Source organism: Argopecten irradians, chromosome 10 (genome assembly GCF_041381155.1).
Source record: "Argopecten irradians isolate NY chromosome 10, Ai_NY, whole genome shotgun sequence".
NCBI classification, from domain to species: domain Eukaryota; kingdom Metazoa; phylum Mollusca; class Bivalvia; order Pectinida; family Pectinidae; genus Argopecten; species Argopecten irradians.
The window spans coordinates 42744647-42852470 of NC_091143.1; the positions used below are offsets into that span (position 1 = coordinate 42744647).

Sequence of the window (107824 nt, forward strand, 5' to 3'; positions counted from 1 at the left end):
CATGTCTACATTGGTGACGTCATAAAGGTCACATTTTGAGTGTCATTTATACCCCTATAGACTTCATTTTGGCTTGGTTAGTTTAAACAGTAATTGTGACAAGCAATGAGCCCTTTACCATAGGTGATTCCTGCTGTATGATTATAATTTAAAGATGATAAGCAAATCAATTACCTAACTTATACTCTTTATAAATGACAAAACCATCTCCTGTTTAAACTGAGATTTGGTATTGATTGATATCATTGACACTATACATTGGACATGAGATTTGGTATTGACTGATATCATTGACACTGTACATAGGACATGAGATTTGGTATTGACTGATATCATTGACACTGTACATAGGACATGAGATTTGGTATTGACTGATATCATTGACACTGTACATAGGACATGAGATTTGGTATTGACTGATATCATTGACACTGTACATTGGACATGAGATTTGGTATTGACTGATATCATTGACACTGTACATAGGACATGAGATTTGGTATTGACTGATATCATTGACACTGTACATAGGACATGAGATTTGGTATTGACTGATATCATTGACACTGTACATAGGACATGAGATTTGGTATTGACTGATATCATTGACACTGTACATAGGACATGAGATTTGGTATTGACTGATATCATTGACACTGTACATTGGACATGAGATTTGGTATTGACTGATATCATTGACACTTACATTGGACATGAGATTTGGTATTGACTGATATCATTGACACTGTACATAGGACATGAGATTTGGTATTGACTGATATCATTGACACTGTACATAGGACATGAGATTTGGTATTGACTGATATCATTGACACTGTACATAGGACATGAGATTTGGTATTGACTGATATCATTGACACTGTACATAGGACATGAGATTTGGTATTGACTGATATCATTGACACTATACATTGGACATGAGATTTGGTATTGACTGATATCATTGACACTGTACATAGGACATGAGATTTGGTATTGACTGATATCATTGACACTGTACATAGGACATGAGATTTGGTATTGACTGATATCATTGACACTATACATTGGACATGAGATTTGGTATTGACTGATATCATTGACACTGTACATAGGACATGAGATTTGGTATTGACTGATATCATTGACACTGTACATAGGACATGAGATTTGGTATTGACTGATATCATTGACACTGTACATAGGACATGAGATTTGGTATTGACTGATATCATTGACACTGTACATTGGACATGAGATTTGGTATTGACTGATATCATTGACACTGTACATAGGACATGAGATTTGGTATTGACTGATATCATTGACACTGTACATTGGACATGAGATTTGGTATTGACTGATATCATTGACACTGTACATAGGACATGAGATTTGGTATTGACTGATATCATTGACACTGTACATTGGACATGAGATTTGGTATTGACTGATATCATTGACACTGTACATAGGACATGAGATTTGGTATTGACTGATATCATTGACACTGTACATAGGACATGAGATTTGGTATTGACTGATATCATTGACACTGTACATAGGACATGAGATTTGGTATTGACTGATATCATTGACACTGTACATTGGACATGAGATTTGGTATTGACTGATATCATTGACACTGTACATTGGACATGAGATTTGGTATTGACTGATATCATTGACACTGTACATAGGACATGAGATTTGGTATTGACTGATATCATTGACACTGTACATTGGACATGAGATTTGGTATTGACTGATATCATTGACACTGTACATAGGACATGAGATTTGGTATTGACTGATATCATTGACACTGTACATTGGACATGAGATTTGGTATTGACTGATATCATTGACACTGTACATTGGACATGAGCACATTTAAAATAACAATACTGAGTATAAGTTAGAATTACACTAATGAATAAATATTAACTTTCACTACTTTTTACTCTGACACCAGAAAGGTCGGAATATTTAATAACATGTAATTCTAAGCTTATTTCTACAAACCTAGCCAACCAATGAATGTAGACCTAAGGCCTAAAAAAAATATGTATGAATCAGGTACCCCTACCTACCCTAGTTTTTACTCCCGACCTTAGCTATTTTATCACACTTTTTCAAAACAAAAATGTTGTGTGTGAATTTTTCAACTTAGATTTTTACGCATGCTTTAAGTATATCCAGATATTAAGTTCAATTACGAATACGGTAATGAGAAATATAAGACTTCTAGCCAGCCTAAAGCTTGACAGACAAATTACATGTATAATAAAATGACTTTGTAATGTAGTTATAAAGCTGCTCAACCCCTCCCCTACCCCTCCTAAAAAAAAAAAAAAATAAAAAAAAAAAAAATAAAAATCCCGACCAACCTACCCTATTTTTTTCCGTCATGTAACCTGAAACATGCATATAATTTTTTTTGGCCTATTGTGTTAACTGCAGTTCGTGGTATAATGTTCAATGACTGAAATATTTAACAATGAGCAGACTGTGAGTGATACCATTGGACTTCCTCCTGTTGTCGGTAGTCATACAGACAGCCTTCCTGTTTCAGTGTGTTGAGACTCCCCTTCAGATCCAATGCCACCAGTCTCGGAGTGTACGTCACCTCTCCCTGTACACAAATGATTAGTCTGGTTAATCAGTCTATCTATCTCATCATCAATATCTGTCAGGTCAAACCAAATCACCTAGCTTTCACAAGTTCATAAGCAAGCAACAGTTAAAACTATGTGGTATACAAGTTTCTTAAAATATCATATGAAATGAACACTTTAAGAGATACCGTAAAAACTGGTATAATTTGCGCACCAGTGTAATTTGCGCAGGTACTTTTTAGGGCTGAAAATGCTGAAAAAAATCTACTATCAGTATATTTTGCGCATCAAAAAATTTGGGGATAAAACGATGTCCAGGGAGTCCTAAAATCGATGTATGAAGGTTACAATTTCAATGCAAAATATTCCCCATAAATGCTTGACAACTTGCACAAAGAAGTCTTGTATTTAGAAGAAATAACATATTAAAACCGCATTGTGTTTGTTTTCTTTTATTTGGCCACCGTAACCTGAAACTGAAATATCTTGCAGTCCAAAACATCGGCGGTCTGGTCTGCCGTACTCCGTGCACATGTCAATGTTTTGAGATATTACACATGAATACTAATCAGGAATATTTGAAAAGATTAGAATCTATTTACTTAAAATTGTCACAATAAGTAATTAGTGTGTATGAGATCATTAACAATTACATAACTAGCTACAGTCAAAACTCATTATCTCAAAATTCAACGGACCAACGAAAATAATTTGACTCATCCTGAAACGTATTGTTATTAGGTTTGATCAGAACGTAGTTTTTTACAGTCCTTTTTTTTAATATGACAGCCGGGTACATGCCTATTACTGTGATCAGCATATTATCATGATTTTCAAACTTATAAGGTTTGTATTAAATCATTTTAGTTATATGTTTTCAGATGTTTTTGGATTTTTAAAAAAATAAATAAAAGAACTTGAATTATGATAATATGATCATCACGATAACAGGCATGCACCCTTACTTCCTGGAGGTGGTATACTGACTTCAGTGGTTCATACAGCAAACTTCTACGGAATATTGTAGCTGAACAAATAAAAACAAGCATCTTTCTTATTTCAGAATATAATGGTATTTCAAAACAATAACATAGCTAAATGAATGATAGTTTTCACCTAACGTAAGCAGACTACACACTCCGTTTCCGGTTCTCTGCACACATGTTCACTCATATAATTTACAGTAAATGAAACAAAAGTAGATTTCTCTACCAACAAAGAAATACATTGTATGACTTAGTTACTAGTACATATGCAACAATTAGTTAAACATTTAACTTGTGGGTTTGTTAAAATTATTTTGCACTTAAATTCGAGATAGCGACTATTTTTTTAGCTGAATATCCCTTCTAGGGACCAGGAATTGATTTGACTCAACCGGAGTTTCGAGTCATCCGATCTTAAATACATATACCACGGTACAAAGAAGGGGAAAAAAACGGGACTTCAAAATTACAACGACTCAACCACAATTTCGAGTGACGCAATTTTCAGATAACGAGTTTCAACTGTATATAAACAGAACAACATTTTGGTATCCATCATGGATTTTGGAAAGACAGTACGGTGTGTTTCCAAAAGGTCTGAAATAATAACACCTTCGTTACATTCGAACAAATTTTCAGCACAGAAGTTAAAGAATTTTTATGATAATTATGTTTTTCATGATGGCGACTAAGGCAGTCATATTGGATTGACCCAAAAAATAACAACACTTGGTCTGGAACATGTCATGATCATTTCAGGCAAGTTTCAGCTAAATCGCACTGGTAGGACTTAAGAAGTTCAAAATGTGTTTTCAAAAAGGCAGCTTTAGTTGCCATTTTGAATTTCAGATTGACCTGAAAAAAATATGAACGCTTGGTAAGGACCATGCCAGAATCACCTCAATCCTAACAGCAGAACTTGAGAAGAACTTAAAGGGTTTGTGCAGTCAAAAATGATCATTTCAGTTTATGCTGGAAATGGCTTTATTAGCACGTGTAGAAACCACTCCATTTAGCGCACGACCTAAATAACCTATAAGCCGTCGATATTGAGGTCAAATTTTCTGACCGCCCGATTATGCATATTTCTAGTCCTAAACTGGAAGTGACGTTATAATAGCCGTTGCTTATAACTGTACTATAACTGATGTGCTATCCTTTATACCGACGGTCACAGGAAAAGCTGATCAACAATTTGTATGAATACTTTTTGAGTATAGTTAATCGACATTCGTAGAATAACTTTGGCTCGAATGTAAATAACTATAAGTGTGAAATTTGATGTTTCAAATACTCTAATTTATGCTCCAATTGCAGGTATCTTCGTGTAATTATGAAAGAAAATTGTTAAGTATGACACTAAATACATGTATTTATTGTTATTAGATAAGGGAGATAACTCCTATAGCTATATTATCAGACGCGTTAGACAGGTTGACGCATTGAAAAGGTGAAATATATAGGAAATCTCCCGGGAGGACTTTGGATGTGACGCATTAGACAGGGTGACTTAATATACAGGGTGATGCATTGGCAGGTTTGACTGTATATACACGTAATGAATTTTTTCCACTGTTTCAACATTAAATTGGCCTACATTATGACCAGTAGAATATCGGTCATCGATCAATACGTTTTAATGAATGGTTAAAATTTCTTTCTCTTTTTTTTTCAAAATGTGTGATAAAAAGGTTATATGTCAATTTTGATATTGCACCCTGATATCAGTCCTCGGGCCTGCGGCCCTTGGGCTGATATGGAAGTCTCTGGCTGATAAAGGGTGCAATATCAAAATTGTCATATAATAACCTCTAAATATTTCACTCTGAAAATGTAATAAAAAGAAATATTTACCCTGAGATTCTTTCCTTCTCGAAAAAGGATATCATGATCTATATCCTTCTTAACTGGTGCCAGCTTCGGGTCGTAGATAAATGAGGATTCCTGGAACGTAAATTATACAGGGTCAAAAATTTGCACACCCACATACACACATGAACATATAAACATATGATACAAATACAGACAGAAAGACATACAATAGAGACAGGCACAGAGATATAGATAGACACAACACATACACCTTTTCACACACCATCACACACTTGCACACCCACATACACATATGAACATATAAACATATGATACAAATACAGACAGAAAGACCTACAATAGAGACAGGCACAGAGATATAGATAGACATAAAGATAAAAAAAAAAAAGATCGAGAAAAAGAGAGCGATGGGGGATGGATTAATTATTGTCATATACTATTAAAATATAAGTAAAAACGCAGATATTGTTTCAAATATTGTTTCAAAGCCTAGGAGACAAAATATTTTAGAACATATGAGAGAGATAAACAGAGAGGAGAAAGAAAATAAATCAAATATACATTAATTATAACAGAACAAGTTTTTCCCATTTTTGCCATTCCTTTTGAAATTTTACTACATAAACATTACCTTTGTTATAAGCCAATCATTTTTGAACATTATATGAACATCTTGAATAGCATTAATTAGAGAATTTAAATTTAAAGATTTGTGAAGACAACGCATTTTATATACAGTATATAGTGTTTCACTATAATGAATATTTCATTATCAATTCTACTATTTACATTTTGAAGGAGAAGTCCAAAAAGGAAAGATTCTTTATTGAAACTAAAAGGAATAAAAAGAGTGTCTAAAAGAGTTTCAAGACTCACAAGAAGTTTTTGCACCTCTTGACATTCCCAAAGCAAGTGTGTAATAGTTTCATATTCCGAGTTGCAAAGTGTACACATAGGCGACGGAACAATTCGAGCTTTAAATAAAAAAGAATTAGTTGCCAGAATATTATGATTAACTCTATATTGAAACCACTGAAATTTTGTGTTTTTTGTAATCATAAATGGAAGCTTAAAAACATTTTTCCATGATATATTACTCAAATCGAAAATTGAATTCCATTTCTTTTGTCCTGATGGTACAATATTGGTTTTTATCAGACTATTATAAAATACTTTGGAACCTTTAGATTTGCTAAACATTTGCTCATAATATATTGGAATAAATGGACAAGGTATTTCTGTTTTAGGAAAACCTGGATTGCGATTAAATTGTTTTACTGCTGATATAACACTGTGATACTGAAGGAAGTTAGTCTTTATGTGATATTTTTGAGTAAATTCTTCAAAAGTATAAAATCTACCAGAATCATAGTCTCTTATTAAATCCTTTATATTTATAACTCCATTTTTATACCAGTCTCTAATGAAAATTGAATTTTGTCATTATACCATAGTGGGGTCTTCAGATAAACATCCTGATCATTCAAATACCTTTCCCTAGCCAAATACATTTTTTTACAGGCTTTCAAAACATCTAACCAGAACTTGTTTTTACATTTATGTTCACATTTTTTATATAGTCTGAGCCAGTTTGAATCAGCAAATCTATGTTGACATAAGTTTTCATAATGGCTTGCCATTTTGATGAACATTGGAATAATCTTCTTATCCAACCTAATTTAAGAGAATCTATAAAAGTTTGGATATCAATCATTCTTAACCCACCATTAATATAATCCTGAACAACTACTTCTCTTCTTACTTTATCTACTTTACTATTCCATAGAAAATCATACAATATAGAATTCAATTTCCCAATAAATTTTCCATCTGGATTTGGTAATGATATAAACAGATGATTAAACTGTGAGACTAAAATAGATTTAATTACATTTATTTTGCCAATCGGTGTTAAAAATCTTCTTTTCCAGGATCTTATGAGTGATTTTAATTTTGTAAGTTTTTTATCAAAGTTTAACTGAGGAATCACATGCAAGTTAATATTGAATTCAATACCTAGCAAAGTGAAGGTTTCCCTACCCCATTGCAGATCAAGTTCTGGAAGAAAATTATCTGTACTATATTTCTTACTGCCTATCCAAATAACTTGTGTTTTTGAAATGATTATTTTAAGTCCTGATATATTAGCAAAAAAGTCAAGTTCAGTAACAGCTTCTCTAAGTGATTTTTCTGTGCCATCAAGTGCAAGTGAGGTGTCATCTGCATACTGTGAAAGAAGTATGGGACAATTATCCCCATCAATACCTTTAATTTTTTTTATTATTTCTTAGTTTGATAGCTAGAATCTCAGCAACAAGGATAAAAATGTAGGGAGCGATTGGGTCCCCTTGACGACAACCCCTTTTAATTTGAAAAAAATGAGACAGATTTCCACCCTGATTAATAGACGCACTGACCTGATTATGAAATGTTTTGACCCAATGCATTATACTATCACCAAAACCAAAAAACAATAATACTTTTTCAATAAATTTCCATGACACCGAATCAAAGGCCTTTTTAAAATCAATCATTAAGAACATACCTGGAATATCATTTTCCTCTGTATATTGCATTAAATCATAAACTAGTCTGGTATTTTCACCTATATATCTGCCCGAAAGAAATCCTGTCTGATCTTTATCAATTATTAGGGCTTTTCACCATGTGGTGAAAAGACCTATTGTTTTTGTTCTGTTTTTTATTATTATTATTATTATTCTTCTACACTTTTTTTTGTGTCCAAAAGATCTTTAAAATGGTAAGAGGTATGCCAATGGCCTTATTGTTATATTGTATGGCATGAGTTGAAGGGGTGACCGCAACATTTTTAAGTAGGTCAAAAAACCAAGATGGCCGCCATGACGTCATACCTAAAAAGTTTAAAACAGCCATAACTCAAAAACCGTTTAAGATACAGCAAATATTTTTGATGTTTTATGTAGATCGTATAAAAGACTAACTTTTATTCAATTACAGCAATTAGGTCAAAGGTCAAACAAAAAAGTTCGCTATGAGGTCAAAGTTCACGAATTTTTATTTTTTTGTTTTTGCGAAATTTCTTTTTATATATCGATGCAGAATGTCATTCTGATGAATGTTGTGTCTTTTATTTTTCGGTAGCACTTCCGGTTAATGCTGTATGCCATTTTGAACAATCCTTTGATCTTTGCTAAATTCCCGCCAAAATGTTTAACATTATATATTGTCGAACTGAATGACTAATATAGTCTGCAATTGCTATAGAAAAGACCCCTCTAATGTTCTCTAACGTTAGATATGATTTTCATCTTCATCAAAAAAACAAAATGGCCGCTATGACGTCATATCTTAAAATTCAAAAATGCTTATAACTCACTAACAGTTCTTTTCACAGATTTCATCCAATAATATTTTTTGTAGATAATCTTAAGCGTAAACTTTTTCTCTCTACATGTTATTACAAAAAATGGCAACTTCCGGTTTTCGGTAAGGGTCAAATGTTAAAGGTGCTGTTTTTAACAATAAACTTGAAAACTTTTCTCCTGAAGTTCTATAAGGTCTAGGATCTTCATATTTCATATATAAGATGTCCAGGGGATGGGCTATAAAGTCAGATACTAGGAATGACCTTGACCCATATTCAAGGTCACATGAGTCATATATGTTCAAATCTTTAAATGACTCAACAATAACCTAAATGATAAGAGTCTTCATACGTTAAAGGTCACAGGGGTCCAGAGTTTAAATATACATACCGGGGTATATATACTTAACAACACCGCAAGTCAGATGACGTTAAGGCGCATTCGATCTCGTTATCATTTGCTCGAACGAATTTGGAAATATTGGATTAAGATGAGAGTTCTCTTCGGCTGATCAAACTTCATGCAGATCTTCACTAAAACACTTTTATTCAGGGCTGAAAGTCAAGGTCATTTATTGGTTACAACTTCAAAACCCATGCATTATCTACTTCTTAACTTACCTGGCAATGACGGTATTGTAAACTAAATATAGTGAAAAGCCCGCCAAATTGTCTATGACAATTTCTAGTTTTATCTAAAACTGTCCTAATTCTGTTTTCTATAGTACCTGAAGCTATTTTATATACTACATTTAGAAGTGTAATAGGTCTCCAATTTTTTATAAAATGTCTGGGTTTATCTCCCTTTGGAATACATGAAATAATGCCTCGTCGTTGTGAGATAGATAAAATACCATTCTTATAACCTAAATTTATAGAACGAACAACAAAATTACCTAAGAATTTCCAGAAACATTTAAAGAACTCTACTGTGAAACCATCTATCCCTGGAGATTTATTATTTTTCATGTTTTTCAGTGTTTTACCAGCCGCTTCTAGGTAGGGCGTTTGAATTGTACCTGCTGCCCCTATTTGCATGATCGTAAAAGGCGACTAAATTTAGGATCTTATCTTTTCTTTCTTCCTAAATTACTTTAATTCTTCCTAACGTCTCCCTTGACATCACCTCACTTTTGGCCTTTGGTTGAGCGCTCGCCCCTGTGAGGAAGGCTCTGGGTTCTGTCCCCTGGCCGAGACACATCAAAATCTATAAAAGTGGTAGTTTCTGCTCCTGCTTAGCGCTCAGCATAACAGGAGTGGGACGACTGGTTCGCCCGTTGTCAGTATAATGTGACCGGGCGGGTTGTGTTGCATGGTGTCTTCGGCGGCATGCTCCAGTGATATAGCACTATAAAAAGGGCAAAAGTTCCACTATACAAGAAGACACAACATGAATATACTGCAGTCTCCCGAAACACGCACCTCGCACAACATACACGCAACACACCGCATACATGGGAGGCCGTCCTTACATGACCATAGCTGTTAATAGGACGTTAATTAATCAAACAAACAAACAAACTCTTCTAGCGTGATTTGACCTTCTAAATTTTCAGAATCATGTTCATTAATCTTATTTATATTGTAAGGATCTAAGAGCTCATTTAAATTTACATCTGCTATTTCATTATTAGAATCATACAATTTTTCATAAAATTTCTTAACTTCTTCCAAGACGTACATCAGCCTGTTTAGTAATTACGTTACCATTATCTAATTGTAATTTAGGTATAATTTTAGATGTAAAATTTCTATTTTCTAAATTTAAAAAGTAACTTGTGGGTTTTTCTCCCTCTTCTAACCACTTAGCACTCGACCTAACTATACTTCCTTTAATCTTTTGTTCTCTAATTGCCTGTAGTTCTCGTTTTTTGGATTCTAACTCAACCATGTCTATATCATTTGTTTCTTCAATATCCTGTATAGATTTTCGGAGATTTTCTTCCCTAATATTTTGTTGTTTTTTCCTGAAAGATGAATATGATATAGTTTTACCTCTAATTTGCATAAGCAGTGTTTCTAAAAATAATTGATCATCTATAATGAACTCAATCTCAGAATCAGAAATGTTATCTATATTATTTAAGTTATAGACAGGAAGAAAATATTGTAATTTCGTCTCCCTAATACATGTTTTTACTATATTCAGATACTCTTGTTCCTGTAATAGACTATTGTTAAATTTCAAAAATCCCCTGCCTGGAACAAATTCATTAAGTTTCAACGATATGGTTGGGAATGAATGATCAGTGCATGTTAAGTATCACTTCATTTTGATTTCTAGTTTCTGCAGAGATCCCACTGAGATATCACACACAATCATGTCATAAATTGTGTAAATTAGGACAGAGATCTCACTGGTATATCACGGGATATCACACACAATCATGTCATAAATTGTGTAAATAGGACAGAGGTCTCACTGAGATATCACACACAATCATGTCATAAATTGTGTAATTAGGACAGAGATCTCACTGAGATATCACACACAATCATGTCATAAATTGTGTAAATAGGACAGAGATCTCACTGAGATATCACACACAATCATGTCATAAATTGTGTAAATAGGACAGAGATCTCACTGAGATATCACACACAATCATGTCATAAATTGTGTAAAATAGGACAGAGATCTCACTGAGATATCACACACAATCATGTCATAAATTGTGTAAATAGGACAGAGATCTCACTGAGATATCACACACAATCATGTCATAAATTGTGTAAATAGGACAGAGATCTCACTGAGATATCACACACAATCATGTCATAAATTGTGTAAATAGGACAGAGATCTCACTGGGATATCACACACAATCATGTCATAAATTGTAAATAGGACAGAGATCTCACTGAGATATCACACACAATCATGTCATAAATTGTGTAAATAGGACAGAGATATCACACACAATCATGTCATAAATTGTGTAAATAGGACAGAGATCTCACTGGGATATCACACACAATCATATCATAAATGTTGTAAATTAGGACAGAGATCTCACTGAGATATCACACACAATCATGTCATAAATTGTGTAAATAGGACAGAGATCTCACTGAGATATCACACACAATCATGTCATAAATTGTGTAAATAGGACAGAGATCTCACTGAGATATCACACACAATCATGTCATAAATTGTGTAAAATAGGACAGAGATCTCACTGAGATATCACACACAATCATGTCATAAATTGTGTAAATAGGACAGAGGTCTCACTGAGAGATATCACACACAATCAAACCTGTCATATAAACATCACACACACACAATCACAACCTGTCTATAAAACACATCATCACACACAATCACACACAATCAAACCATCACAACAACATGTCAAACCTGTAAACACATCACATCAACTGTCACTATATATCACACACACTGTCTAAATCTGTAAAAACGTCACACACAATCAAACCTGTCTATAAAGTCATCACACATGTGTAAATGTAAAAGGATGTCTATAAATATCACACACAATCAAACCTGTCTATAAAATCACACAATCAACACCTGTCTACACAATCACACATCAAACCTGTATATACAATAAACTCACAGGATCATCACACAACACAAACCTGTCATATAAAACACAATCAATCTGTCACAAAATCACACACAATCAAACCTGTCTATAATGTCACACACAATCAAACCTGTCTATAAATCACACACATCATCAAACTGTCTATAGGACAAACGTCAACATCACAATAACAATCAATACCTGTCTATACAATCACACACAATCATGTCATAAACAATCACATAACAGATATCACACACACACAATCAAACCTGTCAAATATCACAAATGTCTACAAAATATCACACACAATCACAAAATCACACACATAAACCTGTCATCAATAATCACTGTCTCATGAGGATAACACACACACAATCAAACCTGTCTATAAACACACAATCAAACCTGTCTCACAAAATCAACACTGTCTATAAACCTGTCTATAAACACACACAATCAAACCTGTCTATATAAATCACACACATCACAATCAAACCTGTCTATAAAGGTCACACACAATCAAACCTACTACACAGGATCACACAATAAAACCTGTCTATAAACATCACACACATCAAACCTGTATCACACACAAATAAACACACACAATCAAACCTGTCTATAAATTGTCATCACAACAATCACAACTGTCTATAAATCACACACACAAAAACTGTCTATAAAACATCACACACAATCAAATGTACATGTATATAATCACACACAATCAATCACTGTCTATAAACATCACACACAATCACACACACACACATCATCTGTCATAAAATCACACACAATCAAACTGTCTATAAACATAACACACACACACATAAAACCTGTCTATAAACATCACATCAATATCACACACGTCACACATCAAACAAACTGTCTATAAACATCACACACACAAACATGTCAACATTGTCATAATCACACACAATACACTGTCTATAAATCACACACAATCAAACCTGTCTATAAAGGTCACACACATCAAACATTGTCTATAAATGTCACACACAATCAAACCTGTCTACAAAACATCACACACACAAACCTGTCTATAAACATTCACACACATCAAACCTGTCTATAAACATAAATCACACACAATCAAACCTGTCTACACAGGATCACACACAATCAAACCTGTCATAAAATGTCTATCAAAGTCTCTCTAAAATCACACACACACAATCAAACATGTGTCTATAAATAACACACACAAATGTACACTATCACACAGGATCACACACACAATCAAACCTGTCTATAAATTGTGTCACACACAATCAAACCTGTCTATAAACTCACACACAACTGTCATATACATTAAACATCACTGTCACAATCACACACAATCAAACCTGTCATAAACGTCACACACACATCAAACCTGTCTATAACACGTCACACACATCAAACATGTCATATCATTGTCACACACAATCAAACCTGTCTATAAATCACATCACACAAACCTGTCTATAAATTGTGTACACATAGGACAATCAAACCACTATAAACATCACACACATCAAACCTGTCATAAATTCACACACACAATCACTGTCTATAAACACACACACATCAAAACCTGTCATAAACATGTACACATCAAAACCTGTCTACACAAATCACACACAATCACACAATCAAAATGTGTCTATAACAGATGTCACACACAATCAAACCTGTCTATAAACTACACAGGATCACAAACCTGTCTATAAATCACACACATGTCATCAAATGTGTAATATACACACACACATCACAAATTATCACACACACAACATCAAACCTGTGTAAACACACACAATCACACATCACACACACAACAAACACTGTCTAAAACTCACACACAATCAAACAACACATAACATACAGTCACATCACACAATCAAACCTGTCATAAATGTCACACACAATCAAACCTGTCATAAAAACATCACACACAATCAACCGTCTAAACACACAATACACAATTGTCACACAGGATGTCATAAATCACACACATCAAACTGTCTATAAACATCACACAATCATAACCTGTCTATATCACACACAATCAACACTGTCTATAAACACACACATCATGTCTATATAAAACTGTACATGTCACACAACTCAAACCTGTCTAACAACGTCACACACAACCTGTCTATAAATGTCACACACAATAAACCTGTCTATACACATCACACAATCAAACCTGTCTATACAACACGTCACACACAATCACACAAACTGTCATGTCACACACAAAACTGATCACACACACAATCACATCACACACATCAAACCTGTCTACAAACACACACAATCACACTGTCTATAAACATCACACAATCAAACCTGTCTATACAGAGGTACACACACACAATCAAACCTGTCATAAAAATTGTCATAAACACTGTCTATACTACACAATCAAACCTGTCATAAATTGTCACACACACACAATCAAACTGTCTATAAACATCACACACAACACCTGTCACACATGTGTCACAATCACACCTGTCTATAAACATCACACAATCAAACCTGTCTATAAACGTCATCAATCAAACCTGTCATAAATGTCTAAACACACACATCACATGTAACATCAAACCTCTATAAACATCACACACAATCAAACTGTCAAATGTCACACACAATACACAAACCTGTCTATCAAATGTCACACAAAAAACTGTAAAAATACTATAAACATCACACACACAATCAAACCTGTCTATCATAACACGTCACACATATCACACAATCAAACCTGTCTAAATTGTGTACACACACAATCAAACTGTCACAATCACCACACAACCATCAAACCTGTCTATCTAACAGGGATCACACACAATCAAACCTGTCATACAAACATGTACATACAACAAACTGTCTAACAAATCACACAACAATCACTGTCTATAATCGTCACACATCAAACCTGTCTATAAATGTCACACACAATCAAACTGTCATAAACATCACACACAATCAAATTAACATTGTCACACAATCAAACCTGTAATATAAACGTCACACACAATCACAACCTGTCTATAAAATCACACACAATCAACCTGTCTATATCACACACAATCACAACATCACACAATTGTCAAAATTGTCTATAAATGTCACATGTACATCTACAAACCTGTCACACACACGTCACACACAATCAATAAACCTGTCTATAAATCACACACACACAACATGTCATGTAAACTCACACACACAAACCTGTCTATCACACACAATCAATCAAACCTGTCTATATACAAGTCACACACAATCAAACAATCTGTCTATAAATTGTCACACACAATCAACATGTAATCTCTACACAGGTCACACACACATCAAACCTGTCTATAAAATCACTAACATCACACAAACTGTCTATAAATTGTGTCACACACACAATACTGTCATAACACACACAACAAATACTGTCATAAACATGTCACACACAATCAAACCTGTCTATAAATCACACATGTCACACTGTCTATAACATCACACACAATCAAACTGTCTATAATTGTGTACATAATATCACACAGATCACAAACATGTCATAAACTGTCACTCAGAACATCAAACCTGTCTATAAACATCACACACAATCAAACCTGTCATAAACTGTCACAAATCACACGTCACACACAATCAAACCTGTCTATAAACGTCACACACAATCAAACCTGTCTATAAACATCACACACAATCAAACCTGTCTATAAACATCATCACACAATCAAACCTGTCTATGTAAACACACACAGGATCACACACAACCTGTCTATAAACATCACACACAATCAAACCTGTCTGTAAAACAACACACACTGTCTATATCACACACACAATCACAACCTGTGTCATAAACAGTGTACACACACAATCAAACCTGTCTATAAACATCACACATCAATCAAACCTGTCATCAAATGTACATAATATACACAGGATCTCAATCACAATCAAACATGTCTATAAACATCACACAAATACAAACATAAATATACACACAATCATGTCACACACATCACACCTGTCTATAAACATCACAACACTGTCATAAACAACACACAATCAAACCTGTCTATAAATCACACACACAATCAAACCTGTCTATAAATCACACACACAAATCTATATATAACACATGTCACACACAATCAAACCTCACTATAAACGTCACACACAATCAAACCTGTATATAACACATCACACACAATCAAACTGTCTATAAACATACACACACATCAAACCTGTACTACACAGGATCACACACACACAAACCTGTGTCATCAAATCATCACTGTCACACACATGTACATGTCAAACTGTCAACAGGATCACACACAAACAAACATGTCATAAATTGTCAACACAATCACAACAACATTGTCTCACTGTAATATCACACACACATCAAACTGTCAATAAATGTGTACACAATCAAACCTGTCTATAAACACACACAACAATCAAACCTGTCTATAAAGGTCACACACAATCAACAAACCTGTCTATAAATGTCACACACAAAACTGTCATAAAAATCACACACAATCAAACCTGTCTATAAACATCACACACAATCAAACCTGTCATGTCAACACAATAACTGATCTCACTATAAACAATCACATTAACATGTCAATCAAACCTGTCTATAAACGTCACACACAATCACCTGTCATAAACTCACACACAATCAAACCTGTCATGTAAATCACACACAATCAAACTGTCTATAAATTTGTCACACACAATCAAACATGTCTATCACACACATCAAACATTGTCATATATCACACACAATCAACACACACGTCATCACATCAAACCTGTCATAAATTGTGTCACACACAATCAAACCTGTCTATAACACAACACAATCAAACCTGTCAAAACGTCACACACAATCAAACTGTCTAAAATCACACACAATCAAACCTGTCTATATAACATGTCAACACAATCAAACCTGTCTACATCACACACACACAACAAATTGTCATCAGATGTGTGTAAAATAAACCTGTCACACACACACAACACTGTCATCAATACCTGTCTACTACATAGGATCACACACAATCAAACACTATCACACACACAATCATGTCTAAAAAATCACACACAATCAACACACTGTCTATATATCACACACATCAAACTGTCTATAAAATCACAACACTGTCTGTCTATAAACACACATCACACACAATCAAAACCTGTCTATAAACGTCACACACAATCAAACCTGTCTATAAATACGTCACACACACACACAACACACACAAACAAAACTGTCATACAAATCCTGTCTATAAAACAGGATCACACACAATCAAACAAACTGTCTATAAAATGTACATGTAATACACAATCAAATCTGTCATAAACGTCACACACAATCAACACCTGTCTATAAACGTCACACACACATCAAACCTGTCTATAAACACACACAAACTGTCTACAAATCACACACATCAAACCTGTCTATATGTCACACACAATCACTGTCACACAGGATCCACACACAATCACATTAACATTGTCATCAGATGTACATGTAATACTACACAGGATCACACACAATCACATTAACATTGTCATCAGATGTACATGTAATACTACACAGGATCACACACAATCACATTAACATTGTCATCAGATGTACATGTAATACTACACAGGATCACACACAATCACATTAACATTGCCATCAGATGTACATGTAATACTACACAGGATCCAACACAATCACATTAACATTGTCCAACTAGATGTACAATGTTATAACTGACACAGGATCACACACGAATCACACAATTAACACCTTGTCAACAGAAGTTCATGTAATACTACACAGGATCACACACAATCACATTAACATTGTCATCAGATGTACATGTAATACTACACAGGATCACACACAATGATCACATTAACATTGCCATCAGATGTACATGTAATACTACACAGGATCACACACTACAATCACATTAACATTGATCCAACACAATCCAACATTGTCCATCAGATGTACATGTAATCAGATGTACAAGTAATACTACACAGGATCACAACACAATCACATTAACATTTGTCATCAGATGTACATGTAATACTACACAGGATCCAACACCTAATCACATTAACATTGTCATACAGATGTACAATAATACTACACAGGATCCAACACAATCACATTAACATTGCCATCAGATGTACATGTAATACTACACAGGATCACACACAATCACATTAACATTGTCATCAGATGTACATGTAATACTACACAGGATCACACACAATCACATTAACATTGCCATCAGATGTACATGTAATACTACACAGGATCACACACAATCACATTAACATTGTCATCAGATGTACATGTAATACTACACAGGATCACACACAATCACATTAACATTGTCACACCATCAGATGTACATTCACACACACAATCAAACCTGTCTATAAAATCACACACAACAAACCTGTCTACTAACAGGATCACACACAATCACATCAAAACATTGTCATAAATGTACTGTAAACTACACACAATCAAACCTGTCTATAAATTGTCACACACACATCAAACCTGTCTATAACAATCATGTAAACCTGTATAAAATACACAATCTCACTGTCTATAAATCACACACACACATCAAAATTGTGTCTATAAACATGTACATACTCACACACAATCAAACCTGTCTATAAACGTCACACACAATCAAACCTGTCACATATCACACAACATTGTCATCACATTGTCACACAATCAAAAACTGTCATAAACATCACACACAATCAAACCTGTCTATAAATACACAGATCAAACAAACTGTATATAACACACAATCACACCTGTCACATAAAACATCACACACACAATCAACATGTCTATAAATCACACACAACAAACCTGTCATATCATCACACACAATCAATCACTGTCATAAATTGTGTCACACACAATCAAACCTGTCTATAAACGTCACACACAATCACATCAAACCTGTCTATAACACGTCACACACACAACATCACACACATGTCATATAAACGTGTCACATATGTACAAATACACTGTCATAAATCACACACAATCACATTAACATTGTCATCTATGTCTAATACTACACACATCACACACAATCAATACTACATGTAAAACGTCACACACAATCACCTGTCATCAAAATTGTGTCTAACATGTACTGTCAAACCTGTCTAACAGGATCACACACACACACAATCACAAACCTGTCATAAAATGTCACACACAATCAAACCTGTATAATACAACACAACCTGTACATAAACACACACACATCACTGTCTATAAACATTGTCATCACATGTACATGTAATACTACACTAAATCACACACACAATCATCAAACTGTCTATAAATCACACACAATCACCTGTCTACAATGTCACACACACACACATAAACCTGTCTATAAACAATCACACACAACAAACCTGTCTATAAATGTACATGTAATACTAACACAATCAAACTGTCTATAACACGTCACACACACAACACCTGTCTATACACACACACACAATCAAACCTGTCTATAAACATGTAATCACACACAATCACAAACCTGTCTATAAATTGTCACATGTACATGTAATCAAACCTGGATAAACACACACACATAACATTGTCTCACATCAACACAATGTCATACAATACTCACACACACATCACACACAATCAAACCATAACTGTCTATATAAACGTCACACACAATCAAACATGTCATAAATCACACATCAAACACACATCAAATCTGTCATAAATTGTCATCAGATGTACATGTCAATCTCACTGTCTATATCAACACAATCACATCAAACATTGTCTATCAAATGTACACACAATCAACACTGTCTACACACACATCACACACATCAAACCTGTCTATAAACGTCACACACACAAATCATGTCAATACTGTCTATAAAGGATCACACACAATCAACCTGTCTATAAACGTCACACACAACAAACCTGTCTATAAATCACACACAATCATACCTGTCTATACACGTCACACACACAATCAAAATTTGTCATAAACATGTCACACACATGTCAAACCTGTCTATAACACACACACACACAATCACATAAACATGTCACAATCAAACATGTCTAATACACACACAATCAAACCTGTCATATAAAACATTGTCACACACAATGTAAACTACTATCAACACAACACATCACACACAATCAAACCTGTCTATAAACGTCACATCACACACAATCAAACCTGTCTATAAATTGTGTCACATGTACAATCAAACTACATAAATCACACACACAATCCTGTCATCATAAACTGTCTATAACACAGGTCACACACAATCAAACCTGTCTATAATACTCACAGGATCACACACATATCACACACATCATGTCATAACATGTCAATATACACAGTCTCAACATCTATAAACATCACACATCACATCAAACCTTGTCACATCACAACACAAACCTGTGTAATACACACAGGATCACACACAATCACACACAATCACCTGTCATAAATTGTCACACAATCAACACAATCTATCACACACACTGTCTATAAAATGTACACACATCCACATCAACACACAATCAAACCTGTCTATATAAATCACACACAATCAACACCTGTCATAAACATTGTCACACACAATCAAACATGTAATACTAAACAGGATCATCACACACAATCAAACCTGTCTATAAAAATGTGTGTACCACACAATACAAACAATACTACACAGGATCACACACAATCAAACATATAAACATCACACACAATCAAACCTGTCATGTATGTAATGTAATCACAACAACACTGTCAAACATTGTCACACAATCAAAACTGTCACACACACACAATCAAACCACACACATGTCACATAAACACAATGTACATGTAACTGTCTATCATCACACACTCACACAACCTCACATTAACAAACACACACATCATGATAATGTAATATACACACAATCATCACACCTGTCTATAATCACACACACAATCAAACCTGTCTATAAACGTCACACACAACAAACCTGTCTATAAACATCACACAATCAAACCTGTCTATAAATTGTCATCAATGTACAAATACTGTCTACAGGAACATCACACACAATCAAACCTGTCTATAAACGTCACACACAATCAAACTGTCTACAAACATCACACACAATCAAACTGTCTATAAATTGTCACACACAATCAAACCTGTATACTACAAACACACAACACACATTCACATCACCTGTCTATAAACAACCTGTCTATAAATAGCACACAATCAAACCTGTCTATAAACACACACACAATCAAACCTGTCTATAAACGTCACACAATCTCACTGTCTATATCACACACAACAAACTGTCATAAATTGTCATGTACAATCAAACCTGTCTACAAACATCACACACAATCAAACCTGTGTAAAACGTCACACAATGTACAAACCTGTCTATAAACACGTCACACACAATCAAACCTGTCTATAAAACATCACACAATCAAACCTGTCTATACACAAATCACAACGTCACACACAAACCTGTCTATAAACTGTCACACAACAATCACACACAATCAACACAATCTATAAATTGTCACACACAATGTAAATGTAATATACACAGGATCATCACATCACACACAACATTAACTGTCATAAATTGTGTAAAAACAAACCTGTCACAAACATCACACACAATCAAACCTGTCTATAAACGTCACACACAATCAAACCTGTCTAACAACTGTCACACACAACAAACCTGTCTATAAAAACGTCACACACACACACCTGTCTATAAACATGTCACACACATCACAACTACACAGAGATATCACACACACACAATCACAAATCAAACCTGTCTATAAATGTCACACACAATCAAACACTGTCTATAAACGTCACAACAATCAAACCTGTCTATAAACGTCACACACAATCAAATACTACACTGATCACATCACACACAATCACAAAATTGTCATAAAGATGTACACAACACAATCAACACCTGTCTATAAACATCACACACACAAACCTGTCAAAAATTGTCACAATCAAACCTGTACTATAATACACACACATCAAACACTGTCACATAAATTGTCATCAATGTACATACTCACAAGATCACATCACATAAATAAACAGGTCACCCACAACCAATCAACTGTCTATATCACATCACAACATGTCATCAAACCTGTACATGTAATAAACGTCACACAACACAATCACACCTGTCTATATACACACAAACCTGTCTATAACACAACATGTCATAAAAAACAGTCACACAAACAAACACTGGATATCAACACAACACATGTCATACCTGTCTATAAAGGTCACACACACAATCAAACCTGTCTATATACAAATCATCACACACAATCAAACCATATAAACGTCACACACAATCAAACCTGTCTATAAACATCACACACACAATCAAACCTGTCTATAAACGTCACACACAACATCAAACCTGTCATGTAAACTCACACACAATCAAACTGTCTATAAACGTCACACAATCAAAACCTGTCTATAAACATCATCACAATCAAACCTGTCTATATAAACGTCACACACAATCAAACCTGTCTATAAATGTCACACACAATCAAACCTGTCTATAAACATCACACACACATCAAACCTGTCTATAAACGTCACACACAATCAAACCTGTCTATAACACATCACACACAATCAAACCTGTCTATAAACAGTACATGTCATACACACAATCAAACACTGTCATCTCATACACACAATCACTGAGTCTATAAACAGTCACACACAATCATTAAACCTGTCTATAAACGTCACACACACAATCACCTGTCTATAAACCTGTCTATAAAACATCACACACAATCAAACTGTCTATAAACACACACACACAATCAAACCTGTCTATGTAATCACACACAATCAAACTGTCTATAAATCACACAATCAAACAAACCTGTGTAATATAGGAATCAAATCAAACGTCACACACAATCAAACTGTGTAAACACAAATCAAACTGGATATCATCACACAATCAAACCTGTCTATAAACATCACACACAATCAAACCTGTCTATAAACATCACACACATCAAACCTGTCTATAAATCACACACAATCAAACCTGTCTATAAAATCACACACAATCAAACAAACCTGTCTATAAACGATCACACACAACACAAACATTGTCATCAATCTATAACATCAAACAATCAAACACTGTCTATAAACACACACATCAAACCTGTCTATAAAACGTCACACACAATCAAACCTGTCTATAAATTGTCACACACAATCAAACATGTCTATAACACTCACAATCACATAAATCACACAAACCTGTCTATAAACGTCACACACAATCAAACCTGTCTATAAACATCACACACAATCAAACCTGTCTAACATTGTCACACACACAATCAAACATGTAAAATCTCACTAATCACACACAATCAATCAAACCTGTATAAAATCACACACAATCACACACAACCTGTTATAAATTGTGTATCATATGTACACAATACTACACTGTCTATATCAGTCACACACAATCAAACCATCTATAAACGTCACACACACAACAAACCTGTCTATAAATCATGTCATTACACACATCATAACACCTGTAATATAAAGGATGTCACACACAATCAAACCTGTCTATAAACATCACACACAATCAACCTGTCTATCACACACATCACACACAATCAAACCTGTCTATAAACGTCATCACACACACAACCTGTCTATAAACATCACACACAATCAAACCTGTCTATATTGTGTGTCACACACACAATCAAACCTGTCTATAAACGTCACACACAATCACATATAACACACAATCAAACATGTCTCATAAACCTGTCTATAACGTCACACACAATCAAACCTGTCTATAAACGTCAAATACACACAATCAAACCTGTCTATAACACATCACACACAATCATGTAAAACATCACATCTCATAAACGTCACACACACAATCAAACTGTCTATAGGACAGAGGTCTCACACATATCAACACACAATCTATCTATAAATGTCACACACAACAAACCTGTCATAAATATCACACACAAATCAAAAATTGTCTCAAAACCTGTCTAAATACACAGATCTCAAACCTGTCTATCACACACAATCAAAACCTGTCATCAAAACATTGTGTAAAATACAAGGATCACACACAATCTCACTGATTGTCATATCACACACAACATGTCATAAATTGTCAAATAGGACACAATCACTCATGTCTATAATCACACACACACATCAATCCTGTCATAAATTGTATAAAAACAGATGTCACACTACACATATAACACACACATCACATAAATCAAACACAGTGTCTATAGACAGGATCACACAATCACTGAGAAATCACACACAATCATGTCATAAATTGTGTAAATAGGACAGAATCTCACTGAGATATCACACACAATCATGTCATAAATTGTAAACATCAATAGGACATGAGATCTCACTGTCTATATATCACACACAACATCATAAATTCTGATAAATCACAGAGAATCTCCTGATAGATATCACACACACAATCATGTCATAAATTGTGTAAATAGGACACACAGATCAAACCTTTTTTAGATATCAATTCATATCACACACAGTCATGTCATAAATGTCTACTGAAAAATCAACACAATGTAACCTGTCTATAAAATAGCCACACAATACCTGTTATATCATATTTATCCTGTGTCAAACCATGTTCATTAGCATTTACTAGATCTAGGTCACAAAGGACTTTTATCATCAAAGTAGAAATTGATGTCTAAGTTGGGTCACTGTCACCAATCCACCAGTGAAAACAATCTGTCAAAAATTGCTGTAATGTCCAATTTGTACTGTTACTATAAACTTCCCGCGAGCTCATGGCCAATAAACTACGTCAAACCTGTCTATAACACCTCAATCGAACAAATCGGAAACCTGTCTATACCACACAAATTTCTGTCTATAGGGGATCATCAATGGTGCAAACGAAAAAATTTACAGGATCGGGCAGGATCGGGCAGAAACGGCACACAATCAAACAGGATCGGGCAGAATCAAGCATCAAAATACGTTACACAATGATAAAATAATCAAAAAAACTCAGTTTCTATAAACGTCACACACTACAAACTGTCTAAATCCTTGGTATCAAATTATAGTATAGATATCAGTCTTAACCTATGTTTATACTAATTCACACACAATCGATTTGACCAAAAAAAAGTATACAAAATTCAAATTTTTTTAAACGTATGGTCGGACAAATCAAAACCTGTCGTAATAAAATCACACAACAATCAAACCTGTCTGATTTGATCACATTTAAACAATTCAAACTGCAAAATGTCTATGGGATTGGGCACAAGTTATACAACTTATATATAAACCCGTCCCAAACACACACAAAAAACATTCAAATTTACAGACAAGATGGTACAAATACACTTGGTTATCAAATATACACACAATCAAGTACCTGTCTATAAAACATAAGATAGAGAACCACAAGGGAGGGAAGAACGATTAAGAGAACAGTCTATAAAGGTGGGGACCACAATTGTAAACCTGTCTATAAATCACTTAACAATCAAACCATGTAATATACTATTATATTTTAAAATCTAAAAATACAAACCCCTCCGATAAAACGACAGAGAGTGTTTCTAAACCACTTTGTCTTAAACTTTCGACTTCTCACCCACACATATCAAATCCTGTCTTAATTGTCTTTCTCCTGGTCACTCAAAGGCTTTCTATAAATATTCGTTTCTATCTTTTGTTGTCAGTATCGGTCTACCAGGGTTTATACAATATGATTTAAGTGTAAATCAAAATCCAGTAAGATCAACATTGTAAGGCAGACACAGAATTGATATTAATAGAAGGACCCGAAGTTAAAATTTACGAGTATCAATTTGATCTAGAACATCACACAAATACCTGTTGCTGAGTGTGTACATGAAGATTAATTCGTTTTTTTTCTTGTGTACTTAAGTTCATATGATCACAAAAAGTAATAAATTGACAGAGAGTGCGAATAAAATAGTCTTAGCCCTGTTTTGAAATAGAATGTAGTTTTCTTGCTTGACAACACGAAGGAGAATCCCGTAACAAAGCGACATACCATCTAATTTGAGTACATTTTTCCTATAAGATTTCAGCTTCAGCGACCGTACAAACCGTCTCCACTAACTCACAACAATTTCACAACAAAGGAATGAATAAAAGTATCTATAAATTTTTTTGCTTTAACGTTTGATCACTATCTCTAGCTAATACTCGAATTCAGAGAAAAAAAATATTACCAAAATAGTTTATAAAGACTATATGAGATCACTTGATCATTTAAATGTGAAACTATATAGGTATATTTATCGCATTCGACAATCCACGACTAAATACTCACGGCGCAAAGGCAAATAACAATTGCAATTACACGCAATCTGGTTAAATAATAGTAGAGAGGAGACTCTTTCTTCCTCTCCTCCACCTCCCCCTACCCTCCCTCCCCCCATCTTCATCATCACATCCTTACAGTCCCATCTGTACAGTATCTTAGAGTAAGTTTGCTATTGTATACTATGTGAACCATCTGCGTGATTGCTGATGGTCTGTATCTAAGAGAATGAGCCCAGAGCCTATTACAAAAACTGTTCAACAATTATTTCTTCACTTTTGCAGTGTTACAGTCAAATCAGTTTTGCAAATGAAATACATTTAAACATCATTCTGAGTAATAGTAATATTAGTCTTATATACATGTTCTATATGTCATGAATTCTGCGTATCTTATTACTCAAAAATAGTCTGTTATGGTACTCTATCCACTTATTCTCTATTCCCACGATTAACGAGATTACATGTCTGAACGTACGGTAGTACAATCCGTCCACAATCACATTCATTAACTTTTCCCGCCAATCGAATATGATTAGTTTGATATGTAAAGATATTTTTTTTAATTGATGATATATATGTAAATATTTGTATTCCACATTAGAATCAGTTTTATACATGCACTTAACTAGTGTCACTCGTAAGCCTTATAAGGCGCCTCGATGTTTGCATGTTAGTTTTAATGCTTTTGTATAATTAATAAACTCATGTGACACTTAAATACAGATATAAAATACTAGATTGATTGATTGATCGATCGATTGATAGATTGACATGATTGGATTGATTCGATTGATTGATTGATTGATTGATTGATTGGATTTGATTGATTGACTTGATTGATTGATTGATTGATTGATTTGACAATTGATTGATTGATTGATTGAATGATTTGATTGATTGATAGATTGATTGATATGATTGATTTGAGTGATTGATTGATTGATCTTGATTGATTGCATTGAGATTGACTTGCTTGAGTTAATGACTTGATAGATCGATTTCGATCGATCGATTGGTTTGACTTGGATTGAATTGATTGATTGATTGATTGAATGAGTGATTGATTTGAATTGATATGATTGATTGAATGATTGAGTGCATGTGATTGATTGAATGTATGAATTCGGACTGATTGATTGATTGATTGATTGATTCTGATTGATTGATTGATTGATTGATTGCATCAGATTGATTGACTTGATTGATTGATTGAATTGATTGATTGATCTGTCATATTAACTATGAACTAATATGTTCCGTTAGAGAGATACACCCGGCTCTATCAGGTGAGTGAGAACTACCGGGTTTGTATTTTATGAAGACATACAGCTGGGAAATATCAAATTATCACAGAGTATGACACAAAATTAATCGCCGTAACGAAAATTACAAGTATATCCCTTAAATACTGTACTCAAACAAAGAAATAAGGAGATGAATTGATAAAATTCTTCCCTCCCTCAACCGCCACCCTCACCCTCCAAACGCGTACTCTCTGTTGAAAATTTTTAAATACTTCTGATTTTAAATTATAACTTCAAGTGCTTCTAGATTATTTATCCCATAAATAACCCAAACCCTAATCTAAATAATTTTATTTCTTTAAAATGTATTTTCACAACCATTCACTAATCCCCTCTGTCATATTGGCAAACACTACAAATTACAATATAACTATAGATACACATAGAGCATTGAAATAGACCTATTCACGATCAGGCCCGTGATATTTATCCAATTTCTGAACAGCGTACGTTGTAGAAAGCCATGCACGAAACACAAACTACAGTTGGTACTAGTCACTAAAGGATTACACCCCTTTTGGCACACGGCAGTGGCACTAATCGTTTTTCATGACTAATCAGAGTAGACAACGGACGTGCACAAGATTCAGACACAGGTAGACCCGGAGTTGGGCACATGACTTTTCGAATTCACAGTGTAGAACACGAGCGTGCACTAACCAACGTGTGAAAACACAGGTGTCCCAACAGGTGGACTTCACACGTGCCCAGTGCCTCACTTTCAGGACATCAGTCAGACAAAAGAACCTCATCAGACGCGTGATGATCAAGTTACAACGCAAGGACGTATCATGGAATATACTTATAAATCCCTTGGTCTTACAGTCTAGGGATCGAGGAAGAAGAATACGTTCTTCATTTCATTTTTTAACTTACTACGATGTACAATTCAAATACTACAGTATGTATCAACTATATATTAACGATATCTACTTACACTCTAGTATACATGACTAAAACACTTCATCACTGCTATAAAAATCTTCTTTAAGTAACATATCTATCGTTAATTCTTATCTTCAGTACGTTTCAATTTCATATCATAATATAGGGTCTATTTTTAATAGACTCTTTTCAAAAGGTCAATGTTTTAATGGGTTCGATTGCATTAAATATATTATCTATATATATACTATATAATATTTATATATATATATATACACTTCCATTTACATGGAACTAGTAAAATAAAAACAAGTCATTTTCACAAGATCAAAAACACAATCTTTGAATTGCAGACAAAAAACCAGTCCTTGGTGCTTTGGAGACACCTTTTCTCTTTAGTAATAAGCTTATTCAGTATATCACGAATCAGTATACTTGGTAATACATAGCATCTTTTAGATAATCTAAGTATTTGGGTGCCTATCAATCCGTTTGACACTAGCGATACCTTGTAAGTATCGTCCTTGCATTTACAATACATACATTTTCAATACAATACTTTACTTTGGTATGTTTCTCAAGCTTTCTAAAACGTATTGCACGTACAATCAGCTCAATTACATATCCTATTATTACAACCTGAACGTCTATCAATTAAGATTAATGCTGACAAATTTAAATTAAACATCGATCTTTCAAACGACCCTTATTGTTGGCTAGTCTACCAAAAAGTACTTCTTTATATTTTTAATTACCTGACACAACACAATATGTCTATGATCTCCCAACCCCGCAATATATAATCTTGACCGCGCTATATTGCGTCAGGGTCCCAAGATTTATAACTTGTCCAAACGTACAGGTAAAGCCACGAGTATAGTCCAGCATACACCAGCTACCAACAGTGGTGCACCATCGATTGATGGCCAGAGGGAGCAGCAATCGTTGCCTTCTTGTTGCTTTGCAACGCCGCGTACGGCTTTATGAGAAAAGGGGGGCAGTGATCATTGTCATGTGATAATCCTTCCATTACGCGAAAAACTCTAGTCAAATCATACTAATGTGTACTTCGCGAGAGGTCGACAACATGGTGGTAAAAACGATACCAAAGTTTCTTTAGAAGAAAACAAGTTGTGCATGCAGTTTGGAGAACATGTTCACTACACGTGTGTTTATCACTAATTTTAACGATAATTTTCATACCTATAACCTAGCGTGTTTGTTTAATCCAAACTGGATAATAATTTAAGCCCCAAACCCCATTTAATGGAATGTATGGATAGTGTGTGTGCACCTATACACAAACATATTGATAGCCACCTGTGAGTGACTGGTTAGCCGAGGTGTGAATTAATGGCTAGTTTAGCTTAACCGATCTATATACATCATCAATAATGCGTCTGTATCTACTTAAAAACAAAGATTTTATTCTTCAAATTGCATCAACACTCACTTGAGTAAAGTACTATTATGTCTTTATTTAGATGTTTTAACGAATCTTCATATTTCTAGTAAAATTGCGCATGAAAATCCTAAAGCATATCTAGCAATGCTCCTTACGTAGAGAACCGTCCCGGCTGTGGGCCGTGTGCAAAAAGTCAAGTGTGCAAAAAGTCAAAACACACGTGGGATTTATAAGATGTCGAAAATGACCTATATTTAAGATTTTCGATGAGTGGTTTGCAATTTTATTACTGCAGAACTAACAAGCTACAAGGTTAGTGACATTTTTAGCCGTACTGTTATATATAATTAGCCATCAGCTTGGATCTGGTACAATGTGATTTATCGCAAGCCAATGCAACGTTATTCGATTGCTCTTTAAAGTTTGTTAATTATCTTCAACACACTAATATTACTTATTGTCACAATTTTTAAGTAACTAGATTATAATCTTTTCAAATATTTCTGATAACTATTCATGGAGTGCACGGAGTACGTGTGGACGGTGGAACCGCCGATGATATTGGACATCTGCATGATATTTCACAGACAGTTTCAGGTTTACGGTGGCCAATAAAAGAAAACAAACACAATGCAATTTTAGTATTATTTCTTCTAAATAAAACACTTGATGTGTACAAGTTGTCAAGCATTGATTGGGAATGTTTGCATTGAAATTGCCACTTTTATACATCGATTTTGTGGCTCCATGGACATTGTTTTTCCCAAAAAATTTTGATGCACAAAATATTACCGTAGAGTTTTTTTTCAGCATTTTTCAGCCCAAAAAAGTACCTGCGCTAAGTACATTGGTGCGCAAGTTACACAAATTTTTACGGTACAGGTCTTTTGACATAAAGCTGTTCTGAAAATCATCAAAATTATTTCACAATGTTCTAAACATAATTTTATTACATCCTGATGTAAAACAATTTAAAAATTGGCCATGTTTGGGGATGATTTATGATCATGCCAAATATTTTTTTTTTCCAAATAATGATTAAGTATTATAAGTGGAAAATAAGTTGTCTAACAGTCTGCAAAATATGACTTAACTTTTCCAAGTGGAAATTAAGTTGGCAAAATTAGATTGCAAATAATGATTAAGTATTATAAGTGGAAAATAAGTATTAAACAGAACAAATAGTCGACATAGTGATGGATTGAAGTTGTTTCTTCAAGCCCTACTTTAAAACCACTTGCTTTTACAAAGGCAAATTGAGAGATACAAGTGGAAACTAAGTGGTAAGAACACTATTTACTTATTATCCCCTTACCTATAAGTGGAATTAAAGTGGCTGGTTTTGTAGTCCAAGGGGGTTTTAAGTGGATCATATGTTTCCCACTTATAATCCCCTTAGGATTCAGTGTAATATAAGGGGCAATAAAGGGGATTTTAAGTCCCGCTTACATTTCTAAGCGCCCCTTAGGTTTTTCCTGGGTAGACAAAACCTGCAGCACAACATAGACCAAATGTGTAAATGGACACAGACCTGGCTAATGAAACTTAATACATCCAAATGTAAATACCTGGAGATAGGCAGATCTCAAGGAAACCATGTTTATACTATTAGTCAAGATGGCATCGCAACACCAGTACAAAAAGTAGAGTCGGAAAAGGATTTAGGAGTGAACATTGACCAAAACCTGCAGTTCTCAATTCATGCCAACTCGTCAAGCTCAAAGGCCAACAAAATCATCGGTCTAATGTTTAGATCATTCTCATATATGAGTCCTCAAATGTTCCTGGCACTGTATAAATCACTTATTCGTCCAATTGTGGAATACGCAACACCAGTATCCTCACCACACCTGGTCAGAGACATGACCGTCATTGAAAATGTACAAAGACGAGCAACAAAAAGGATACCGTGTTTAAAGCATCTATCCTACCAAGATCGCTTAAAGAGTCTAAGTCTACCAACACTTCAATATCGTAGAGAGCGCGCAGATATCATCCAAACCTACAAAATTCTAAATCATTTGGACATACTGAACGTTGAGTCACTATTCGATGAAATTGGACGAACTTCAACAAGGGGGCACTCCAGAAAACTATATAAAAGGCAATTCAGACTGGGAAAATCAGGCCACTTCTTCAGCAACAGAGTTATCAACATCTGGAATTCTCTACCAGAGGAAGTGGTGTGTTCACCATCTCTTAACACCTTCAAGTCAAGACTCAATAAGTACTGGAAAAACCACCCAGCAAAATTTCAACCATCTTTCTGACAAAATTGTATAAATCGGGTGAATAAATTACTCACAGGAATGGACAGCAAACCCTGTGATATTCTAAATCCATGGAAACTTTTTAATCAGTGTTTTTATCAGTGTCTGGCACTTATATATGTGTCGGTATCTCATTACTATGAGATTAAGTAACATTATGTATATATATATCTCCTGTTCCCCTAACAACGGAAAAGGATTTCAACATTAATGAAATGACTGTATATACATTATTTTAAGCAACCGGAAGTCCATAGTACGCGTTAGGAGTACACAATGTCATTGTTTGAAGAAACTTTAATACATCTCCACAAGCTAGTCTTAGCTTACCAATGATGTCAACTGAGCGAATACTGAGCGAATTATATATTATTGACAGAACGTCAAACTCCTGTGGTCTAACACAAACTCGATATTGGCAAGATACTAGTCAATGTCAGTTTTTCATTCAGCTGATTATTATTGGATTATTATTGGGTGTGTCGGTTTGACACAAGCATAGATGTGATCATAATAGCAAGATTTTTTTAAACATGGATTGATTTCCTTAATAACTGACTATATTTCACCTTGCAGCTCGGATCTTTTCTGGTGTCTGTTTCTTTACCGTTTTCCTGTTTATAATCCTAGATAATCGGGGTCTCAAAAACGTTTGTCAGATGATGATCTGAGTCATTTTACGCTTGTAAAAGTTGTAAGCAAGCTGGCAACTCCGATCCTGCAATTAATTTCGTAAGTAATATGAATCGTACAAGGCATAAGAAGAGCGAAGCTCTACTTGTTTATTTTCTTTTCTATTTCAAGAAGAAAGTTGTCACATTTACTGTTTACTAGAAATGTACAAAAATGTAGTAACTTATCAGCTATGAAACTTTTAGCTGTTTATATGTAGGTGTGCAAGATAATCCCTATTGAGATTCCTCCTCTATACTCTTTTATATTCGGACGTTTGATAGATGTCTCTCGTCGGAATCCCTACTAGAGCCTTCTAAACTTTATTCTGGAAAATAAGTCAGATTGACCTACCTCTTGTAAGGGTCTATTACAGAAATAATCCAACTGTAGTGTTTCCCATACTGGACACATCGATAGTGGAGATATTTTTCTCTCAAAATACTCATGTATTATGAATTGACATGTATTGAAAACAAAGAACCATTTCATTTTGCAAATAATGTCTTGTTCGTTCGCTACTTTGAGCAGCCATTTTGAAAGTCCCTTGCATGACCATGCACTGTAGTTCGTTCCAGATAATGCCTAATAATATGAATTTAAGGCAAAGCATCAGAAGAGCGCAGCTACATATAAAAATGTAAATATAGTTAGGATTATAAACCTCAGATTTAGATTGAGATTAAAGAGGTAGTGTAATGTGGAAGCCATCCTCGATACTCCAGGGGTTCCGATCACTTACGATCTCAACACCCCTGGACTATCTCATAGTGAAATTGAAGGCAGCTCAGCTGAAAATATTTGACCAATCACAGACCAGCAAAGATTTCCTTTGAAGACTACAGAGAGAGCGACTCCCAACTTCAAAGCCACATAGTCAACCACAGTGTACCGTTATACGGCTCTTTTGATGTACATCAAAGGACTAAATTACCTGTTCTGTTCTGTTGCCTCCAGTTTTACGATGAGATAGTCCAGGGGTGTAGAGATCGTAAGTGATCGGAACCCCTGGAGTATCGAGGATGTGTGGAAGCAAACCTTTAATAAAATCATTGATTAACCATAAAAAAATACTATAACACAAAGCAAAAAATTTTCCGGTGCGTCATTTCACATATAAAAGGCATAAAAGTAATCTCCGTTCAAAAACCACAGGAGTTTGACGTCAAACTTTTAGTATATAGGGGTATTTTTTTATATATGTATACTATATATTATTGACAGAACGTCAAACTCCTGTGCATTTACCGGAAGTGACGTACTGTGAGCAACAGATTACGTCTGTGTTGTGACAACATGATGGCTTCGTGCTCGATGCGTATCTATTTGAAAACATTGCATTATAACTCATCGCCTCTTTATATTTGAATTTATCTTTTTACGTACGTATACAGTTTTTTGTATTCCTAAGCTGAAGTTTTTTTTCCTGTAAATGTGATAAAAATGGCAAGTTTTCGGCACAAAGGATGACGGTGCATTGTTGCAGCAGGCTGCAGTGGTATCAGGACATCTCGCACTTGGAGACCTCGGTACTTGGGTTTTTTTCACCTCAACATTTTCCCGATATCTCGGCACTTGTCGGTATATTTGTCGGTATAATGATATAAAGATACATCATTGGCCTAATCTTTAATGCCTCAACTATAAATCCTTGTTATATGAAATACTGCAGTAGATTCTACCCCTTTTATAATTTACAGAATACGAACATAAATTGTAAAAATTAAGATTGATTATAATTTCCGACACTTGTTTATACGAATACTTCTCTTTTCTTTTAAAACTCTAACCAATGACGAAGATCTAAATCTTATGTCATAAACACACGTGTTCCATGGTACAATAATAATTTACATTGTAGTTCAGACTTCCAAATGTGTCAATTTACGATATATTTATACATATAAATATTCATTAACAACCTTAATGCATGTTATCATTTTTCTTTCAAGTCGGTTAATTATAAGCTCTGCAGTTATCTTTCATATCATACAATAATTAGTTTACGGCAAATTAAATCCTTAAAAGTATCTGTCAGTGATTAATGGTAAAAGATACATGGAATGTAAATTATGCTGTCGACAGACTTTTGAAGCGTGTAGTAACTTACAAAATATCGACTTAATCCCGATCTTAAGTACTAGTTAAGGATGTATTCTTCTGAGGTTTCAGTCCCGTTGAAGTCTCGTTTCGACAAAGATCAAAGAAGTTATGAGATTTTCAAATATATTTTATCAATATCTGTAGTAAGTTGCCAGATGCAAATTTTGTCAAAAAATTACATTTCTATTTTCAGTAGATTTTTTATACAGGGATTTTAAGAAATGGCCCATTTGGCGGCCATTTTGAAATTGTGTCTTTTTCCTCTTTGAGTAGAGCCATAGTTTAACCATTTTTTACTGAAATTGTTTTTACTTAAATCATCACTGCACCAGCATTTTTAGCTGTATCGAGCTAATTTTTGCTGTTAATCTTTACTAGGTTCGTGGTTATTAAAATATTGAGCATTATTGCGTGAAGTGCTACGCTTTTGTCACTTTATTTTTGCATTTAATGGTAATTTGGACACTTTTATTTTTTACTCTTAAATGCTGAAAAATAACACATATTCAAATGGGGCAAAAAAGTAAGCACACTGACCCCCCATTTTTCTGCCTAATTTAGAAAGAACAACCCATTCCCTATTGAAATGCAAAATATTAACAAAAGTTTAATACCACAACTGTTTCTATAAAGGGTTTAATTTGGCATAAATGGCTGAAGATGGTGTATTTTGCAGCTCAAAATTAAGGGGTAGGGGTAGCATATGTTGTTATTCTGAGAAAAAATATGAGTCTTATTAATCAAAACTTGCATGTTTTTAAAGAAGACTACAGGAAAATAAATTCTTCAAACTTCCATACATATCAAACATCTCATTAGGAAATTATGGCTTTAAACTCTTGTGTATACGGTCAAAACGGCATAAATCCCAAAAAATCCAAGATTTTGTCAACTTGGTATCTTTGAGTGACAATAGCTCAAAAACAAGCACACCGACATATCCTTTTTCTTCCATTTTCTTGTATGGTATGAACTCCTATTTCCAAAAATCTATATGAGAAAAAAAGTTTAATACAAGAAAATTTTGACTTCTCAGAGGTGTACATCCTTAATCGGTAAGAGAATGAAATATGCTTCAATTTCTTGATTTCAGCATTTTTGAAGATGACCTCTGACAAGTGGTATTTTTTTCTCTATCAAAAACAAGAGAAGACGACTTTACACTTAGTATTACAAAAGTTACTTGCTTTACATCATTACCACCATTGAAAAGTTTGAGCTTCTAATTTTACTTCAAGATAAAGATATAAAAAAATAATTGCATCCCGAAAAAATCTGTGGCACTATGTCCTATATGCAATAAAGTACTGAATACGTATGCACCGAATCAAATTAATTTATCATTTGTGTTAATTAGATACATGTATATACTCTGTCGGCGGTGGAGCATCTTGAATAAATTGGCTGTAATTTATTTTTCTGATATTCACAACTGGAATATTTGCAATATATTGATCATCGTATCGCTATAAGTCTATAACAACTTGTCATTTGACACGAACACATGCATTTTTATGTAATAAATCTTGTACCGAAGTACATGTATATGCAATCTGATTAAAATCATATCTTCGATTACGCTCTGATACTCTACGCTCCAGTACGTACTGCAGCGTAGAGTATCAGAGCGTAATCGAAGATATGATTTTAATCAGATTGATGTATATGGTTTTTTTTGCGGGAGGTCGCCGTAGATCTAGAGGCCCCGCCCCCGCCATAGCATTGGCTACAAGCCTCAATGTTCACGTGTCAGTCAATTATAATTACCAACTGATTGACGAGGTGTGTTCCATTGGTTACTGAATCATTTATTTCTGCAACCAAACCGAAGCATATGATATGAAATGTGTCGCTATACAGAAATCTTCAAGTATATGTTGCAAAAAACTTTAATTTACGACCCGGGACTTGTATTTTGCATAACCAGAATAAAATTCCTATCACTGTAAAATCTACTAAATTTGATGTATACGCCGTAAACTCCCTATGAACGGAGTAAATAATGAACAGCGAACTTTAAGTTGATTGCTGTAAAATCTTGCGATATTGGAAATTAAAGCTCAGATATGTCAATGTCTGAGGCACGTTCATGTCTTCTCAGTAACAACTTACAAATGTACCTAGCTTCAGTTAACATTTTATGCAGAGAGATCGTGGTAAACTTTCTTGTACATATATGTTTGTGGTTAAAAAAACTGAAAAGTTACATGTATTGGGCCTTTGACATTGTCGAAATAAATTCTTTACGTTTGCAAATTGCAATTAATTGTAGAATCAGATTTCCTGGTATTGTATATTTTTTTTTAATATATTTCATGCCTTTTGACATATTTTTAGTTGATTGTCACAGTTTCGTTATTTAACCAAATTTAATTAAATTCCGTATGATCGTAGATAAAAATTTGCAGATTCCATAATAATGGTATAATTTTCCGTGGTCTATTTAATTTATATTTTAATGTTACATGCATTTTTATCGCCAGCGGAACATGATATTGACGTCAATTTTTTGTTAAGCACTAACACAGAATTTATGGAAAATTCGTTGAAAAACGAACGTGAAATTCGACTGAAAATTAGTCAAAATGCATTAAATATCATATATAAGAAAAGTATCAATAATATACTAAAACGAACATTCTTAAAAGTGTGCAATATAGCGATTCCCCCTAATAAAAAGCTATTCCTTCGTTCGCGGTACCGCCAGGTGGTCGCTCTCACTGCCTTGAATGTTGCTCATATGACGTCACAATGCTTCGAAGCCAAACCGGAAGTTGCGTTGATTGTTTTTCAAACAGGTGCAAATGGGCAAATTTCGATCTTAAATATCTCGAAGATTTCTGGATCGATTTTCATAATTATTTTTTTGTTTTTGTTGGATTAAAATTTTCTTTCTGAATAAAGGAAGGAACATTTCCATTACACTACCTCTTTAAACTGTTAACTTGTAGTCCGATCATTGATTTTTAGTAAATGCTATTCTTCAATACTTGTGTCTAGCAGTCGTCATATACAGGTTAGAAAGAAATATTCAACTAGATTATTTCATTTTTTTTTCGACCTTGTTTCTCTCCAATGCGGAAAACTTTGCACATGCGATGTGTCAAAAATGCGTGGGAATATGTGGCGTCATTTTTAGCACCAAGCCCACTAACGTCACGGCTGACGATGCCGTGCGATTGACAACACACAGACAGTATATTATTTTGACCAGTTCATTTATTGTGTCGTTCTTATCCTTGTGTATTTATTTAAAACTACTTAAAGTAATTTCATAGTGTATCCTGGTGATACGTTTTGCCTACAGAAAAAAATAAAATCTCGTCGTGCTGATAACGAGAATTAAAACATGGCTGCCTGCATGGAGGCGCGAGACTTTTCCCGCGGGACACGATTTCAAAGTCCAAGGGGTACTGGAATGTATTGGAATCTATATGCTCACACACGTGTTATGGTTAGTAGAGCTTCGCTCTACGCGGCCTTCGGCCGCGCAGAGACATGCGCTTTTATAATTTTAGGCAAAGCCTATCTGAGAGCGCAGCAGTTGATCCATTATTTCGTTTTTTGTTTTTTTTTTAATGTGTAACTAAATAGAAATATGCCAGGTAGATCTAAATAAAGGATTTCCAACGGCGAAAGAGTAATTTCCCCTGACCCATCAGTCTTATCGATATTGACATGTGTTTTGTTTTTATTGCTTATTGTGTGCGTTGACTAACTGTACTGCTAGAAACCATATATAGAATTATCAATCATTAATCATAGCTTTGCTGAATTACTGGCATTGAGTTTATGACAAGAAAAACAATATTGAACATAGGATACTTCTACTTTCACTTTCTGCAAAAATACGTGACTGTGGCTACAAATTATATCTCAACGTCATTCTCCGTTGCCAAACGGAAAATTCCGAAGCAACTGCTCATGTAAAACGGCTTTTAAGTGAAGATTCAGGACAAAATGTAATTGTTAGATTCAGGTAAGAATAAATTAGAAGGTTTATCTTTCACTGGTTTTCATTTTGAATTTTTGCAAGCGTTACTTGTTTGTAATTACGCGAGAGTGTGATTTTGTAATCGCGCGAGAGTGTGACTTTGGATACTGTCTTGTGCGATGCTGGATCTTGTGTTGACTTCCTGTTTCTGGTTTATCAGAAAGTTTTCCAACTCTACATACATGTATATGGATGAATTACATATATAGAATAACGCTACCGTGACACCTCTATCACAAGAGTTAATTCGCTTCGCGAACGGGCCTTCGGCCCATTCGCTGCGCTCTCTATTACACTGAATGGAATAAGGTTATAGAGGTAATGAATTTTATTGTAACAGACTATAGTGGTCATTTTTTACCTAGCTGTTACCTTACCTGTTGTCGAGGTCATATAATATGAATTTAAGGCAAAGCCTCAGAAGAGCGCAGCTTCATGTGAAAGATTATAACATCATAACTTTATATTGTCCATATTTTTCTACGAGATTAACAATAAAATATTCCACTGACATGCAAATACTATCGTTAGATAGAAAGAATTCAAAACAATCCAAATGGAATAGTTCAATATACTTCAATCTTGTTTTTATCAGATGAAGAGAAAACTTGGCAATATATGCCATGCTATCAAAAATACGTGCAAATCTGTGCCGTCATCTTTGGCGTCAGGTTTTGTGACGTCACTGCTGACAGTGCCGTGCGCTTGAGACCATACACAGTATATATTGGACCAGTACATTTATTGAGTTGTTCTTGTATATGTGTAAATTAAAACTATACTTACAGTAATTTTATAGCGTATACTGATAACACATTTAGTCTAGTACAGAAATTTCAAATCTCGTCGTGCTGATAACGAGAATTAAAACATGGCTGCCTACATAGGGGCGCAAGACTTTTCTCGCGGGACACAATTTCAAAGTCCAAGGGGTACTGTAGTGTATTGGAATCTATATGCTCACACACGTGTTATGGTTAGTAGAGCTATGCTCTACGCCTCCTTCGGCCGCGCAGAGAGCTGCACTCTTATTATCGGCTTTCACCGCTCTCACGACCCATCACAGTTATTGTTTCCGGTTCCTGTGTGTTAATTTGGATAGCAGTCAGGTTGGAATTTGATAGTTACAACCTTCCAGTGGTTGCTGAGTTTCCCTTTGAATTCATTTAAAGTTTTTGATGCTGTTACTTCTTCCGACAGCGAGTTCCATGAGTTTACTACACAATGGGAGAATGAGAACTTCCTACAGTTAAGTCTACAGTGACTTTTTTGGTGTTTTTCAGAGTGACCTGCGAAGGACTTTCAAAATGGCTGCTCAAAGTAGCGATCGTAAAAGATATCATGATATGACAGCTAGGTTGCAATTGTGAAGGTATTTATAGACTCGAAGTGGGAAAAGCCCAGACAAGTCTTCTAAAAATGAATTGTCAAAAACACCACAAACGTCTGTACATTCTGAACATAACTTTAGCCTAATATCAACATTACCACACCACCAACACAGTTGCCAAATGGTCTCAAACAATCAACAACCAATTAGAAAATGTGAAAAGCAAACATAAATATACAGCATAAGCCTTATTGTTTTTACTTGGACTGCTATAAAATTAGCCCTAAAAAAAAATTTAAAAAAAATTGTTGAAAACTCCTGGAATTTCGCATAGCCAAGTCAGTATGAACCATGGCCCGGGCCCTGATATCACCAGTTGGCCGTAGATTTGTGACGTCATCTGAGACAAACAGCTGTAACAAGAGCCGTGAAATTCAATAGGGCAGTGTTGTGGTATTGGCGATTATGAATATTTAAAACAGTCGCGCTATGTGTAGTTGTTATAGTGATAAGTGAAAATGTATCTGTATATAATATACAATCTATAACATATCCTAATATATTAAAAACGATCGTTTACTCATTCTAATCGTCATATTCTGGGCTATCAAATTGTTATGTTTGGTAAGTCAAAAGCCATTTGACATTGTGTACGTGTGTTTCAACTCTGGTTCGAGGGGGTTGCACTTGACTTTTGTCTGAAAATTAAAACTCTGAACATAAACTTTAAAGTTTATATCAACAAGCAGAAATAGAAGTTAACAAGAAAATGGACCGTCACCCAAACAACAATGAGACTATACATGCTACATATAGGCCTAATGCATATTTATAAAAGTAGACCCTGCCACCCTATCTAAAACCCTATCATACCACGACAAACGTGACCCTATTCCTTATGTATGTACTACACACCTCTATATTTCTTATTTGGAACCTAATCCCTCAGTACACAGCACAAAAAGGGTTAGGCTAATTTATTTTTAGCTCACCTGCCCGAAAGGCAAGTTAGCTTATGCTATTAAGGTGCAGCATCCGCCGTCCGTACGGCGTCAACTTTTCCATTTAAACAACTTCTTCTTCAAAACTTGGAGACTTAGAGTCCTGAAATTTGACTTATAGCATGCTGGGATGAAGGGATACCAATATTGTTCAAATGAATGACATTGACCTTCATTCAAGGTCACAGGGGTCAAATAGGTGAAAATCTTTAACAGACTTCTTCTAAATAACCAAGAGGCCTAGAGACCTGAAATTGGGCCTGTGACATGCTGGGATGAAGGGCTACCAAGTTTGTTCAAATGAATGACCTTGACTTTCATTCAAGGTCACAGGGGTCAAATAGGCTGAAATATCTTGTTAAGACTTCTGCTTCATAACCAAGAGGCCTAGAAACCTGAAATTTGGCATGTAACATGCTAGGATGAAGGACTGCAAGCTTGTTCAAATGAATGACCTTGACTATCATTCAAGGTCACAGGGGTCAAATAGGCTAAACTCTTTAAATGACTTCTTTTTAATAACCAAGAGGCATAGGAACCTGATATTGGGCCTGTGGCATGCTGGGATCAAGGGCTACCAAGTCAGGTCACAGGGGTCAAAAAAGGCTAAAATCTTTAAACAACTTCTTTTTAATAACCAAGAGGGCTAGAGACCTGATATTGGGCATGTTACCTGTTGGGATGAAGCGCTACAAAGTTTGTTCAAATGAATGACCTTAACCTTCATTCAAGGTCACAGGGGTCAAATAGGCTAAAATCTTTAAAAGACTTCTTAAAAACCGAAAGGCATATAGGAACGTGATATTGGGCCTGTGGCATGCTGGGATCAGGGGTAGGGCTACCAAGTTTGTTCAAAAGAATGACCTTGACCTTCATTCAAGGTCACAGGGGTCAAATAGACTAAAGTCTTTAAACAACTTCTTTTTAATAACCAAGAGGCAAAGGGGCCTCTAATGTGCTTAGGGATGATATAAATTCTTATTTACTCTATTTGTTAAGTATGAACCATACATGATTACCAGATTGCAGATGAGCGATTTGGGCCCATTCGGCCCTTGTTTAAAGTGCTGTAATGAGTTTTACGGATTTTTTGGACAAAATTTCGGCACTTTCCATGTACGAAAATAGAATAACATGTACAGTAGTAACAAAACACTCAAGACCAATAAAAAAGACAGGACAATTAAAAAACAAACACCAGATACAATGACATAATATGAATGACAAGATACACATGTAATAGTTCAACTAACACAGGGCCATGAAACAATATATTATAAAGCACAAATGATTTATAAGACCACTTCATTATCTAACCACAGTTTTTGAAATAACAAATATGTTGACCTTAAGTAAATTTGAAAAGTATATCTTCCATATAATATATTTCCTGCCTAAACAGTGAAAATCCAAAATGTCGGTTGTGTCTGCTGGAATTTGGAAGGGGAAACATTATTTCTTTTAAAATGGAAGTTTTGGCAAATTAGTGAAAGGATTATCTCATTTCTGAATTTCTTTAAGCAAAGATGAGTGACTTTCAGTAAGTTTTAATTTATCTGCATTTCTTTATCAACAAGAAATCTTTGCACTGTTCATATATATGCATACACAATGAAGATGGTTTGTTTATTGTCAATTTAATTATATTTTCCATATAAACTATCATGCTTTACCACTGTAAGTTTATTTGTGACAAATACTAATTTACTGAGAATGTATAATGACATCAATCGCTGCATATCACTGATAGCAGATTATCTTGGCTTTTAATATGTGGCAGTATGAAAACATAATGAACACAGTAAACTGTTGGTGATTCCAATTAAATTGAACTCTTCTTTGATGCTAAACTACACTATTTTTTTTTTCTTTTTCTTTTTCTAACATGTTTTTAAAAATTCCATTAAAGTTATGTAATAAATCAACAATGCGGTATGGGCTATACTTATAATTATGCTTAATTCTTGCTTATAATAATTGTTTTTGTTTACAGAAAATGCTGAGAAACGTGTTACTATCCACCAGCAGAAGGATTTATACTTGTCTGTTTGTTCCAACAAAGACAAGACACCTTATCTCTTGCCAAGGTAAAAAAAGAAATATTCCAATAGGGCCTAAAATATACTTGCACTCCTTTCTTTTTTATTTCTCTTTATTCCTAATTATCTCATCTTATTCTGACTGGAACAGAGTTTGTGTAATTTTCCATTCTGTTTCATTAGCCCACCATCATCAGATGCTGGGCTATATTCAAATCGCATTTTGTCCGTGGTCCGGCCTCCGTCCGTTCACAATTCTTTTTATCACTATTTCTCAAAAAGTCCTGAAAGGATCTGTCTCAAATTTCAGATGTGGGTTCCCCTAGAGACCTAGTTATGCATATTGCGTTTTGGGACCGATCGGTCAACAAGATGGCCGCCAGGCAGTCATCTTGGATTTTCATAGTTAAGGTTTGTTATCGCTATTTCTCACAAAGTGTTGGAGGGATCTGCCTAAAATTCCTTATGTAGGTTCCCCTAGGGCCCTATTGTGCATATTGCATTTTGGGACTGATCGGTCAACAATATGGCAGACAGGCAGCCATCTTGGATTTTGATAGATAAAATTTGTTATTGGTATTTCTTAGAAAGAACTGAAGGGATCTGTCTCAAATTTCATATGTAGGTTCCCGTAGGGCCTAGTTGTGCATATTGCGTTTTGGGACTGATTGGTCAACAAGATGGCCACCAGGCAGTCATCTTGGATTTTCATAGTTAAAGTTTGTTATAGTTATTTCTCAGAAAGAACTAAAGGGATCTATCTCAAATTTCATATGTAGGTTCCCATGGGGTTGATTTTGATATTTAAAGTTTGTTAGCGATATTTCTCAGAAAGTACAGAAAGGATCATTCTCAAACTTCATATGTAGGTTCCCCTAGGGCCCTAGTTGTGCATATTGCATTATGGGACCAATTGATCAACAAGATGGCCGCCAGGTAGCCAACTTGGATTTTGATAGTTAAAGTTTTTATCGCTATTTCTCACAAAGTATTGAAGGGGTCTTCCTCAAATTTCACATGTAGGTTCCCCTAGGGTCCTAGTTTAAACTTTAAATATAAAATTTTATATGTTGTATGTTTGAAAAAGTTTGAAAAGCAGAGAAAAGATCCATCTTTCCATTGTCAGACATAGATCATTCTTTGGTGGGCGCCAGGATCCCTCTGGGATGTTTTGTTATTTATGATCAATATTGCAAAAGATTGGGTCCGGGATCCACTCCCCAGGATCTCACTGGGATTTTTTCAATCCCTGTGGGATCCTGGTCATATCCCATCGGGATCCCGGTCTTTTTCCCCGACATTCCTGATCATATTTTCTCTTGGGATGTATTGTAACCAAATTTGGTCAGAAACATCCTTGGGGAAAAGAAACAAAGATTTTATATATTTTGGCTATATATCATGACCCCTTGGGGGCAGGCGGGGCAAGGTCCAAGAAGTGAAATATATATATAAGAGGCAATTTGGCCAGAAACATCCTTGAGAGAACAAGAACAGAATTTGTATAAATTTTGGCTCTGACCTTCCCAGGGCAGGAGCAGGGGCCAAACCAGGTGAGCCTCATTTCTAGGGAAATAATCAGAACCAATGAGAAAACCTGATGATGACCATATCTATATATATCTAGCTAGATTTCCCAGTTTGTTTGATGGTAAATACCAAAGGGATCTCTCTAATATTAAAACCAAGTTTCTTCTTGGTTACTACAGTACCTGAACCGTTTAACGTTCCCAGCCTAACGCAAACGCAACGCAAAAAATCCGTCCGTTTAGCTAACGCTAACGATTGCTAACGCTAACGCTAACGATTAACGATCAACGATTAACGCAATACCGGCTAACGATTAACGATTAACGCAAAACGCAAAACTGTCGGCAAGCATAAACAGGAAATACCGTTGTTATAATCACGGAAATGGCTTTACGGTAAATAAATTACGGATCTTGACGTTCTGAAATACAAACGAAAGTGTAAGAAAAACGGGAGTATGTTATACCATATAAACATTTGCCTATGAAAACTATATGGACACGATGAGGTCAAAGACGACAGTACTCAATATACGAAGTTTCCACTTTACAGGTATTAAGAGAGAATTGTATTATAAGTGTCATATTTATCCGATATTTTAAGAAATAACAAACAAATTGTTACAACAACACTTTATTATTACCGTCACAATGACATAACTTTAGTGAAGCGAGCAGGCGTATACTGGTACTTTAAATAGTATCATGGTATTCAAATGACAAATAAAAGATTTTCACACAAACGCATTTAAAATGCATTACATCAAATTTCCATCTATATGCTTGATTTCTATTATCAATATTTCATAACTCAACAATTGTAATAAGTAACATTTTATAGTGTTTCCCGCATCAATCACAAGTTTAAGTTTATTTTATTTTTCAGATTGTCGGAAGGGTCTTCCGCTTACCGTGGAAAACGTATTCTATAAATATTTTCATAACCAATTATACTACTAGGGTGTGCATTCATGATCATATATATACAGTATATGTGTACATAAAAGTTCATGGCTTACAATTGACTTGGCATCGATTTTAGGGTCGCACATGTACATTTACAAATGTACGTACTACATTGGCCACAGCCACTGTAATAAAGATTGAACATTTGAATTCGTGTTTCGTCATTTGCAGTTTTCTCATGCATATAATAAAGATATAAAGAATGAAAATACTTCCCTTCCAGTTATCTATATTCAAATTAAGTCAATTATGCATAATCATTGATGACAACAACGATAAGGATAGTGATGCAGATGCAAACAAGTATATACAGTGGAACCTCCCGAAACCGATCATGGTCGGTGCATATAATTTCGGCCGGTTAAGAGAGGGTTCGGTTTGGAGAAGTGAACCGAATACCGATCATTACGATCCGGATTTAATCGATCGGAAGTCGTTTTTTATATTAGTGCATCGCATGTATGCATAGTGATCGTTAAAACCGACCGATTGATTGTTAATGTGAATGTTATCACAAAAGAGAGAATCATACGTTCAAAAGGAATGGATTACGGCAAACTTGACTTTGTTACCGCTTATAAACGTAGTTTAGTTAGTTAGTTGCGTGAATGTTCTTGGGGATGTTCTCGTCTGCAACCTACATATGACCGATCGCTTCCGGTTACGTCAAGAATCAAATTATATGGTCTAATTACACGATGATCAGTCGATGCCGGTCATTATATGACATAGTCATTTTCTAAAACAATACATGGCTTCGGCTTCTTCATACAGATAATTTACGTTATCCGACAACTACATATGTAAATAAAAAAAACGTGTGATTTGAATACGAAACTTTCTCTTTATTACTAGCTCTGGTTGCTTTCCTACAGTAAACAAACCGCGTGCACATGGTAGACCTTCGTTAGATATCTAAACAATAGGCATGATCAAATAATTACACCACCATCTCGGGTATAATTACCGTGTACCTATAGCGTTCACATCTGTATACATGCCCAAGAACATGGCAAGCAACAACTATGGTACAGGTACGTGTGTATTTCACGGTCGGTTGATCAGACCTCAATGCAATCTATCGGTGTCGCTCAGGTAAGGCCGGTTTTCAGAAGTGTATTTTAGTTACATTTGACTATTCCGATCACAAAATCGGTCCGGTATTCGGAATTGGGAGGGATCGGTTTTGGGAAGTTTTATATACTATTAATAAAGAGGAATTCATTCCGTACATGACATCTATGTTCGGTTTCTAGAGGTGATCGGTTTTGAGAAGGTTCGGTTTTGGGAGGTTCCACTGTACATGTACACTGAAGATTACAGTAAAATTGCATTGCGACAATTTTCTACGTATATTTGACACCGGTGTAAGAAATAAAGTTATTTGATCACATTCCACATCAAGCAACTCTGCAATTAACAGTTACAAACAAATAATTATTCATACAATGTATAAGTGTAATAAGCTAATTCATTCCAACGTAATCTATAAGAAAGCATATTGTAAACATCAAAACTTTGAATTACGACAGTACGTGAAATGTACTGTCACTTTGTATGGGGCACAGGTAAGTTGGGTATAGAGTTAATCTCCCTCCCAAGAAGGTGTTAATTACAGGTGAACTCCGCCCGTGGCCAGCGACAGGGGGTCGACACAAAGTAACACCTGTCGTGACCTTTATACCTGTACAGGTAAAATACCCGTGTGCGTCACGCTGGGAATTGAAAAGATTCCCTGTACAAATAACAACAAACACATGTGAGAAGGTGATTGTCCAGTTTTTAGCTCACCTGGCCCGAAGGGCCGGTGAGCTTATGTCATGGCGCGGCGTCCGTCGTCCGTCGTCCGTCCGTCCGTCCGTTAAATTTCCTTTAAATCGCTACTAGTCAGAGTTCTGCATGGATTTTAACCAAATTTGGCCACAAGCATCCTTGGGGGAGGGGGAACAGAACTTGTATAAATTTTGGCTCTGACCCCCAAGGGGCAGGAGGGGCGGGGCCCAATAGGGGAAATAGAGATAAATCCTATAAATCGCTACTTGTCCTAGAGTTCTGCATGGATTGTAACCAAATTTGGCCACAAACATCCTTGGGGGAAGGGGAACAGAACTTGTATAAATTTTGCCTCTGACCCCCCGGGGGCAGGAGAAGCGGGGCCCAATAGGGGAAATAGAGGTAAATCCTTTAAATCGCTACTTGTCCTAGAGTTCTGCATGGATTGTAACCAAAATTAGCCACAAACATCCTTAGGGGAAGGGGAACAGAACTTGTATAAATTTTGGCTCTGATCCCCCAGGGGCAAGAGGGGCGGGGCCCAAAGGGGAAATAGAGATAAATCCTTTAAATCGCTACTAGTCATAGAGTTCTGAATGGATTGTAACCAAATTTAGCCACAAACATCCTTGGGGGAGGGGGAACAGAACTTGTATAAATTTTGGCTCTGATCCCCCAGGGGCAAGAGGGGCGGGGCCCAATAGGGGAAATAGAGATAAATCCTTTAAATCGCTACTTGTCATAGAGTTCTGAATGGATTGTAACAAATTTAGCCACAAACATCCTTAGGGGAAGGGGAACAGAACTTGTATAAATTTTGGCTCTGACCCCCCGGGGGCAGGAGGGGCGGGGCCCAATAGGGGAAATAGAGGTAAATATTATAAATCGCTACTTGTCCTAGAGTTCTGCATGGATTGTAACCAAATTTGGCCACAAACATCCTTGGGGGAAGGGGAACAGAACTTGTATAAATTTTGGCTCTGATCCCCCAGGGGCAGGAGGGGCGGGGCCCAATAGGGGAAATAGAGGTAAATCCTTTAAATCGCTACTTGTCATAGAGTTCTGCATGGATTGTAACCAAATTTGGCCACAAACATCCTTGGGGGAAGGGGAACAGAACTTGTATAAATTTTGGCTCTGGCCCCCCGGGGGCAGGAGGGGCGGGGCCCAATAGGGGAAATAGAGGTAAATCCTTTAAATCGCTACTAGTCATAGAGTTCTGCATGGATTGTAACCAAATTTGGCCACAAACATCCTTGGGGGAAGGGGAACAGAACTTGTATAAATTTTGGCTCTGACCCCCCGGGGGCAGGAGGGGCGGGGCCCAATAGGGGAAATAGAGGTAAATCCTTTAAATCGCTACTTGTCCTAGAGTTCTGCATGGATTGTAACCAAATTTGGCCACAAACATCCTTGGGGGAAGGGGAACAGAACTTGTATAAATTTTGGCTCTGATCCCCCAGGGGCAGGAGGGGCGGGCCCAATAGGGGAAATAGAGGTAAATCCTTTAAATCGCTACTTGTCATAGAGTTCTGCATGGATTGTAACCAAATTTGGCCACAAACATCCTTGGGGGAAGGGGAACAGAACTTGTATAAATTTTGGCTCTGATCCCCCAGGGGCAGGAGGGGCGGGGCCCAATAGGGGAAATAGAGGTAAATCCTTTAAATCGCTACTAGTCATAGAGTTCTACATGGATTGTAACCAAATTTGGCCACAAACATCCTTTGGGGAAGTGGAACAGAACTTGTATAAATTTTGGCTCTGACCCCCCGGGGGCAGGAGGGGCGGGGCCCAATAGGGGAAATAGAGGTAATATTATAAATTGCTACTTGTCCTAGAGTTCTGCATGGATTGTAACCAAATTTGACCAGAAACATCCTTGGGGGAAGGGGAACAGAACTTGTATAAATTTTGGCTCTGATCCCCCAGGGGCTGGAGGGGCGGGGCCAAATAGGGGAAATAGAGGTAAATCCTTTAAATCGCTACTAGTCATAGAGTTCTACATGGATTGTAACCAAATTTGGCCACAAACATCCTTGGGAAAAGGGGAACAGAAATTGTATAAATTTTGGCTCTGGCCCCTCGGGGGCAGGAGGGGTGGGGCCCAATAAGGGAAATAGAGGTAAATCCTTTAAATCGCTACTAGTCATAGAGTTCTGAATGGAATGTAACCAAATTTGGCCACAAACATCCTTGGGGGAAGGGGAACAGAACTTGTATAAATTTTGGCTCTGGTCCCCCGGGGGCAGGAGGGGCGGGGCCCAATAGGGGAAATAGAGGTAAATTCTTTAAATCGCTACTTGTCCTAGAGTTCTGCATGGATTGTAACCAAATTTGGCCACAAACATCCTTTGGGGAAGGGGAACAGAACTTGTATAAATTTTGGCTCTGATCCCCCAGGGGCAGGAGGGGCGGGGCCCAATAGGGGAAATAGAGGTAAATCCTTTAAATCACTACTAGTCATAGAGTTCTGCATGGATTGTAACCAAATTTGGCCACAAGCATCCTTTGGGGAAGTGGAACAGAACTTGTATAAATTTTGGCTCTGATCCCCCAGGGGCTGGAGGGGCGGGGCCAAATAGGGGAAATAGAGGTAAATCCTTTAAATCGCTACTAGTCATAGAGTTCTACATGGATTGTAACCAAATTTGGCCACAAACATCCTTGGGGAAGGGGAACAGAACTTGTATAAATTTTTGCTCTGATCCCTCAGGGGCAGGAGGGGCGGGGCCCAATAGGGGAAATAGAGGTAAATCCTTTAAATCGCTACTTGTCATAGAGTTCTGAATGGATTGTAACCAAATTTGGCCACAAACATCCTTGGGGGAAGGGGAACAGAACTTGTATAAATTTTGGCTCTGGCCCCCCGGGGGCAGGAGGGGCGGGGCCCAATAGGGGAAATAGAGGTAAATCCTTTAAATCGCTACTTGTCCTAGAGTTCTGCATGGATTGTAACCAAATTTGGCCACAAACATCCTTGGGGGAAGGGGAACAGAACTTGTATAAATTTTGGCTCTGATCCCCCGGGGGGCAGGAGGGGCGGGGCCCAATAGGGGAAATAGAGGTAAATTCTTTAAATCACTACTTGTCATAGAGTTCTGCATGGATTGTAACCAAATTTGGCCACAAACATCCTTGGGGGAAGGGGAACAGAACTTGTATAAATTTTGGCTCTGATCCCCCAGGGGCAGGAGGGGCGGGGCCCAATAGGGGAAATAGAGGTAAATCCTTTAAATCGCTACTAGTCATAGAGTTCTGCATGGATTGTAACCAAATTTGGCCACAAACATCCTTGGGGGAAGGGGAACAGAACTTGTATAAATTTTGGCTCTGATCCCCCAGGGGCAGGAGGGGCGGGGCCCAATAGGGGAAATAGAGGTAAATCCTTTAAATCGCTACTAGTCATAGAGTTCTACATGGATTGTAACCAAATTTGGCCACAAACATCCTTGGAACAAGGGGAACAGAAATTGTATAAATATTTGCTCTGGCCCCTCAGGGGCAGGAGGGGTGGGGCCCAATAAGGGAAATAGAGGTAAATTCTTTAAATCGCTACTTGTCCTAGAGTTCTGCATGGATTGTAACCAAATTTGGCCACAAACATCCTTTGGGGAAGGGGAACAGAACTTGTATAAATTTTGGCTCTGATCCCCCAGGGGCAGGAGGGGCGGGGCCCAATAGGGGAAATAGAGGTAAATCCTTTAAATCACTACTAGTCATAGAGTTCTGCATGGATTGTAACCAAATTTGGCCACAAACATCCTTGGGGGAAGGGGAACAGAACTTGTATAAAGTTTGGCTCTGGCCCCTACGGGGGCAGGATGGGTGGGGCCCAATAGGGGAATAGTCTTAAATCCTTTAAATCGCTTCTAGTCATAGAGTTCTGAATGGAATGTAACCAAATTTGGCCACAAGCATCCTTGGGGGAAGGGGAACAGAACTTGTATAAATTTTGGCTTTGGTCCCCCCGGGGGCAGGAGGGGCGGGGCCCAATAGGGGAAATAGAGGTAAATTTTTTAAATCGTTACTAGTCATAGAGTTCTGCATAGATTGTAACCAAATTTGGCCACAAATATCCTTTGTGAAAGGGGAACAGAACTTGTATAAATTTTGGCTCTGGCCCCCCGGGGGCAGGACAGTTAGGGCCAAATAGGGGATTTAGAGGTTAATATTAAAATTCCTTCAGAAAAGAAACAATGAACCTGTATTCAGAACATTACTTGGCATTATCAACCAGGTGAGCGATACAGGCCCTCTGGGCCTCTTGTTGTCTTTCATCAGTGATGATACAGGAGTATGATTTGAAAAGCTGTCATTTTGGCTTTTGACTCTTTCTGAGACAGTACTATTAATGTCTTTATCAAATTAAGTAAATACTATTTCCTTATATTAATCATTTTGAATTTGATTTATTGTAACAGTTCTCATGATGTCTGCATGATCATTTGCTCCGATGATGTTATCTTTGGAATATAAAGTGTATCTACTTGTTTGATTACAGTAGTGAGTACCCATCAGTTTCACACCACTTTGGACTGCAGAAGGAATGAAAAAAAACTGTCTGAGAGAGCTGGTGCAAAGAATGTAGATCGTCAGTTACAGAAAAATGACATGCTGAAAGATCTTCGATTTGGTGCTTTGCAAAAGGATGATTTTGAGTAAGAAATTTTATTTAAATCTTATTAGGTCTCATTGACAAGTCACCTATTCCATCAGTTTTTGTATTATTCTCTAAAACTACTGAAGCAAATTCAGTGAATTTTTGTGTAAACCTTAGATATAAAGCCAATTACATTTGTGAACTAAATGCCACCCCCAGGGGGCTGTATATACTATAAGGAGGGGCCAAAAGGGTAAAATTGACGAAAATTTTTAAAATCTTCTTAACTCACAGATATGTGGTAGAATCAAATACTCTTCATAGATAGTAGGGTCTTAAGGTCCTATAAGATAATTGTGAATTTTTATGGCCCTGGGATCTCCAATCCCTGGAGATGGGTTCAAACTTACAAAGTTTTTATATTTTTAAAATCATGTTTTATTTAAGCGTTATTTGTTCAATTTCCATAGAAAATCATTCAAACTATGAGCCTGAGATAGCATATCTTCATTTTAGCATCAAAGCCAAAAATATTCTTACTCTTGTACCAATCTGTTTGGTCCTCTAGTTCAACCTTACACATATAGACCTCAAAGTCAGTCAACAAATGTTTAGTGATTTTTATGTGTATGTCATTATTTTGTGTTGTGTGGAATATGAAGATGTGTTATTTATGTGTATGTCATTATTTTGTGTTGTGTGGAATATGAAGACGTGTTATGTGTATGTCATTATTTTGTGTTGTGTGGAATATGAAGACGTGTTATTTATGTGTATGTCATTATTTTGTGTTGTGTGGAATATGAAGACGTGTTATTTATGTGTATGTCATTATTTTGTGTTGTGTGGAATATGAAGACGTGTTATTTATGTGTATGTCATTATTTTGTGTTGTGTGGAATATGAAGATGTGTTATTTATGTGTATGTCATTATTTTGTGTTGTGTGGAATATGAAGATGTGTTATTTATGTGTATGTCATTATTTTGTGTTGTGTGGAATATGAAGACGTGTTATGTGTATGTCATTATTTTGTGTTGTGTGGAATATGAAGACGTGTTATTTATGTGTATGTCATTATTTTGTGTTGTGTGGAATATGAAGACGTGTTATTTATGTGTATGTCATTATTTTGTGTTGTGTGGAATAATGAAGATGTGTTATTTATGTGTATGTCATTATTTTGTGTTGTGTGGAATATGAAGTGTGTTATTTATGTGTATGTCATTATTTTGTGTTGTGTGGAATATGAAGACGTGTTATTTATGTGTATGTCATTATTTTGTGTTGTGTGGAATATGAAGACGTGTTATTTATGTGTATGTCATTATTTTGTGTTGTGTGGAATATGAAGACTGTTATTTATGTGTATGTCATTATTTTGTGTTGTGTGGAATATGAAGACGTGTTATTTATGTGTATGTCATTATTTTGTGTTGTGTGGAATATGAAGACGTGTTATGTTATGTCATTATTTGGTTGTGTGGAATATGAAGATTTATTTGTGTATGTCATTATTTTGTGTTGTGTGGAATATGAAGACGTGTTATTTATGTGTATGTCATTATTTTGTGTTGTGTGGAATATGAAGACGTGTTATTTATGTGTATGTCATTATTTTGTGTTGTGTGGAATATGAAGACGTGTTATTTATGTGTATGTCATTATTTTGTGTTGTGTGGAATATGAAGACGTGTTATTTATGTGTATGTCATTATTTTGTGTTGTGTGGAATATGAAGACGTGTTATTTATGTGTATGTCATTATTTTGTGTTGTGTGGAATATGAAGACGTGTTATTTATGTGTATGTCATTATTTTGTGTTGTGTGGAATATGAAGACTTGTTATTTATGTGTATGTCATTATTTTGTGTTGTGTGGAATATGAAGACGTGTTATTTATGTGTATGTCATTATTTTGTGTTGTGTGGAATATGAAGACGTGTTATTTATGTGTATGTCATTATTTTGTGTTGTGTGGAATATGAAGACGTGTTATTTATGTGTATGTCATTATTTTGTGTTGTGTGGAATATGAAGACGTGTTATTTATGTGTATGTCATTATTTTGTGTTGTGTGGAATATGAAGACGTGTTATTTATGTGTATGTCATTATTTTGTGTTGTGTGGAATATGAAGACGTGTTATGTGTATGTCATTATTTTGTGTTGTGTGGAATATGAAGATGTGTTATTTATGTGTATGTCATTATTTTGTGTTGTGTGGAATATGAAGACATGTTATGTGTATGTCATTATTTTGTGTTGTGTGGAATATGAAGACGTGTTATTTATGTGTATGTCATTATTTTGTGTTGTGTGGAATATGAAGACGTGTTATTTATGTGTATGTCATTATTTTGTGTTGTGTGGAATATGAAGACGTGTTATTTATGTGTATGTCATTATTTTGTGTTGTGTGGAATATGAAGACGTGTTATTTATGTGTATGTCATTATTTTGTGTTGTGTGGAATATGAAGACGTGTTATTTATGTGTATGTCATTATTTTGTGTTGTGTGGAATATGAAGACGTGTTATTTATGTGTATGTCATTATTTTGTGTTGTGTGGAATATGAAGACGTGTTATTTATGTGTATGTCATTATTTTGTGTTGTGTGGAATATGAAGACGTGTTATTTATGTGTATGTCATTATTTTGTGTTGTGTGGAATATGAAGACGTGTTATTTATGTGTATGTCATTATTTTGTGTTGTGTGGAATATGAAGACGTGTTATTTATGTGTATGTCATTATTTTGTGTTGTGTGGAATATGAAGACGTGTTATTTATGTGTATGTCATTATTTTGTGTTGTGTGGAATATGAAGACGTGTTATTTATGTGTATGTCATTATTTTTGTGTTGTGTGGAATATGAAGACGTGTTATTTATGTGTATGTCATTATTTTGTGTTGTGTGGAATATGAAGACGTGTTATTTACGTGTATGTCATTATTTTGTGTTGTGTGGAATATGAAGACGTGTTATTTATGTGTATGTCATTATTTTGTGTTGTGTGGAATATGAAGATGTGTTATTTACGTGTATGTCATTATTTTGTGTTGTGTGGAATATGAAGACGTGTTATTTATTTGTATGTCATTATTTTGTGTTGTGTGGAATATGAAGACGTGTTATTTATGTGTATAATATTATTTTGTGTTTTGTGTGGAATACAGGATTATTTATGTTACACTTGTATCTTTGACAGTTCAGCATTTCCAACAGAAGATACAGCTGACATGGTTATACAGGGTACAAAGTATAATGATCTACCTGTGATCTCTATCCAGGCCTCGGCACACAACGTCATCATAACACTGGCCACAGCTGATGGTGAGACTTCTCCAATAGTGTGTCACAAAAAACTTATCATAATCAAATAGATTGATTATAAATCTAGCAACTGGATGGTGAGACTTTTACACCATGTTTATTTGACACCTGTCCACATTTGGTTGAGTGTATAATAAAAAGGCTATAAGCTATGTCCCCTTTCCGAGGCACACCAAAGTCTAAAAAGTATGATTACCATATTTATTCCAATAAACACCCTGGGGGGGGGGGGTTGAAATTTTTAAAGAGGGACTGTCTTATAGAACACAAAGAACACAAAATTTCAGACTTAAAAGTGTGTCAGAAAAACCATATCAAATGCACCTATCCCTCCAACAATCATGAATGTTTCACACCCTCCAACAATCATGAATGTTTCACAAACAAAAAAATTAATTGGCATGGATGTTTAAAACACATTTACTTGATCATGAACTTTGTATCATTAAGCTTAGCTCCGATACCTTGCTGACATGTGTGTAGAAAATAACACGAGGTCGATCTCGATCCCATGATCAAGTCAATTTCTGTATTCATGTATTTCTTTTGTAGGCAAGACCATCAAGACAGCCTCAGGGGTATGTTGTTTTTATATTCAACTGCTGTTTGCCAAATTAAACTCGTCTGAATATTTCAAAATCTTAGGGCTTAGTTTTATACATTGAGTAAATTTATTAGGTATTTCTCTTCGGGTCAGATTGACCTATAGTCCTCAAGCTACGTCCAATGTCGTCCGCCGGGCGCCGTCTGCAATCTTTTCATTCAAACAACTTTTTGTAATAACCGAAAAGCCAACTGTACTCATATTAGTCATATTCTGGGATGAAGGTTTACCAAGTCTGTTCAAACGATTGACCTTGATCTTCTTTCGGGGTCACAGGGTCAAATTGGTTAAAATATGTTAACGACTTTGTGAATAACTAAAAGGCCTAGAGACCTGATATTTGGCCTGTGACATGCTGGCATGAATGTCTACCAATTTTGTTCAAGAGATTTACCTTGATCTTTATTCTAGGTCACATGTGTCAAATATGCTACAATTTTTAAAACAACTTCTTGTCAGTAAGTAAGAGGCTTTGGGACCTGATATTGGGGCTGTGACATATGCTGGCTACCTTCATCAAAATGAATGCCCTTGACTTTCATTCAAGGTCACAGGGATTAAATAGGCTAACATCTTTAAACGACTTACTGTGTACTTCAGTTCTACTATGTATTGACTAATTAACAGTCGAATGACCATTAAGGCCCATTGTTCTAGGGTCTTTCAGGGGCCGATATTCGGTCCCATTCCCAATGAGATTTAAGCTAGAATTTTCCCAATTTCATGGGTTTTTAGCTTACCTGGTCCGAATGGAATACCGTGGCTTCCGGCGTCCAGCGTCCGTCGTCCGTCTGTCCGTCAACAATCAACTTCAAAATGTTGGTAGTTGTGTCTTTTTGTTTATCGAGAACTGCGTTATATTGAAAGGAAAAAAGTACAAAATTTATCAACATAAACTTACAAAATATAATGATAATATAGATCTATATATGTGTAGCCGGGTCATGCAGATCTACATCAATTACCAAAGACTGGTGTTTTCCTTTCAAACATTTATTCAGCAGGAAAAAACCCTACAATAACAAATACAACATATAAGAACAAATACATGTACACTAAAACTATACGATGATAAACATGTAAACTTCACAAGATATCTTTTAACTTTTATACATTAGATACAAATTCTCCGTAACGGGTACAATTAACGTTACAACTTAGCTTAAATAAATATATATCATTCTGTCTATGATAAATTACAGCATTGATTAAGATAGCAAACATAAGTAATGTAATATGTACACTACTTCTATTTTACATATAAAGCTTAACAAATTACAAAGTGTACATACCCTATCAGTCCGACAGGGGTTATGAAGGGAACCGTATTGAAGAATCTTTCATATGTGGATATGAAGGATAGGGATATACAGTCGAATCTCCCCCTTTTTGGAACTCTTTTTTCTTTGAGCAGTTCAAAAGATGGGGTACCAAGTTCGGTAGTCAAAATTTTGTGCATTTATTTGTGAATTTTATGATATCAGCATTTTGGGTAAGTTTCGTAATATTACGCGTACCCTTAGTCAATATATAAGCCTAAAGAAAAGAAATTCATAGATTGCATTCACAGTAATGAAATAATACTATTTTGTTTATGTGTAGCATTATAAGTTTACATGATTATGAAGAGCTAGAACAAAGCTTTTATATACGGTAGTGCAATTCAAAAATTCAATAATATTTGGTGAAGGAATGGCTTGAATTGATAAAAATCTTCTCTTAATAAAGATGTTGTAACACATCTCAAGTTTTATTTGAGGAAAATTCTTTGTTTGAAATAGAACTGCATTCATATTTTTTTTGTTCATTGAAAACATTGTAAAAGAAAGATTAGGATCTCAGCGGTATCCCAACAGGATTGACTGGTAACTAATGGTGTGATTTGACTGGGATCCCAGTTGGATTTGACTAGGATCCCAGTGGGAAAACAAACCACTGGAATTCCTAGTAAAATTTTCCATGGGGAATGACCTTGATCAAAATTCTAGTGCTGCAACATTTAACCATGGGACGATATATCACGCTATAAACTACAAGGTTCGGTTCACAGTGTTTTTACCCGAAGGGTCAGGATGACCTATAGCCATCTGCATGTTTCGTCTTTCGTCGTGCGCTGTGCGCCGTCCAGTGTGCGTTAACTTTTACCATTTTGGAATTCCTCTCGGGTTCTACCAGTGTGATTTGGCTGAAACTTGCATGAAATGATCCTAACATGGTCCCGACAAAATGTTGTTATTTTTCGGGTCGATCGGAAATCCAAGATGGCAGCCACAGCCGCCACCTTGAAAACACATTTTGAACATCTTCTCAAGTTCTAATGGTGCGATTTGGCTGAAACTTACATGAAATGATCATGATATGGTACCAACAAAGTGTTGTTGTTTTTCGGGATGGCTGCCACAGCTGCAGGTGTCCTAGGCACCAGAAAATCGGGTCAAGAGGCTAAGGGATCATCGTCGTATGTCGGTATCGCTTGGTAGGCCTAGATGGTTTTACCGGTGCTATTTGGCTGAAACTTGCATAAAATGATTCTGACATGGTCCCGACAAAGTGAAATCAGGTTTCACATAGTTTCAATACGGTGAGACAAGGTATATCGCGACAGGTATCGTATCGTGGGGGAAGCGTACCGTTGCAGCACTACGAAATTCCTTTTTGGTGAAAACCCTGTTAAATTGTCCAGTGATATTTCTAGTTTAGAATTTTAAATCTATCAGATGCTGACATATTCTTTAGCAATATGATTTTAGATAATTGCAGTAATATGACTGGCATGTTACAACACTATTGATGATTTTGACTGTAAATAACCCTCTGTTGTTATTTCAATAATTATCTAGATTTAAGTTATAGTCCACCCCAAGAGAAAGGACTATCCCTTTTTGGCCCCCAAATCCGTAAAAAAAATTCAAGCCTGTAATTGTTGAATGTCAAATATCTAGTACATCTCTGATAGTTGTATGTATCATTGCAGTTGTAGCTGCCATGGTAACCATCCAAAATAGGCATAAATGAAGCGAATATTAAATTTTTTGTCATTTTCGTCTATTTTTGCTGAGTTTTTCATCTAGAAATCATAAAGAGCATCCTTGAACAACTTGATGATCAATTTTTCACTCTCTCTGAATTTATGCATATTTTAATGGTTACCATGGCAACAAGAGTGGTGATAATAGAAAACTTCCATCTCAGATGAAAGAGGGATGTACGAAATATTTCAGATACAATACAAATACAATTTCTTAACACGAGAATGAAAATTTTATGAATTTAGTGGCCAATAAGGGCCCAAACCATACCTAATCCTTTGATAATTTGAAGTCTGGAAAGTCTGGTCTAAAACAATGAGTGGTAAATAATTCTATTTTTCATCAGACTGGAGCTAGAAGCAAATGATAATGTAGACAATTTCTTTTTGCAGGGTTCTGTTGGCTTTAAGAATAAGAGAGAATCTACAGCTATTGCTGCCCAGGTTGCTTCAGTTGCAGTTGCTAAGGTAAATATATGTATACTGTAGCAGATTCTTTATTTGCTTAAGTTTTACAACCTATCACAACACATAAACATATTACATATAAAGTAATAAAATAAGACATATTAAGGACATTTATGCACACAATGTAGAATAATTGAACTAACTTAAACATACTAGGATTTCTGACATAATACAGTTTTATATAATTTGATCTTAAATCTTCCTACACATTACGTTTTATAACAAAATGGAATTCATCCTCAATATCATCATTGCAAAATGAACATGCTCTCTGATTTCTTGGATATTCCTGTATCTTCCCCTTTCTACATTCAGATCATGAGCAGATAACCAAAATTTAGATACGTTTCTCTGAACTTTAATGTCTAAAGCTTTACTTAAATAAGGTTGGCAAAAAGAAGATTTTTAGGTCACCTGACCTGAAGGATCAGGATGACTAATAATCACCATGCATTGTCTGTTGTCATCCGCCGTCTTTTAACTTTTCATTCAAACAACTTCTTCTCAAGAACTGAAAGATCCAGGGTACTAATATTTGGCCTGAAGAATGCTGGGAAGAAGGGCTACATAGTTTGATGTGAATAACTAAGAGGCCTAGAGACCTGATTTTGCGACTGTGACATGCTGGGATGAAGAACTACCAAGTGTGTTCAAATATTGGATCTTGATTTACATTCAAGGTCACAGAAGGCAAACAGGCTAAATTATTTAAATGGCTTCTTGTTAATAACTATATGTCGTAGAGACCTGATATGGGGACTGTGACATGCTAGGATGAAGGGCTACCAAGTGTGTTCAAATAATGGATCTTGACTTACATTCAAGGTCACAAGGGGTAAAAAGGCTAAATTATTTAAATGGCTTCTTGTGAATAACTAAGAGTCGTAGAGACCTGATATGGGGACTGTGATATGCTAGGATGAAGGGCTACCAAGTGTGTTCAAATAATGGATCTTGACTTACATTCAAGGTCACAGGGGGCAAAAAGGCTAAATTATTTAAATGGCTTCTTGTGAATAACTAATAGTCATAGAGACCTGATATGGGGACTGTGGCATGCTAGGATGAAGGGCTACCAAGTGTGTTCAAATAATGGATCTTGACTTACATTCAAGGTCACAGGGGGCAAAAAGGCTAAATTATTTAAATGGCTTCCTGTGAATAACTAATAGTCATAGAGACCTGATATGGGGACTGTGGCATGCTAGGATGAAGGGCTACCAAGTGTGTTCAAATAATGGACATTGACCTTCATTCAAGGTCACAGGGGGCAAAAAGGCTAAATTATTTAAATGGCTTCCTGTGAATAACTAATAGTCATAGAGACCTGATATGGGGACTGTGGCATGCTAGGATGAAGGGCTACCAAGTGTGTTCAAATAATGGATCTTGACCTTTATACAATGTCAAATTCATCAGATTGAATTTTTGTATTTCCTTAAATTGTTTTCCAAAACTATATTCTTTGATATGTTGTATTGTGCCAATAGTCAGATGACAGTTAAGGCCCATGGGCCTCTTGTTGTATTAATTACCTTTAGATGAGTCATTTATCAAACGTATACATTTCTGTCTAAAAACATTTTATAACATGAGCTTATGTGTATTAGAATCAGATTTCAGAAATGATTCCAAATCATATATATAGCCCAAACACAATTATTAGCTCACCTGCCCGAAGGTGCTATGGTGCAGCGTCCATCGTCCATCCGTGGTCCGGCCGTCCAGCCGTCCGGCTGTCCGGCGTCAACTTTTCCATTTAAACAACTTCTTCTCCAAAACTTGGAGACCTAGAGTCCTGAAATTTGAGTTATAGCATGCTGGGATGAAGGGCTACCAAGTTTGTTCAAATGAAAGACCTTGACCTTCATTCAAGGTCACTGGGGTCAAATAGGTGAAAATCTACAACAGACTTCTTCTATATAACCAAGAGGCCTAGAGACCTGAAATTAGGCCTGTGACATGCTGGGATGTAGAGCTACCAAGTTTGTTCAATTGAATGACCTTGATCTTCATTCAAGGTCACAGGGATCAAATAGGCTAAAATTGTTAAAAGACTTCTTATAAACCAAAATGCCTAGAGACCTGATATTGGGCCTGTGACATGTTGGGATGACGGGCTACAAAGTTTGTTCAAATGAATTACCTTGACTTTCATTCAAGGTCACAGGGGTCAAATATGCTAAAATCTTAAAACGACTTCTTCTTAATAATCAAACAGCCTAGGGACCTGATATTGGGCCTTTTGAATGCTGGAATGAAGGGCTACCAAGTTTGTTCAAATGAATGACCTTGACCTTCATTCAAGGTCTCAGGGGTCAAATAGGCTAAAATCTTTAAACAACATCTCCTTAATAACCAAGAGGGCTAAAGACCTGATATTGGGCATGTAGCATGCTGGAATAAACGGCTAACTAGTTTGTTCAAATAAATGACCTTGACCTTCATTCAAGGTCACAGGGGTCAAATAGGTGAAAATCTTTAAACAACTTCTTCCTAATAACCAAGAGGCCTAGCGACTTGATATTTGGCATGTGACATGCTAGGATAAAGGGCTACCAAGTATGTTCAAATAAATGACCTTGACCATGACTCGAGGTCACAGGGGTCAGTTAGGCTTAAATCTTTAAACGACTTCTTCTTGATAACGACTTCTTCTTGATAACCAAGAGGCCTAGAGACCTGATTTTGGGCTTGTAACATGATGGAATGAAGAGCTACCATCCTTGTTCAAATGAATGACCTTGACCTTCATTCAAGGTCACAGGGATCAAATAGGCTGAAATTGTTAAATGACTTCTTATAAACCAAAATGACTATAGACCTAATATTGGGCCTGTGACATGTTGGGATGACGGGCTACAAAGTTTGTTCAAATGAATGACCTTGACTTTCATTCAAGGTCACAGGGGTCAAATATGCTAAATCTTTAAACGACTTCTCCTTTATAACCAAACAGCCTAGTGATGTGATATTGGGCCTGTGGCATGCCGGGATGAAGGGCTACCAAGTTTGTTCAAATGAATGACCTGGACTTTCATTCAAGATAACAGGTGTCACATAGGCTTCAATTTTTAAACGACTTCTTCTTGATAATCAAGAGGCTTAGAGACTTGATATTGGGCCTGTGACATGTTGGGATGAAGGGCTACAAAGTTTGTTCAAATGAATGACCTTGACCTTCATTCAAGGTCACAGGGGTCAAATATGCTAAAATCTTTAAACAACTTCTCCTTAATAACCAAGAGGGCTAGAGACCTGATATTGGGCATGTGGCATGCTGGAATAAATGGCTACAAAACTTGTTCAAATGAATGACCTTGACCTTCATTCAAGGTCACAGGGATCAAATAGGCTAAAATTGTTAAATGACTTCATCTTAATAACCAAACAGCATAGGGACCTGATATTTGGCCTGTGGCATGCTGGAATGAAGGGCTACCAAGTTTGTTCAAATGAATGACCTTGACCTTCATTCAAGGTCACAGGGGTCAAACACTGTGTTAATCTTGCCGAAACTTGTTAGAATAACGGCAGAATACTTAATTTTTAACAAGTTTCGGCAGGATTAGCATATGTGTTTTTTTATTCAGTATTAACCCTTTATATTAAGACTTTTCCTCAGAATTCCAATTCGATTAATAAAATTAAGTATTTCTGCCGTAAAATTAAGTATTTTTCTGTCCGCCGTGGGTCGTGACGGCTGACGGCCGAATAACAGAGGGTATCAGTCACAATTACCCAACTTCGTTACGTGCACGGCTATTTATTGCTCCATTGTCGGAGGTTGGGAATCGCCAAACTTTTCCGATGCGACGGTGAAATTAACAGATTCGGCGATAGAATTAAGAGTTTCTGCGTTTATATTCAGTGTTTCTGCGTTTATATTCAATGTTTCTGCGCTAATATTAACACATTTCTTCGCTTACATCGAGCGGGGCGCGCCGAGCCGTGACGGCCGAGCACACGGCTTACACGGGTAAACTTTACCTTGTGAAACGAGACTTACAGTACGTACAGCCGCCAGCCGATTGTACCTGTAAAATAATTATGTTTACAATTCTCTTTTCCCCTTTAAAAATACATATATCCTCATTATCCTATTCTCCTATCTTTTGTTGTTTTCTTTCCCGCGTCTCGTCATTTGAGCTATGCATTTTGCACCTTTTTTCGGAAGAGTTCCGATACGAGCGGTAACAAATGAATAACTGTCTAGGTTATGTGTATATACACGGGGATTAACTATGACAAACAAATTATGTGTTTGATTATGTGCAATTACATGTATGTATATTCTTCTCACAAATTTGAATTGTTGACGATATCAAAATAAGATCGTTTTCCATAAAATAAATAAATATTTGTTATTTACAGACGTTTTGAAAGATATTTTGCTGTTGCCTTTAATTGTAAAAATGCTGATTAAGTGTTATACATAATGATCTGCTTTTCAGGTTTGCTGAATTGATTTGATCAAGGATTTATAAGTGAGAAGGATTCGTGTCTGTCTCTTTACACTACTAAACACCACGCGAGACGCTTATGAACCGGGAATAAAAACCGTTTTTCTCAACAAATACTTGTCTCATCGAGTCAAACGAAACACCAATGTAAAGTAAATTAAATTTCACAACGTTTATAACTTGCTTTAAAGATGGAAGATTTAGAAGAAATGTCTTAAACTATCGTTAAAAAAATACGACCGCTCATGAAATGGCAGCACGCTTCAGAAAGTAAGACGGTAACCCTCGCACACCCCCCATGCTACATCAAAGGCTGCGGCGGCGGATATCAAAGGAAATCAGTCGTCGCCCAACGTCACGGTCAGTGCACATACACAAAAGCGCCTGCGCTGTCTTTGCCCAAAACCCAGTGAGACTTATCCTTCTCATATACGTCCTTGATTTGATATACATTAAACGACCGATATCATATTCTGGTAATTATTTGATGTACTTTGTTGCAAGTAATGCCAGTATAGAGGCCAAACTTAACTGGTGAACTAATACGATAAAATTTAATTCATATTGTCAGAAACAATTATACATATATGTTTCTGATTAAATACATGTTTAGTTTTAAGAAGTATTCGTCAATTATTTATAATAAAATTATGAATAGTATACACGTGTCAATTTTCGGTTGTTTTTATTCATGCTAAAGATATATAATTCGTAATATATAAATGCGTATTTTCGAGTGTTCATGGGTCTTTTTGTGATATTTGGGTAGCCATGAAAATGGCTTTTTTTATAAAGGATTGGCTGATTATAAGATCAAGCCCTCATGTGTCTGATGGCCCGGTCAATGCTGTTGGAGAAAGCAACTTCCGCCGACGGTTTCAGGTGTGTACCATCTTTAGCTCGGATTGAGGTTGTCTTCAACAAGTCTCTGTCGTGTTGGCAAATGATGTCAGGGTGTTGTTTCTCCATCATTCTGTTGATAAGTGATGCGGTCTTGTTGAATTTGCGATCGTGTCTCGGAAAAAGCTCGCCGAACATCACCACTTCTACACCCTGGGCGATAAACAGTTGATGGATTTCTTGAAGAAGTCCAATTGTACGGGCCGTTGACTGGTCAGCGATGTCATTTTCGCCTATCTGTACAAAGACGGAGTTATAGATGGAAAAATCTTCGGCTAGTACGATGTCTCTCAGCTGTCGAAGCTTCAAACCACCTCGTCCGAAGGCATGGAATGACCAATTGGGTAGTGGTATTTCTTCTTTTCTCCATCGGGCGATGAGGCGTCTGATAAAGCTGTGACCGAGGATGCAGGTCTTCTTGGTGTCGCTGGACAGGTATCGGTAGGTTGCTTCTTGAAAGGTATTCATGTTGTCTATAAAATCAAAACAAGATTCCGGCAATTAAGAAGTTTAATTGGTCATTAAAAAGATCACTCTTTCTCACAATTGTTTTTTTTATTTGATATTACATAATTACATGTTTGACTTAAATAAACAATGGTGATATACTGTCTTTGCTAATTAGTCATATGTTCTTCTCTCTCTGTCAGGTGAATTATATTACCTGTACATTTACTTATATGTTGTCGCCATAGATACACCTCTCAGGTGTACTGTGTACCGCAAACGTGTCATCCGACTAAGTAACTCCACAGATAACGGACGCCGTGGACAAATTTAGCTATATTGCTTGCCCTATATTGGGGCCATCCTGACACCACGGGTAGGAGCTAGCTAGCGGTACCCTGCGGGGTTTACGAAGGGGATGCGTATGCATTTTGGGGAGCTCGAAGTGAGAAAAAATGGCCGACGATAGTTGTATACACTTTTTCAATGCGATCATATGTGTATGATTTTTAACACCAGAAACACAGTCATACAGCTACCTAATAATTTAATGAGACCATAGTATATATATAGTTTCATGTGTAGTGTATGTCTAATTTCTGTGAGCACTTTTTCACACCGCGGTCGCTTATAAGATGATAATATGATACTAAGGATTTTTGTCTAAAATACATCCTTGATGATACCAAGGACGTATGTGAGGTGAATAAGTCACGCTGGGTTTTGGGCAAGTACGACGTAGGAGCTTTTGCGTTTGTGTACTGACCGTGACGTTGGGCGACGACTGATTTTCCGTTGATATCCGCCGGCGCAGCCTTTGATGTAACAAGCTTGTGGGTGCGAGGGTTACCGTCTTACTTTCTGAAGCGTCATTTCATGAGTTGTCGTATTTTTTAACAAAATTTTAAGACATATCTTCTAAAATCTTCCGTCCTTAAAGCAAGTACTAAACGTTGTGAAATTTTATTAACTTTACATTGGTGTTTCGTTGGACTCGATTTCCCGGTTCGTCTAGCGTTACGCGTGGTGTTTAGTAGGGTAAAGAGACAGTTCTCACTTATAAATCCTTGATGATACTTTTGACGATGTTGGGATACAAAATGGGGGTGGTTTCAGTACCAAGTATTTATGAATTGGCATATATAATACATTCACTTGACTTTTATATATATAATCATTGACACACACGCCATACTGCAAGTCAGCAATTTTAGGAGATTCACGTAACAGTACATCCGGGTACTCGGTAATCTGTACACATTTACATTTTTATTATGATAAAATGGTGCGTTAGTACGATAACTATTAGGCCTAAATCAAGTTCAAAAAGTGTTAATAAAATACGGAACACGATTACATATATACAAGGATTTATAAGGATTGATAAGCATTTATAATTCCATGATATATTTAAAGGATTTGTGCAGTCAAAAATTATAATTTCAGTTTATGGAAATGGCTTTATTAGACCGTGTAGAAACCTCTCCGTGCCGCGCGCGACCGGAATAACCTGTAAACCGCCGATATCGAGGTCAAATTTTCTGACCGCCCGATTATGCATATTTTCTAGCCCTAAACCGTGTGACGTCACAATAGTCCGTGGCTTATTGCTGTACTTTAACTGATGTGCTATCACTTACATCGACGGTCACAGGAAAACCGATCAAAGATTTTTTTTATGATTACATTGAGTGAAGTTAATCGTACAATAACTTTGTCTCGAATATAAATAACTAAAAGAGTGAAATTCGATGTTTCAAATACTCTAATCTGTGCTCTAATAGCAGGTATCTTCGTGTAATTATGAAAGAAAATCCACACAGAAATAAAAGTTTCCGATTTTTTGTCGAGGAGTTCAGCAACGAATACGCTTTAATTAAATAATATTTTCCTGTAGTCTGTATCTTTGATACAATGTGAATTGCAAAGTTTGTGACTGTAGAATGAAATTTTACGTAACAATTGAAGAAATTCTTGATTAATGCATCAAGGATATGATGCTTGACATACGTACACACCGATGATTTATCATTACAAACATTGTGTTGTGTGTTGCTAACCGAATAAATCGAGATACATTTATTACAATACCGTAAAACGTTTCAACATGTGGTAGAAAGAATTTACTTTCGATATTATAAAAGATCTAAATATTGAGATATTAAGCAAAACAAACTATTTTTTCAGACCGTGCGGTCGCTTTCAATTTTTAATCGATATACTAGTAGATACACCGACATTATAGATATATAATTAGCCATACCTTTGGTTTGATGGTTATGTAATACCTTGACCAGGATGTTGTTTACCTGTACACAACGCCATTCATCGACCTCACCTGTAATTACCTGGCCGCGAGCAATTTGCTATTCGACGGACGATATCGGGTATTTGCAATTGTCTTAATGTCAGTCATGTTAGGACATCCGTTAATTGGATTTTTTATTTGAATTATGGAAACTCCGTACATCTATGCTCTAGGTTTTTTATTGTCACCACCTCCATTTTTAGAATGAAGATGTAAAAGCAAATGGAAATAAAATATACCTGATCATACCTAGGAATACATATTACATACATATATATATATATATATATGTCGTACGCAGGTAAAACAAAAATGGAAGGTGACTTATTCAGAAACAAAAATGGTTCTAAGAACTAGTTCAACTAAAGGTTTAACCTTAAAAATTATTCCAGTCTAGACTGTAATTACGGAATCGTGGCATATAGCAATCTCCAGTAATTTCTAAGGTATATGTAAAAATTCTAAGCATGTATTTTCACCGTTTCGAATCTTAATGTACATGTATAGTCATACAAGAAGGGTTACAACATTATCACACTAAATATACTTATTTAAATATCACTTAGTATATTTTTAAAAAGGTACAAGATATTATATCTATTTTTAATGCCTGTATACGAATAATTTCAATTTTCATTTGAACACTGTATGTGGTTACTTTTTGGATTATACGATAAATGTTCATATATCATACTATTAAATCTCGGTATGATATACAAAAACGGTCGACAATGAATATACTATTAAGGATTTAGTATAATTTTGAAATAATGAATTTAAATCTACACTTAAACTGTAATATAGGAACATATATCAGAAATACCATTGATGTATTTCTGCTTTTTAGTAAACGTTATGGATAAAGTAAAAGTTCGGTACTGTAACTCCAATATCACATAACTGATAACCGTCCACATTTTATTTTTACTCAAAAACGGTGCCGTGTTTGCATCATATCGTTATAGCAGAAGTTTGAATGAAATAAAAACACGGATTCTAGATATATTCATGCTAAATTTTGGGATTTTACTCGTAAAAAGATAGTGTTACATTATACTTTTTTTTATTACACTGAAATTTACATCATATGCTATCTAAATCTCAGTCCAGACTGATCCGAACATCATTTTGATATCGCTATCAAATTGGACTGATTCTCTAATCTAAAGTTAAATATATGCTTGTTTGAATTTTTGAAGTGGTGTAAATGGAATGTTTTGAAACTGAAAATATCTACATCATAAAGCTAGAATAACCATTTACTCGAAAAACTCAAATTGTAGATCTAACGTATACGTATATATGCTGTATACATGTATAGTACTAGGCTTACCTTGCGTCACGGCTCGGCGCGCCGCCGCTCGATGTAAGCAAGGATTTATAAGTGATACGTCCTTGATGTAAGCGACGAAATGTGTTAATATAAACGCAGAAACATTGAATATAAACGGAGAAACATTGAATATAAACGCAGAAATAAATAAATACTGGAATCACATGCAACAAAGTACATCAAATATTACCAGAATATGATATCAGTCGTTTTATGTATATCAAATCAATTCAGCAAACCTGAAAAGCAGATCATTATATAACACTTAATCAGCATTTTACAATTAAAGGCAACAGCAAAATATCTTTCAAAACGTCTGTAAATAACAAATATTTATTTATTTTATGGAAAACGATCTTATTTTAATATCGTCAACAATTCAAATTTGTGAGAAGAATATACATACATGTAATTGCACATAATCAAACACATAATTTGTTTGTCATAGTTAATCCCCGTGTATATACACAATTTTACACATAACCTAGATTCATTTGTTATTGACAGTTATTCATTTGTTACCGCTCGTATCGGAACTCTTCCGAAAAAAGGTGCAAAATGCATAGCTCAAATGACGAGACGCGGGAAAGAAAACAACAAAAGATAGGAGAATAGGATAATGAGGATATATGTATTTTTAAAGGGGAAAAGAGAATTGTAAACATAATTATTTTACAGGTACAATCGGCTGGCGGCTGTACGTACTGTAAGTCTCGTTTCACAAGGTAAAGTTTACCCTGTGTAAGCCGTGTGCTCGGCCGTCACGGCTCGGCGCGCGCCCGCTCGATGTAAGCGACGAAATGTGTTAATATTAGCGCAGAAACATTGAATATAAACGCAGAAACACTGAATATAATCGCAGAAACTCTTAATTCTATCGCCGAATCTGTTAATTTCACCGTCGCATCGGAAAAGTTTGGCGATTCCCAACCTCCGACAATGTAGCAATAAATAGCCGTGCACGTAACGAAGTTGGGTAATTGTGACTGATACCCTCTGTTATTCGGCCGTCAGCCGTCACGACCCACGGCGGACAGAAAAATACTTAATTTTACGGCAGAAATACTTAATTTTATTAATCGAATTGGAATTCTGAGGAAAAGTCTTAATATAAAGGGTTAATACTGAATAAAAAAACACATATGCTAATCCTGCCGAAACTTGTTAAAAATTAAGTATTCTGCCGTTATTCTAACAAGTTTCGGCAAGATTAACACATTTTGGGTTACCAGTGAATTAAATAGGCTAAAATCTTTAAATGACCTCTTTTTAATAACCTGGAGGCAAAGGGGCCTCTAATGTGCTTAGGGATAATATAAATTCTTATTTACTCTATTTGTTAAGTATGAACCACACATGATAACCGGATTGCAGGTGAGTGATTCGGGCCCATTGGGCCCTTGTTTAATTTCAGTTTCAACCGTAAATCGATTTCTTTCAGACATTCCTTTAGTATACAATGGTTAGTATTGTTTACTTTCATCCAGTAATTTTCCTAATAATAGATAAAGAAACTCTTCCAAGTTCAAGATACACCATAGCATTACTAGTGATTTTCTTCACGTATTCTTTTTAAGAAGCTGATGTGTATTTTTCAATGTCATGAGCTATATAGAAAACCATATTTCATATCCATAGTTCAAAACACTACTAACGTAAGAATTAACAAGAGACCCAAGAACCTTAACGGTCATCTGACCACCTTGGCAACAGTCATATAGGAAATTAATTAGATATGGTATCATGGTAGCCATCTTCGCTTTGGGATCAACCAGAGATTTAACAACACTTTGTCAAGATCATATCAGGGTCATTTCATGCAAGTTTCAGCTAAATCGCAAGCAGAAAAACTTTGTCAGGACAATGTCAGGATCATTTTAGGCAAGTTTTAGCCAAATCGCACCGGTAGAACTGTAGAAGAATTTCAAAATATGTTTTTAAGATGGCGGCTGTTGCGGTCTTCTTTGATTCCAGATCGACCCAAAAAATGAAAAAAAACTTGTTTGGGACCATGTTAGAATCATTCCATTCAAGTTTCGGCCAAATTGTGGCTGTGACGGCCATCTTTGCGGATTGCCATCGACCCGACGAATAGCAACACTTTACTGGGACCATGTCAGTATCATTTCAGTCAAGTTCTAGCACCATCGCACTGATAGAACTTTAGAATAAGTTCAAAATATATTTTTAAGATGGCGGATGTGGTGGCCATCTTGGATTTTGGATCGACATAAACTTGGTCAGGACCATGTCAGGATCATTTCATGCAAGTTTCAGCTAAATCACTCTGGTAGAACTTGAGAAAAAGTTCAAAATTCAAGATTTTAGAATATCTCATCCCGATGACCTTAAAAGTAGGTCAAGGTCATTCATTTTCACAACTTTGGTAGCCCTTTATCTCAGCTTGCTGCTGGCTAAATATGAATACCCTGGGCCTTTCGGCTAGTTAGATGTAGTTAAAAGATTTTTGCCTATTTAACCCCATGTGACCTTGAAAATAGATTAAGGTCATTAATTTTCACAACTTTGATAACCCTTCATCCCAACATGCTACGGGCTAAATATGAGTACCCTGAATCAAATACTCTTCATATATTAAATAGGTAAAATTGATAAAATCACTGACTGACTTAAAGTCCCATTATGCTTTCACCAAACTTTGCTAAAATATACATTAACATCCCTTATGAAAGGTTCTTCATTTGGTTTCTTTACAATGAAGATAATTACGCAATAATCAATTAGTAAAGAATTCTTAAAATAGAACGGGTTGATTTGCATAGTTAAAAATACCTCGTGTATACGTATGTGTTCGATACCCGGATATAGTAAACAAAACACGCATGGCCGAGACAGAGGGCAGTTTTGAGGAAACGGTGAGCAATACAATGTTCTATAATTGTTTAGTATATGATACATATTAGATTCCACAGATTATAAATGTGTCCTGTCAAAGGTTACATATAGTTTATATAAAGCTTAATACAAAATACGTATTAATCGAAAAATAGTGGATGTAAATAGTGAAATACATACATGGGGCACTATATGGGGTATTTTATCGTACAAATATAAACACGTGGCCGTGTCATTTAATTTTGGTGATGATTGGTTGATTTTCTTTCCTCTCGTGTAATAATTTGAGATAAATACAGTATTAATCCAAAACTATATATAGATAAATAAATACCATGATGCTACTAATCTATTCATAATTTGAGAGTAAGGAGAGCACAGTATATCTAAATACTTAGAACATACGTAAAGAGGTGGACTAATAGCTTACTATATACATGTATTATAACTGCTTTCTATTTATTCTTTGGGTATTTTATAACGATATTCGTCTATGAAATATGTGATAGTACATGCATGTACATATAAATGAAAGATCACTGGAATCGACGCTAGTCGAGATACATCAATCTGTATGTTGTATCTATATCTCGATTACGTTTCGTGTATTTAGAAAAGGATCATTATATACATCAAGTAGTGATTACCAGGTGCATGAGTCCTAATTATCGTATGGGCATTTTTAAATATAGGCCTACAATTTTATGTACACGGAGCGAATTAAACTAATCAAAGACTCGCATTTATATTAGTACAAACGTCAGTATATATTAGAGTGAACTAAGGGGATATAAATATTGTCAGACTATTGGAGTTTCGTCATTAAAAAGACACAACGTATATTATCTTGACCCTTGATACTACATGGTGGACTATTATTTGCCGTCGGTACGTAATTCTTACATGTACGTAGTAAAAAGGAAAAGGAAATCGAAACTGAAATTTCTCTAATTTCACGAGTGTGCATTCCATTTTACGCTGAACGTGAATTATGTTTATTAGCATTCAGCCCATTTGTTTTCATAGGAAAAGTTCGATTTGTATAAAATATGTGAGAAAAAATAAGTTCGTGATGCCTGCTAGGACTTTACCAGTCTTATTTAAACGGATATTTTCCCCATTTTCTCTGCTTTTAATCAAGGACTGATCCAGGTTTTCTTTAGCTGTTTTGGTATACTTTTCCATCAGATCTTCTTCACTTGATGAACTGTATAGAAATCATTAACGGACTGTTTTTATACTCCATTTTTTAATTAGTACTATTCAATCAAACCAAACTATTCTACATTTTGTACATGCATTCCTTTTCCTGTCCCGTGCATGCAATGAATTATGAGATAAAATGAATCACATTGGCCTACATATGTGGTTCATGCACTGGTGTTTGGCTCTATAGACATTTTTTCTCTCTTTATATATTGACACAGTATTACATATACATTTGTACATGTATATATCATATATAAAGAAAAAAAAGTCTATAGAGCCAAACACCTGTGATTCATATACATGTATCTTTATATGTAGCATAAACATATATTATGTATATATGTTTTTGCATGTAGTAATTACAAAGTTCATAATAATGATCTTATGCTACAATGTGGATTGTACTCAGTTAGTAATTCATGATCATGATCACTTGTCATTGATATATCCGATAATGCCGATATCGTCGTTGACCCTACATGTTGTCTCAAACACTGGGCTAAGTTTCATGTACATGCTCGCGATCGGTCTGCAATGGAGTAGAACATGTAGGTTTTCCAGACTTCGTATGTATGTATGTATATCTATATAGCAGGTAACGACATGGCGTGTTTGTGTTTACTTTCATTTATTACGAGTTTGGCGAGTCATCCCGTGGAAGGCCTCATCAGGTAACACAAACGTACGTGTGTTCGGTTTCGATGTACACAAACGTGTGTTCGGTTTCCATGTACATTTCAACAAAGCTAGATTAGACCCTATAGGCATCTATAAATCTTTATTACAAAATACATAAGATCAGCAAATACCATTGCAATTATAATTTTGTTAATTGCTTGCTTTCCATTCAAGAACAAACACTTTTTGAATAGTTTTAGCCTAGTTTTATATAGAAACTACATGTAAATACATGCATGTACAACATGTATTTGTAGGTCTACGCGTGGAATGCGTGGGATCGTAACGTGCAGTCGATCGCGATCGAGCAATGCAACTTGACCGCTAAATTGTCGTTGTTTGAAGGAACGTGCACGTGGTGAAGAACGGACCCATGTGTGTTCGCTGACACGTATTTGGCGAGTCTTCAGTGCGTTCGCCATGCACGATGTTGAAGTTTGTTAGGGAAATTCCACTTTTTTGTGCCTACGCATGCGTACTAGATTGTTTTGGCTCTGGGGCGGAACTACGGATTTCCCCCTCTCCGAAGAGGGGTTTTCTATTGTTTTTTAAAAACATGGAAATGTTGGGCATTTTTTATTAGCAGATATTTTCATAAGGATATATGCTCTACTATTCAGCAAAGTTTGGTACTTTATGACGATATTTTTTCACCCCAAAACATAATGGGGCTTTAAAGAGCCTGGTATAGTATTCTGTATCCGAACTCAGGTGACTCTTAGGCCCATGGGCCTCTTGTTCATTTTAAATCAATAAGCTTTCAGAAAGTCCTTTTCCACAGTATTTTTAGATACATAGAATCTCATTAAAAAAAAGATAAATGTTTAATCAACAACAAAAAAAAAAAAATGACTGGTAATGTGTTGGAAGAAAAACCTTTATACACTTTTTAAAAAACATACTCCACTGTCAAGTGAATGACCTTTTTCCAGTTTTTAGCTCACCAGGCACTGATTTCTCGAAACAAAAGTCATGAAGTCAAAACTTGTTTTTCTCCTTATGTAACTTATATAAAAAGTTTTGACTTTGTCAATGAGTTTTTATACATCAGTAAACTTTGTTACGAGAAATTGGGGCCTGGCCCAAAGGGCTGGCGAGCATATGCCATGGCACGTCGTTTGTCTGTCAGGAAAGTTAAAAGAAAATCTGTAAATATACTTGAGAAAATAAACACTGAACATGTATTAAGAACATTTCTTGGCATAAACTAGGTGAACAATACAGGCTCTCTGTACCTCTTGTTTATTAAATAAATGTCTACATTGCAGACAACCCTATGATTGTAAGATTAATATTTGTTTGTCTTTCGTCGTGTAGGAGGCAAAAAGAGAAGGATTGTATGCTGTTAAGGTAGCTCTGAAAGGAATCGGCACAGGTAGAGAGGTATGGTCATCCATTATTTTCCATCGATTACTAAGAGGCTGAACACCTCTTATAAGTGAATCTAATGTAAAATGACTTAATTTGCCCCCCAGGGGGCTGTGGGAGGGGCCAAAAGAGGTCAAAATGGTAGAATCAAATACTCTTAATAGATAGAATGGTCTTCACCCCTGCGAATCGATCATGAATAATTCATGAACATTCATGAACTTTTCATGAACTATCCATGAACTATTCATCAAAAGTTCATGAACTAAGTTCATGAACATTCATGAATGTTCTTGAACATTAAATGGCCTAATGGAAATAATACACAGCATTTTCATGCACAGTTCATGAACTGTTCATGAATATTTAGTTCATGAATAGTTCATGAACAGTTCATGAATAGTTCATGGACAGTTCATGAATAGTTCATGGACAGGTTCATGAATAGTTCATGGACAGTTCATGAATAGTTCATGAACAGTTCATGAACATTTGATGAACTGTTCATGAACATTAAATGGTCAAATGAAAATAGTAAACAATGCTTCATGAACTAAATTGATGACAGTTCATGAATATTTAGTTCATGAACTGCATCATAACCAGTTTGATACTGAATCAAAATTTGTAATGAATTACAACTTCAGCAATCATACTTTAATATTGAAAACCAAATTCATTAAAATGTCTCCAGCTGACATGTTTATTTTTCAAGCAATGAATTTTCTTTTAAGTAGAAAATGGCAAACTCAATACTATAGATTATAAATAGATGTCATAATAACATATACATTACATACAATTTTAAAATTAATATATATAGTTATTATATATAAGTCTGTTTTGTTTTTAAAGAGAGTTGAAAAAATTTCCTTTGATTGCAAATATTTTGAATAAACCTATCTATTGTAGTTCAGTGGTGAAGTTTACACTGACAGTATATAAGTGCAAGGGCCCTTTGTGTCCAGCTGTTTCCCCTTTTCTGTACCCCCTCCCTATCCCCACTAAGTATGGCCTTGAGGCCATGGTCCATTCTTATCTCAGTGTGTAAATTCCTTACACATGTCTAAGCACAATATTATGTACACATATAGGCCGGGATCTAGGGGGGGTCTACGTGCACCCCCCCACAACTTAACGAACCCCCCCCCCCCCCCCCCCCCCCCCCCCCCCCCCCCCCCCCCCCCACCCCCCCAACAACTTAACGAACCAATGTTTTTCTGAAGCCTTATGACCCACTGATAACGAAATCGAGAGGTAACATTGTATAAACTGGGATGAACTTCCGGTTATGACGTCATCAAGATGGCCGCCATATCGAATTTCACTAAAGATTGAAAAATAGTCATAACATTGACATTTTTCAACCGAAGAAGACAAATGAGGCATCAAAATGACCACAATAGAACAACAATTACATATCAGGACCATATAATCCAATATATGTAGTTATTTCTACGCAGGAAATGAAAAAATCGGATTTTAAGCTCAAAAATGGTAATTTTTTAGCAAATTTTTCATATTTGGCTTGACGCAGCAAAAATGTTTGCCAACAGCAAACTATTATTTCTAATCAGTTATTTGACCTCTTATCAATCAGTAAAAACAACATCAACAAAAAAACATTGTTAACATTGTATAAGCTCCGGTTATGACGTCATCAAGATGGCCGCCATCTCGAATTTCACTAACAATTGAAAAATAGTCATAACATTAACATTTTTCAACCGAAGTAGACAAATGAGGTATCAAAATGATCATAATATAACACAAAATTCATATCGGAACCATATAATCCAATATATGTAGTGATTTCTACGCAGGAAATGAAAAAAATAGGATTTTAAGCTCAAAAATGATAATTTTATAGCAATTTTTTCATATTTGGCTTTACGCAGCTATAATTGTTTCCCAACAAGAAAGTATTATTCGAAATCAGTTATTTTGACCTCTTATCAATTAGCAAAAACAACAACAACAAAAATGTATAGAAATTCAAAAGAGAATTATTGTTATACCATCATTTGGTTTACAAAACATCACCGGGTGCGTATACAGGGTATATGATTGCTGTTTTTTCCAAACCGCTGACACTACAGTTTCCGGATGTCTTAGAACTTCCCGAAGATAACATTGGCAATTGACGATTCATATCTTAACACATTTGAATTTTAAGTTGGCTTAATATCTAAGTGGGACTTATTTCCTAACAAAATCCATTTTCATGTTCGAAAGTTTGTAGACTAGTAGCGTCTCAAGATGAATTTTTACTTCACAACGCCAACTAATAGGGTATCAAATTAAAACTGAAGAAAGCATTTGTTTCCCTTAATACCACGACACTTTCCGAAATTTGTTTCTTTTAGAAATAGCGCATCCACTGTTAACTTTATTTTTCTGTGTATAACGTAAGAAAATGTCAGATGGTTACTGCAGTATCACATATTTCTTTCAATAGTTCTTAATGATAAGCATTATCTTTGTGCGTGCTTTCTCGCCAGAGTGTCGATGAGCTGATGAGCTGATGTGATATTACATTACCGGTTTACCATCGTGGTTCTAACTTGTCAACCGTCCGTGGCCAGAGGTAACATCAAGAACATCGGGTTCGCGGATGTGGGAGCTCATCTTGTTTTCAACCTAGTGATTCACATATCGTATATGATGTTCCAGACCTCTCCGGTAGGATGGAAAAGACACCAGAGCCACATTCTGCGAAGGGTTGAGTTGCATCTCCTTAATTCGTATGAAGCACAATTCCTCATTCTTGTGAACCCTCAGTGACCATAGATGACACAAGTGAATTATTTGAGGTCATAAATGAGGTCTACAGTGAAGTTCCTCTCTTTGCCAAGTCTGGAGAGCACTGTAGAAAACTTTTTCTGGAGAGTCTTCAATGGTGTATCCACGCATACACCAGATGCGACACAACCAGTACCTTCAAGGGACATGGGAAAGTCTGACCAATGAAAAACATTTAACATTTATGACCTCATTAAAGACCTCAAGGATATCACCTGTGCCACCTATAGTCGCACGAGTGTCCACAAGGTTGATGAATGGTGCTTGAATCATTCAACTATTCGAAGAATCTGGATCTGGTGTAATTTCCTGAGAAGTCTGAAACAGCATATACGATATGTTAGAATCTGAAGGAGATCCCACATCCCTGAACCTGTTGTTCCTGATATAAACTCTGGCCATGGATGGGCCATGAAAGATGTCAGGCTAGAACACCACTGGTAATGTAAGTGTCACATCATCTCATCGACATCGAAGACGACGCTCTGGCTTTCGACGAATTGGATACTGATATCTCGATTACTCTGATTTGGACTGCATGTACCAGCTACCAGACATGGCGAGTCACGTCAGAGGATAGTGCAGTGAGGTGGGAAAGCACGCACAATGATAATGGTTATAATTGAGAACCAGCGAAAGAAATATGTGACATTGTGGTACCTATCTGACATTTTGCTAATAATATGCATAGGAAATAAACGAAACTGTGATTTGTCCTACCCGAGGCTAGATATTCTGTCAACTTTACATTCATGTTTCCTACTTATAAATCGCCAATAGTCAAACTTATTTAAGGAACTTATAACACACCAGGAAACTAGTGTCAGCGGTTTGGAGTTAGAAAAATAGCATATACCCAGTATACGCACCCAGTGATGTTTTGTAACTTAATGATGGTATAACAATAATTCTGTTTTGTATCTCTATATATTTTATTGTTTTACTGAGTGATTAGAGGTCAAATAACTGTTTACGAATAATAGTTTGCTGTTGGTAAACATTTTTGCTGCGTCAAGCCAAATATGAAAAATTTGCTAAAAATTATCATTTTTGAACTTAAAATCCGATTTTTTCATTTCCTACCTAGAAATCACTACATATATTGAATTATGTGGTCCCGATATGAATTTGATGTTCTATTATGATCATTTTGATACCTCATTTGTCTACTTCGGTTGAAAAATGTTAATGTTATGACTATTTTTCAATCTTTAGTGAAATTCGAGATGGCGGCCATCTTGATGACGTCATAACTGGAGCTTATACAATGTTAACATTGTTTTTTTTGTTGGTGTTGTTTTAACTGATTGATAAGAGGTCAAATAACTGATTAGAAATAATAGTTTGCTGTTGGCAAACATTTTTGCTGCGTCAAGCCAAATATGAAAAATTTGCTAAAAAATTACCATTTTTGAGCTTAAAATCCGATTTTTTCATTTCCTGCGTAGAAATAACTACATATATTGGATTATATGGTCCTGATATGTAATTGTTGTTCTATTGTGGTCATTTTGATGCCTCATTTGTCTTCTTCGGTTGAAAAATGTCAATGTTATGACTATTTTTCAATCTTTAGTGAAATTCGATATGGCGGCCATCTTGATGACGTCATAACCGGAAGTTCATCCCAGTTTATACAATGTTACCTCTCGATTTCGTTATCAGTGGGTCATAAGGCTTCAGAAAAACATTGGTTCGTTAAGTTGTGGGGGGGGGGGGTGCACGTAGACCCCCCCTAGATCCCGGCCTAATACATTTCAGGCTACTAACTTGTGAAAGTAAATGTCCTGACCCCTTTCAATGACTACTTACATTTGATAGCTTCTGTATCTATAAAATGCTAATATTTATTATTAATTAAAGTACTAGCTACCATGTATATTAACTGATTCTGACTACATTGGAAGCATTTCTTGTCAAACAAATGGAGCCAGTAAATGGAAAGTTTCAATAGTCAAAATGTGACTTTTGAAAAACAGATTCTACATATATATAGTAACCTTTTAATCTTTTAGATACCAATTATTTATACATTTCTTTATTGTTTCACACCTTTCAGGTTATGAAACTAGCTTGTGTACTTGTAGAAATCAAATCAAAGATCTCCATGTTATGTTGCACACACATGTACATGCAAACTCCAGCTCCTAAAGATATACTATGCACATTAAATTGAAATCAAACAAAGAAGATAATTAGATATTTAACATACCTTGTAAACTGTGTCATCAATCCATAATATGAACCTTTGGATTATAATATATCCTAAGAATTGTTGCACATAGTTCATCTCTTTGTAAATGCCTCCATCACTGTTTAAAATCTGGTGATGTCATGACCCTATATTCCAGCACCCAATCAAAAGCCAGATTGTTTGTCATGTGATCATGCATGAGGCTTCACTTTGATTTTATGAAAAATTAATTTTTTTCCAAGCTTCACATATTTTAAAAAATAGAAGAAGAAAATAAACCAAATTTAGCATTAAAAAATCAAGGTATGTTTTTAAAACATAATCAATATATACAGTTACTTCAATTTAGTTCATGAACATATAATTTATGTTCATGAATAGTTCATGAATTAAAAATAAGTTCATGAACAATCTACTGATGTTCATGAACAGTTCATGAAAACCATATTTAAATATTATGTTCATGAACTATTCATGAATAGTTCATGAAACTTCATGGACACTTCATGAACCAAAGTTCATGAACTGGTTCATGAACTTTGTATGAAAAATTTAATGAACAATTCATGAACATTTACAGAAAGTTCATGAACATTCATGAACATTTCATGGTTCATGAAAGTTCATGAACATCAATTCGCAGGGGCTGAGATCCTTTACAAAAATGTGAATTATATGACCCTTGTGTCTCATGGTTCCGACTGGGGAGGGGATTAAATTTACTATTATATAGGGAAAACACATTTATCAGCATTATTTACTCAATTGTCATAGGAAATGAGTCAAGTTTGGTTAGAAATATTAGCCTGAGATATAGCATTTGAAAATATCCATATCGGTCCTAGCTGACCCCCAGGGACCAGAGGGGAGGGATCAAATTTACTATAGTTTATATAGGAGAAACACATTCAAATTTTATGAACTTTATTTGCTCAATTTTCATAGGAAATGAGTCAAACTTGGTTAGAATTATTAGCCTAAGATATAGCTGACCCCCAGGGACCAGAGGGGTGTGACCAAAAGGGGTCAAAATGGCTAAAATTTCAAAAATCTTCTCCTGAATTCAGATTTGATGGAACCAGATACTCTTCATAGATTGAAAAGATCACTGACCAACTTCAAGGCCCAGTATATTGTGTTTATATGTCTTTAATTTTTTTCATAATATATTCAAACTCAGGTGGACTGTTAAGGCCCATGGGCCTCTTGTTAATTTTCAGGCTGGTCTTAACGCCTTGGTGACAGTGGCAGTCTCGATTGCATTGTGTATTGCTATGATTTTTAATTTTTAGGCTGGTCTTAAAGCCTTGGTGACTGCTGGACTTTCTGTAGTATCAATAACAGATGTCACTCCTATACCATTCAATGGTAACAGACCACCAAAGAAAAGATCCCTGTGAACAACACAGGTTTGTGTTTGTCACTGTCTGATTTGAATCCATGTAATACATGACTGCTATATCAGATAAATGTTTGTTATTACCGAATTAAAACCAGGTGAGCAATTAAAACAGGCCCTCTTGGCTTCTTTTTGAAATTCTTACATATGTATGGAGCAGATGAATGAATATTTTTCTTCAAAAGTTACTTACTTTACACTTACTATTAGCATCAGGCCAAATAAAAAAAATTCTTGTTTGCTGTAAAACCCTCTTAAAATGAAGGGTCGGTAGGTAGAGATTTTATTTTTTTTTTTTCTTAATCCCAGTTTTTTGGTGTCGCCTGCAACGCAATGGCGACACTTAGGTATCACTATATCGGCGATGGTGTCGTCGGCGTCCGGGAAACAGTTTCTGTGCGATAACTTAAGTATTTATTGTCCAATTTCACAAAATTTGGTATATAGCTTCATATTAATGAGATCTCGGATGAGTTTGATAATTGTTAAAATCAGTCAAATTTTGCAAGAGTTATGGGACTTTAAAATCGTCAAAATAGAAAAATCCATGGTTTCCACTCGATAACTTAAATATCTATCGTCCAAATTCAACCAAATTTGATAAAATGTTTTATATCAATGAGATCTCGGATGAGTTCAATAATGGTCAAAATCCATCAATATTTGTAAGAGTCAAGGGACTTTAAAATCGTCAAAACAGATAAATGCATAGTTTCCGCTTGATATCTTTAGTATTTATTGTCCCATTTCAAGCAAATTTGGTATGTTGCTTTATACCAATGATATCTTATATTGGTTCAATACTGGTCAAAATCCGTCAATATTTTGCAAGAGTTACGGGACCTTAAATCTTCAAAACATGGCTTCCGCTTGACAACTTTAGTATTTATTATCCGATTTCAACCAAATTTGGTATATTGCTTTATATCAATGAGATCCTAGATGGGTTCGATACTGGTCAAAATCCATCAATATTTGCAAGAGTTATGGGACTTGATTAATTCACCTAATTATTGACAGTATTTTCAACTGTAAATAACTATTTTTAGGTCATCTGACCGAAGGTCATGCGCCGTGCACCGTCCGCGGTGCGTCGTGCGTAAGACTATTTATACAAAAGCCTACTCCTCCTTAACCCTTGAGCGGATTACATCCATATTTGGTGTGAAACAATCATTTGGGAAGGACAATCATATTTTATATAAATAAGCCTAGTTCGACCCCTAGGGGCTGAGGGGTGTGGCCCCAAAAGGTCAAATTTTCATAATTTAAGCTTTAAAATCCTACTCCTCTTTCATCCATGGATGGATTTCATCCATATTTGGTGTGAAATATCATTGGGGAAGGACAATCATGTATTAGTTAAATGAGCCTGGTCCAACGCCTAGGGGCTGAGGGGTGGGGCCCCAAAAGGGCAAATTTTCTTAATTTTAGCTTTAAAATCCTACTCCTCCTTCATCCTTGAATGGATTTCATCTATATTTGGTGTAAAATATCATTGGGGAAGGACAATCATATTTTATATCAATGAGCCTGGTCCGACCCCTAGGGGCTGAGGGATGGGGCCCAAACGGGCAAATTTTCTTAATTTAAGCTAGATCCTACTCCTCCTTCATCCTTGGATGGATTTCATCCATATTTGGTGTGAAACATCATTGGGGAAGGACAATCATACATTATTTAAATGAGCCTGGTCTGACCCCTAGGGGCTGAGGGGTGGGGCCCCAAAAGGGCAAATTTTTCTTAATTTTTAGCTTTAAAATCCTACTCCTCCTTTATCCTTGGATGGATTTCATCTATATTTGGTGTGAAACATCATTGGGGAAGGACAATCATATATTATTTAAATGAGCTTGGTCCGACCCCTAGGGGCTGAGGGGTGGGGCCCCAAAAGAGCAAATTTTCTTAATTTAAGCTTTAAAATCCTACTCCTCTTTCATCCTTGGATGGGTTTCATCCATGTTTAGTGTAAAATATCATTGGGGAAGGACAATCATATTTTGTACAACTGAGCCTGGTCCGACCCCTAGGGGCTGATGGATGGGGCCAAAAAAAGGGCAAATTTTCTTAATTTAAGCTTTTTAATCCTACTCCTCCTTTATCCTTGGATGAATTTTATCCATATTTGGTGTGAAACATCATTTGGGAAGGACAATCGTATTTTGATGTATTTTTCATATAAATGAGTCTGGTCCGACCCCTAGGGGCTGAGGGGTGGGGCCCCAAAAGGGCAAATTTTCTTAATTTTAGCTGGCCCACTTCCTGTTTTCAAATTTCGATCTCTGATCTCAATGAAAATTGGTCTATAGGGGTTTAAATAGATGCCGAACAACATGCAAACATTTTCATAAAGATTTTGGTATTCCAAGATGGCCGCTGACCCACTTCCTGTTTTCAGGTTTCAGTCTCAGATCTCAAGGAAAATTGTTCTATAGGGATTTTAATTGATTCAGAAGGGGGAACTTTAGGTGATGACAATCATATTTTATAAAGGACCGAGCTAAGACCCATGGGGATAGTACGGCGGATGTCCAAAATGGAAGCTTTGCTGAAATTTGGCTTTAAAATCTTACTCCTCCTTATATTAATCCGTGAATGGGTTACAACCATATATGGATGAAGGGCTACCAAGTTTGTTCAACAAATGACATACCTATTTCAGAAACTTACATATTCAACTAAGGAGTTCCTTGTATTGTTTATATTAATCATTAACCAATACTTTATACTGTGACTTTGTTGTTTTGTGCAATGAGTCAGATGACCGTTAAGGCCCATGGGCCTCTTGTTTGTGATGCTGTGTAGGCGACACATCCACTTAGAATTCGTGGAATTCTTGTTGCAGTGAAAAACTGAAATAGACTTTATTCAACCCTATATAAACCATAGATTTGAATCTGAGGAAATTATTGGTGTCTTGAATTTACAGAATTTATACCAAAATTCCTGATTTTGTGCAAAACCAAGCAAAATTTAGGATGTTATTTGTTTGCCTGAGGGCAAAACTAATAAAAAGTTTTTGAGTAGGCACTGATTATATAGGGTCGGTCGGGTTACCGGAAACACAAATAATTTTTTGTATGGCCTCATTGAAAAATTTGAGCTTCTTATTCCTGCTTCGGAATAAAAGAATTTAAAATCATTAATTGCATCCCCCCCCCCCTAAAAAAAAAATATAATGAGTACTCAGACACCAAAAGCAAATGTCAAGGTCAAGGTCATTTGTTAAACTTCTTCTCAAGTTCTACCTGTGAGATTTGGCTGAAACTTACCTGAAATGATGCTGTATTGTCTTGACAAAATATTGTTATTTTTCGGGTCAATCCAAATTCCAAGATGGCTGTCACAACCGCCGTCTTGAAATATCATTTTGAACTTCTTCTCAAGTTCAACAGGTGTGATTTGGCTGAAACTTGCATGAGATGTTGTGGATATGATCTCAACAAAAGTGTTGTTACATCTCCGGTTCATTTTAAATTGAAGATGGCCACCTTGATACCATATCTAATTAATTTGTTAAATGACCGTTGCCAAGCTTAAGGTACAGTCAGATGACCGTTAAGACCCTTGGGTCTATTGCTTTATATGTATTTTTGTATTAATTAAACATATATTACACATAACATCAATTATTGTCCAACTGATAAATGGTGTTGGTGGTGGAGCATCTCTCAGTTTAATTAGATATTATACATTTTCACCATTTACTTGTGAATTCTTAATGCAGTGCTTTATAATTATTGAATTTTAATGTGTCTTATAGCTAAGAAAGTCTCTGATAGTATTCACATTGTCTATCTTTCTGTCTGCATATCCATAATTGATAGCCATAGAATTTCTTCAAGAAAGGTTAAAGCCCTTGGCCATTATTTTGAAATTGTACATGGTAAAACTTTACAGTTCAGAACATTAAGAACTTAAATTAACTTACGATAAAAGAAACAACTTATAACTACAATTTTAAAAAGTTATTTGTGGGCTTTCTGATTGATATCAGATTTCTACTTGATTGGGATCACTGATTTATAAGATACCGTTCTTTTTCTGGTTACAGACTTTCAAAGAAACTGATCACCATGTCATCGTACAATTCGTGTTGGATACAGAAAGATGGATGGGAAACCATATTGACTGGGAAATATTGTCATCTAGATGTTTGAGAATTTAACCTTTGAGGAACTATAAAAAGTTGAAATTGCACATTATTTCAATACCATGCATTATAACTATGTATTGGCATGTATCAATTACTTATAATAAAGGATTTCTGGAACATGTCATCTGATGTTTATATAAATTGATTTGGTTTCTGTTGTATAACATGAGATGTTAGCCTATAACTTATATCACCTCATCAGATGTTAGCCTATAACTTATATCACCACATCAGATGTTAGCCTATCAATTATATCACCACATCAGATGTTAGCCTATAACTTGTATCACCTCATCAGATGTTAGCCTATAACTTATATCATCACATCAGATGTTAGCCTATAACTTGTATCACCACATCAGATTTTAGCCTATAACCTATATCACCACATCAGGTGTTAGCCTATAACTTATATCACCTCATCAGATGTTAGCCTATAACTTATATCACCTCATCAGATGTTAGCCTATAACCTATATCACCACATCAGATGTTAGCCTATAACTTGTATCACCTCATCAGGTGTTAGCCTATAACTTATATCACCTCATCAGATGTTAGCCTATAACCTATATCACCACATCAGATGTTAGCCTATAACCTATATATCACCACATCAGATGTTAGCCTATAACTTATATATCACCTCATCAGATGTTTGCCTATATCTTATATCACCACATCAGATGTTAGCCTATAACTCATATCACCTCATCAGATGTTAGCCTATAACTTATATCACCTCATCAGATGTTTGCCTATAACTTATATCACCACATCAGATGTTAGCCTATAACTTATATCACCTCATCAGATGTTAGCCTATAACATATATCACCACATCAGATGTTAGCCTATAACTTGTATCACCACATCAGATGTTAGCCTATAACTTATATCACCTCATCAGATGTTAGCCTATAACTTATATCACCTCATCAGATGTTTGCCTATAACTTGTATCACCACATCAGATGTTAGCCTATAACTTATATCACCTCATCAGATGTTTGCCTATAACTTGTATCACCACATCAGATGTTTGCCTATAATTTATCACCTCATCAGATGTTTGCCTATAACTTACATCACCACATCAGATGTTAGCCTATAACTTGTATCACCACATCAGATGTTGGCCTATAACTTATATCACCACATCAGATGTTAGCCTATAACTTATATCACCTCATCAGATGTTTGCCTATAACTTGTATCACCACATCAGATGTTGGCCTATAACTTATATCACCACATCAGATGTTAGCCTATAACATATATCATCACATCTGATGTTAGCCTATAACTTATATCACCACATCAGATGTTAGCCTATAACTTATATCACCACATCAGATGTTAGCCTATAATTTATCACCTCATCAGATGTTTGCCTATAACTTATATCACCACATCAGATGTTAGCCTATAACCATATTATTCACCACATCAGATGTTAGCCTATAACTATATATCACCATAACATCACCATCAGATGTTAGCCTATAACTTATATCATCACATCAGATGTTAGCCTATAACTTGTATCACCACATCAGATGTTAGCCTATAACCTATATCACCACATCAGGTGTTAGCCTATAACTTATATCACCTCATCAGATGTTAGCCATAACTTAGATCCCTATTTGCCTATAACCTATATCACCACATCAGATGTTAGCCTATAACTTGTATCACCTCATCAGGTGTTAGCCTATAACTTATATCACCTCATCAGATGTTAGCCTATAACCTATATCACCACATCAGATGTTAGCCTATAACCTATATCACCACATCAGGTGTTAGCCTATAACTTATATCACCTCATCAGATGTTAGCCTATATCTTATATCACCACATCAGATGTTAGCCTATAACTCTATATCACCACTCATCAGATGTTAGCCTATAACTTATATCACCTCATCAGATGTTAGCCTATATCTTATATCACCACATCAAATGTTAGCCTATAACTCATATCACCTCATCAGATGTTAGCCTATAACTTATATCACCTCATCAGATGTTTGCCTATAACTTATATCACCACATCAGATGTTAGCCTATAACTCATATCACCTCATCAGATGTTAGCCTATAACTTATATCACCTCATCAGATGTTTGCCTATAACTTGTATCACCACATCAGATGTTAGCCTATAACTTATATCACCTCATCAGATGTTTGCCTATAACTTGTATCACCACATCAGATGTTAGCCTATAACTTATATCACCTCATCAGATGTTGGCCTATAACTTATATCACCACATCAGATGTTAGCCTATAACCTATATCACCTCATCAGATGTTGGCCTATAACTTATATCACCACATCAGATGTTAGCCTATAACCTTATATCACCACATCAGATGTTAGCCTATAACTTGTATCACCACATCAGATGTTAGCCTATAACTTATCACCACATCAGATGTTAGCCTATAACTTTATCACCACATCAGATGTTAGCCTATATCTTATATCACCTCATCAGATGTTAGCCTATAACCTTTATCACCTCATCAGATGTTGGCCTATAACTTATATCACCACATCAGATGTTAGCCTATAACTATATCACCACATCAGATGTTAGCCTATAACTTGTATCACCACATCAGATGTTAGCCTATAACTTATCACCACATCAGATGTTAGCCTATAACTTATATCACCTCATCAGATGTTAGCCTATAACCTATATCACCACATCAGATGTTAGCCTATAACTTCTATCACCACAACAGATGTTAGCCTATAACTTGTATCACCACATCAGATGTTAGCCTATAACCTATATCACCTCATCAGATGTTAGCCTATAATTAATATCACCTCATCAGATGTTAGCCTATAATTTATCACCACATCAGATGTTGGCCTATAACTTGTATCACCACATCAGATGTTAGCCTATAACCTATATCACCACATCAGATGTTAGCCTATAACTTATCACCACATCAGATGTTAGCCTATAACCTATATCACCACATCAGATGTTAGCCTATAACTTATATCACCACATCAGATGTTAGCCTATAACTTATATCACCTCATCAGATGTTATACCCCTATAAAATAGTTCCTATATAAACTCTATTGACAAAAATGCCAATAAATTAACTGTTCCGACGAGCGGTCCAAAGAACTGTTAAAATCGACTGTTAAAATGTGCTGTTGGACCGGAGTGACGTCACACCAACAATTCGTGACGTCAATGGTATGTCAATGCGACGTCAATCTTCTTATCGTTTGGTAAACAAACATAATGGCGGAAGGCAGCACTCGATTTGCGGAAGCAACAGAGGATGAAATTCAGAAGATTCTGAACGACCGTGATAGCAAAAACACTAAAAACGTTATCAGAACTGCTGAAAATCTTCTTCATGAATACTGTGAAGCGGTTGGATGTACAGTTGGGTCGTCCCTTACCAATGTTACAGTGGACGAATTGTGTGAAATCCTACGGAAGTTCTACTGCGCCGCAAGGAAAAAAGACGGCAGTATGTATGCTAAAAAAACCATGATATCTATAAGATATGGGCTGCAAAAGTCCTTTGAGAAGTCCCATGGCATCGACATAATCAACGACGTCGGATTTAAGATCGCCAATGACGTATTTCATGCCAGTATGGTAAAAATCAAGAAAGAGGGAGCCGGCGAAGTGAAACACAAAGAAATCATAAGTGAAGCAGACATGAAAGTTCTGTATGACAGCGGAGTGTTCAGCACAGAAACACCCAAAACTCTACAACAGAAAGTATTCTTTGAGTTGATGTTATACTTTTGTAACAGAGGTAGAGAAAATTTACGTAACATGACCAGAAATGATTACACAGTGCAGTCTGACGCTGACGGCAGACGTTATGTTACCTGTAGTGTGTCGAGGCTGACAAAGAACCACAGGGGAGATACTGCTGATGATGATCAAGATGGGGGCAGAATGTATGAGCAACCAGGTATGTAATGTATTTTTTATTCCAATCACGAATGTCCATAAGTGCCGAGATAAGCTCTACAACTGGCAATCTAAATTTCCTCGTGTCACCTTTTACTACTGTAATTTGTCTCAACCCACTCGCCCCACGATTATCCAAAAGATACATTTAAACAACAAGGTCTAGGTTAGATCCATATTTCGTATTTGAATCATTCGGTTAGTAATAGTTAATTTTTACATTATTTTTTTTCAGGAGACCCAAATTGTCCTGTTGCAAGTTTTGAGAAGTATTCGGTAAAACTTAATCCATTATGCGATGCGCTTTGGCAGCGACCCCGTCAGTCAATTAAGGACGAAAATCATGTTTGGTACGACAACATGGTACTTGGTAAAAATAAACTAGGGTACATGATGCAGTCCATAAGTAGTGAGGCTGGGCTCGGAACTACATATTCCAACCACTGTATTAGGGCAACATGTATATCTATGTTGGATGAATGTGGATATGAATCTCGACACATCATCGGCATATCAAAACACAAGTCAGAAACAAGTTTGAAGCACTATTCATCAAAATTAAGTAACACGAAGAAACGAGAAATGTCATATGCTTTAGCAAAGAAAGTTGTTCCACAACCTTCAAGCTCTGTGCAACCACCAATGAAGGAGATTGCTCCAGTAAATGTAGTTATACCCAACTCACATACACCTCACGAAACTACATGTTGTGATGTGCTGGATATAGATGACAAGGAACTAGCCGCTTTGCTTGAAAATCCGGATGTGCTTGGAAGTATAGAAAATATTCCACAGCAAAGTCATGCAAAATCAGTTTTTTCGTTCCACGGATGCAACATCAACATTTATAATAGTTGAATGTGATTTTTTTTCACAATGTTGTGATGATACTGTCAGTGTTAATTAATAACTTTGAAATCTATACCGGTATCTTATAATGTTACATGTATGCTATACATGTATTTTTCATTAATTGTTACAATAAAGCTTCAGCTTGACAAAGACTATGTATTTCATGGACAGAATGAACATTAACACTCACAATGATTTAATTTGAATAAATTCAGACTGGTTTATTCATTTTAAGAAGATGCATCTAATAGGAAAAAACAACACAAAATTCCTTGTTTCGTGATGTGGTATTATGTTGTTTTGTTATTTGATATATTTGTTAAAGTGGTTTAAAAATAATAAATTAATTACTCTTTTAAAATTTTGAGTCATTGGGGTATAACAAAAACAGTTATCGACTGGGTTTTCGGGCAACAGATGATTTGTTGGACCCTCACACAAACTGTTGACCTCGGCCTTCGGCCTCGGGCAACAGTTTGTCTTCGGGTCCAACAAATCATCTGTTGCCCTCAACCCCAGTCAACAACTGTATAATATAACCTCATCAGATGTTGGCCTATAACTTATATCACCACATCAGATGTTAGCCTATAACTTATATCACCACATCAGATGTTAGCCTATAACTTATATCACCACATCAGATGTTAGCCTATAACTTATATCACCACATCAGATGTTAGCCTATAACTTATATCACCACATCAGATGTTAGCCTATAACTTATATCACCACATCAGATGTTAGCCTATAACTTATATCACCACATCAGATGTTAGCCTATAACTTATATCACCACATCAGATGTTAGCCTATAACTTATATCACCACATCAGATGTTAGCCTATAACTTATATCACCACATCAGATGTTAGCCTATAACTTATATCACCACATCAGATGTTAGCCTATAACTTATATCACCACATCAGATGTTAGCCTATAACTTATATCACCACATCAGATGTTAGCCTATAACTTATATCACCACATCAGATGTTAGCCTATAACTTATATCACCTCATCAGATGTTAGCCTATAACATTATATCATATCACCACATCAGATGTTAGCCTATAACTTATATCACCACATCAGATGTTAGCCTATAACTTATATCACCACATCAGATGTTAGCCTATAACTTATATCACCACATCAGATGTTAGCCTATAACTTATATCACCACATCAGATGTTAGCCTATAACTTATATCACCACATCAGATGTTAGCCTATAACTTATATCACCACATCAGATGTTAGCCTATAACTTATATCACCACATCAGATGTTAGCCTATAACTTATATCACCACATCAGATGTTAGCCTATAACTTATATCACCACATCAGATGTTAGCCTATAACTTATATCACCACATCAGATGTTAGCCTATAACTTATATCACCACATCAGATGTTAGCCTATAACTTATATCACCACATCAGATGTTAGCCTATAACTTATATCACCACATCAGATGTTAGCCTATAACTTATATCACCACATCAGATGTTAGCCTATAACTTATATCACCACATCAGATGTTAGCCTATAACTTATATCACCACATCAGATGTTAGCCTATAACTTATATCACCACATCAGATGTTAGCCTATAACTTATATCACCACATCAGATGTTAGCCTATAACTTATATCACCACATCAGATGTTAGCCTATAACTTATATCACCACATCAGATGTTAGCCTATAACTTATATCACCACATCAGATGTTAGCCTATAACTTATATCACCACATCAGATGTTAGCCTATAACTTATATCACCACATCAGATGTTAGCCTATAACTTATATCACCACATCAGATGTTAGCCTATAACTTATATCACCACATCAGATGTTAGCCTATAACTTATATCACCACATCAGATGTTAGCCTATAACTTATATCACCACATCAGATGTTAGCCTATAACTTATATCACCACATCAGATGTTAGCCTATAACTTATATCACCACATCAGATGTTAGCCTATAACTTATATCACCACATCAGATGTTAGCCTATAACTTAATCACCCATCAATTACTTAACTTATATCACCACATCAGATGTTAGCCTATAACTTATATCACATCATCAGATGTTAGCCTATAACTTATATCACCACATCAGATGTTAGCCTATAACTTATATCACCACATCAGATGTTAGCCTATAACTTATATCACCACATCAGATGTTAGCCTATAACTTATATCACCACATCAGATGTTAGCCTATAACTTATATCACCACATCAGATGTTAGCCTATAACTTATATCACCTCATCAGATGTTAGCCTATAACTTATATCACCACATCAGATGTTAGCCTATAACTTATATCACCTCATCAGATGTTAGCCTATAACTTATATCACCACATCAGATGTTAGCCTATAACTTATATCACCACATCAGATGTTAGCCTATAACTTATATCACCACATCAGATGTTAGCCTATAACTTATATCACCTCATCAGATGTTAGCCTATAACTTATATCACCACATCAGATGTTAGCCTATAACTTATATCACCTCATCAGATGTTAGCCTATAACTTATATCACCACATCAGATGTTAGCCTATAACTTATATCACCACATCAGATGTTAGCCTATAACTTATATCACCACATCAGATGTTAGCCTATAACTTATATCACCACATCAGATGTTAGCCTATAACTTATATCACCACATCAGATGTTAGCCTATAACTTATATCACCACATCAGATGTTAGCCTATAACTATATCACCACATCAGATGTTAGCCTATAACTTATATCACCACATCAGATGTTAGCCTATAACTTATATCACCACATCAGATTTTAGCCTATAACTTATATCACCACATCAGATGTTAGCCTATAACTTATATCACCACATCAGATGTTAGCCTATAACTTATATCACCACATCAGATGTTAGCCTATAACTTATATCACCACATCAGATGTTAGCCTATAACTTATATACCACATCATCAGATGTTAGCCTATAACTTATATCACCACATCAGATGTTAGCCTAATAACTTATATCACCACATCAGATGTTAGCCTATAACTTATATCACCACATCAGATGTTAGCCTATAACTTATATCACCACATCAGATGTTAGCCTATAACTTATATCACCACATCAGATGTTAGCCTATAACTTATATCACCACATCAGATGTTAGCCTATAACTTATATCACCACATCAGATGTTAGCCTATAACTTATATCACCACATCAGATGTTAGCCTATAACTTATATCACCACATCAGATGTTAGCCTATAACTTATATCACCACATCAGATGTTAGCCTATAACTTATATCACCACATCAGATGTTAGCCTATAACTTATATCACCACATCAGATGTTAGCCTATAACTTATATCACCACATCAGATGTTAGCCTATAACTTATATCACCACATCAGATGTTAGCCTATAACTTATATCACCACATCAGATGTTAGCCTATAACTTATATCACCACATCAGATGTTAGCCTATAACTTATATCACCACATCAGATGTTAGCCTATAACTTATATCACCACATCAGATGTTAGCCTATAACTTATATCACCACATCAGATGTTAGCCTATAACTTATATCACCACATCAGATGTTAGCCTATAACTTATATCACCACATCAGATGTTAGCCTATAACTTATATCACCACATCAGATGTTAGCCTATAACTTATATCACCACATCAGATGTTAGCCTATAACTTATATCACCACATCAGATGTTAGCCTATAACTTTAGTATAACTTATCACCACATCAGATGTTAGCCTATAACTTATATCACCACATCAGATGTTAGCCTATAACTTATATCACCACATCAGATGTTAGCCTATAACTTATATCACCACATCAGATGTTAGCCTATAACTTATATCACCACATCAGATGTTAGCCTATAACTTATATCACCTCATCAGATGTTAGCCTATAACTTATATCACCACATCAGATGTTAGCCTATAACTTATATCACCACATCAGATGTTAGCCTATAACTTATATACACACATCAGATGTTAGCCTATAACTTATATCACCACATCAGATGTTAGCCTATAACTTATATCACCACATCAGATGTTAGCCTATAACTTATATCACCACATCAGATGTTAGCCTATAACTTATATCACCACATCAGATGTTAGCCTATAACTTATATCACCACATCAGATGTTAGCCTATAACTTATATCACCACATCAGATGTTAGCCTATAACTTATATCACCACATCAGATGTTAGCCTATAACTTATATCACCACATCAGATGTTAGCCTATAACTTATATCACCACATCAGATGTTAGCCTATAACTTATATCACCACATCAGATGTTAGCCTATAACTTATATCACCACATCAGATGTTAGCCTATAACTTATATCACCACATCAGATGTTAGCCTATAACTTATATCACCACATCAGATGTTAGCCTATAACTTATATCACCACATCAGATGTTAGCCTATAACTTATATCACCACATCAGATGTTAGCCTATAACTTATATCACCACATCAGATGTTAGCCTATAACTTATATCACCACATCAGATGTTAGCCTATAACTTATATCACCACATCAGATGTTAGCCTATAACTTATATCACCACATCAGATGTTAGCCTATAACTTATATCACCACATCAGATGTTAGCCTATAACTTATATCACCACATCAGATGTTAGCCTATAACTTATATCACCACATCAGATGTTAGCCTATAACTTATATCACCACATCAGATGTTAGCCTATAACTTATATCACCACATCAGATGTTAGCCTATAACTTATATCACCACATCAGATGTTAGCCTATAACTTATATCACCACATCAGATGTTAGCCTATAACTTATATCACCACATCAGATGTTAGCCTATAACTTATATCACCACATCAGATGTTAGCCTATAACTTATATCACCACATCAGATGTTAGCCTATAACTTATATCACCACATCAGATGTTAGCCTATAACTTATATCACCACATCAGATGTTAGCCTATAACTTATATCACCACATCAGATGTTAGCCTATAACTTATATCACCACATCAGATGTTAGCCTATAACTTATATCACCACATCACATCAGATGTTAGCCTATAACTTATATCACCACATCAGATGTTAGCCTATAACTTATATCACCACATCAGATGTTAGCCTATAACTTATATCACCACATCAGATGTTAGCCTATAACTTATATCACCACATCAGATGTTAGCCTATAACTTATATCACCACATCAGATGTTAGCCTATAACTTATATCACCACATCAGATGTTAGCCTATAACTTATATCACCACATCAGATGTTAGCCTATAACTTGTATCACCACATCAGATGTTAGCCTATAACTTATATCACCACATCAGATGTTAGCCTATAACTTGTATCACCACATCAGATGTTAGCCTATAACTTATATCACCACATCAGATGTTAGCCTATAACTTATATCACCACATCAGATGTTAGCCTATAACTTATATCACCTCATCAGATGTTAGCCTATAACTTATATCACCTCATCAGATGTTAGCCTATATAACTTGTATCACCACATCAGATGTTAGCCTATAACTTATATCACCTCATCAGATGTTAGCCTATAACTTATATCACTACATCAGATGTTAGCCTATAACTTATATCACCACATCAGATGTTAGCCTATAACTTATATCACCACATCAGATGTTAGCCTATAACTTTTATCACCACATCAGATGTTAGCCTATAACTTATATCACCACATCAGATGTTAGCCTATAACTTATATCACCACATCAGATGTTAGCCTATAACTTATATCACCACATCAGATGTTAGCCTATAACTTATATCACCACATCAGATGTTAGCCTATAACTTATATCACCACATCAGATGTTAGCCTATAACTTATATCACCACATCAGATGTTAGCCTATAACTTATATCACCACATCAGATGTTAGCCTATAACTTATATCACCACATCAGATGTTAGCCTATAACTTATATCACCACATCAAATGTTAGCCTATAACTTGTATCACCACATCAAATGTTAGCCTATAACTTATATCACCACATCAGATGTTAGCCTATAGATGTTAGCCTATAACTTATATCACCACATCAGATGTTAGCCGATAACTTATATCACCACATCAGATGTTAGCCTATAACTTATATCACCACATCAGATGTTAGCCTATAACTTATATCACCACATCAGATGTTAGCCTATAACTTATATCACCACATCAGATGTTAGCCTATAACTTATATCACCACATCAGATGTTAGCCTATAACTTATATCACCACATCAGATGTTAGCCTATAACTTATATCACCACATCAGATGTTAGCCTATAACTTATATCACCACATCAGATGTTAGCCTATAACTTATATCACCACATCAGATGTTAGCCTATAACTTATATCACCACATCAGATGTTAGCCTATAACTTATATCACCACATCAGATGTTAGCCTATAACTTATATCACCACATCAGATGTTAGCCTATAACTTATATCACCACATCAGATGTTAGCCTATAACTTATATCACCACATCAGATGTTAGCCTATAACTTATATCACCACATCAGATGTTAGCCTATAACTTATATCACCACATCAGATGTTAGCCATAACTTATATCACCACATCAGATGTTAGCCTATAACTTATATCACCACATCAGATGTTAGCCTATAACTTATATCACCACATCAGATGTTAGCCTATAACTTATATCACCACATCAGATGTTAGCCTATAACTTATATCACCACATCAGATGTTAGCCTATAACTTATATCACCACATCAGATGTTAGCCTATAACTTATATCACCACATCAGATGTTAGCCTATAACTTATATCACCACATCAGATGTTAGCCTATAACTTATATCACCACATCAGATGTTAGCCTATAACTTATATCACCACATCAGATGTTAGCCTATAACTTATATCACCACATCAGATGTTAGCCTATAACTTATATCACCACATCAGATGTTAGCCTATAACTTATATCACCACATCAGATGTTAGCCTATAACTTATATCACCACATCAGATGTTAGCCTATAACTTATATCACCACATCAGATGTTAGCCTATAACTTATATCACCACATCAGATGTTAGCCTATAACTTATATCACCACATCAGATGTTAGCCTATAACTTATATCACCACATCAGATGTTAGCCTATAACTTATATCACCACATCAGATGTTAGCCTATAACTTATATCACCACATCAGATGTTAGCCTATAACTTATATCACCACATCAGATGTTAGCCTATAACTTATATCACCACATCAGATGTTAGCCTATAACTTATATCACCACATCAGATGTTAGCCTATAACTTATATCACCACATCAGATGTTAGCCTATAACTTATATCACCACATCAGATGTTAGCCTATAACTTATATCACCACATCAGATGTTAGCCTATAACTTATATCACCACATCAGATGTTAGCCTATAACTTATATCACCTCATCAGATGTTAGCCTATAACTTATATCACCACATCAGATGTTAGCCTATAACTTATATCACCACATCAGATGTTAGCCTATAACTTATATCACCACATCAGATGTTAGCCTATAACTTATATCACCACATCAGATGTTAGCCTATAACTTATATCACCTCATCAGATGTTAGCCTATAACTTATATCACCACATCAGATGTTAGCCTATAACTTATATCACCACATCAGATGTTAGCCTATAACTTATATCACCACATCAGATGTTAGCCTATAACTTATATCACCTCATCAGATGTTAGCCTATAACTTATATCACCACATCAGTTGTTAGCCTATAACTTATATCACCACATCAGATGTTAGCCTATAACTTATATCACCACATCAGATGTTAGCCTATAACTTATATCACCACATCAGATGTTAGCCTATAACTTATATCACCACATCAGATGTTAGCCTATAACTTATATCACCACATCAGATGTTAGCCTATAACTTATATCACCACATCAGATGTTAGCCTATAACTTATATCACCACATCAGATGTTAGCCTATAACTTATATCACCACATCAGATGTTAGCCTATAACTTATATCACCACATCAGATGTTAGCCTATAACTTATATCACCACATCAGATGTTAGCCTATAACTTATATCACCACATCAGATGTTAGCCTATAACTTATATCACCACATCAGATGTTAGCCTATAACTTATATCACCACATCAGATGTTAGCCTATAACTTATATCACCACATCAGATGTTAGCCTATAACTTATATCACCACATCAGATGTTAGCCTATAACTTATATCACCACATCAGATGTTAGCCTATAACTTATATCACCACATCAGATGTTAGCCTATAACTTATATCACCACATCAGATGTTAGCCTATAACTTATATCACCACATCAGATGTTAGCCTATAACTTATATCACCACATCAGATGTTAGCCTATAACTTATATCACCACATCAGATGTTAGCCTATAACTTATATCACCACATCAGATGTTAGCCTATAACTTATATCACCACATCAGATGTTAGCCTATAACTTATATCACCTCATCAGATGTTAGCCTATAACTTATATCACCACATCAGATGTTAGCCTATAACTTATATCACCACATCAGATGTTAGCCTATAACTTATATCACCACATCAGATGTTAGCCTATAACTTATATCACCACATCAGATGTTAGCCTATAACTTATATCACCACATCAGATGTTAGCCTATAACTTATATCACCACATCAGATGTTAGCCTATAACTTATATCACCACATCAGATGTTAGCCTATAACTTATATCACCACATCAGATGTTAGCCTATAACTTATATCACCACATCAGATGTTAGCCTATAACTTATATCACCACATCAGATGTTAGCCTATAACTTATATCACCACATCAGATGTTAGCCTATAACTTATATCACCATCAGATGTTCATATGTTACCACCTATAAGCCTATACTTATATCACCACATCAGATGTTAGCCTATAACTTATATCACCACATCAGATGTTAGCCTATAACTTATATCACCACATCAGATGTTAGCCTATAACTTATATCACCACATCAGATGTTAGCCTATAACTTATATCACCACATCAGATGTTAGCCTATAACTTATATCACCACATCAGATGTTAGCCTATAACTTATATCACCACATCAGATGTTAGCCTATATCTTATATCACCACATCAGATGTTAGCCTATAACTTATATCACCACATCAGATGTTAGCCTATAACTTATATCACCACATCAGATGTTAGCCTATAACTTATATCACCACATCAGATGTTAGCCTATAACTTATATCACCACATCAGATGTTAGCCTATAACTTATATCACCACATCAGATGTTAGCCTATAACTTATATCACCACATCAGATGTTAGCCTATAACTTATATCACCACATCAGATGTTAGCCTATAACTTATATCACCACATCAGATGTTAGCCTATAACTTATATCACCACATCAGATGTTAGCCTATAACTTTATATCACCACATCAGATGTTAGCCATATAACTTATATCACCACATCAGATGTTAGCCTATAACTTATATCACCACATCAGATGTTAGCCTATAACTTATATCACCTCATCAGATGTTAGCCTATAACTTATATCACCACATCAATTGTTAGCCTATAACTTATATCACCACATCAGATGTTAGCCTATAACTTATATCACCACATCAGATGTTAGCCTATAACTTATATCACCACATCAGATGTTAGCCTATAACTTATATCACCACATCAGATGTTAGCCTATAACTTATATCACCACATCAGATGTTAGCCTATAACTTATATCACCTCATCAGATGTTAGCCTATAACTTATATCACCACATCAGATGTTAGCCTATAACTTATATCACCACATCAGATGTTAGCCTATAACTTATATCACCACATCAGATGTTAGCCTATAACTTATATCACCACATCAGATGTTAGCCTATAACTTATATCACCACATCAGATGTTAGCCTATAACTTTATCACCACATCAGATGTTAGCCTATAACTTATATCACCACATCAGATGTTAGCCTATAACTTATATCACCACATCAGATGTTAGCCTATAACTTATATCACCACATCAGATGTTAGCCTATAACTTATATCACCACATCAGATGTTAGCCTATAACTTATATCACCACATCAGATGTTAGCCTATAACTTATATCACCACATCAGATGTTAGCCTATAACTTATATCACCTCATCAGATGTTAGCCTATAACTTATATCACCACATCAGATGTTAGCCTATAACTTATATCACCACATCAGATGTTAGCCTATAACTTATATCACCACATCAGATGTTAGCCTATAACTTATATCACCACATCAGATGTTAGCCTATAACTTATATATCACCACATCAGATGTTAGCCTATAACTTATATCACCACATCAAGTTGTTAGCCTATAACTTATATCACCACATCAGATGTTAGCCTATAACTTATATCACCTCATCAGATGTTAGCCTATAACTTATATCACCACATCAGATGTTAGCCTATAACTTATATCACCACATCAGATGTTAGCCTATAACTTATATCACCTCATCAGATGTTAGCCTATAACTTATATCACCACATCAGATGTTAGCCTATAACTTATATCACCACATCAGATGTTAGCCTATAACTTATATCACCACATCAGATGTTAGCCTATAACTTATATCACCACATCAGATGTTAGCCTATAACTTATATCACCACATCAGATGTTAGCCTATAACTTATATCACCACATCAGATGTTAGCCTATAACTTATATAACTAATGTTCATTATCACCACATCAGATGTTAGCCTATAACTTATATCACCACATCAGATGTTAGCCTATAACTTATATCACCACATCAGATGTTAGCCTATAACTTATATCACCACATCAGATGTTAGCCTATAACTATATCACCACATCAGATGTTAGCCTATAACTTATATCACCACATCAGATGTTAGCCTATAACTTATATCACCACATCAGATGTTAGCCTATAACTTATATCACCACATCAGATGTTAGACTATAACTTATATCACCACATCAGATGTTAGCCTATAACTTATATCACCACATCAGATGTTAGCCTATAACTTATATCACCTCATCAGATGTTAGCCTATAACTTATATCACCACATCAGATGTTAGCCTATAACTTATATCACATCAGATGTTAGCCTATACTATATCACCACATCAGATGTTAGCCTATAACTTATATCACCACATCAGATGTTAGCCTATAACTTATATCACCACATCAGATGTTAGCCTATAACTTATATCACCACATCAGATGTTAGCCTATAACTTATATCACCACATCAGATGTTAGCCTATAACTTATATCACCACATCAGATGTTAGCCTATAACTTATATCACCACATCAGATGTTAGCCTATAACTTATATCACCACATCAGATGTTAGCCTATAACTTATATCACCACATCAGATGTTAGCCTATAACTTATATCACCACATCAGATGTTAGCCTATAACTTATATCACCACATCAGATGTTAGCCTATAACTTATATCACCACATCAGATGTTAGCCTATAACTTATATCACCACATCAGATGTTAGCCTATAACTTATATCACCACATCAGATGTTAGCCTATAACTTATATCACCACATCAGATGTTAGCCTATAACTTATATCACCACATCAGATGTTAGCCTATAACTTATATCACCACATCAGATGTTAGCCTATAACTATATATCACCACATCAGATGTTAGCCTATAACTTATATCACCACATCAGATGTTAGCCTATAACTTATATCACCTCATCAGATGTTAGCCTATAACTTATATCACCACATCAGATGTTAGCCTATAACTTATATCACCACATCAGATGTTAGCCTATAACTTATATCACCTCATCAGATGTTAGCCTATAACTTATATCACCACATCAGATGTTAGCCTATAACTTATATCACCACATCAGATGTTAGCCTATAACTTATATCACCTCATCAGATGTTAGCCTATAACTTATATCACCACATCAGATGTTAGCCTATAACTTATATCACCACATCAGATGTTAGCCTATAACTTATATCACCACATCAGATGTTAGCCTATAACTTATATCACCACATCAGATGTTAGCCTATAACTTATATCACCACATCAGATGTTAGCCTATAACTTATATCACCACATCAGATGTTAGCCTATAACTTATATCACCACATCAGATGTTAGCCTATAACTTATATCACCACATCAGATGTTAGCCTATAACTTATATCACCACATCATCAGATGTTAGCCTATAACTTATATCACCACATCAGATGTTAGCCTATAACTTATATCACCACATCAGATGTTAGCCTATAACTTATATCACCACATCAGATGTTAGCCTATAACTTATATCACCACATCAGATGTTAGCCTATAACTTATATCACCACATCAGATGTTAGCCTATAACTTATATCACCACATCAGATGTTAGCCTATAACTTATATCACCACATCAGATGTTAGCCTATAACTTATATCACCACATCAGATGTTAGCCTATAACTTATATCACCACATCAGATGTTAGCCTATAACTTATATCACCACATCAGATGTTAGCCTATAACTTATATCACCACCTCATTCAGATGTTAGCCTATAACTTATATCACCACATCAGATGTTAGCCTATAACTTATATCACCTCATCAGATGTTAGCCTATAACTTATATCACCACATCAGATGTTAGCCTATAACTTATATCACCACATCAGATGTTAGCCTATAACTTATATCACCACATCAGATGTTAGCCTATAACTTATATCACCACATCAGATGTTAGCCTATAACTTATATCACCACATCAGATGTTAGCCTATAACTTATATCACCACATCAGATGTTAGCCTATAACTTATATCACCACATCAGATGTTAGCCTATAACTTATATCACCACATCAGATGTTAGCCTATAACTTATATCACCACATCAGATGTTAGCCTATAACTTATATCACCACATCAGATGTTAGCCTATAACTTATATCACCACATCAGATGTTAGCCTATAACTTATATCACCACATCAGATGTTAGCCTATAACTTATATCACCACATCAGATGTTAGCCTATAACTTATATCACCACATCAGATGTTAGCCTATAACTTATATCACCACATCAGATGTTAGCCTATAACTTATATCACCACATCAGATGTTAGCCTATAACTTATATCACCACATCAGATGTTAGCCTATAACTTATATCACCACATCAGATGTTAGCCTATAACTTATATCACCACATCAGATGTTAGCCTATAACTTATATCACCACATCAGATGTTAGCCTATAACTTATATCACCACATCAGATGTTAGCCTATAACTTATATCACCACATCAGATGTTAGCCTATAACTTATATCACCACATCAGATGTTAGCCTATAACTTATATCACCACATCAGATGTTAGCCTATAACTTATATCACCACATCAGATGTTAGCCTATAACTTATATCACCACATCAGATGTTAGCCTATAACTTATATCACCTCATCAGATGTTAGCCTATAACTTATATCACCACATCAGATGTTAGCCTATAACTTATATCACCACATCAGATGTTAGGCCTATAACTTATATCACCTCATCAGATGTTAGCCTATAACTTATATCACCACATCAGATGTTAGCCTATAACTTATATCACCACATCAGATGTTAGCCTATAACTTATATCACCACATCAGATGTTAGCCTATAACTTATATCACCACATCAGATGTTAGCCTATAACTTATATCACCACATCAGATGTTAGCCTATAACTTATATCACCACATCAGATGTTAGCCTATAACTTATATCACCTCATCAGATGTTAGCCTATAACTTATATCACCACATCAGATGTTAGCCTATAACTTATATCACCACATCAGATGTTAGCCTATAACTTATATCACCACATCAGATGTTAGCCTATAACTTATATCACCACATCAGATGTTAGCCTATAACTTATATCACCACATCAGATGTTAGCCTATAACTTATATCACCACATCAGATGTTAGCCTATAACTTATATCACCACATCAGATGTTAGCCTATAACTTATATCACCACATCAGATGTTAGCCTATAACTTATATCACCACATCAGATGTTAGCCTATAACTTATATCACCACATCAGATGTTAGCCTATATATATCACCACATCAGATGTTAGCCTATAACTTATATCACCACATCAGATGTTAGCCTATAACTTATATCACCACATCAGATGTTAGCCTATAACTTATATCACCACATCAGATGTTAGCCTATAACTTATATCACCACATCAGATGTTAGCCTATAACTTATATCACCACATCAGATGTTAGCCTATAACTTATATCACCACATCAGATGTTAGCCTATAACTTATATCACCACATCAGATGTTAGCCTATAACTTATATCACCACATCAGATGTTAGCCTATAACTTATATCACCACATCAGATGTTAGCCTATAACTTATATCACCACATCAGATGTTAGCCTATAACTTATATCACCACATCAGATGTTAGCCTATAACTTATATCACCACATCAGATGTTAGCCATAATAACTTATATCACCACATCAGATGTTAGCCTATAACTTATATCACCACATCAGATGTTAGCCTATAACTTATATCACCACATCAGATGTTAGCCTATAACTTATATCACCACATCAGATGTTAGCCTATAACTTATATCACCACATCAGATGTTAGCCTATAACTTATATCATCATCAGATGTTAGCCTATAACTATATCACCACATCAGATGTTAGCCTATAACTTATATCACCACATCAGATGTTAGCCTATAACTTATATCACCACATCAGATGGTTAGCCTATAACTTATATCACCACATCAGATGTTAGCCTATAACTTATATCACCACATCAGATGTTAGCCTATAACTTATATCACCACATCAGATGTTAGCCTATAACTTATATCACCACATCAGATGTTAGCCTATAACTTATATCACCACATCAGATGTTAGCCTATAACTTATATCACCACATCAGATGTTAGCCTATAACTTATATCACCACATCAGATGTTAGCCTATAACTTATATCACCACATCAGATGTTAGCCTATAACTTATATCACCACATCAGATGTTAGCCTATAACTTATATCACCACATCAGATGTTAGCCTATAACTTATATCACCACATCAGATGTTAGCCTATAACTTATATCACCACATCAGATGTTAGCCTATAACTTATATCACCACATCAGATGTTAGCCTATAACTTATATCACCACATCAGATGTTAGCCTATAACTTATATCACCACATCAGATGTTAGCCTATAACTTATATCACCACATCAGATGTTAGCCTATAACTTATATCACCACATCAGATGTTAGCCTATAACTTATATCACCACATCAGATGTTAGCCTATAACTTATATCACCACATCAGATGTTAGCCTATAACTTATATCACCACATCAGATGTTAGCCTATAACTTATATCACCACATCAGATGTTAGCCTATAACTTATATCACCACATCAGATGTTAGCCTATAACTTATATCACCACATCAGATGTTAGCCTATAACTTATATCACCACATCAGATGTTAGCCTATAACTTATATCACCACATCAGATGTTAGCCTATAACTTATATCACCACATCAGATGTTAGCCTATAACTTATATCACCACATCAGATGTTAGCCTATAACTTATATCACCACATCAGATGTTAGCCTATAACTTATATCACCACATCAGATGTTAGCCTATAACTTATATCACCACATCAGATGTTAGCCTATAAACTTATATCACCACATCAGATGTTAGCCTATAACTATATATCACCTATAATCACCACATCAGATGTTAGCCTAATGTGGTGATATAAGTTATAGGCTGTTAACATCTGGATGTGGTGATATAAGTTATAGGCTAACATCTGATGTGGTGATATAAGTTATAGGCTAAACATCTGATGTGGTGATATAAGTTATAGGCTAACATCTGATGTGGTGATATAAGTTATAGGGCTAACATCTGATGTGGTGATATAAGTTATAGGCTAACATCTGATGTGGTGATATAAGTTATAGGCTAACATCTGATGTGGTGATATAAGTTATAGGCTAACATCTGATGTGGTGATATAAGTTATAGGCTAACATCTGATGAGGTGATATAAGTTATAGGCTAACATCTGATGTGGTGATATAAGTTATAGGCTAACATCTGATGTGGTGATATAAGTTATAGGCTAACATCTGATGTGGTGATATAAGTTATAGGCTAACATCTGATGAGGTGATATAAGTTATAGGC

General features: G+C 35.5%; 2 protein-coding genes and 1 long non-coding RNA gene across 7 annotated transcripts in view; 2 read left to right on the forward strand and 1 right to left on the reverse strand.

Annotated features, from left to right (window-relative positions):
• The window catches only part of LOC138333964 (uncharacterized), a 6890-nt gene extending 1048 nt beyond the window's left edge, over positions 1–5842 (reverse strand). Inside the window, exons 1-2 of the long non-coding RNA XR_011210054.1 lie at positions 5459–5842; positions 2523–2635 (exon numbers count right to left, since the gene is read on the reverse strand). This is a non-coding gene — a long non-coding RNA (uncharacterized lncRNA). The remainder of the gene's footprint in view (positions 1–2522; positions 2636–5458) is intronic.
• A 27585-nt stretch (positions 5843–33427) lies between these two features.
• LOC138333976 (small ribosomal subunit protein uS11-like) lies at positions 33428–86485 on the forward strand. Of its 5 annotated transcripts, none has more exons than XM_069282701.1 (9): positions 33428–33531; positions 40852–40940; positions 43893–43986; positions 52711–52867; positions 56026–56150; positions 56703–56728; positions 60176–60250; positions 75762–75827; positions 86262–86485. In XM_069282701.1, the coding sequence occupies exons 3-9, from the start codon at positions 43896–43898 to the stop codon at positions 86373–86375; spliced, it is 654 nt and encodes a 217-aa protein (XP_069138802.1). In that variant the 5' UTR covers positions 33428–33531; positions 40852–40940; positions 43893–43895; the 3' UTR covers positions 86376–86485. The 5 variants fall into 5 exon arrangements, with proteins under 5 accessions (XP_069138802.1, XP_069138803.1, XP_069138805.1 ...); XM_069282702.1 differs by having other exon boundaries at positions 52714–52867; XM_069282704.1 differs by lacking the exon at positions 40852–40940 and adding an exon at positions 82101–82217 and having other exon boundaries at positions 33429–33531.
• A 1807-nt stretch (positions 86486–88292) lies between these two features.
• LOC138333967 (uncharacterized protein KIAA1958-like) lies at positions 88293–91516 on the forward strand. The gene is made up of 2 exons (XM_069282691.1): positions 88293–90341; positions 90576–91516. Exons 1-2 carry the CDS (start codon positions 89651–89653, stop codon positions 91196–91198), a joined length of 1314 nt encoding a protein of 437 aa, XP_069138792.1. The 5' UTR covers positions 88293–89650; the 3' UTR covers positions 91199–91516.
• The last annotated feature ends 16308 nt before the right edge of the window (positions 91517–107824 follow it).

Coding starts and splice junctions, on each gene's coding strand:
- LOC138333967 (XM_069282691.1), top strand. CDS start 89,651: ATGGCGGAAGGCAGCACTCGATTTGCGGAAGCAACAGAGGATGAAATT. Junction 90,342..90,575: donor CAGAATGTATGAGCAACCAG/GTATGTAATGTA, acceptor ATTTTTTTTCAG/GAGACCCAAATTGTCCTGTT.
- LOC138333976 (XM_069282701.1), top strand. CDS start 43,896: ATGCTGAGAAACGTGTTACTATCCACCAGCAGAAGGATTTATACTTGT. Junction 56,151..56,702: donor AACACTGGCCACAGCTGATG/GTGAGACTTCTC, acceptor TTTCTTTTGTAG/GCAAGACCATCAAGACAGCC. Junction 60,251..75,761: donor CTTCAGTTGCAGTTGCTAAG/GTAAATATATGT, acceptor TTCGTCGTGTAG/GAGGCAAAAAGAGAAGGATT.